This window comes from Canis lupus, chromosome 5 (assembly GCF_003254725.2).
Source record: "Canis lupus dingo isolate Sandy chromosome 5, ASM325472v2, whole genome shotgun sequence".
NCBI classification, from domain to species: Eukaryota; Metazoa; Chordata; class Mammalia; order Carnivora; family Canidae; genus Canis; species Canis lupus.
The window spans coordinates 11,202,488-11,346,091 of NC_064247.1; the positions used below are offsets into that span (position 1 = coordinate 11,202,488).

At 45.4% G+C, this 143,604-nt stretch overlaps 2 protein-coding genes, 1 long non-coding RNA gene and 1 other non-coding gene across 11 annotated transcripts; 3 read left to right on the plus strand and 1 right to left on the minus strand.

Moving 5' to 3' along the window:
* Window positions 1–351: 351 nt before the first annotated feature.
* Window positions 352–99,958, plus strand: LOC112671158 (CXADR like membrane protein). Its single transcript, XM_025465176.3, is given in 8 exon segments — window positions 352–499; window positions 77,419–77,576; window positions 92,716–92,917; window positions 93,613–93,780; window positions 94,590–94,712; window positions 95,511–95,652; window positions 96,766–97,013; window positions 97,016–99,958. Coding segments are annotated over 8 exon segments (1,158 nt in total). The 5' UTR covers window positions 352–465; the 3' UTR covers window positions 97,099–99,958.
* Window positions 99,959–100,045: 87 nt separating this feature from the next.
* LOC112671159 (uncharacterized) lies at window positions 100,046–102,187 on the minus strand. Of its 2 annotated transcripts, none has more exons than XR_003143432.3 (3): window positions 102,038–102,187; window positions 101,310–101,406; window positions 100,046–100,901 (listed from the first exon to the last, which is right to left on the minus strand). It is a non-coding gene; the product is annotated as an uncharacterized LOC112671159 (long non-coding RNA). The 2 variants fall into 2 exon arrangements; XR_007410613.1 differs by lacking the exon at window positions 102,038–102,187 and adding an exon at window positions 101,656–101,817.
* A 66-nt stretch (window positions 102,188–102,253) lies between these two features.
* Window positions 102,254–107,120, plus strand: HSPA8 (heat shock protein family A (Hsp70) member 8). Of its 7 annotated transcripts, none has more exons than XM_049109850.1 (9): window positions 102,254–102,378; window positions 103,329–103,538; window positions 103,852–104,057; window positions 104,289–104,441; window positions 104,550–105,105; window positions 105,326–105,528; window positions 105,775–105,973; window positions 106,172–106,408; window positions 106,695–107,120. In XM_049109850.1, the coding sequence occupies exons 1-9, from the start codon at window positions 102,357–102,359 to the stop codon at window positions 106,715–106,717; spliced, it is 1,809 nt and encodes a 602-aa protein (XP_048965807.1). In that variant the 5' UTR covers window positions 102,254–102,356; the 3' UTR covers window positions 106,718–107,120. The 7 variants fall into 7 exon arrangements, with proteins under 7 accessions (XP_048965807.1, XP_048965808.1, XP_035572517.1 ...); XM_049109851.1 differs by having other exon boundaries at window positions 106,702–107,120; XM_035716624.2 differs by having other exon boundaries at window positions 106,172–106,404.
* LOC112671560 (small nucleolar RNA SNORD14) lies at window positions 105,169–105,256 on the plus strand. The gene has a single exon (XR_003143690.1). It is a non-coding gene; the product is annotated as a small nucleolar RNA SNORD14 (small nucleolar RNA).
* Window positions 107,121–143,604: the final 36,484 nt, after the last annotated feature.

Here is a 143,604-nt window from a genome sequence, read left to right on the forward strand (position 1 = left end):
CGAGGGCGGGCGCGGGCGGGGTGCGGGGGGGGGGCGAGGGAGGGGCTGCCGGTGGGAGGTGACCATGTGGTTCCAGCTCACTCTTTTTTTTTTTTTCCCCTCTCTCTCTTTCTTCACTTCTTTTTCTTTCCAAACAGGGAAAAGTGTTCCGCGGAGCGGTAGCGCCTTTCCGCCTGGCCCTTCCCTCCGCGACCCTGGTCCCCGCTCCCGTCCGGGCGCGAGCTGCGGGGCGAGCGCTGGAAGCCCCTCGGCGCCGGGGGCGCGGGCGGGGGCGCGGGGCGGGGGCGCGGGCGGGGGCGCGGGGCGGGGGCGCGGGGCGGGCTCCCGCGCCGGCACATGGCCGCAGCCGCCCCGCGCGCTCCCCGAGGCGCGGCGCCCGGCTCGTCCGAGGTCCGTCGGCTGCGCCCGGCCGCCCCGGAGCCCCGCAGCGGCTGAGCGGGGCCGTGCCCGCGCCCGGGCGCCGGGATGCGCGTCCTGCTCGTCGTCCTGCTCTGGCGAGGTGAGTGCTCGGGGCGGGGGAGCCCCGCGGCGCGCCGACCCGGCTCCGAGCGGCGTTGCCCGCAGCCCCCCGGAGGGCGCTCCGCGGGCGCACATCTGGCGCGGGGGCCCGCCCAGTGGCCGGGGGCGCGCCTCGCACAGCTGGGCCCGGGGGCGGCCGCGGGCTGCGGCTGGTTCCCGGCGGAGTTTGGCCGCGAACGGTCCGAGGTGGAGGGCCTGGGCTTGGGCTGGGCGGGGGCGGGGGCGGGGGGTGGTTGGGGTTTGGTTTCGGGAGTATCTCTGGGGCAGGCGGGAGAATTGGGGGAGGGAGGAAGGTTTCTTCTGGAATTTCTGTGCCAGGTTCCTGGGGGTGGGGGGGGAGCTTTTTTGTTTCAAACAGGCGCCTCGAGGGCTCAGATTAGAAACAGATGTGTTGGAGGGGAGGCGCAGGGGATGGAGGAAGAGGCGGAGGAGACGAAAGGTGGAGAGGGACAAGGCAGGACCAGGGAGATGCCCCGGCGAGGGCCAGAAGACCGGGAAGCCCAAGGGGTGGGGAGCTCGAGAGGAAAGAGGGGAGAAGGGGAATATGAAGCAGAAGCGCAGGACGGGGGAGATGGGGCTGCAGAGGGTCAGAAAGAAGGAAGAAAATGGAGTGCAAGGGAAGAAAGAGAGGTTCCGGGGCAGAGAGGAGAGCTCTCGGGGTGTCCACCTGGGTGTGAGAGAGGCCCTGCGGCACATTCTCACCTGGGCGGGAAGCAGGCAGGTTTGCAGGACAGGGCAGGACAGCAGTTGCACCAAGGATGTGTGTGGACAAGAACTGACAGGAGGACCCGGAGCATCCGAGGCCCGGGGGCCCTGGGGGCCTGGGGGTGGGGGGCAGGAGAGCCCAACAAAAACCGTGACAGGCGTTGGACCCCGTGCGTGCGTGCCGGCTCCCCCCCACCCCAGGCCGAAAAGTTAGCCCCGGGTTCAGAAAACCCAGGAGCCCGCTGGGTGTAGTAGAGTGCACGCTGCCCAGGGCACCAGACCTCCTGACCACGAGTCCTGGTTTCCAGCTGCCCAGCTGGGTGATCACGGACAGCTCACCACCCAGGGCTTCGGTTTCCTTAGCTCGAAACAAGCAAATTAGATGGTTCCCAGATCCCTTGTAAGCTCTGACAGCCTAAAACACCAGGGGTGTGCGGGGGCCTGATGTCTAGAAAAATCCCCACACCAAAGTGAAGAAGCAACTAAAAAGCCACCCTGAAGGGGACTTCTAGAGCTCGCTTTCTCTCTTTTGTTCTTAAGCTTACAAACTGACTAGGCCCCAAGCACGCCTTTCTAGGCCAGCCTCAGGTCAGCAGTCACCCGGGTGGATTAGCCTCAGCTGTCACTCAGGTGGGGCAGGTGGGCAGCCGCTACCTTCTCAGCTCCTTCAGATACTGGCCGAGTATTGCCAGACTGCCCCTGTGCACAGCTGGCATAGCTGGGTGGCACCTTTGTCACCTTTCCTGGCCTCCACCCCGCTGTGAATCACCAGATGTTCACTGGACTCAAAAGTTCAGAAACACATCCCCCCCTTTACTAAAAACAGCTGGGATTCTTTAAGTACTTCTGCTGAGCACTTGATATGAACTGTCTTGTTGAGTCATTTCTCCCTCACGCCGGTCCTATTGGCTGCGCACTGTTGTTTGCCCCGTTGTACAGCTGAAGGAGTCAAGGTGTAAAGAGGTCAGGTAACTTGCTTGAGGCCATAAGCTCCTAATGAACAGAGATGGGATTTGAATGTAGGTTGTTTGCCTTGAGAGGGTGCTCGCTAAAGCGCCCCATGTACAGCCTTCTGTCCCTACAGAAGGACTTAAAGGTGTTCCTTGGAGTGGCATCTGGTGTAGCCCTCTTCGCCAAGGGTGAGAGGTCAAGGTGAACCTGCCCTGAAGGAGGGGTCTGGGCAAGGGATAGAAAGCTCAGCGAAAGGAGTTTGAACCCCTGCTCTATACCAGGGATATAGTGGAAAGTGACAAGTGGAAAGTGACAAGTGACTTTGTCCCCCACGGTCAGTTGAAATCAACTGGCCGGCCTTGCTAATAGTCATCCTCTTGGTTCATGAGAAAGAGGAACTGGCGAGACAGCATCAAAAGATGTCATTGGAAAAAAAGATGTCATTGGTTCACCGTCCCTTCTTTACTGACTGCCTGCTGTGGGTGACCGTTCCTGTGGGGAGAAAACAAATCTGTTGGGCTGATAGTCTCTTATCATAGAAGCTGCCTCTCACGATTCCTTTGTTGATTCTGTCCTTATAAAATGAGAGCAAACGACAGGCGACAGGCCGTGTGGAAGAGAAAAAGGAGAGCACAGACTTAGCATTCTGCGCAACTGGATGTTTGTCACTCACACCCACTATTCAGCTTTTGCCACATCTGTGTTCTTTGTCAGACATGCTCAGGCTCCTGCCATCCGAGTTCAAGTGAAAAGTCACAGAGTCCATAAGCTGAAGGATCCAGACAAGGGACAAGGCAGGAGACCTGAGGTGATGTTGGTGATCCAGAGATCACCCACGGAGGGAGAAACCCTGGAAGGGACCCCTCTATGCCTGACATTCCTTCCTGGGTTGGAAGGCCCCAGGGAAGCACTCCTGTGGGTGGGATGGACCTTATTTGCTGAGCGGTTTTGAGCCCTGGTATGCCTGGCACTCTAAGGAAGCCAGAAAGAAAAGCCTCAGAGTTGCCTGAATCCTAAAATCGGCTACTGGTCCCTTAAAGGGACAGTTCCAGGGCTGCTTATGATCGCTGCTGGCATGATCTCTGGCCTCTTTTTTTTTTTTTCTTTCTAGAGAATGCACAGTGCTGAAGGGGAGTTGGGAGGGCTCAGTGTTCATAATCTGAGCAAGGGTGGACCCGTTGACCTCATGCTTTCTGGACCTGCCAGTGAATGAAATCAAATGCCACACCTCTCTGATGTGAATGAACTGAGAAATGTTCTGAGCTCCATGGAGGAGAGAGAAGGGATACTTCACAGGCTCCCCCGGCCCCAGCCCCTCCTCTTACCCCTTGCCTTCTCCCCCCACCACCCCACCTTGATGCTCAGGTCCTCATTTCACCTTAAGATCTCACTTGGACTTCTATGATGGCCACTATATTGGCCTCCTGCCTGAACCCCCTTTTCTACCCTGGACTTTAGAATCTGGCAAACTCTCTGGGTTCTTGTTCTGACTCTCTTGTCCCTAAAACACAGGTAAGGAGATCTTTCATTTAAAATTTCTATGATTCTAAAAAATAATTTAAAAAATAAATAAATACAATTTCTATAATTCTATGACCTTAGTCTCTTCCTTCATAAACCTTTGGAAATCTCCATTGTTTATGACATTGAGTACAAACACTTCATTCTCCTGTTAAAGATGCTACAGTGTCATTCACAACTCTGTTCCTCCCACTCCAGGCAACTCTGCAGGGAATTGAGATTCTTTCCTGTGCCCTAAACATGCCCCGTGTTTCCTTCCGTTTCTATGCTTCGGTTTATGATAGTCTCTCCACCAAAGATGCCCTCTAACTCTCCACCCTGAAGATCGAAATCATGCTCACACTCCAGATCTCACCCCAAATACCACTTCCTCCATATGCCTATGCACGATTTCCCCCAATCAGGATATACTTTCCTTCTTTTGAGTCACAGTAGCCTTTCTGTTACGTGGCTTTGCGTGATGGTGATCCAAATGCTCATCTAATGGCCCAGTGAGAGCCTAAGCTCCATGCAGACAGGGTAGTGTCTCATTCATCTGTGTGCCACTTTCAGTACCTTGCATAGACTCAAAGCTGTGGGCCAATTGTTAAGATACTCAGATTTTTTAAACATTTGGAACACTTAAGGTCAAGAGGCAAAGGATTAGGAGGATTGCTACTCTATGGAATGACGCAACTGTAAGGATCCCAGTTGTGGGTTGTTTTTTTTTTAAGATTTATTTATTTACTTGAGAGAGAGTGCACTAGTGGGAGGGGCAGAGGGAGAGGGAGAGGGACTCTCAGGCACACTCCGTGCTGAGTGTGGTGCCTTACATGGGGCTTGATCTCATAATGCTGAGATCACAACCGGAGCCAAAACCAAGAGATGGATGTTCAGCCAACTGTACCACTCAGATGCTCCACACATAGCCTGGTTTTAACTCAACTTCCTTTTGGGCTTTCTTGTCCATTTATACAAACAGGACCAGTACCTTTTAAAAAAATTATATATAGAACATCACATGCACAGGGACCAGATAATATATTTGTTACACAAACTTATTTTGTTATAGGAAGGACATTAGTACCAGATTCACGATAGATTTCTTCATTGAAATTTCTACCAGGGTGGGAAGGAGCTTTGTTTCCCAGAAAATGAATTTGAGGAAGGCTTGACTGCATGGTCCGTTGGTCTGTAGTTCAATGACAGGTCTCAGTAGGATTCCATGCCCTGCCTTCATCTTCCCACATTAATGATGATGGCCATAACAATGATACATTCCTCCAGTAGGCTCCTGTCTTGTCTCATCCTATTTTTGTCTTGTACTCAGCTGGGCAGTATATACATGAGTGTATTTCATGAATGTACCTAATGGTAATGAACTAGATAGACATTTTTAAAAGGTGGAGCCAAAGATTGTCAGAACTGGGGAGAAGCTAAGAGACTGTCTAAAAATGGAAAGTTCTTTTTTTAAATTTTATTTATTTATTTGAGATAGCATGAGCATGAACGGGGTACGGACAGGTGGCAAAGGGAAAAACAGACTGTCCACTGAAAAGGGATCCTGATGTGGGGCTTGATCCCAGGACCCCGGGATCATGACCTGAGCTGAAGGCAGATGCTTAACTGACTGAACCACCCAGGCATCCCTAAAAATCAAAGATTCTTAAAATTTGGAATCTCAGACCCCACTGAGAATTTGATGAAAACCACAAAACTGCTTAGAAAAAGACACATACGTTGCATTTTGTCGAAACTTCTAGGGACCTCCTGATGCCCTTCCTATCAAGTGAATCCTTGATCTAAACCTATCCCCCCACCTTTTTTTTTGAATATTTTATTTATTCATGAGAGACATAGAGAGAGAGAGAGGCAGAGAAATGGGCAGAGGGAGAAGCAGGCTCCATTCAGGGAGCCCGATGTGGAACTTGATCCTGAAACTCCAGGATCACGCCCTGAGCCAAAGGCAGATGCTCAACTGGTGAGCCACCCAGGCATCCCAAAACCTATCCCTTTTTTTTATGATGAAGAAACCAAAGTTCAGAGAGACTTGGCTAAAGTTAAACAGCTAGGTTCATAGAAGGGCCATGACTAGAACCCAAATTCCATAATTTGTCCTATCTCACATTCTTGAACTAGAAAAGTCTCTCCTTCCTTTTCAGCTCGTGTAGTCAAACTTCAAGATCACAATTGCTCTTCAGATGCTTCAGTTAAATGAGCTAAATGCTGAATAATTGGCATTGGTTTTTATGTTGAGAAATTGCCTGAAAAATAGGGCAGATGTCGTAACATTTCAAGTTAGCCATCCTAAGTGGAAATCCTGGAAACTTCTACAGTGTCTTGTAGAATGTCTGCTGTATTCTGGAAAAAGGATTATACCCAAAGTTCCAAAGGGGTGTGTGTGTGTGTGTGTGTGTGTGTGTGTGTGATAAGGAATAGAATGGGAAACCAATAGCTCTAGCTACTTCATAATTTTGCTAGGTTATTCTGGGAAAGTCCTACCACTCTGAGCTTCAGTTTCTTTTTTTTAAGATTTTATTTATTTGTTCATGAGAGACACACAGAGAGAGGCAGAGGCACAGGCAGAGGGAGGAGCAGGCTTCATGCGGGGAGCCTGATGTGGAACTCGATTCCAGGACCCCAGGATCACACCTTGAGCCGAGGGCAGACACTCAACCGCTGAGCCACCCAGGTGTCCCATGAGCCTCAATTTCTTTTGCTGTAAAATGAGATTATTAGATTAAGGTTATCTCAGTTTCCTTATACCACTAACATTGTCTGATTTTTTTTTTAAATTCTGAGAATTTGCTGGTTGGTCTAGATGTGGTAGTGTTTAGGAACATGTGGGTAAGCATGGCAGTATCTGATTCTTTTCAGGCACTGTCCACTCATGGCAATTGGTTGCATATGATTATAAATCTAGAGGGGCCAGCTACCTAATGTGAAGAGAGCAGTAGTAGGACTGTACTGTAGCACTGTTAGCCAGGGAGCATCATTTCAGGTCATGGTAGATGGTCAGCGACCTATTTCCCAAGTTTAGTAACTGAAATATTCACCTAAAGGACCTCATCCTAAGCAGAGTTACCTATAAAACAGGCCCAAGCATGGACACCTGGCTAGACTTCTGGGTAGAGGGTCTAATGAAGCTATTTGCAAATGTTAAGCATTTCCCTCAATTTTTAAAATTAAGGCATAATTCACAGATAATAAGGTGTGCCTATTAAGTGTGTGGTTTAATGGGTTCCTTGCATGGTTTGAACTTTTGGTTGGGTTTTGAAATATGAATTGGGTATTATTAGGTTACTTATAGTATCTGAGAGAGGATTATATGAGTAGGATTATTATGACAGTAGAATTCATGTCTAACATTTGTACAGGGTTCAGCAATTTACAAAGTATATTAACATACTTTACCTCATCTTTAAATCACTCTTTGAGGGTAAATATCATTGTTATGCCATTTTTCAGATAAATAAACTGAGGCTTAGAGAAACCGAGTAAGTGTCTCAAGATTACCCTGTTAGTAAACAGCTAAGCCAGGACACAAACCTAGCACCTCGGATTCCAAAGACCATCTGCTTTTCGCTTACCAGGAGGGACATAGTTCTTCTGAAATCAAGGCTTCTGTGTTACCAAGAAGCAGAGGCTTTGTATATAGGATGCCAAACAATAAATCCCACAGTGGAAAATTCAGTGAGAACATTTATCACCTACCCCCTTTCTGCTATCTCATTCAAATGGTTCATCTGGTTTGTTTGGGTTAAGGATTCCTGCATCTATCCTTACAGGGATTACTAGCTCTTCTGATTAATCAGAAGGCTCTGGTAGTAATCAAGGTTATTGTGGACACCTTGCCCTGCTGGGGGGGTTAGGTTCATTAGCTATCCTAATTAGTATACCATCCTGAGCCCGTGGGTGGTGATGGTGTAGGTTTGGGTATGATTGCCCTTTATGTTGCTCTTGTAGTTAAATTCCTGTTTCCACCAGTTTTGACTCCTTTGCTCCCCCCTCCCCAAAAAAAAGAATGCAGACTGTACCCCTCAAAAAAAATCTAGTTATCTGAACTTCCTAACTGTCTGGATTCTGGAAAAACCAAAGTTTATTTCCTTTGGCACCATATAGACCAAAGTGGGAAGGAATGCTGAACTCAAACAACCTTTATTTTGTTAGTGACAGTCAGCCGGGTCGCTGGGTGTCTAGCGTCAGCCAGAGTCTGGCGGTGATAAGATTGAAGGCTGCTTCGTTTCAGTAGAAATCGGGGGAGAAAGTGGTTTCCTTTGTGCCTACGGGGAAGGGGAAAGGGGGCAGCCATCCTCAGAATGGGTCCCCAGTCAGTGGGGAATACGGGGGAGGCTTTTCTGAAGCGAGGCCGCAAGGGGGATCTGGAGAGGTCAGGTCAGAAAAGCAACAGGAGAGAAGAAGGAAGAACTAGAAATGGCAGAGAATGAAGAGCCAAGCCAAACCATGGAGCTCTTGGCCTTCACCGAGCAGCTTCTCCGAGCTCATGCTGCCTCATGGATGGCATCGGCTGCTCCTTGGCCTCCCTTCCACATTTACACAATTTTGACTTCCTCCACAGGCTCTCACAAAACAGTTGTGGAAGGGAGGCTCCTTGTCTGCTTCAGGCCCCGTACTAGGCTCCCAGGTCACACGAAAGGTGCCATTTCTACCATCTCAGAACTCAGCCCAGTGGGGGTGACGTGTGCCTGAACAAAGAATTACAGATAAATGAAAGTGCTAGTAGCATCCAGGAAAGTACCAAGATTTCTAGGAGTCCCAAGGAGGAAGGAGCTTAATTTTGAGCTGTCTTGTGGAAATAGGGTATTTCTTCTCTGTGGGTCTTCAGGGACTGGGCCTGATATTCTTGCGTCCCTCACGGCACTTGCACATCGTGAGGCTGGTGCTAAATAAACAGCTGGTGGCTTGCTGGCTCACCCCCCATCATCATCAGAAAGGATATTTAAGCGGTGTGTGTCCTTGGCATTCAGCCAGGTGCTTCCTGGAGGGATTGAACCTCCTAATGTCCTTGCCTTTTGAAAATTATGGTCTCTTTCTTTATCACCACCTGCCAACGACATAGCTACCTCTGCTTCTGCATCCCTCCGGGGATGTTAAAAAAAAAAAAAAAAAAAAAGAAAGAAAGAAAGAAAAAGGGAAAGATATATCGATGAATTTGAATCTCTTAATTTAGAATGGTAGTCTGCTCACCCAGGGTTGTTATTGGTATTTGTCTACATGGAGAGCAAATGGGATCAAGCCAAGAAGGACTTTATTGTTCCAAAAGAAATCCATTGTATTGAGCAGAGACTCGGCCCCACCGTCGTCTTCCTTTTCTTGGCGGGAGGGCGGGGAAATCAAATCTTGGAGGGGGAAATTGCTTTGTGACTTCATTGTTTAAATTTAGGCTTGGGTTGGTCGGCATCGTTCAGACTTGGAGCAATGAGCCTCTAACCCAGCCTCTGTCACTTTTCATTACTTCCAGTGACAGTTCCAATTATTTCCAATCATTCTTCAAGGGAAGAGCAGGGGAGGCTTCTGTGGGGACCAGCAGTGGAGCAACTTCTGTAGGGGCCCGGGCCCCGGGGCCCTGAGACCCCAGCGTGGAAGTGCCAAGATGCCACTTGGGGATCACGTGACCTGCCCCCGTCCTGCCCCTGCTTTTCTCCCCAGTCCCTGCATCTGACACCAATGGCATAGGTTTGTTGCGACAATGAACGAGGTAATGCATATAAAGGATCTCAACGCCCTGCCTGGCACAGAGTAAACGAATGGCTGTGGTTAGGACCCCGGCTGTCCCTGCTGGGGATTGGGACAACGTGGGGATCTTCTGTCTCAAGTCAGCGGTCACCAGGCCAGCCAGGCCAGCTTTGGGAGCTTCAGCCACGACCGCTCCTCCACCCTGCACACAGGTTCCTAGATGTCCTTTGGGGAATGTCGCCCTGCTCCGGGGCCGTAAGAGGTGCACAGAACCCACCTGAGCCCCGACTGGCTGCCAGCTGCTGGTCTGGGAGGGGGACGTTTTGTGTCGCTTGGCTCTGGGCAAGAGGTGCCCTCCTTACCCTGCTGGGCAGACAGTCTGCAGGCCGCTGGGACCGGTGCCGCAGTGTGCACGCCTTTCCCAGGCCCTGCCCTCCCTGCCACACGCTCCCGAAAGCCCGTGCCAACCCCGGGCTGCCCCGGCCAGGCAAGCACCCCGTGCCCCATTGCTGCTTTCGGTGCTGGGTCATGTTTTATTGAGCATCTATTGTGTCCTCGGCATCACGGAGGGACTTTCCTACGAGTGATTTCTTGTATCCTCATAATAACCCGGGAGGCAGGAATGACCCCATTCTACAGGTCAGAAAGTGGAGACTTAAGAGGTCAGGGGTTCTGTCCTATGTTCCATCTGCCTCCTGCCTCTGCACTGATCTGGGGAAGATGGGAGCACAGAGACAGGCGGGTGGCACCCAGGCGAGTGGCGACGCACAGGCGGGACACCACTTGGGGACCCAGGTGCGCCCTGCCTTTGAGTGTCTTTGAGGACGTGGCCTTAGAAGGAGGTGTCAGTCCCTGCATTTTCCACTTTTCAGGCAGTCATTTGTCCCAACCAAAATTAGACTGCAGTGTGCCCAACACCCACATTCAAGACGTGTTGAGTTCTATTTCCTTTTTAAATTTGGGAGGACAGGAAAACCTCAAGGTGAGAAGGAAAATGTCTGTTTTTTCCACTGACCCGAACAGCAGAGAGGGTGACATCCCTCCTCATTAAACAGGGCGAAGCCGAGTGTCCCAGATTTCTGCAGACCTAGAATTCCTGCTCAGAATGATCCTGGGGCCAGGCAGGTAGAGTCTGGGTTTCCAGCCGGGGCCTGCTCTCCATCTGCTTCCCTCTGGTGGAGTTCCATGCCCCGGCTGCTCCGGCCAAGAGCCACGACGACGTGCGGCAGCCTCCCGCCTTCCCCTCTCCACCCGCAAAGGAGGAGCGGAGGAAACGGGGCCACCTCTCCGCAGCCACCCTCTCTGCTCCACTGCCTCTCACTCCCTGTGCCTGGAGTCCTGCAGCTTCCCAGGCCCTGAGCAATCCAGCGACAGTCCCTCCCATGCCTGCCACCTTAGCCTGACCTTCCCCTCACTCTTTCTCTCTCATTTTGGGCCTGGTGTGTCCTGCTCTCAGATCTGGCATGGAACGACCGAGAGGCACAGAGAGAGAGAGAGAGAGAGAGAGAAAGTTATAGAGAGATGAGACAGAGGGAGAGCCAGAAAGAGAAACACAGAGATAGACGCAGAGAGAAGGACAGAAGGAGAAAGAGAGACGAACAGAGCCAGGCAGAGACATAGAAAGACAAAAAGGACACAGAGAAACAGAGATGGGCAAAGACAGAGAGACACAGAGACACACACACACACACACAGAGAAAGACGACACAAGTGTGCACTCTGTAAAGCTCATCTTTGGTGTGCACTTTCCCTTTCTGTCCTGCATCCCACATGCCCACATTCACACCCACACTCTCTGCAAAGAAGCCTCCCTGAAAGGGGGGTGCTTTGCCCCCCTTTCGGCACCCGCTTACCTTTTTTTTTTTTTTTCCGCCTACCTTTTAAGACCACAGGCTGCACCATCGTGTCATCCGCAAAGGCTCCCCTGATGGTCCCAGGCAGAGAGCGCGGCCCCCCCTCTGGAATCCCATGGCACCTTGTTGCTCCTGTTGCAATAGCTAGGCCACATCATGCAATGGTCTGGGGTTCTCTGTCGGTGCCGTGGGACTGCGAGCAGGGGATAGTATCGTACTGTCTGTGATACCAAGCCCAGGGGCTGGCACTCAGTAGGTACTTGGAAAAACAGGTGAATGAGTGAACAAACTTAGGAATGAAAAAGTTAATGAATGTAAAACGAAGCTTATAAAAGTAAAGATGTGAACTTTTCCCAGAGTACCTGGGAAAGGATTTTATTTTATTTTTTTAAGGATTTTATTTATTTATTCATGAGAGACACCAAGAGAGACAGAGGCAGAGGCAGAGGGAGAGGCAGGCTCCCTTCGGGGAGCCCGATGTGGGACTCAATCCCAGGACCCTGGGATCATGACCTGAGAGGAAGGCCGATGCTCAACCCCTGAAGCCAACCATGTGCCCCTCCTAGGGTATCTGTAATGAGGATTCTTTATCATCAAAAAGACCCCAGTGAGTGCTTGCTTTGGCAGCACACAGACTAAAAAACACCCCAACGAGGAAGTGGTCATCGTGGGCAGGGAACAGAAGATGGTGGAAGTGTTTGCAGGTAGAGTGGCCTCGAAGTCCTACCCCCTGGGAGGCCGACCAGGACCACACTGAGCTGCTCCCTGGAGGGCCTACACCCTCTCTCTAAGGGGATGGTGAGAGATGCACGGTGAGCAGGTCCACAGGTGGGAGGTGGCAAGACACCCTGAAAACCCTCTGCTTTACATCTCGTGGTGGGGAGCCTGTAGTTGTTCAGGCCTTCTACACTTTGGTGATTTATTTTCCATGTACTGTAATAATTTGGGGAACACGTGGCTTTTCCTTCCAGCATAATCTGAACTTTTAGCTTCATTAGCGGAGAAAGCCAACCCAGCCATGCTGACCGGCTCATTTCCTGGCCCTTTCTAGGCCCTCTGGGGGTCAATGGCTCTTTCTGGGGCACATAGAGTTGAAAGTCCTCCTTTGCTTTCCTTTCTCCTCTATCTTGGTGGATTTACCCCACGCGTCACTAGCCAGCGTGGTATCTATCACTGAGGCATGGCGAGCAGAAGAAACACAAGTCAGTCAATGATCACAGAAAGCACTGGTGGGATTTTAAAGATATTTTTATTTCATTTGTTTTGTTTTGTTGTAACTTAATTTTATTTTATTTCCAGGCTTAGTGCTTTCACATGTTAGCTCTCCATGACGGCGTCATGAGGCAGGTAGTGTCAGCCTCCATTTTATAGAAAAGGATCAGAGGTTAAGGAGTTTTCCCTAGTTAGTAGCAGAACCAGAACAAGAAACCAGTTCTCCTGGCCCCCCAATCATTGCCCGTCCCACTCCTCCACAGGCCTGGGAGCTCCAGCATCCCACAGCACTCAGCGGTCCTCTTCACTGCTCCCGCCCTGTCCTTGGTTGTCCGCTAGCCACCAAAGCTCACCGAGTGTGCAGAGTGGAACATCGTTGCCAGATATGGCTATTTACTCTGGGAAGGTTTACGATTTAATATGTATGGTGACCAACCATCCTGATTTGTCCAAGACTGAGGGGTTTCTCAGGACTCAGAGTGCAGGATTTTTAGCACCAAACCATGAAGGTTCTGAGAAAGCCGGTCTACTGGTCAACCATCTCACTACTCAGAGTCTGGTGCTCAGACTAGCAGCAGTGTTCTCTCAGGGGGCTGGTTAGACAGGCAGCGTCTCAGGCCCCACCCCAGACCCACTGGACCGGATTCTGTAAAACCTGCCCAAGATCCCCACAGAACATTAGAAACGTCTAAGACACTGTAGAGGGACGCCTGGGTGGCTCAGCGGTTTGGCGCCTGCCTTTGGCCACGGACCCGGGATCAAGTCCCACATCGGGCTCCCTGCTCGGAGCCTGCTTCTCTCTCTCTCCCTCTGCCTATCTCTCTCTCTATCTCTCATGAATAAATAAAATCTTAAAAGAAAAAAATAAGACACTGTAGAGCAGGACCTAAGGCGCCTTTGACAGGGGTTGGGGAAATGGAAGGTTCGCACCTGAGTTACCTGCCCTGGGAAAAGCTTGGCCGTAACCTCAGGTGATGTGTGTTGACACCCAGACAGGTGTATAGGCCGAGGAAGGAAGGAGTCAGGAGTCCCACGTGTGACCCACTTGGGGTGAAAGGCTAGACTTGGCCTAAGCTCTTCTGTGTGAGATGCTGATGTTCTTACACAGGCTCTGAAGTTTCCTGGACTTGTCCTCCCTCTGACTGGGGAGAGGCTGGCACTGTCAGGAGGAAGGCAGCACATTTAGCAGAGCGCACGCATGGGCAGCAGCAGGCTCTGCTCCTGGGGCGGGGGACTCAGACACCTGAAATAAAAGCACAGGGCCGGGCAGCTGGGTGGCTCAGTGGTTTAGCGCCCAGGGTGTGATCCTGGAGACCCGGATCGAGTCCCACATCGGGCTCCCTGCATGGAGCCTGCTTGTCTCTCTGCCTGTGTCTCTGCCTCTCTCTCTGTGTCTCTCATAAATAAATACAATTAAAAAAAAAAAAAAAAGCACAGGGCCATGGCACATAACAGAGCCACATGTGGCAAATAGCAGACTCCGGGGAGTTATTTCCTGAAGGAATAAGGATGCTGTAAAAGCAGAATTCTGAGCCCGTGTGTTTGTTTCCCTGTTTGGTATCTGGCTCCTCGTCTCCAGAGCTGAACACAGCTTCGCAAACGAGAAGTGATTGAATCTGTTCACTCCAGGAGAGGAGGTGGTGGCCAGCTGCGCATCCGTCTCAACAGCTTCCCTAGACCTTGGCTTTTCTCAAAGGAAGCTTGAGTCAAAGCCATGGTTCAAGTCCTTTTCGTGATGGTGGTGGCCTGGTATCTTCTGTGACCTTTGTGCTCTCGAATCTGACTGGCTGACGTTAAAATCCCAGGCACCAGGTAGGGAAAGATGTTTGTCTTTCTGGGCTGCCAGAGTGGCCTCAGATTCCAAGAAGCATAACCCACATTTGTCAACTTTCTCTCTATTCCAAGCCACACGCCCAATAGAGACTTGGAAATAAGAGCAGCCCCAGGGACAGAGTGACAGGCGGGCCTGGAGATGAATGTGTTCATCCGTTCAGTTAGAGCTGTTTCAGCCAAAGCTGATTTCTGGCTGTGATATTAATCCCACCCTGACACCAAGAAAACAAACCATCACTTCTCTTATAATAGGGAGAGATGTCTCTGACCTAGGCTGATTGGGTTCGGAACCATTTCTTCTGTGCATGTTGTTTTCCCTGGGATTTCAGAAGGGCTTGGTTGTGGGTGGATTTTAGAGAGGATACAGGGCCCCTGGTTGGCTTAGTGATTGAGCATCTGCCTTCGGCTGAGGTTGTGATCCCGGGGTCCTGGGATCAAGTCCCTCATCCGGCTCCCCACATGGAGCCTGGTTCTCCCTCTGCCTGTGTCTCTGCCTCTCTCTGTGTCTCTCATGAACAAATAAATAAAACCTTAAAAAAAATAAAGAGGATACAGATTTCCATTATGGAGCAAGCCTTGTGTGCTTGGTTTTGTGGGTGTAGGTGGACCTGAACATGACCCAAGACCCCTCTCATCAAAGTCTTGTGGAGGCGGGGACCAGAGTGCCAGAGAAAGGAAATTGGTGAAAGATGTGGGTCAGGACGTAATCAAATGCCATAATGTAAATGTTTGGTGCAGACCGGAAGTGAATGGGAGTTTTGGAAAAGGATAGTCATTAAGGTGCGAGGTCTTCTGCCCACAGTGGAACAGAAATGTGCCCAATGTGAGTTGAATACACAGTGGCTTGAAGGCGCTGCCTCTGGGGCTGGGGATGGCAGGAGGCTGGACAGATAGACTGGGGCAGAGGGGGGGGCGGGGTGCAGGGGGAAGGACACGCCATGGGAGGCAGAGACCAACATGAAATAGCTGTTCTGTTTCTGGAGAGAACACACATTCTTGGCTTACAGGCCAATTTGGGGGCCTTCCTCAGGTGGTGTTGAGAAGTGACCTTGAGCAACCCACTCTCTGGGCCTTGGTTTTCTCCCTGCAAGGGGGGGGGGGTGATGTTAATAGAGAGTTTCTGGGTCCTTCCAGCTCTGCAGATGGAGGGCTCTGTGCATTCCTCCGTGGGAGGCTGCAGCCCCAAGTGATTGGTGTTGTTCTCAGTTGTTCTCACCTGCGCCCCTCAGCCCGGGAGCCCCTAGGCTTCCTCCTGCTGGTCTGGCTGGGCCTCTGCTGCTTTCCCTTGCCCTAGAATGGACCCCACACAGCCTGACCCTGCCCGGGCCTCTGTCCCCAAAGTCGCTGCAGGCTCAAGCTCTTTGCATTTGTTCTCCCCTCCCCCAGGGATGCTCTTTCCCCTGATTTTTGCAAGGCCGGCTCCTTGCCTTCCAGGTTTCAGGGCAAATATGGCCTCAGTGAAGTGTTTCCTGAGCCCCACCCGCCTCCCTGGTCCAACCAGAGCTCTGCCTGCCAGCTCTCACGTTACCCTGTTATATTTTCTCCCTCACATTTATCACAGTCTGAAAGATTCTTTTTACCTCCGTTCATGCACTTGACTGTTCATTTCTACCAGAGTCTGGGTTTTGCCTGTGTCCTTGACTTCTGTATCCTCAGCCCTAAGAACAGAGCTAGATGCTCAGTACAGGTGCGACGAACAAACACGTGTGCCCTTTCCTGTAGGACCTGGCTGGCGACAGAGAAAGTTTATAGATGCCAGAAGTCATTGAGGAGCTCCTGTTGTGTGCAGAGATCATCGTATACATTATCGTCACTCTACTGACGATGGGGGTCTATGGGGGCCCCATCTTACGGAGGAGAACATGGGACGCTACAGAGGTCAAGCTCTTGGCGAAGGCTGTAGAGCTAGCACGCCATGAGGTTAGGATTTGGCCCTAGGCAGTCTGACTGTCAGGCTGGTGCCATAAATTAAGTACCATTCAAAGCCGCTAAACCAGTGTTTCTCAGACTTCCAGGTGCTTATGAACCACTTGGGGATCTTGTTAAAATCCAACTCTGATTTAGTTGATCTGGTGGCGGGGCGGGGTTGGGGAGAGTGGTGGACTCAGATCCTGTTTCCAAGTTCCCAGCCAGCGCTGCTGGTCCGGGGAAAATGCCGCTCAGGAAGGAAGGGAGAGATATAGGGAGAGAACCAGGCTTGCAGAGATTAGGTGGGTTTCGTTAGACCCTATGGATAGTTAATGGCCGAGCTGGGACTCCAGCCCAGTGTCCCCACTGCTAGCCCCAGGCCCTTCTGGCAGCTCACCAGTCCCAGGCATCTGGAAACGTGTACGTCTTCAAAGACTGTTTGCAGGCATGTGGCCACCCGAATTAGAGACTGCAAAGGCGGGGGGGGGGTGGGTGCATGATCCTGGCCTCTGGCCCAGCGGGTCATGGCCAGGTTGGTTGCCACTGGCCTTCCCATGACAGGCCATGACAGTTCTTCCTTCGAGAGACAAGAATGGTTCTCTCAGAGCTTCTAAACTTCCTCCTAACACGGCCTTGACGTGTGATCTCCAGCACACCCCCTACCACTCCCTCTGCTTCACGGGGCAAAAATAGTGCCCTTACCTCAGATTTACCACATTCCCTCAGGATGCCAAAGGGTTTGGCATGATAGCAGCTTTTAGAAGGAGCATCAGCTCATTTGTGCAACCTCCACCCATCCCCACCCTTCCCTGTTCCTTTCTTCCTGACACATAAGATTAAATGAAAACTTGTTGAAAACGTTGACATCTGTCTGTTCCACCCTCCACCCAGCAGAAATCCCCTTCTGGAAGATGATCATCTGTCCTTCATTGGAGCGAACAACAGGAAGCTCAATACTTACAAATGCTTCCAATCTGAGAGACCTCTTACCGTTGGGAAGGACTTTCTACTCTGAGCTGGAGTCAGCCTTCCTGGAAACTGCCCCCAACCAAGGCTGCAAAGATTAGTAACCGCCACAATCGCCTTGCAAGTGAAGGGGCCTCCACTTTATAAAGTGATGTTTTAAAAGTATTTATCAGTGATGGGCACTGTGCTAGACATTTTTTTTTTTTTTTTAAGATTTTATGCATTTTTTTGAGAGGGAGCAAGAGAGAGCAATCACACAAGTAGGATGAGATGCAGAGGGAGAAGCAGACTCTGCTGAGCGGGGAGCCTGACACAGGGGCTTGATCCCAGGACCCTGGGATCATAACCCAAGCCGAAGGCAGACACTTAACCACCCAGGCGCCCCAGTGCTAGACATTTTCATATACGTGTCACCTGATGCACTACTCACAACCACACCTGAAGTGCATAGTATCAATCTCTACTTTACAAATATGGAAACTGTGCTTGGAGGGAGGGGTTTAAGTGACTAATCCCAGTACACAGCCAGTAAGTTGCAGAGACAATGTCCTTTCTAGCACATTGGAGCCATACATCCTCCTCCTACCCCTAAAGTCCTGTTAATAGCTGATAGAAGTCTTTTCACGTATGTCTCCCCTCCTGGTCTGCTCTTTCTGAAACAAGCCCTCCAGTTTCCTTGAACTGTTTTCTCTAGTTATCATAATAGTAGGACCAACCATCCTTAACTGAAGTCATGACATGTGCCAGGTACCCAACACGTAGACTGAATTAATCAGAGCCCTAAGCTATCTCCGTTTTATAGATGTACGAGATGCCGGAACCCAGAGAAGTAATTTTTTTAATGTCACTCAATTAGTAAGTGACAGCAAGCTAGGATTTGAGCCTGGGTCTCCTAGACTGTGAAAATGACGGAAGAGGTGGGGGTAAAGGGCTGTAATGAAGACACCGGGAATCTGAATGAGAAATGACATGAATTTGGCTGTTCTCCCATCGTAACTATCTGTATTGTGTTGGCACGCTTGGCCTCCCCTATAGACTAACTTAGCTAAACAGGGCCCTTCAGCAGGGAACCTGATCTGTGCAGGAATGTGGGGTCTGGAGGTATTGAAGGCATTGCTCTGGGGAGGGTTTTTTTTTTTTTTTTTTTTTCAAGATTTTATTTATTTATTTATTAGAGAGTGTGCAAGGGAGAGGGCTGCGGGAGAGGCAGAGAGAAACTCTCAAGCAGACTACATTGAGTGTTGAGTGCAAAGCTGAATGCAGGGCTCGATCCCATGACCCTGAGATCATGACCTGAGCTAAAATCAAGAGTCAGATGCTCAACTGACCTAGCTATCCAGGCGCTCCTCTGGGGAGGTTATTTGACATCAATCCTAAGTACTTAGAAAAAAAACAGCCTCAATTATTGAGATATACCAGACATAATAAATTGCTCATAAAGTATGCAGTTTATTTTTTTTTTAAGATTTTATTTTATTTATTCATGAGAGACATAGAGAGAGAGGCAGAGACATAGGCAGAGGGAGAAGCAGACTGCTAAGCAAGGAGCCCAATGCGGGACTCAATCCCAGGACCCTGGGATCACCACCTGAGCTGAAGGCAGATGTTCAACTACTGAGCCACCCAGATGCCCTAAAGTATACAGTTTATTATGTTTTGGCATATGTATATGCCCATGAAACCATAACCATAATCAAGATATCTTTTAAAGATTTATTTATTCATGAGAGACACAGAGAGAGAGGCAGAGACACAGGCAGAGGCAGAGAGAGAAGCAGGCTTTCTGCAAGGAGCCCAATGCAAGACTCGATTCTGGATCCCGTGAGCTGAAGGCAGATACTCAACCACTGAGCCTCCCAGTCATCCCAAGATATTTTAAAATACATGTCATAAATCCAAAAGAATGGCAGCCCTAGTAATGAATTTTTGTAATAAGTTCTGATCTTCATGGCGGGTAGTGGGGTTAGGGGAGAGTAGATGAAAGCCATTTCAGCCATCTGAGAGTGAGCCTCTGTCTCTGCATTCAGAGCCCTTCCCTAGATATCTTCACTATTTTGGGGGGTGTTTTGCTCCCTTGGAAGCAGTGTGTATTGGGGGCGGGGGTTCAGGTGGCGGGAACAGATGAAAACCCATCTCCTGTCCTAGGAAGCCTTGGCGAAGGTGTAGACCCAAATGGTCCAGATGGGGTAGGACCTTTCAGCCTCCTAGCTGTTAATGCTACCTTGTGGTTTTCTGATGTCTTTTGATCCAGAGCCCACATTTCCAGCCCTGTTTGACATCTCTGGCTTCCCATGGACCTTCCATTTGGGTTCAAGGAAAAATTAACCTTCAAGTTCTTGGGGCTGAAAAATTCAGTAAAATGGAACCCAGTGGGGTTGGTCTTGTGGCTCAGGCCCCAAATTTCAGAGTTCTCAATCCAGCAAGAATGAAATGATCCATCAGAACCTCTAAGAGGAGACTCAGAAGACAGGAGCTGCAGGGTCATGTCCACTTCCCATCTTCCCAGCCCTTATCTCTGCCTCCTGAACCCTCACCCCCAATACACACTGCATCAAAGGGAGCAAAACATCCCAAAGGAGTGAGGATTTCCAGGGAAGGGTTCAGAACCCCTTGCTGTAGGACGGCTGAAATGGCTTGAATACTGTCTTTACCCTAAGATCATCCTTATTCCCCCCAGTTGAAATAATCTGTCCACGCTAAACTGCCATAAACTTTCCATTTTGTCAGCAAGCACCTTCTACCCGTTGAAATACAATTGTTCACACGCACGCACATCTTCTTTCACTGTAAGCTCTCTGAAGGTATGATCCTGGTTTGATCCCTCTTTGCATCCCCTGCTGTGTCGAACTCCTGGTACGCAACCATACTTGCTGAACAAATGAATGCATGAATGACTCACCTGTCCTAAGCCTCTGGGAACAGCTGTATTGCTCTGCAATGGTTAGGACTCAGAACTGAACGTACATTACCCTGGTGTCTCTCACAGTGGACGTCACATGTGAAGTATTACACCCAAAATGGTGATTCTCACTCGTGTGATATAAATAGAGCCAAGGAGATACATGCTCTGTCTTCTTTACATACACTGTTAATTCTAAGTGAAGGCGAGGCTTGGCTTGACGAGCTTGGCTCACAGTGGGAAATCAGGCAACCTCTCCAGGGAAACAGGGCTCCTGCCTCCAGTGGTTCCAGCAGGTGCAAATGAGCCATCAGAACAGATAGAAGGGGAGAGAGAACTACTGTTCTGAGCAACAGGGTGTAGGTCTCAGCAACTGGGGTCCCAGTTGCTCAATCTGGACCTTGGAAAGAAGGCTACAGAGCTGTGGTGCTCATGGGCCACCAGTCTAATTCCTTATCCACAGATCTCCATGCCTCGCAGACAGAAGTGGAAAGGTGGTTAAATTGCCTTTAAGTCATTCAAAAAGGAATTCATTTACAAATTAGAAAAAATTAGATTTTGTTTCTCAGACTTTTCGATTTTAGGGAATATAATAAATTTGGGCATGAAATTGGGGCCCACTTTTCAAATATGACTGACTACAAATAATTAAATAAAAATATAAACTACTATCATGCAGTTAAAATTGCTCCTAAAAAGCAGTGGGATTTCAACAACAGTAATAACAAAAGGACAAAATGACAACCATACAAGAACAACTCCGTCTACAACAACTAACAGACTGAGTGCTAACTATATGCTGGGTGCCATTCCAAGTACTTGACTATTATTTTGTTGATTATTTTGTTTTACACCATACATATTGCATCATTTATGTTTTGTCTTCCCCATGAAGCTATGAAAATTTCATCATGGGCCAGTGGTATTTGCTTATATCCTAGATTTAGGAAATCACCAGATGAGGGGCGCTTGGCTGGCTCAGTGAGAGGAGTACGTGGTTCTTGATCTCGGGGTTGGGGGTTCAAGCCCCATATTGGGTATAAAGATTACTTAAATAAATAGATTTTTTAAAAAAGGAAAGAAAAAAGAAAATCACCAGATGAGAAAACTTCATGAGGCAACTCACAGCCGTAGGAGTCAAAACTTCTACAAACTTTAAAGTTTGCACCTGATGCAGAGTCCAGGCTGTGATCCTTCAGAGCAGCTCTTTTTGCAGGATTCAGATGATAAACATCTTCCTCTGAAGTTTCTTTGATATATGGGATCCGTTGAGGTCTGGTTCCCCTTGCAGCTGAGACTCACAAGCTGGCAGCCTTTATCGACAAATGCAGTGGCCCAAGTAAATCACAATCCAGCCACAGCTAAAGTGCTTCCAACTACATTTGTGGGTCATGAAAGATGGAGGAAATGCTACCACTTTTGCAAGATAGAGCCTCCCCCTTCTCCCGCCCCTTTTCCTGCCTGAACTTTCAAAAGCTTAATATCCCACTATCATGTTTCACAATGAACACAAACCAGATGGTTTAGGCCAGGGGAAAGAATGCTGGATTGAGTAACAGGGTATGAATTAAATAACCCTATACAACCATTAAAACAACAACAACAACAAAAACCAACCCTAAGTGTTTCCTAATTTCTAGATTAAAGGAAATCCACGGGGCCTGAAATAGAAAGAGAATATAAACCATGTTAGGATGCTCCCTCTAGGCAGAAGGGCCTTCCGCAGAAAATGGACAGGCCTGCAAGGTCATCTACTACAAAGTCTCCCCAGAGACCAAACACATCTTCAAAAGAAGGAAGCAAGTGGGCGACTCTGTTATTTATTTTTCCGAAGCTTAATAAATCAGCTCAAGGAGACCCAATGTCAGGCCCAGATGAGAAATAGTTCATTTCAGGAGATAGCACTTTCGTATCCAGGTGGAAGAGGTGCCAGATTCAGGAGAGAATGTGATTTAAGTCCAAGTGATCTTTGTTCATGTTGCCCCTTTGTCTGAACCAGCAGGTCTCCCTGAATAGGAAAGAAGGTCATGGTTGGGAGTTCCTAGTACATGTGGAAAAAATTTTTTAAACTCCTTCCCTATTCCCAAAGAACTGGATTTGGAGGCCAATACGGGGAAGCATGTTGTATAAGAAAAGCATCAAAGGACGTGTAGAAAGAGTTACTCTAGAGATAAGTCCTGGCCTCTACGTCAGGTAGAAAGCTTAAGGGTCACGGAAGTTTAGACTCAGAGAGCTGGATTTTTTTTTTTTTTTTTTTTTTGAGAGCTGGAATTTTTAAAAAAATTGATGGGGAGTTGGGAAGCCTTTGAGAGCTCCATTTTTCTACCGGGTATGTCACTTACCACTGCAAAATGAGGATACAATTCCCATTTCACAAAAGGAGGAAGGCAGGGCTCTTAGAGACGGAGAAACTTGGCCAGAGTCACAACCCTGTATATATCTTATTGCAAAGCTTGTGCTCTTTTCCCTAACCACACCAACTCTTGAGATGAGATCATATACATTAAAATGTTTGTAATGAGCCAGGGTCTGTGCAATCATTCCCTTGTGGTTATTAGGCACAGACTTCCATCTGGCACGCACAAAGAGACGTGTCAGCTCACATCTGCATGTGTCCATGAATATATTCATGTAAGACTGCTTTACAAACATAAGGAAGTTTGTGGTCTGACTAGCATAAGAAGATTGTAGCAATAACAGGACAGAACCAGGGAGTCTCCCAGAAATCCAGGCTCTGAGGTGGCTTCAGCCATAGGAAAAGCGGTCCCGGATCGGGAACAATTGCTTATGCTCTGACTCATGCCAGCATTAGTGGCATGATCTTCTGAGCATTAGTGACGTGTGGCTCACTTTGGAATAATCCTGGACCTGCTGTCCTATCTGAGAAATGAGTTCTTTCTAAGAGATTCAGGCAAACCATATCCGTTCTTACTGATCATTATTCTGGGGAATCTGGGAAAAGGGAGTGTTGGCTGTGAGGAAATGCTAAAGAGGAGAGAGAGGCTCCTGGTCTGTGCCCAAGGGTGGAATGATACGTCCTGCACCCTGGAAAGGTGTCATCAAACAATGAAAAGGAAGACTGTGGCCCTTCCAGATTGTCCCTCTGAGAAGGCTTATCCTTGATTAGTGAGATGCGATCAGCACAAACCATTTTATTTTGTGTTATTTTTTTTAAAGATTTTATTTATTTATTCATGAGAGACACAGAGAGAGAGGCAGAGACACAGGCAGAGGGAGAAGCAGGCTCCCTGCGGGGAGACCGATGTGAGACTTGATCCCTGGACCCCAGGATCACGACCTGAGCCAAAGGCAGATGCTCAACCACTGAGCCACCCGGGTGCCCCAGCACAAACCATTTTAAAGAACAGTTTACAGGGGTGTCTGGGTGGCTCAGTTGGTTAAGTGTCAGACTCTTGATTTTGGCTCGGGTCATGATCTCAGGGTCCTGAGATCATGCCCCACATGAGGCTCTGCTCCAAGCCTGGAGTCTGCTCCAGGTTCTGTCTCTCCCTCTCCCTCTGCTCGTCATCACTCCCTCTCTGCTCACATGCACTGTCTCCCTCTCTCTCTCAACACCCCCCCTCCAAACAAAACAAAACAAAAAACTCCCAAAAGACCAACAAAGAACAGTTTAGAAGTCTGCTTCAGGAATCAAAAACACTCACATCCTTGGCCCAATAATGCCATCACTGGGGACCTACGGTAAAGAGAGATTCAGAGTGTGCAAAGTTGTTGTACAAGGATGTTTACTGCCACAGAAACACAGGCACAAACTAAATGTCCCCAAATAGGAAAATGGCTAAGTGACTTACGCTTCGTGAATCTGTACTGTTGAATATGATGCTGTAAGCAAAACATAACAAGGAATTACCATGACTTGGATGATGCCTGTGATACCACGTTGAGCAAATGAAAGTAATGAAACCACCACTTTGTCTGTAAATGCACAGAAAAAAGACTGGAAGGAAATTTTACTGGGGACCGTTCTTTTCTTCATTATTTTTGTCCTTGTTTGCCAGGTTTGGTACAAAAAGTTAGGTATAAGTTTTATTATTTAAACATTCCTTTAAAAATGGCTTAAATATCTCAGCACCACTCCTCCTTAAATGGCTTTCTCATTTGCCTGGATAAGCACAGCAGACTCCCCACTGCTCTTCCCCCTCTGGCCCCACACTCCCTTCCCAACCCAGCCTGTCCTGTCTCCAGGGCTCCCTTCTGTGACTCCGAGCTGACCAGGGTTAATACCCTTGGCTTAACACGGGCTCCAGCTGCCTGTTGCTCCTAGACTGGAAGACAGAGCTCACACTCCTTTGCATGGTTTGCTGTTCCCCATGGGGCGGACCCTTGCAGACCTTCTGGTCTACCTACACAGTCTTCCCTCTGCTTAGAACACCCTCTGTCTTCCTTTTTCATCCTGAGGAATGTCTTAGTTGGCCTTCATGGCCAAGCTCAGAGGTGAGCTTGTTGCTGTTGGCTCTGCTCCCCAAGACTTTGTCCATAGCTCTATTTTAGCCAGTATCACTTGTAATAAATGTATCTTTCTGTTTCTTGCTCCCTCCTCCTGCCTCTCTCCCCATATAAGACCATATGATTGCCTCTCTGGAGTTCGTCTTGGTATGCTTGGTGCCTGGCACAGAGTAGGTGCTCAGGGATGAATAGATAAAGAAACTGGTGGGTAGCTGGACCACAGGAGGCAGTGGGGCGTCCCCATGGCCAAGTAGGTAGTCTACAAGATGGCTGTGGACTGACCTTCCTTTCTAGAAACAGCAAAAAAAAAAAAAAAAAAAAAAAAAAAGCAGGCTTTCCTGCAGCAAAACAGATTTCAGGTAGGCAAAAGGAGGAACTTCTACAGGTTGTTATTACTGAAAGAGGTGAGTGATTGGGGACTAGGGGGAGAAGGGGGAGGTGATGCCTTCAGAATAGGGTAAGAACCTCCCTGTCTAAGAAGAATTGGGTACTGCCCTTCTTGGAGCCTGGAAAGTAGACAAGGTGACCTCAGCCACACCTGGGTTTCAGTGTATTGTCCAAGGAAACAGGGTCTGGAGCTCTGCTTTCTCCCAGAGCCCACTGTGATTCCGCTATAGGCCTGGGCAGCTTTCCATGTCAGCTGCACTTCCAAACCCAGATCTGCAATTTGAACCTAAAGCCCTGCAGACAAAGAAGACTGTGTTAAGAGTAGAGCCAATTGCTCCCAAAGCCCAGCAGGGCCCTTGGCTCCACAGCACTCATTAGCATCTGAAGTTCACATAAATATATATGAGGCCTGTGGATTCCCCTGGGAGTCCCGGAGGCCCTCGCAGCCAAAGCAGACTCTCTCCCTCTTTGCACCTCCTCCTGGACCTTCCGAGCCCAGCTGCCTCCCAGGAGCCGAGGGCCGTGCAGCCCTTCCCCAGCAGGGGCCCACCAACTCATTTGCAGGGTGCAAAAATAGACACTTGGTCCTTTGGGGGACCAGCTCTGTTCCACCCCTCCCCTCCTTATGTAGGGCCAAGGTCTCTGAAGACCAGGGATTTCCCCATCACCCTCTCATATGCCCCGATCCTGGAGACTCCAGGGCAGAGTGGACCCGCTGCGTGAATGCAGCGTAGCCCAGATTGGATGCCACAAAACCCAGGACTTGAGGGAAGTGAGGAGACTCAGGGCTTTTTGTTCCTAAAGGGCTCCTTATCTAATGGGATACACAAAATAGAGAAGGAAAAAAAAAAGTCGAAAACTGAGACATCACCAACCTCAGAGAAAGATAAATGAGAACATAATTAGTAGCATACGAACCTTGTAATTTCCACAGAGGGGACCAGTAGGCAGTGCTGTGGGATCCAATCTCAGAGGGCTTCTGGGAGGAGGTGGATTGGGGGGGAAGGGTGGAGTTAGGAAGGTACAGGGACTGTCGGGCAGGGACAGCTGACTGGCTGCCCTCTCCCTCTCCCAGAGGCACCACAGCACAACTGAAACAGCAGGGAAGAAGGCGGCCCCAGGGGTCCTCAGACTCCCAACAGCAGCCCTCTCCGATGGGACCAACGCACAACCACAGTTGTCTCCAAGACTGAAGGGAAAGGACCTTCAGAGAAGAGCCACAAAACGAAGCCACTTGAATCCTGATGCATATGGGGAGAGCCTAGTGTGGGTGGCTGTGCTTTGGTGTTTCTGGCTAAAGCTGGAGTGCCCTGGCCTCAGCTTTGGGGTGCAATGCCACAGCACTGCCCTGGCCGAGATATATGGCCCTCGCTCTACAGATTCCTTGTGAAAAAGAAAAACTACGTATCATTTAGGGGATGTGAGGAAGGCAGTGGCTGAAGTGGAAAGAGGAATTATGGGGCCCCTGGGTGGCTCAGTGGTTGCGCACCTGCCTTTGGCTCAGGTAGTGATCCTGGGGTCCTGGGATCGAGTCCCACATCGGGCTCCCCGAGGGGAGCCTGCTTCTCCCTCTGCCTGTGTCTCTGCCTCTCTCTGTGTGTCTCTCATGAATAAATAAATGAGATCTTTAAAAAAAAAAAAAAAAAGAGGAATTTATGGAGGTAGATTTCCAAGCACTGAGAGCATGTTCAGCTCAGGTTCTTTGGGAACCCACTTCCTTTGCCCACCTTGGCAGCTGGGGGTCCTCCGTCAGTTGAAGAACAGACATTCTGCTCTCTGAAGCGTCCTTCACCCAGATGCTGGCTCACCTAGGACCTGATGAGAGGGCCCAAGCTCCTCATTTGCCTTGCAGGGAACTTTATCATCGGCCCCCATCTGCAATGGCTTTCTCTTAGACAGGGAAGGAGGCAGATTTCTCAGCCAGGGAGGAGCTCCCCCTCTCCCTGACATTGGCAATTCCAAGTCACAGCTCGTTATACTGGAAGGATCCTTAGAGGTCCTTGATTTCGACTCCTGCTATAAGCCAGAAGGAGGCAGGAACTTAATCAGCGCTGGGACTGTAGTCCTGGGTTCCAGTGGCACAGAATAATCTCCGCAACCAAACCAGGCTGCCTCCATACTCCATCTTTCTGGTTTGATGGCCATGAAACCTTGAATAAGTCTTTGAACTTCTCTGAGGATCTGTTTCCTCAGTTGCCAAAAGCCAAAGGAGAAAGAAAGAAAAACAGACAGATACCTCCTCATAGGATGCTCTGTAAGAGCTCGGAGATCATTGATAATAGTAACTGTCACTTATTGAGTACCTGCTATGTGCCAAGGGCCATGCCAAGCACTGTGCACAGTACCCCCAAGTACCCAGAGCCATGCTTGGCATACAGTCATGTTTGCTGTAATGATCACTATCTGCGGACCCAAATAATCGACACTGCTCATGGACCCGTCTCACCTTTGGCAGGAGACTTCTGAGATGATAAAACCCCTAGGGCCCCCGGTGTCTAGGGGTCAGGAAGACCTAAAAGTGGGGAAACATTTCACGGTCAAGTCTGAGCAGTGACTTGCTGACCTGCTCTCCTGCACCAAGGGGAGGTCACCAGCCTTCCCGTCCAAACGCAGCCTTGCTGTCTCTTGTTGAAACAAGGCCAGGGAGGCAGGCAGGCAGCCCGTGGCTGGGAAGGAAGAAACCAGGCCTGTTTGGGATTCCATGTAGACTCTGGGCTATTGAAGCTGTCAGGCTGATACACAAGCTCTGTCGGGCTTATAGCTCTTGGCATTCTGGCCGCTTCCCCCTGATGACCATTTATAGTCAATTCCTCTGAAGAGGGTGTCGCCCTGGGGTTGGACGAAAGTGAAGAAGCTGGAAGAGAGGCACCTGGCAGAGGGGAGGCAGGCAGGAACTAGGAGAAACCTCCTTACCTCCAAACACTGCAGATTTCCCAGAGCTTGGGCTCAGTGGCTCCTCCTTCAGGCTTGTACGGTAAGAACAAGCCAGTACCCAAGGGAGGTTGGAAGGTGGAATGAATGGAAAGATCAGGGCCTCAAATTAAGAGTTTTTAGTGGAGATTCAACACAAGACAAGCCCATATGGCTTTGCGGTAGGAAATCCAGTCCCTTAACCCCTACATTTTTCTAATATTTCCTCTTGAGATCTAATTTAAGACCCTTTTCTGCAAACGGGAAGCAGCAAACCTTTAACACTTGGTAAAGGAAACACGGCCTAAGGGCATCCACAGTCCAGTCTGGTTGTTGACCTACGACAAGCTCTGCCCTTGGCATCATTGTGATTCCCATGGTCTCTGCTTGGGGGCGAGGGCACTAGATTCCATGGGGCCTACGTAGACCTCATGCTCTCTTAGCCCCAAGGAGGAGGAAAGAGTAAAGGAGGGTCTGGAACCTGTCCTGCAGACTTGGTTGGGTAAAAAGAACACTGTCCCCAAAGTCGGCTGGAGGAGTTACTAGAAGTCAGGAATCTGCAAATAAGGATGGGAGGGCTTGCTGCCGCTGAGGCCACAGGAAAACAGTACTTGGAGATGCTCATGTGGGCCTGCATACACCTGCAGGAATACAGAGTAAAAATCTGCCTTTATTAACCATGAGAGGGGCCTCTGTGGGTGGTGGTGGGTGGGTGGGGGAAGGATGCACAGAGGTGGGGATGGACAGGAGCATTGTTGGTAGTGTGTTTGGTTCTAGACACTGCATTAGGAGCTTTAGACACACCACTTTGTTTTCTAAATGTTCATAACCTTGGAAGGTTATTTTTTTAAAAAAGATTTTAGTTATTTAATCATGAAAGACACACAGAGAGAGAGAGGCAGAGGCACAGGGAGAAGCAGGCTCCATGCAGGGAGCCCAACGTGTGACTCGATCCCGGGTCTCCAGATCACGCCCTGAGCTGAAGGCGGCACTAAACTGCTGAGCCACCCGGGCTGCCCACCTTGGAAGGTTAGATTCATTCTTATTTTACAGATGGTGAAGCTAAGGCTCATGGAAGCCAAGTAAATTGCTCAAGGTTTCAGACTCAGCAATGGTTGGAGCTGGGAGTCAAACTTCGTAGAAAAAAGTCTTTCAGTCTTTTTTTTTTTTTTTTTTTTTTTAGGATTTTATTTATTTATTTGACAGAGAGAGAGCATGAGCAGGGGAAGCAGCAGAGGGAGAGGGAGAAGCAGACTCCCCGCCGAGCCAGGGAACTCGGCGTGGGGCTTGATCCCAGGACCCTGAGACCATGCCCTGGGCCAAAGGCAGATGCTCCAACCGACTGAGCCACCCAAGCACTCCTGTCAGGGTGTTTTTAGCAGCTTGTACCAAGATTAGTATTTGTTTAGAACACTCCCCCGGAGGGTGAGGGGGCGGAGGTTTACAGGTCCTGAGGAAGCCAGATTACAGACCAGAAGGTTCTGCAATAGGTTCTATCAGGCTGGTATAACAAGAAGTCATCTCCAGCTTGAAGAGGTGTCTGTTTTTATTAGAAAACCAGCCTGTTCCCTGCACAGAGTGGAACGACACTATCAAAATCTCATTTTTCTGTTTCGTTTTTCTCAAACTTTGCAGAGATCACGACTCTTCAGTTATGACATCCTCTCTTCCTTGGCCAAATGAAACCATACTTGGTTTTATTATACAAGTCTTTGGTTAATTTCGATCCTGGGGATTCTAAGGCCCCTTTTACTAATGTTAGGAGTTTATTTTAAAAACCTTTTAGTGCAAACTACAAGTGCATTCATTTGTCCAAATTTATTGAGCGCTTAAATATATGCCTGATGGTGGGTTCACTTCTGGGTACAGGAGAATGATGAAGCTTGTCTCTCCTTAGGGGAGGCAGATGCATAAACAAATACAATGTAATATGTGCCTAAATAGCACAATGTTTAAAGCACCATATGGATCGTTACTCACTCCATTGGTTTTTCATTCATTGAAACAAAATCCCAAAAAACCTGAGTTTATTGTAAGGCCTAAATAAAGATTTTATTTATTTATTCATCAGAGACGCAGAGAGAGAGGCAGAGATACAGGCAGAGGGAGAAGCAGGCTCCATGCAGGGAGCCCGATGTGGGACTCAATCCCAGGACCCTGGGATCGCACCCTGAGCCAAAGGCAGATGCTCAACCACTGAGCCACCCAGGCATCCTTAGAAGGCCCAATATTAAGTACTGGGCAGGGCAGCCCCAGTGGCCCAGCGGTTTAGCGCCACCTTCAGCCCAAGGTGTGACCCTGGAGACCTGGGATCAAATCCCACATCAGGCTCCCTGCATGGAGCCTGCTTCTCTCTCTGCCTGTGTGTCTGCCTCTCTCTCTGTGCCTCTCATGAATAAATAAATAAAATCTTAAAAAAAAAAAAAAGTACTGGGCAAATACAGAAGAGCCTATTGGGGCAGGTAGATGGGTAGATAGATAGACTATATGGTGCAAAGGTGATAAAAATGTATAACAAATAAGGGCCAGGTTTTGGTAGGCGTATGATTACTGATTTGCATAGAAGTGAAGTATTTAGTACGTTACCTGGAACAGAGCAAGCACTTAATAAATGGTAATATGTGTTGTTAGTATCATCACTATTATCGTTGGCAAACATTTAGTGAATCCATTTGGATTTTTTTTTCCTATAAAGCTTATAAAATCTGGGTGATATTGTCATTTTTCCATTTTTTGGAGAAAATTGTACACAACATGATTTAAGCGGCTGCATCAGACAATTCGGATTTGGAGTACAGATACAAAACTTAAGAGCAAACACTGTGGCTCCCAATGTATCCCTCTTGCTATGGGCTCCTGAACGCACGAGCTGGCCGTTAGTCTGGGCGTCTCCCACTCACCATAAATTTATTCTGACTCTACCAGCAACCCCTGAAGATCCAATCCTCAAAACATCTGACGTTACCTTAGGATCTCTTTTCTGTCCTCCCCACCTTCAGGAGGCAGCCAGGTTTGAGGAACCAATGCTTCTCTAACCTACTAGTATACAGATCTCCTGGAGGCTCTGGTTAAAATGCAGATTCTGACTCAGTGGGGGTGGGGCTGGGGCTGAAGGTCCTTCATTTCTAATAAGCTCCCAGGTGCTGCTGGTGCTGCTGGTCCCAGGACCACACTTTGAGGAGCAAGCTGTCCGTTATGACCCTCAAACCTCTCTTTCAGTGACCTCCGCTTCCTTATGCTCTCACCGCCCCCAGCTCGGCCATCCTTACTCCTCTGCAGACAGGCCCCAAGCTCCTGAGTGGTCTCCCTGCCTCTCCTCCCTACTTCCACCCCATCCTACATGCTTCTGCTAAATTCAGCTTCCTAAAATGTAACTTCATTCACATTACTCTCTTGCTGTAAGGCCTCCAGTGACTCCCCACTGACCAGCAAACCGGACACAAATTTCTCCAACTGAAATGGAGACCCTTGAAGATGGGGCACCTGGGTGGCTCAGTTGGTTAGGCATCTGCCTTCGGCTCAGGTCATGGTCCCAGGGTCCTGGGATTGAGCCCTGCATTGGGGCTCCCTGCTCAACGGGGAATCTGCTTCTGCACCTCCTCCCTGCTTGTGCTCTCTCTCTCTCTCTCAAATAAGAATGAATTCTTAAAAAAAAAAAGAAAAAAGACTGTCTAACGTTTAGCCTCAGCTTTTTCAGTGTGAGAAATCTCATGGTTCCCATTGATTTATCCTACCCATGATCACCATGGCTTTGTGCTTTGGGAACTTTGTGGATACTCTTCCTTCCATTGATGCGCCTTCCTGTGGCTCTAATCTCAGCACCCAAACATTCTCCCTCCTTCAGGGCCTGGGCACCCTCTTCCACAGCTGGAAACCATCTCAAACCTGCATAGCTCTTTGCCCAAATACGGTTATTTGTGTGCATCCTCCCTTGTGCATGCCTTTGGCTCTCTCTAAACCTCATAGCATCTCTTGTGGGGCCGTGCTCCCGGCAAGCCCTCAATTAATTCACCCAGATGCCTGACGGATCTATTTCCCAGTTCTTTTAATGGGACTCTGTCCTGTGTGCATTATTTATGTTCCCGTGTTAGATGTGTTTTAACATTGTAAACCACCTCAAATCCTTTTTGGAAATTGGTGAGTAATAAGTCATAAATAATCAGCTGTAAGAGTAGACACTAAGGAAACATTTGTTAAATGAATAAATGGATGCTCTCGTCAGGGCTGAGTAAAGAGCAAGTTACTGGCTGCCCTTCCCACTCCTTCCTGCCTCTGGCCCTTTTGCTCACCTTGTCCCCCAATAGGTCCTCTTGCAGCTCTTTGGGGTCCTGCTTAACTTCAGGATGAAGGGTGAGCTCCAGCCCCTCACGGAACTCCCCCCAGACGAGCTGTTCTTTGGCCTCCAGCAACATTCACTCCTCATGTCATCCATTAAGCTGTGAACCCCTTTCTGTTGTGAGTCTCTGGCCCCGCATCCCTCATGTTGCAAAAGCACAGTGGTCCCCAGGCCTAGCCTCGCATATTTATCCCTTGGAAGCTTTAGAAGATTTCAGGAGCCCAAACACACAGGTCCCACCCTAGGGACCCAATCAGATGGTTCTCAAACTCGAGTGTGTGTACGAGTCATAAGCACCTGAGGGCTTATTAAAACACAGAGCCCTGGCCCACCCCAGACACTGCAGGTTGGGAGTAAGAATTAGCATTTGTAACAGGTGCCCAGACAACACTGACACCGTTTGAAAACAGCTCTTGGAGCTTGGCTACCCTAGAGGTGAGGTCTAGCCGTTCTGTAGGTAAAGAAGAGAAATCACAGTGGGCTCAGGCAGGCACAGTAGAGGCTTGATAAATACTTAATGGATTAAATTATTTGCTTCATCTATCTTAGTCCTACCTCCCCAAGTGGATTATAAGTAGCTTGCAGCTGGAGACCAACTCTTAGAGGACTTCTCTGGCAAATTCCACCAGGCATGGCCTAGGACTGGGCCCTGGGTTTGCACACCATGCATTCCTTTGAGCGAGTAACAGCTTTTCCTACCCCTTTTCAGTGTTGCTGTCAGAGGAAAGCTAAGGAAACCCAAAATTGCCTGTTTCAATCAATAAGTAGGAGGGCAAATTCTGTTAATTTTGTTGAAACATTCCTGCCTGATAGGTTTAGGGGTGAGGAGGCCCAAGCCATTCACTCTGTACATTTTAGGAAATCAGTAAACTGAAGACCTCCCTCCCTCCCACAACATCTCCAAAATTTGCCATAAATCAGCTCCTGTTGCCAAGGTTCTTGTGATGCATATCCATTGTGGTCTCTGAATTTCCATCAATAATCAATGTGCATGTGAGCCAGCATTTAGGAAACCATTAAATGTGCCAAGAAGCCATGCAACAAAACATGCTCCTAAGGACCATCTTTTCCCAAATGTCAGTATTGATTTACCTTCCCAGGGAAAAAAAAAAAAAATTAAGTTCAGAGGATATATAGCTGGATTATTGAAATAAATCCTTATTACCAAGGTTTGTTTTGTGTTTCGCAGAATGTTTTAACAGTTTGTTAGAAAAATAAAATAATCATCATTAGACAGGAGGTCTTTTTTTATATATATAAAGATTTTATTTATTAATTCATGAGAGACACACAGAGAGAGGCCGAGACATAGGCAGGGGGAGAGGCAGGCTCCATGCAGGGAGTCCAATGTGGGACTCGATCCCAGGACCCCGGGATCACACCCTGAGCCAAAGGCAGACACTCAACTGCTGAGCCACCCAGGTGTCCCTAGGCAGGAGGTCTTAATAACAAACAAACATGGTAGATATAATATGAAAATGGATGAATTCCTCATTTTTTCACTTTTGGACTAGAAACTGAAAAGATTTTTTAAAATTTTTTCTGAGAGAGACACACACACACACACACACATGCAAGGGTGGGGGTGGGGAGAGGGAGAAGGAGAGGGAGAGAGAATCTCAAGCAGACTCTGCTGAGCACAGAGCTCACTGCCAGCTGTATCCCATAACTCTGAGATCATGACCTGAGCTGAAACCAAGAGTTGAACACTTAACTGACTGCCCTGAAAATAATTTTTTTTAAAGATTTTATTTATTTATTTATTCATGAGAGACACAGAGAGAGAGAGGCAGACACACAGGCAGAGGGAGAAGCAGGCTCCATGCAGGGAGCCCAATTTGGGACTCGATCCCGGGACTTCAGGATCACGCCCTGGGCTGAAGGCAGGTGCTAAACCGCTGAGCCACCCAGGGATCCCCTTAAAATAATTTTTTTAAAGCAGAAATTATTAATCAACTGAGTATTTGCAGAGAATTGTGGAAACACTTATTCATCCTTGTAGACTCGGCATCCCCACCATACCGTGGGTGTTCCTACACCTCTCCTAGGCCCAGGGCCTCCCCAGTCTTCCCGCTCCTGTGTGGCCCCCGCCACAGCTTGGCATCTCCACCATAACAGCACTTAACCTCAGTGTCTTCCAACAGTTGGTTGACCATCTTCTATCCTGTTAAGCATGAGCTGGTTAAGACCGAAGCAGTAACACCAATGTAAATTATACCCGACGCAGCACACAAATTTTCAACCTTTGCTGACTCCATCCAGCAAGCTACATATTCTCATCCTCTCGTCCAGATGTCACACACACTGAGATGATTCCCACACCTGCTGGGAGGGCCTCCTTCTTTGCCTGCAGCATGCAGAGCCCAGACAGACACTAGGAGCCACTATATACCCTTCTCACCCACTGGGTCTGTTTCTTCCTCCCCTTCCCCTCATGCCCAGGCTTGCCCAGGCTGGGACCAGCAGCTCTGTCTTCACAGTGGCCTGCAGGTAATTGTGCAGGAGCAAGTTCTGGAAGGTTCACAGCCTGATATTTATCTTCTCACTGAAATTAGCTGCTAAATAGCTCCCAGGAGACACTGGGTTTTTGTTGAGCTTTCCAGACACCATCATGATCATTTTCAAAAATAACACACACACACACACACACACACACACACACACACATCCATATTTAAGCACATTTGTATCTTTTTAAAAAATATTTTTAAAAATTTAAAAAATTTTAATATATATATATTTTATTTATTTATTCATGAGAGACACAGAAAGAGGCAGAGACATAGGCAGAAGGAGAAGCAGGCTCCCTGTGGGGAGCCTAATGTGGGACTCAATCCCAGGACCCTGGGATCACAGCCTGAACCAAAGGCAGACGCTCAACCACTGAACCACCCAGATGCCCAGTACATTTGTATCTTTAATGATTTGACAGATGATTGGTCTTTCCCACATTTTCTGAAGGTCTTAAACCAAGCCTTGATTGGAACTACTTTACGAATTTCTTAAGAAAACTACTGTCTTTTATATTTGAAATCCCCAGTGCCTAGCACAATTCCTGGTATGTAGAGGGGTCCAAAAAATCAGATACAGGAGGGGCATGGCTCAGGTGGTTAAGCATCCAACTCTTGATTTTGGCTCAGGTCATGATCTCAGGGTCTTGGGATCGACCCTGGCATCCAGGCTCCCTGTTCAGCGGGGAACCTGCTTCTCCTTCTCCCTCTGTACCTCCCCTCTGCTTGTGCTCTCTCGCTTTTGTGCTCTCTCTCTCTCTCTCTCTCTCAAATAAATAGAGAAAATAAATCTTAAAAAAATAAATAAATCCAGGTCCATCTAGTTCCAGAACCCCTATATTTACCATAGCACGATATGAGGTCAACAGTTGAATAAACCTTGATCTTAGAGACTGTAAATATTTGGGTAGTCTGCTGGCTTTGTGATTTATTGCAAAACTAAAATAACATACCCAAGAGCATAACATATATGAGGAAATAACAAGCAGTGCCTTTGAAAGAGGTAGATGGGGGGACCCACGTGGGTTAATGGGCCCACCCAAAGCCAGCAGGCCATGGTGGCACTGTCCCTGAAGTCCCCGAGTCTGATTTCCAGCAGTGGATATTGGCACTCAGGCCTTCCACAGTGCCTAAATTCTCGACTATTTTCTTGCTCTTAAATAGCTCTCTCCAGGACCGAGGCATTTTATCAAGATTACAGCATTATGTTATCTGGGTGTGCTGAGAGTTAGCTAGCTAACTCATTAAAAGGGATTGCTCACTCTGATAGATGGGATGGCAGGCTATAATTGGAAGGGCACTTCGAGGCTGAGAAGCAGTACGTGACTTGCCTAAGATCCCAGGGTGGGTCTGAGGTGGACGATATTAGAACCCCAAGCACCTAACCAGACCTACCACCCAGCACACTTCCTCTTACAGCATCTTAGGTTGGATTCTGATGGAGGCTTGCTGGTGATCAGAATTTGAGCCAAGCAGCATAGAGTACTTCTCAGGGGGGTGATGTGTGATCTGTGTGGCCAAACCTGAGGTTTCTGTGTAGACGGGACCACGTAGGAAGGAGCAGGAAAAAATTCAGGTAATAAAGAAATGATTGCAGAAAGGGGCAGGTGCTGAGTCCATCCCTCAGTCTGGTGCCTTAGGAGAAGGCGGTGGTTCCACACTGTCCTCTGGAGGGCGCCCTGGAGGCACTTGGGACAACCTGCATTTCAACTCAGAGCCAGAGCTCCTCCAGAGCCTGCTGCATCCTTACCTGTACCTCACTTACCCTTGGGCAGGGCATGGAGCCTCTGCGCCTTTATTTTGTCTTTATTCATGAAATAAAGAAGTTGTCCTGGTGATTTCTAAGGTATATTCTAGCTCTGACATTTTAGGGTTCCCCTGACCTGGGATTATTTAAGGTTTAGGCCCAGGGTGCCTGTGTGGCTCAGTTGGTTAAATAGTCTGCCTTTGGCTCAGGTCATGATCTCAGGATCCTGGGATTGAGCCCCACGTTGAGCTCCTAGCTCAGCAGGGAGTCTGCTTCTCCCTTTCCCACTCCCCCTGCCTGTGCTTTCTCTCTGTCCAATAAATAAATGAAATCTTAAAAAAAAAAAAAAAAAAAGTATAGGCCTAAAGTCCTAAACCCACTCAGAATATTACTCAACTGTGACCATCACTTCTCCCAAGTTCTTCTGCCTTTGGAATGCAGAGCCAGCTGATAAATTGTTCCCAGGTATTTGCCCTCCGTGATTCCTCCATTATGCCAGGACTAAATGTATCCCTCAGTGTTTCTGCTGATAAAACTATTAACAGGTGCCTGGGTGGCTCAGCCAGTTGATCATCTGCCTTTGGCTCAGGTCATGCTCTCAGAGTCCTAGGATGGAGCCTTGCATTAGGCTCCCTGCTCAGCGGGGAGTCTGCTTCTCCCTCTCCCTCTGCCCCTTGCCCCCTGCTCTTGCTCTCGCTCTCACCTCACTCTCTCTCTAATAAATACAATCTTTAAAAAGGAAAAAAAAAAAACTATTAAACATTACTGAGGTCATAAGCCTCAGTATTCAATAGAAATATTAACCAAAATAATTTATTAGCAAGATAAAGGAGCTCTGGAAAGAAAGTGTCCAACTGGTGATAGCCTTGGTGGTTTTCCCTGGAGCCTCATGTGCCGCTGCTGAGGATGCTCAGCAAATCTTTTTAGGAAGAAGGAATCATCACCTGTGAGATGTGATCTAGGGGCCAGAACATAGCTGAGCATCTCTTTACTTTCATCTCTCCACTGTTTTGCAGAGCTAGAGGAAGGAAGCATCATGTATGAGCTCTTACCTGTGGGACAGAGCAGAGCTGGGCTCCATCGCACAATTAAGACCCCTCTCTGATGCCGCCTTCCTGCAGCCACGCAAAATGCCCTCGGCATCAATGGCCTTCTCCCTTTCTCCTGCATCAAGTATCTATTACTGCATAACAAATTTCCCAGGCCCCAACTTAGTGGCTTCAAACTACAAACATGTATTGTTTCCCAGTGTCTGCAGGTCAGGAATTCAGAAGATGGTTAGATGGCTCTGGCCCAGGATGGCTTCTGAGTTTACAGTCAAGCTGGGGCTACCATCGTCTGCAGGTTTGGTGGGGCCGAAGGATCTGTTTCTCTACTGGGCTGCCGTAGTAGGATACCACAGACTGGGTGGCTTAGACGGTGGTTGTTTTCTCACAGTTGGAGGCTGGAAGTCCATGAGCAAGCTGCTGGCAAATTTGGTTTCTTATGGGGCTCTCTTCCTTGCAGACATCTACCTTCTCACTGTCCTCACATGGCCTCTTCTTGGTTGATGGGCACAGGAGCCAGCAGACCTGGTTGAGGGCATGGAGGGGTGGGCAGCTCTCTCTGTTGTCTCTCTGGACACTAATCCTACCAGATTAAGGCCCCACCTTCATGACCTCATTGAACCTCAGTTACTTCCTTAGAGGCCCTATCTTTAAATACAGCCACATTGGGGGTTAGGGCATCAACGCAATAATAATGGAGGAGACAAACACTCAGTCTACAGCATCTTCCAAGGTGGCATATTTACATGGTGCTGGTTGTGGGCTGGAGGGCTTAGTTTCTCCCCATGTGGGCCTCTCCCACATGTTGCTTTACCATCCTCATGCCATGCTGCCTGGTGTCCCGGAGAGAACAATCCAAGAGAGCAATATGGAAGGCACAGTGTATTTATGACCTGCCCTCAGAAGTCACAGGCTGGCACTTCTGCAAAATCCTATTAGTTACACAGGTTAGTCCTGTTCAGGGTAGGGAGGGACTATGCAAGGACATGAGTGCCAGGAGACAAGGGTCCCTGGGGCCATCTTGGAGTCTGGCTACCACATCTCTGGATGAAAAGACATTACAGTTTCAGGGAAAGGACATATGTTATAGCAGACCTGGAGCTGGAGCCAAATCCTAGCTCTACCAATTGTAAGCTACACGAACACTAAACCTCTCTGTGCCTACTTCTCCATCAATAGGATGATACACCATCCTCATAGGATGTTTGTGTTAAATGAGAATAGATTCATTGTGTCACAGGTAGTGGTCATCAAGCAAATACTCCTTCCCGGGATCCCTGGGTGGCGCAGCGGTTTAGCGCCTGCCTTTAGCCCAGGGCGCGATCCTGGAGACCCGGGATCGAATCCCACGTCGGGCTCCTGGTGCATGGAGCCTGCTTCTCCCTCTGCCTGTGTCTCTGCCTCTCTCTGTGTGTGTGTGTGTGTGTGTGTGACTATCATAAATAAATAAAAAATTAAAAAAAAATACTCCTTCCCTCTCCAACCTTCCCTCTTCTATACAATGACAACCTCTATAACATGACAGCACAAGACAAGAATTGTAGACTGACGGACTAGAGTAACTTCCGTATCATATAGACTTAATAGTCTCCCAACTTTTTAAACCAAGTTTCTTCTAATTTTTCTCTCAGTAAGCCCTATATTTTGAAATATTTTTGAGTCCCCAAACAAATTCTATTAACTGCATATTTCAGTTCCCACTGTATTCATTAAAGCATATATAACTGCCCATCAGAAATTCTGATCATCGGTGCTTCCACACTGAGTTGTGATAATCTCAATGAAAAGCGAAGCAATGATTATTTTAGAGGCCTAGACAAATGAAGGGATTTAATCCAGGATCATTCAGATTCGTTAGTCATAGATCTAGGGCTCAAACCTGGACCTCTTGATACCAAGCCAATAACCATCCCCAAATTTTAAATAGTCATCTTACCTGTTTGATGTGCTGTGCCATATTTCATGATATCTGCCACAGTAAGAGATCTAAGGTCTCCTTCAGTCTAACATCATAAAACTCTGGGATTAAATATCTACCTTCCCAAAGTCCCAGCTGCATGGATAGCACAAATGGGTAGGACCCCCAAGCCCCTAAATGTAGCCCCGTAAGTATCATAGAACAGGCCATGCCCATGTGGCTTCCATGGAAGGCTGTCCCACTAGCCAAGATGCCCATAAGTTCTAGAGCTATTTAGTCAGGGCTTTAGGATAGGGAGCTAGCTCTGTGTCTTCAAGTTTGCTGGTCCATACTCCAATTACAAAGAGAAAGCTAGCTTCTCACTGGCAGATAGGAGTCAAGTCATGAGATCATCTTTGACACTACCTGTATGGAGTAGGGGGTGACAGAGGGCATGGTTCAGCCCATGCTCTGTCTTGTCACATAGTAGGAGAGCTGAGAAATATGAGGGCTCCATATTCATCCTGGGGAAGGCCATCAACCCACTTTTTGGCCAGAAGGTCAGTATATGACAGGTGTCTAACCCCAATGCCTTGTCTGAAAGGGAATCGAAAAGAACCAAAGGAAGAAAAGCTGAAGAATTAAAGAGGCATTTACGCAGCCTAGATGTGGAAAGAATAGTGTCTGTGAGCGAGGTAAGTGGGCCAATTGTTTAAAGACAAATGCTTCACAAATGTTATGTGCAGGGTTTATGTTTGTTGGCCTCTTCCCTGCTAGTCCATAGTCAGTTTCTTTTCGAATGTTCCAGCCTGCCTCTGCTTCATTAAAGGGCACGAAAATGGGTTTTGTATTTTCCATACTTGGGCCAAAATCTTAAGTGGGGGAGGTAAATCTCTGGGGATATTTATGTGGCCCGAGCAATAGGACTCAAAGGAGAAGCTGGCAGGAGAAAAAAGGAACCTCAGAGAGAAAGATCAGATAAAAGTTTTGAGTTGCATCTTCCTCCATAAAGAGAATGTAGTTGAAACTCCTATCTGCTCAAACCCAGAGGCTGTTCTGTGCCTGGATAGAGGAGAAGGGCTCAGTGTTCCGGACGATGGGCAAGCTTGAATGTCAGCGCTTGGTGCAACCCGAGCCCTGAAGCCTGGGAGCTCCATCAACAGAAGTCCGGGGAGATGCTTTAATGTCAATTATATTTAATGTCATTGCTCTGTACTCTTTCAGCCAGATGCATTTCATTGCAAGAGATTTCATTTCCTAGAGAAAAACCTTTAGAGAAGAGAACAAATGTCCTCAATGAACTTCCTTGGAGGGCAGTTTGGATCAGCCCAGTGGCTGAAACATTTTTCCAACATGCTTCCCCTCCAGGCATCTCTTACACAACCTCTGTGCTCAGAGTCCCTTACTGGGCCCTACTGGGTATGTGTGTTAGGTGACATGGCACTGAGTGCTAGTAATTGACAGCCTGCTTGGGACATACATGATACACAACGGGAAAAGACATGGGGGTAATATGGAGCCGAATGAGAAAAAAAAATGAGAAGGTACTTGGCAAGTATTTTCCCAATTTGAGCTTTGGAGAAAGGCAAAAGTGGCTGCCCTTCCGGGTGGTATGAGTCTGCTAGGGCTGCCATAGCAAAGTACCATAGATTGGGTGACTTCTTTAAACAACAGAAATTAACTTTCTCACAGTTCTGGAAATTAGAAATCCCGGACCAAGGAAGGTGTCAGTGGAGGTGTGGATGGTTATCTTCTCCAGGTGTCTTTCCATGGTCTTCCTTCTGTACCTGTTTGTGTCCTAATCTCCTCTGTACCTATAAAGACATCAGATTGAATTAGGACCCACCTTAATGGTCTCATTTTCACTTAATTCCTCTTTAAAGACCCTGTCTCCAAATACTTTCACATTCTGAGGTACTGGGGATTAGGATTTCAATATCTGAGTTTGGATGGGGAGGGGGGACATAATTCAGCCCATATAGGGAGTGTTTAGAGGAGGAAACAATTCACACCCATTGAAAAGTCTATCTATATGGTGGCGGTGCTACCTGCCAGGTGTGTGATACTATGGGAGGGAGCTCAGGAGAGGGAGAAATTGCCATGAGCTAGTGTGGTTTGGAGAAGTCTGTCCTGAAGAGTAGAAATTGAACTAATTAAACAGGAAAGGGGGACACCTGGGGGCGGCTCAGGGGTTGAGCATCTGCCTTCAGCTCAGGTTGTGATCCCTGGTCCACATCCCCCAAGCAGGTCTCCTTAGCGCCTCATCTGCACCATCTTCCAGGCTATTCCTTCTGCCTCTCCCCGTCTCCTGTTCACCCCCACTACCCTCATCCAAGTCTTCCTTTCCTTTCCTTTTTTTTTTTTTTTAATTTTTTTATCCATTCATGAGACATACACAGAGGCAGAGACATAGGCAGAGGGAGAAGCAGGCTCTTCGGAGGGAGCTCCTCTAAGATTGGAGCATTCATTTTGTAGGACAGGAGGAGAGAAGAGCCTGAGGCAACAGGCTGCAAGTGGAAAGTAGGGGATGGGCTGCAGATAGACTTTCTCTCCCATCCAGCGCCTTTTAGGCTGGCTAGTAAAGTAGTATCAAGAATAACATGCATATCGCTTCTTACAACCCTTATTTATGATTTTTCATGAACAGGTGCCTGGGTGGCTCAGTCGGCTAAGAGTCTGCCTTCAGCTCAGGTCATGATCCTGGGGTTCTGGGATAGAGCACCACACTGGGCTCCCTGCTCATTGGAGAATCTGCTTCTCCCTCTCCCTCAGTCTCCTCCACCCCTTCTCTCCACAGCTTGTGTGCATGTTCTCTCTCTCAAATAAATAAGTAAATAAAATCTTTTTTTTTTTTTTAAGTAAATAAAATCTTTAAAAAAAAAAAAGTTTTGGGGACGCCTGGGTGGCTCAGTGGTTGAGCATCTGCCTTCAGCTCAGGGCATGATCTTGGGGTCCTGGGATCGAGTCCCCCATCGGGCTCCCTGCAGGGAGCCTGCTTCCCCCTCTGCCTATGTCTCGGCCTCTCTTTCTGGGTCTCTCATGAATAAATAAATTAAAAATCTTTAAGTAAGTAAGTAAATAAATAAATAAATTGCTTGACCAGCAGATGTGAGGGCTGTGATCAGAATTCACTCCAGGCGAATTCATCCGACAGGCTGGAATGCCTTTGCAGAGCGAGGAGCAGGGGGCTGGGAGTTACGAGAAAGAGGAACAGGAGTGCAGTGGTGAAAGCCTGAGTTAGAGAAATGGTCCTAGAACTGGAACAGTTTAAACACACATGCTATGTTGATTTTGATCAATAAGCATGCAAAAAATGAAGATGCTGAGAAATAAGCAAAAATGCCTCTGGGAAAGGTACCGTACTTGGTTCTCCTCAGCCTTCTGTATCTCAGCATGAGTTAATTGATCAGATTCTTTTCTGGCTTGGGACTTAGGAACAGGAGGACACAAGTGCAGCTATGTTCCCCTATGCCCCTGAGAAACACTTTGTATATTGTACTGGAACTGTGTGTGCCTATAGCCGTCTCCCCCACCTGGATGATGATTTGCCCCAGGGCAGGTGACAGTCTTTTCATCTTTGTATATCCAATACCTAGTAAAATTCTTCAGTGATTTGAAGCTCAATAAACATCTTTTGAATGAATGAGACAGAGTGAGCCTGTAGGACACCAGCAGTGGGGAGGAAGAAAAGAACACAAAAAGCAGAGGAGTCAGAGACTTCACAGGTGTTCCCAGGATAGCCTCATGGGCAGTCAGGTAAATCCAACCTAAAAGAGAGCTCTACAAGCCAAAGAAACTTCAGATAAGTGGCTTTGACCATCAGGTCACTGCAGGCAGCAGGGACTTTATTATATAGGATTATTAAACTTTACGATGAAGAATTAGATAGGGCAGCCACGGTGGCCCAGCGGTTTAGTGCCGCCTTCAGCCCGGGGTGTGATCCTGGAGACCCGGAATCGAGACCCTGCATGGAGCCTGCTTCTCCCTCTGCCTGTGTCCTCTGCCTCTCTTTCTCTCTGTGTCTTTCATGAATAAATAAATAAAACCTTAAAAAAAAAAAAAACCTTAAAAAAAAAGAATTATATAGTGAGCTTTATAAAGTGTATGGACATTATACAGAATTGCAGGGCAAATGGCACAGACAACATAAAATAACTTATATCATAGAATAGGTTTCTAGGGAAATGAGTGGTTTTTTTCTCCATGGCCTTACCTGTTAGTGCTCCAGAGGTCCTTTCCCCTAAGCTCCTGGTTGCTCTCCCGTCCTGCTCCTGGCTGCCATGCCCCCTGCATCTCTCCCTGGCACATGGAAGGGCCCCCTCCTGAACGGACAAGTCTGGCATTAGAAGAAAGGTGGTGAGATAAGGTAGAAAGACCCAGATACATCAGAGCGACTTGTTCTCTCACTGGGTTTATCAAGAAGCCTCCATGGGCTGGAATCACTTGACCTGCTGTCCTTTTGTTTTCCATGGGATATAACCGTAATCAGGGGCTCTGAAGTTCATTTGTTTCAATACACAAGTTTTGTGAAAAATACCAAGGTGGGTACCAGACAGCCCCTGCCTTCCAGGAATTTATTCTCTTTGTGGAAGAGCAATGTCTTCCTGATGAGTGTTGAATTTCTCTGCCCTTTCTACACCGAGCAAATCCCATTCTCATGCGTGTGGTGGAAGTGCTATTTCCAGAGGTTGCTATATGTGCTGCTGAAGTAAGCACTAAAATTTCCAGAAGTTAAATAATACTTTCTCACCAAGGCTCAGTGGGCTCTTCAGAGCCAAGTGTAGTGGCATAGTCTTCACAGTCATCTCTTGTGGTCATCATCTAGACAGCTTGCCCATCCCTCACCACATCCTAGGCCACTTCCCCTTGCTTGAGCACATGCTTTGATTATACAGGAAGTAGGATATAACCCTTGCCTTGCAAAGCAGTGAACAAATGCTCCGTGGGGGTACAGCCATGAAAGGCAGGAAGTAGCCCTTAATGTGCTACTGATGTTTCAGGGAGAAGCAAAGACGTCAGGTGGATACCCTAGACCTCAGCATCTATGGAATAGGACAGAGGCAGTAAGTAAGTGAAGGGAAAGTCTTGCTAAATTAAAAAGTGTTTACTACTGACCAGAACTGGGGAGGTGCACCCAACTGCACCCCTTCCCACTGAGGATGAGGGCAGAAGGTTAGGGGTTTAGCATTCAGATTTGGAGCTCTTCAAATGCATGATCCGTCCATCTCTTAGAAGGCCTGAATTCTGGGGGTAAAGATTCCCACTGTCTAAGGAAGCAATCATAGGCATCAAAATCCTTCCCACTCATAAGGTAAATCAAGAGACAATATTTGTCTGTTATGTGACTGATGCGAATTAGAACAGGAACCAATGTATTTTTTTAAAAGATTTTAAAAATTTATTCATGAGAGACAGAGAGAGAGAGGCAGAGATATAGGCAGAGGGAGAAGCAGGCTTCATGCAGGGAGCCAGATGCGGGACTCAATTCCGGGATTCCAGGATCACACCCTGGGCCCAAGGCAGGCATTAAACTGTTGAGCCACCCAGGTGTCCCCAAGGAACCAATGTATTTTATGAGCATGGAAATTTGGGGTGATTCTATGTTGGGGATAAGTTTTCTCCCCATTCTCTTGCAGGCAGGCACATCCTTGCACACTAAGCTTTAAGCTGCCAGAACTTCAGACCACTGATGCTCTGTCTCTTTCCATTCAGATTCCATCCAAATGCCTTTGTACAGAGTTCACACAAATCTGCAACAGCATGGCATGATGGAAACAGTAAGCTCTGAGGTCAGAAGGCCCTGAGTCAAATGCTGGCTTTGAAAGCTACCTGAAAGCTCTGCAACTCTAACATAACAGTGAACACTTATGTAGCACTTAAAACACACCAGGTACTATTGTATGTGCCCTACAGATACTAATTTACTTAATTCTTGGGATGCCCATGTGGTTCAGTGGTTGAGCATCTGCATTTAGCTCAGGGCATGATCCTAGGGTTCTAGGATCAAGTCCCCCATCGGGTTCCCAGTGGGGAGCCTGCTTCTCCCTCTGCCTGTGTCTCTGCCTCTCTCTCTTTTTCTGTGTCTCTCATGAATAAATAAATAAAATCTTTTTTTAAAAATGGGGAGTAGGACTAGAAATAAGACCACCCAGAACCCTGGGGTACCATTACGCAGGAGAGGTTTGGCCTAGGGAATAGGTTGTCAGGAACCTCCGCTGGTTTCTTGATGTGTCCCCTCCCTGGAGCTACACAGGAGACACACCAGAGATGAGATATGGGACTTTGGCTTGGATGAAAGAAATTGTGGGCTCATGTCCAATAGCAGACTGCCTATTTTAAGATATCTTATCCAGCCAGGAACCTCAACCACAACTCTTCTTAGGTGATTTTACAACAGAAATCAAATAACCCCCATTTACTCCTTCTCCCACTTAGTACTTTGACTGTGAGGTTCAGAGGTCAGAGCCACCTCTGATAGGTTCCTTTGTCCCCTGTGCTGGATGCTGTGGAGACTTCCTAAAGAGTTGCTCCTTAATTTTAGGGTCACATTTCAACTTTTGAGATCACAGAAGTATCCCTAAGGGGAGTGCCTAGACAATCAGATCTCTTTATCCCCACCCCTGACACCCAGGATCAAGATCCAACGCGAGGAACTTTGACTAGATCAACTTAATTCTCTCTCTCTGGCTCTACCAAAGAAGTAGTCCATCTTCTAGGCTACAATGGAGAGGAGAAAATTTGTGTGAATGAGTACTATCGAAGTCTTTGTGTGCACTCGTGCAAAATCAAGGAAATTATACAACACAGTCCCCATCTTCAAAACCCATTCATGATGCTCTGGGGGATGAGATCTACACACTACAAATGGTGAAAATGAGACAATATAAGCCACCTCGTGAAAAATTATTTACATTAACTCAGTAATTAATTTTGTATGCTTAAGTGATGAATTACAATACAGAGTGAATGCCTCACCAATGCGCAGATGGAGGAGCCCACTGTGAGCCAGAATCTGGTAACTTGAGCCGGGTTTAGAAAGATCCCCTAGGGAGCAGTGATTCCCAAATGGGGGCAATTTCGCTTGCCAGGAAACATCTGGCAATGTCTGAAGACACTTTTGATCGTTGCAACTTTTTTTAAAAAAGATTTTATTTATTTATTCATGAGAGACAGAGAGAGAGAGGCAGAGACACAGGCAGAGGGAAAAACAGGCTCCATGCAGGGACCCCAGTAAGGGACTTGACTCAACCGCTGAGTCACCCAGACATCCCTTGTTGTTGCAACTTGAAGGGGGGGCTGTTACAGAGTGGGTGCCACTGGCGTATAGTGAGCAGATGCCAGGGATGCTGCTCTATATCCTATAAGGCACGGGACAGCTCCCACAACAGAGAATTACCTGGCCCAAAATGTCAACAGTGCTGAAAAGCTGAAATCAAACCAAAGTTGAAAAACTCTGATCTAGAGTAGTCAGAGAGGAAGCCTTTTAGCAAAGGTTGGGGGAGGTGGGGTAGCAGTGTAGTGAAGCCGCAGATGGCAGAACCATGGAGACACCAAGCCACCATCCCACACACTATTCTAGAGGGTTCTCTCCCCAGACTCATGACAACCCATCTTCTGACATGGCTGGCCAGCCACAACAGATGTCAGAATCACAATGTCAAAAATCTTAAAATGTTACCACTGAAAGGGTGCCTAGAGCCCCTGTGTCACTACTCAGTATTACAGATAGGGACGCTGGGCCATTCAGAGAGGGAATTAAGGTCCTGCACCAGCTCTTGAACCCAGGCCCCCAGCACACAGCCCAGTCTTCTTTCTTGTGTTTTTGTTTTGTTTTGTTTTTAAAGATTTTATTTATTTATTCATGAGAGACCCAGAGAGAGAGGGGCAGAGACACAGGCAGAGGGAGAAGCAGGCTCCTTGTGGGGAGCCCAATGTGAGACTTGATCCCGGGACCCCAGGATCACGCCCTGAGCCAAAGGCAGATGCTCAACCACTGAGCCACCCAGGTGACCCTCTTTCTTGCGTTTTATTTCTGGTGTCTAGGGCTCCAATAACTTTTTGAACATCTCTTATCCAAGGTGCATGACTTGAAAACTGTTCTGCAGCTCAGAGGTTTGCCAATCATTTCTGTAAAGGACCAGGGAGTAAATAGTTTAGGCTTTGTAGGTCATACAGTTTCTGTCTCCAGTACTCGGCTCTGCTGCTGTCGTGTGAAAGCAGCCACAGGCAATACATACCCGAGTGAGTGTAGCTCTGTGTTCCAATAAAATTGATTTATGGACACTAAATTTAAATTTCATGTAATTCCCACGTGACAGAGCATATTATTCTTTTATTGTGTTTCCACCACTTAAAAGTGTAAAAGCCATTCTCAATTTTTAATTCTCAGCCATAGGAAGGGGGCGGGGCAGGGACAGGAAAAGTTGTTAGATTTGGCCTGAGGTCAAAACCGCTGATAATCTCCTCTAGATAATCCTTCTATCTTGCTTTGTTTTTTTCCCCCACCTTTTATGTTATCAATCCCATTTGGGAACTGAAGGTAGCTCTTCTGTACGCTAGCATGGAAAAACTGAAACCTAGTGAAAATTGGAAACCATACACACAGTAAAGTCCAGTTCTGTTCAAAGTAAAAAAAAAAAGTTTTCTATACATACATGAGTATGTATGTAGCATAGTAACATGGAGGGGGGATCCTTGGGTGGCTCAGCAGTTTAGCGCCTGCCTAAAAATAAAATAAAAATCTTAAAAAAAAAAAAAAAAAAGACACAGAGGAATGTTAGAAGAATGTTCTCGAAATTGGTATCAGAAATTATGTGAGGGAAGGCAGGGGGATTTGAGGAGAATGGGTCAAGGGAGCCCTTAAAGTTCCTGGTTTCTTAATTAATTTTTTTTTTCAAAGATTTTATTTATCCATTCATGAGAGACACAGAGAGAGGCAGAGACATAGGCAGAGGGAGAAGAGGTTCCCTGCGGGGAGCCTGAAGTGGGACTCGATCCCAAGACCCCAGGATCACAACCTGAGCCAAAGGCAGATGTTCAACCACCGAGCCACCCAGGTGCCCCATTTTTTTTTTTTAAATAAGGAAACTATATGTATGTATTAGTCCTGTAATTCTTTAAAGTTTTAAATTTATTTTTTGTTTTTTATAAAAGATTCTATTTATTTGAGAGAGAGAGCACTAGAGAGCAAGCACGAGGAGGGGGTGTGTAGAGAGAGGAGAGGGAGAAGCAGATACCCCTCTGAGCAGGGAACCTTCTGCACCATCCACGTGGGGCTCGATCCCAGTACCCTGACATCATGACCTGAGCTGAAAGCAGGCACTTAACCAACTGAGCCATTCAGGCACCCCTAAAGTTTTAAATTTAAAAAGGGTTAATATACATTAACCCTTACACTAGCTTGATAAGTTTGCCTCCCAGTCCTTCTTGCTGTTTTACCTGGGGGAGTTGGGGAACCTCCTACAGGTAGAGAGGCCCCAGGCCTTGGGGGTTTCTGGTCCTTTTCTGTGATTTGGGGGTGGGGAGGTGAGGGATGCCCTTACACTAAATTAGATGGTGGAGGGGGATTAAAACAACTGCAGTAGTATTTTTTTCTGTGGGGACACTGGTGGTCCAGGGTCCTTGGAAGATCTGTCTTTGGAAGCCAGAGGGATAAGGGAGCCAGAAAAGGCTATACAGCCTGGGGATCTAGGGGTCTGGAGGTCTGGGGGGAGGGGGGTCTTGGCTCCCTCCCTTTTCCGCCCTCCCTCCCTCCCTCTCTCTGGATCCCTGCAGCCCATCAGCCCATGTGGTTTCAATCACGGAGAAGCCCAGCAGCTTGCAGGGCTGTGACTTCACTTCTTTGTTTTGAGGAGCCCAGGGCCCTGCGGGGGTGGCAGCCTTCCCCTTTCTATGAAATTCCGGAAATCGTGGGGCAGCCCCAGGCGACAACTGCAGGCTGCAGGCCTTGTGCTCGGGGAGCAGGGGCTGCCTGGGGCGGCTCAGGGTCCCTGGGGGGAAGTAACCCCGTGACCTCCCTGCCAGCGCTGGCCAAAGCCAACAGCGAGCACTTGTCCCCAGCGCAGCCTCTGGTGAGATGCTCCTCCTTCCGGAGATGCTCCCCTGGGACCTCGCAGACTCCACAGGCCTCTTCTGCTCTCACTCCCTCTGCCCCTGCCGGCTTCTCAACCGGTTTTCTCTGAATTGGATGCCCCAGTTTGTGAACTTTCCAGAAGGGGATTGAAGGGAAAATGCAACATTCCCCAAGTGGAAGGTTAATTTGATCTTCTCCTAAAGAAGGGTTGCATGGAAACTTCTGGGGGACTCCGGGAACTGGGCAGGGGAGGTTTACTTACCCAGTTTGGAAGGCAGACAAACCCTGTCAGGCGGGGTGGGCAGCTCGCCTCTTGTAAAATCCCAGGGCTGTTAGCCAGCCCATAAGGAAGATCCCGCTTATGGCAAGTCATTAGTTAAAGATACACTTCGGGCCTACATTGCTGAAGTGTTGCTTCAAAGGAACAATCTGGGTTCCAGCCATGAAATGTTGCACAGGAAATGCAAATCTATGGGCCATCTTCTTACTTCGGGCAACCCAATACTCCTGGAAAATATCTCTGACAGACACCACATTCGGGATCTTTCTCCACCATTCTATCATCTTGCGGTGGAACTGTCTCCCCTTGGCCTTGACCATTCATACCCATGGTTTGTAGACTCTGCAAATCAGCGTTGCCATTTTCACAGAAATACTTTGCTTTTTCAGACCGCCAGCATGAACATCACAACGATGTTTGAGGACTTTCTGGAGCAGTTTGCTATTCTGCTCTTTTTTTTTTTTTTTTCTTTTAAGTAGGCCCCACGCCCAACATGGGGCTTGAATTCACGACTCTGAGACCAGGAGTCTCATGCTGCACAGACTGAGCCAGCGGGTGCCCTGTATTTTGTTATTCTTGAGTGAATAAGGAAAAGGGGAAATTTTCACAGGATCCTAAACGGTTTGTTTATTTATTGCAGCTCTCAGATTTATTGCAGCTGGCTCCCGTGACCCAAGCCCCTCCTCGCAGTTCATTTGTCACACCGCAAACAGAGCTGTCAGTGTGAACATGGAACACCCCCACTTACGAACTCCCCTGGACCCCAGTTGGCCGTGCATCCAGGATGCATTCTTTTTTTTTTTTTTTTTTAAGATTTTATTTATTTATTCATGAGAGACACAGAGAGAGAGGAAGAGGGAGAAGCGGGGCCCCATGCAGGGAGCCCAATGCAGGTCTTGATCCCGGGTCTCTAGGACCACATACTGGGCCAAAGGCAGACGCTAAACCCGCTGAGCCACCCAGGATCCCCTCCAGGATGCATTCTGATCTCCTCGTGTGTCATGCAGACTTTCCTGGTCTGACCCTATCCTATGTTTCCAGCTCACATCCAGTCCTTAGATGCTGTCAATTCTCTATTGAAGTCTCTCTGGAAATATCTCATCTTTCCCTGAACATTTCTGCAGGTCCTCCCACCAACTCTGGAATGCCTTTGTGTGTGATTATAATGTCCCAGCACAGAGAAATAGGGAAACATTGGGGTAACTGCTAGTAGGAAACAGATTTCTGCACGTCCACCCTCCAAACAGCTTCACCTGTTCCCCGTGGAAGTGGGATCGTACAGTGATCGTCTTGGACAACCCCCAAAGTAACCATTCCTTTTCTGAGTCCCTGTGAGAAGGGACTTGCCAGCCTGTGTCCTGTGTGGGGCTGAGCCAGCCCGGAGGAAGATAGAAATCCTGTCTTTCTGTAGTTTGCTCAAAAAAGGTGCCAGCAGAGGCCTTGGCTCCGTATCTACGGTTAGTTCGGCACATCCTCTCTTGCTAGGATTATTACTTTCCTTCCACTATTATACTCCTCACTATATCAGGGAAGATATGCTTCATACCGTGTGCTTTAAAACAAGGCTTCCTGTGATTAATCCTCACAACAGCCCTGTGAGATCCGGACTGTTATTAGGCAATTTATGGATAATAAAAGTAGGTTTGGTAAAGGTAAGGATTTTATGGAGGCCGTTTCGTAAATGGCAGCATGAGAACTCCTTTCTGACCCAAGCCCACTTTGGTGCCCATTGTCCACAGTTTTTAAACCTACAGTTTTAAGAGTTTGAAGGAGTAAGTTTGGGGCTTATTTTGCTGTTATTGTCTGTTTGTTTTGTTTTGCTCCTAATCTTTTTTAAAAAAATTATTGATTTTTTAAAGGTTTTACTTATTTATTCATGAGAGACACAGAGAGAGGGAGGCAGAGACGCAGGCAGAGGGAGAAGTAGGCTCCATGCAGGGAGCCTGATGTGGGATTTGATCCTGGATTCTGGGATCACGACCTGGGCCGAAGGCAGACGCTCAACCTCTGAGCCACCCAGGCATCCCTATTTTGCTCCTAATCTTAAAAGTCCATAAAATTAAGCTAAGAGGAGTTAAGTATTCCCTCCAAGACTCAAAATATTCTTTTCCGTGTTTATCGTCTAGGCTCTGTGGTTACCAGAAAAATCTTTCTTTCTATCTTTAAGATGTTATTTATTTATTTGAGAAAGAGACAGAGAGCAGGAGAGATGGGGAGGAGCAGAGGGAAAGGGAGAAGCAGACTCCCTGCTGAGCAGAGAGCCTGATGTTGGGCTCATCCCAGGATTCTTTTTTTTAAAATTAATTAATTAATTTATTTATTCATGAGAGAGAGGGAGAGCGCAAGAGGCAGAGACACAGGCAGAGGGAGAAGCAGGCTCCATGCAGGGAGCCCGACGTGGGACTTGATCCCAGGTCTCCAGGATCAGGCCCTGGGCTGAAGGCAGCACTAAACCACTGAGCCACCTGGGCTGCCCATCATCCCAGGATTCTGATATCATGACCTGAGAGCCCAAGGCACACCCTTTTTTTTTTTTTTTTTTTTTTAATTCTTTTTTTTTTTTTTAATTTTTATTTATTTATGATAGTCACAGAGAGAGAGAGAGAGAGGCAGAGACACAGGCAGAGGGAGAAGCAGGCTCCATGCACCGGGAGCCCGACGTGGGATTCGATCCCGGGTCTCCAGGATCGCGCCCTGGGCCAAAGGCAGGCGCCAAACCACTGCGCCACCCAGGGATCCCCCAAGGCACACCCTTAACCAACTGAGCCTCCCAGGTGCCCCTAGAAGCAACTGTCAACCAAGTTTTGCATTTGTGAACTATTTTCTGACTCGTGAACCACTCTTCTCCCCCCACACATTGTTCATACCTCAACTTCCACCATTCAGAATGCTTGCTCTACATTTCTCTGCTCTTGGGGAGCACACAGGAATGACATTGCTCACCATGGGCACCTGCCAGGGAAGGTGGACTCACTTCTTTCTGGGTGCGAGTATCCCTTAGGGGCCACCACCTGCTGTCAAAGGCAGTGCGCTGACCTGGTTCTTCTCGCTATGATCTGCCCAGACACCATCCAGCCACCATCCAGCCACACCCTTTTTCTTCTTATCTCCCATTGCAAGGTTTTATTTTTATTTATTTATTTTTTAAGATTTTTATTTATTTATTCATGAGAGACACAGAAAGAGGGGCAGAGACATAGGCAGAGGGAGAAGCAGGCTCTCTCTGCGGGGAGCCCCATGTGGGACTCTTCCTTTTTAACCTTGCTGAAGCTTTCCAGAAGGCAGGACAAAGCTCCTGAGCCCTTGGGGCCACTTCTCTGAGGCTGTTCTGAGAGGTGCTGGTGGCTCTGATTGGGACTGGGTGGGAAGTGATCATTGTCACAGAAGGGCCAGTCCTAGGCCTTGTGGGGTACTCACATCCTTCAGGGGCACCTTCAGGCCCCAGAGTGTCACATTTCTGGAAGGTAGTATTCTCTGCTACTCCCCCCTCCCCCAAATTTCTTTCCCCCCTTTAGAATGCTTGCACTTCCTCACCGTCTGCATTCCTCGGAAGGGAGGGTTCCACCCAGTCCTGCCTCTGCATGCTCTTTTCTGACTGTGGGCAGCATCCTCTCCTCTCTGCGGCTTCGTGGTTTCAAATACGAAACAGAATGGAAGATGAAATTCAATCCTTGGTTCTCTAAATTATATTTCTTTCTCTAGCATTTTGGGCCTGGAGCTTCCATGGGGGGAAAAATGTGTGTTTTGGTAACAAGGAAGGGATGGGAGGATTAGATGTAAAAGTAACACAAAGTTTCTGGAAAAAAAAACAGGGTCCTGGGAGTCTGAAGGCCTGAGTTCCTGTCCCAATTTTGCCATCACCTAGCATGACACTCAGTTGTCCAATCTGTCAGATAATGTGGCTGGAGGAGAAGCAGAGAGGACGGCTGTTAAGACCACAAACTTCTGGGCTGTTTACTCACTGTGTTTCCTTAGAAATTTATTTGATTTCTCCAAGCCTTAGTTTAATCATCTGTAAAATCGGAATAAATTGTACCTATTTGATACGGTGGTTGTAAGGATAAAAAAATGGTAATGTTTGCAGAGCCCTCCGCAAGAGCGCACAGAAGTTCCACATACATGCAGGGTTCTTTCCCCGTCTATACATTTTATGACTCCATTTTTAAAAAGGTCATTGATGGTTAGATTTTTCATTATTTTTCACTTTTTAACTGGTGGTTCTGTTTCAGTTTTGGTTTTCTGCTTTTTAGTAAGTTCCTTTTCTTCTGGGTCTGCTAAGAATTTATTTTTTTTTTAAGATTTTATTTTTAAGTAATCTCTATACCCAACGTGGGGCTCGAACATACAACCCTGAGATCAAGAGTCGCAAGCTCCACCGACTGAGCCAGCCAGGCGCCCAGAGGGTTTTTTTTTTAATATTTTATTTATTTATTCATGAGAGACACAGATAGAGAGGCAGAGACACAGGCAGAGGGAGAAGCAGGCTCCATGCAGGGAGCCCGATGTGGGACTCGATCCCAGGACCCCGGGATCACCCCCTGAGCCAGAGGCAGATGCTCAACCACCGAGTCACCCAGGCATCCCAAAGGGCTTGAATATTAGGGAAAAATTTAAAAGGGAAGAATTCTACTGTAATCAACCAATCTAACTGCATAGGATATTCAGAAATCAAATATTTTTAATGGTGGAATTATATGTTTATAGCTTCCTATACTTTTACTTTATAACATTTATCACATTTATAGATTTTTTTAAAAAAAGATTTTAATTTATTTGTTCATGAGAGACACAGAGACAGAGAGAGAGGCAGAGACACAGGCAGAGGGAGAAGCAGGCTCCATGCAGGGAGCCCGATGTGGGACTCAATCCTCTGTCTCCAGGATCACACCCTGGGCTGAAGGCGGTGCTAAACTGCTGAGCCACCCGGGCTGCCCCACATTTATAGATTTGATATGATTACTTAATCATATTAATTTATCACATTAAATATAATTAAATACTTACAATTAAGTATTTTTCTTTTATTCTTGTGGGTCTACTTCACACAATTACAAACTTCATTAGAGGAGAGACTAATTCTATTTTCCTTACTATTATCTTCATAAAGCTGGCTGAGTAATAGAAAGCTGGTAAATATTTAATTAATGAATAGATAATGAGTAAACTCATTAATGCTTTCAGACAAGCTTCCAGGGAATTTTGTATGTATTTGAAAAACGAATTAGTTCAGCTTACATCCATTGAAGGCCTGTTGGGTGACAAGCATTGTGTAACTACAACGATGGATAGAAAGAAATGCCCCTACCTGGGGAGCTTAATGTCCAATGGGAGAAAAGATGAGCAGCATATATATATGTGGGCCCAAGACAATATAAAAACCATAATGCACGAGCCTAGTGGGTACTGTGGGCCACAGAAAAAAGAAATTGGTGCTAGTCAGAAAAACTGACATACTTGGGCTGCCTCCTAGAAAGAGAGAGGGATTGTCCAGGCAGGGAGATGAGGCAGGAAAGGACCCAAACAATGCTTTGTGGGTTGTGGACAAGAATGTGTTCTGACAATGACCCTGTCCCAGCTCACAGCCTCATGGGTGCTCACTACGTGCTCAGTAACCATCTGTTGAGGGCCTGCCCACTCCTGCTGTAGGAGGGGGTGTAGGAAGCAGGAAGCATCCTGCTGTGGCCCAGGACCACATCCTGCAGAACCTTGAATACTCACGAAGGAGTTTCCACTTGATCCTGTAAGCTGAGGTGATGCCACTGGACCCCTTAAGGAGGGCCGTGCTTTGCAAAGCTTCCCCCCAAGTGTGCCTAAGTGCAGAGGAGCCAGCGTGTGTGCCCCTGGGGACTTGGGAACACAGCCCAGAACAACCATCCCCAGTACAGATGAATTTGGGGTTCTACTCATATATATATTTTTAAAAACACAGGCCCTTGTTTTCAATTACTTACCATGACCCTCCTAGAAAATACTGGTTGCATGATTATTCTGCGGCTCTTTGTGGCCCTGTCATACTAGCCACGACCCCCAGGGAGATGAACATATTTTTTTGAGAAGTACAAAATAAAGAGAACACCCATTTTGCCCACTGCTATATCCCCAGCATGTCTGACACTTAGCAGGTGCTCAGTAAGTGTTTATTAAATGAATGAATGATGGCCGAGAAATCACGTGATCTGAACAGATATTCTAGGAAGCGATATGGACAGGGGGCACCTGGGGGGCTGAGTCGGTTAAGTATCTGCCTTCTGCTCAGGTCCTGATCTCGGGGTCCTGGGATCGAGCACCTGGGCTTTCTGCTCACTGGGGAGTCTGCTTCTCCCTTTCCCTCCACTCTTCCCTCCGCCCTCCCCTGCCTCCTGCTTTCTCTTTCTCAAATAAATAAATAAATAATCTTTAAAAAATAAAAGTGATAGGGACAGATGGCTGTTAGATCATTTCAGAGACACAGCCCGGGCATATTGGCACCTCCGGCCTTTGCTGCCGCATAAGGCCCTGCGTGCTGAATGAAATAAAACCATGTCCCTGTATGTCTCCATTCACTCACCTGCGACACTACAGCCCACCAAAAGCGTGGAGATTTAAGAAACGTTGAAGAGGGGGTGGGTGGCAAAAACAAAGACCTGCCTCTGAATTAATCTTGAAGAACAGTGAACCAGCGAGCTGGGAAAATTGTACATAAAAACAGAGACAGTTGTTAAACTAAAAATAACAACAACAAATTAGAGCTCTTGCCTAGGGGCCAATTCAAAGAATATTTTTCTAGAAGTTTCCCTCTCATAAATCTCACCTCAGATGACTCACTCCTTCCTCTCTGCAGTTCTTCTCTTTCCCTTGCAGTCCAACCCTGAGTGATGAATTCACTCCTGCTCCAACATCCAGCGCTCATTCCTGCCTCTGTGGCTTGGCCAAGTTCCGCTCGCCCAGTCACCCATCCCACCTACCGAAATGCTACGATCTCTCAAACTGGAAGTCTTACTTCCTTCACTGACTTTCATCACCCATGGGTTGCCATCTCCTCTGAGCTCCTTTGGCTTTTGAGCTTGTACCAATTTTGTGCTGTCTTAGAACATTCTTTGATTCTTTCCTATCACTTAGCGCAGTATTGGGCGCTCCGCTAGGGCAGAAATCAGGCCTGCGTGTTAATCCTACCCTCGTGTCTTCCGTGGAATTCTGTGCAAGGCTGGGGCCTGGTACACGGTCAGGGGGCTGGTTCACCAGTGAGACCAGGAAGCCAGCCTGCGTGGCTCACACAGCTCCTCATGGGGCTCACACCAACTCCTCATCAACCAGGATCTTCATATCTCTGCCAGAGTTCCAGAGAGTTCATGCCCCCAGGAGGGCCACAGCGGGGAGCCAGTGTGACAGGGCCCAGAAAACCGGATTCCAGGACTAAAAGCCACAGTGGCTTTGAAAGACCACAGAGAAAACAAAAGATTTCAACAAATATTTTTCTCCAGAAGGCCTCAGTGTCTGGTAAGGTTTCCAAGTTGCAAACACAGCAAAAGAGCTGAGGGTAGAGGGAGGAACCGAGCTGCGCAGAGCGGGGCCTCGTTTATGCCCGCCCAGTGGCTGTGTCCTCAGGAGGCCTATACCTCTTCAGCGTGTTCTGAGAACCTCGGCTCATTTTTCTCCGATCTGGCCAAAATAGCTTAAATAAGATGTAGAAGTAGGGAAGGGGGGGCACCTGGGGGGCTCAGCAGTCGAGCAGCTGCTTATGACTCCCGGCGTGATCCCAGGGTCCTGGGATCAAGTCCTGCATCGGCCCCCTGCAGGGAGCCTGCTTCTCCCTCTGTGTGTGTGTGTGTGTGTGTGTGTGTGTGTGGCTCTCGTGAATAAATAAATAAAATCTTAAAAAAAAAAAAGGGAGGGAAGGAAGGAAGGAAACCAAGACATTAGCAAAATCCTCCCCCACTTTTTCTCTGTGGGTTTCCTAAGTCAGATTTAGCAAAACGATGGACAGTGTCCTCATTCCAGATGAGACTTGCTTTCGCATTTTTCTGTACCCTTCTCTCGGGCTGGGTCCTGTGGAGAAGAAACAGAATCTGCTGGGAAACCACAGCCTCCTTCCCTTTTCTATGAGGCTGAGCAAAGGGCGTTAGAGCAGAAATGCGTTGGGGCGAGAGTGTGACCCCCGGGTCCCAACACGCGCATCCCTGGAGTGAGGATGAGGGGCCGTCCCCGCGGGCGCAGGGTGGAAGCAGGGTCCCAGCTTGGGGACACAGCCCCACAGAGAGGACTCTCCACTGAACAGATGAAGGGGGAGGCCAAAAACCTAAGACACCATCAAGTCTTTAGTTATTCTCAAAACTGGTGCAGAGAAAATGCCGACAGCATCAAAGAAGTGGCCTACCCCCCCCCCCCATCACCTACTGTAACGTGGGAGAGTGAACACTGGTGTTTTTCTCTGTTTGCTCCCCAAATCCCATTAAGACGAGAGGAAAGGAGGGACACCCGGGTGGTTCAGGGGTTGGGCACCTGCCTCTGGCTCAGGGCATGATCCCAGGGTCCTGGGATCGAGTCCCGTATCGGGCCCCCTGCGCGGAGCCTGCTTCTCCCTCTGCTTGTGTCTTGGCCTCTCTCTGTGTCTCTCATGAATAAATACATAAAAGCTTTAAAAAAAAAAAAAAAAAGAAGAGACTAAAGGAATAAAATGGATGCCAATCCACACGGACAGAAGAACGGGGGAGGAAATAAAGGTGAAAGAAATGTTGGCAAATGTTGGGATGAAAGGAACAGATGGAGGAGAGACAACTAACTTACCAAATTCTCTGGGACCTTTCACGTTTAAAATATGCAAAGAAAGACTTTTTTTTTTTTTTTTTTTTAAGGAAAAAAAAAACCCTTTAATGACAATACAGAGGTGTTAGCTTTGGGCCACGTTCTGAATGTCGGCTGCCTAAATTTGCCTTATTTGTTTCCTTTTTTTTCTTAAGATTGTTTTTTTGTTTTTGTTTTTGTTTTACATTTTAGTTTTAAGTCATCTCTATCCCTAATGCTGGGTGGAGCTTGCTCTATTTGTTTCATTGTTTACTCTCTTTTTTTTTTGTGGTACACATGCAATTCAGCTGTCTCCTTGCATAACATGGGGCATCTGTGACTTGAACAAACAGCAGTTCTCAACGTCAAAACAGACGCAGGGAGCCTGTGGCTGTGTGTGTGTTTTCATTGTGTGGTGGCGAGCCCAGCAAAATGAGTATATGGGGGTGGGAGATGGGGCTGTGTGCAAACGTCTGTTTTTTTCAAGGTGGAACCCCAAGACTAATCTTGTTCTTGTATCTCATCTCAAAAAATAAATAATATTTTTTCCCAAAAGAGGGTATATACCAGGTTAAAGATAGAGTATTATAAATCTGGTAAAGCTGAGTCCCCATTGCTTATGGAGAGTGAGCCATTCAGGGAAAGGCTTAAGAACTGGAAGCTGTGGACACCTGGGTGGCTCAGTGGTTGAGGGTCTGCCTTTAGCTCAGGTCGTTTTCCTGGGGTCCTGGGATCGAGCCTGCTTCTCCTGTGTCTCTGCCTCTCTCTGTGTCTCTCATGAATAAATAAATAAAATCTAAAAAACAAAAACAAAACTGGAAGCTACTCAGATACAGTGAAAAGTGGAGCTGAGGCATTAAAGCTGGGAGAGTCAGGTGAAAATCCATTTTAAAAAGTTCTAAGTTTCTAGGGAGCCTGATTCTTGCTTTTGGCTCAGATCTTAATCTCAGGGTCCTGGGATTGAGCCCCGCCTCAGGCTCCTTGCTCAGGAGGGAATCTGCTGAAGATTCTCTCTTCAGCTCCCTCTGCTCCTCTTCCCCTCCTCCCATTCTCTCTCTCTCTCTCTCTCTCTCTCTCTCTTTCTTTCTCTCTCTCAAATAAATAAATACATCTTAAAAAAATAATCTAAGTTTCAGGGCATCTGGGTAGCTCAGTCGGTGAAGCATCTGATTCTTGACTTCTGCTCAGGTCATGACCTCAGGGTCATGAGATTGAGCCCTGCATCGAACTCTGCCCTCAAGCAAGGAGTCTGCTTGCCCCTCTCCCTCTGCTCCTCCCCTGGCTCTCTCTCTCTCTCTCTCTCTCTCTCTGTCTCTCATAAATAAATAAAATCTTAAAAAAGAATAAGAAGAACTAAGTTTCTCTTTCAATACCTTTCATAGGAGAAGGGAGTTTTAAAAAAGCAGATTTAGAGACCCCAGGCACAGTAAGGAGCAAAGGGCCAACTGTAAACCTAGGGGCTCCCCAAATTAGTGTCTTCTCTCTGAGACTGATTTGCATCTCAAATTGGATTCCCAGCCCCTTTACCCACTCAGCTCAGAGATCATTGGCAGCCTCTGCCTGCCTCCCACTGACAGATGGGTGATTCAAGAATTCTTCTCTGGAGAAATAGGAGAGCTTCAGAGAAAAAAGCCTTAGACACTGACATTTGGGAAGGCCACAGTGGAAAAAAAAAAAAAAAAAGCCTAAGTGAAATCCTCTGTGCAAAAAGACATGCTCCCTCACAGCATTTACAAATGGCTTTTTGGTATCTCTCTTTCCAATATGACACATTTGCAAAAAGTAAAAGGAAGACAAATAGAAACAGAGACTAAGGGAAGAAATTGTAAGATGTTTTGCAAAAGGAACACATTAATAGCAATAATAGTAGTATTTATGGAACATTTACTATGTACCAAGCATTTATGAAAGCTAACTTAACATCACAACATCCTTTAATCCACATTTCATGCCCATGAGTTGGGTACATTTCCCCCATTTTATACATGAGACAACCGAGGCACAGGAAGGGTGAGGAAATTGTCAAAGGTTATACACCCAGAAAGGAGCATCTCCCAAATATTTTGAATCCTTGATTTTAATAACTACTTTATGCCCCCCAAGAGACCCTATGAAAAAAAAAAACTCTTAGAACGATTCAGTAAAAAAACACAAGAAAAAGAAGATTAGAAGATCGATCCAGGAAGTCCAATATCTGCCACACACACATACATATATACACAAACAGGAAAAAAAGGAAATGGAAGAAATTATTTCTAAGTAGTATAACATTTCCTGACATTGAAAAGAGATAGGTTTTTTGATTGACTAGGCTATCAGTGAGCAGAAAAAGAGACTTACAAACAAAAACCCATCTTAGCAAAGTCTTCCAACTCTGGGGATGAAGTTAAGACCCTAAAAGCTTCCAGAGAGAAAAAAGAGGTCAATCACAAAAGATTGGAATTAAAAATGGCATCAGATTTCTCAACAGTAACCTGGAAGCTGAAAGCCAGTGGAACAATTGAAATTTGAGGAAGAATTCTATCCAACCTAACCTTCTATACCCAGTGGAAGCGTGAATGAGGTGTGAGACACACAGAATGCACAGCAACTGATGGCGAGTGTTACCTGTAGGAGGGAAACTGAGGGCCACATGTGGGCGAGAGACTTAATTTGCCTGTATGCCATTTCGTTCTGTTTGTTTAGCATATGCTTTTATAACATTATTCAAATAAGTTTTTTTAAAGCTTTTTAAGTGATGCTAATAATTCACTGGATTGGGGAGTCACCCATCTTAAATTATAAAAGCACGTGGGTGATGTCTTTTTCTTGCCTAGTCCTCTCCTGCAAGTGTGAAGAACACCAGGTGTGGAGGCAGGCAGGAAGGGAGCTCAGCTGAAACCTGTTTGTACTGCTGATGCAAAGATCATCTGGAAGACAATCCTCTGGCAAGCCAAGGCCAAGACTCATCATTAGGCCATTTGAATAAACACATGAGTGAATGAATGAATAAATGAGCATGAAGCAGCCATTTGAGTCATTTGGGTGTGGGTGAGTAACAGGAAGAGAGCAAAGTTAGGGGAAATTACTTGGCATTACGAATCCTCCCTTGCAGAGACCTGACACGGTCTCCAGGGATATATCCTGACTGTAGGAAGCCAAATTGCAATTTTGGATCTATTCTTGCCACCTTAATGTGAGAAGCTGAAGTCTGGTTTAGCTGATTTATCTGCATACCATCATTAAGCAGCATACAAATCAAGGTCCAGATTTTTAATTGCCGTTATCTGTCTCTGAGAGAAGAGAAGCTCTGAGATGTTTCCGATGAAGCATGAGCTATGCCTGATTATAATTCAGCTCACACACTTGATGTAAGAAGCATTAAAGCCCACTGCAGTCCTTAAGAGTATATCTATCTAATACACTAGTTATTTTTAAGCCCTTTAAAAAGAGTTGGTGTTCAATGAATAGTATGATGACTATGGTCAACTTTTTATAAACATGTTAGTAAGAATATATTCTAAGCACTTTACCCGAACTATCACAAGTCGGTAGCATCAGCCTCTTGGAGAAAGATTATAATATTCTTTACTGTTAGATACAAGCACCATACGGGGAATTAGTGTCTTTCACATTTTATCTGCCATAATCTCTGAAGACTATTCCTCCCCCCACACACCCAGATCAGGATGGCACAGTTTTTATAAAAATTTCCCCATGACATATCCAGGAAAATGTATTATCAGAGTGATAATGAAGATTATAGTTACCTTCTTTGTAGAACCTAGGTGGTCTGACATCAGACTCTTTGAATTGAAATTTTGGCTGTAACAAGTATTAGCTCTGAAATCTAAGCAAATTATTAGCCTCTTTGAATCTTAGATTTTACTCCATAAAATGAAGCAAAAGCCTGTCTCCTAGGACTAAATGATTAAGTGAATGTATATACTCATTTATTTCATTTAATCATTTATATATATAAATATATATAAATATATATAATGAATATATATAAATGATATATATATATATATATATGCACACATATGTATTCCTTAGCATACAGTAACTAGCATATAGGGTTTTTTTTTTTAAGATTGATTGTTTGATATAAGATTTTATTTATCTATTTGAGAGAGTGTGTGAGAGAGATTATGATAAGGGGGAGGGTCAGAGGGAGAAGCAGAGTCCCTTCTGGGACTTCAGGATCAAGGCCCAAGCTGAAGGCAGATGCTCAACTGCCTGAGCCACCCAGGCACCCCACATTTATTTATTTACTTAAGAGACCAAGAGTTCAAGTGAGTGGGAGGAGGAGCAGAGGGAGAGAGTCTTTAAGCAGACTCCCTGCCAAGGACAGAGCCCAATGTGGAGCTTGATCTCATGACCCATGAGAACATAACCTGAGCTGAAACCAGGAGTCAGACTCCTAACCGACTGAGCCATTCCAGGCTTCCCCAGTAACTGGCATAGTAAAACGTTTTTACAATATTCATAGTACTTTCAGATAAACGAACACTAAACTGTAATTCTTACTTATTCTGCATAATAAAACTCAATATAGATGGGAAAGAATTGTGAAACCTAAAAAGTGTTTTGCAAATATAAAAGTGATAATATCAAGCTTATTATTATGTTCCCATAAAACAGAATGAAAAATCCATGCCATCCATTTACTCTTAAGGGATGTTGTGGTTACCAAAAAATTAGTGAATTATTAAAGCCTTTTAAAATCTATATGACAGGGCAGCCCCGGTGGCGCAGCAGTTTAGCGCCGCCTGCAGCCCAGGGCGTGATCCTGGAGACCCTGGATCAAGTCCCACGTCGGGCTCCCTGCATGGAGCCTGCTTCTCCCTCTGCCTGTGTCTCTGCCTCTCTCTCTCTCTCTCTGTTTCTATGAATAAATAAATAAAATCTTAAAAAAAAATCTATATGACAATGATAATCATTGTGAGTGGAGAGGCAGAGGAAGTTATTGTGGAATTTTTAAAGCTTTTCTTATGTGTGGTTAGGCAGCCTCTAAGATTGTCCCTCATAATTCCTGCCTCCTGGTAGTCCCCTCTCCTTGAATGTGGGCTGGAATTATTTGATCACTTATAACAAATAGAACATGGCAGCAGATGTCTACTCTGAGTTTCCATCTTAGGCGCTTTCTTGTGCTCCCTCTCGAATCACTTACCCTGAGGGAAGCCAGCTGCCATGTGGTGACGCAGTCCTGTGGAGAAGCCCGTGTGGTGGCTGAGACCTGCCAACAACCACATTGTAAACTTACAAGTGGATTCTCGGTACCGTAGTTGAGCCTTCCGATCAGACCACAGCCCTATCCAACAGTTTGATTCCACCTCATGAAGACCCTATGCCAGAGCCACCCAGCTGAGCTATGTCTGGATTCCTGACTCACAGAAACTCTGAGATAAGATATTTATTTATTTACTTAACTTATTTTGATCTGCTACATTTTTGAACAGTTATGTACCAATAGATAATTAGTAAAAAAGTATAAATATATAAAATGCACAATTGTAAGTGTACAACTTGATGAATTTCACAGAATGAACATTCCCAAACAGGCACTCAAATCAAGATATAGACTATGCCTAGTCAGCACCTTAGAAGCCTCCCCAATGTTCCCTTCTACTCATTGTCTCCTGTTCTGAGAGTAGCCACTCTCTGGAATTCCAACAGCATAGATTAATTTTTTGTTTAGTTTCTATACCTTATATAAATAGAATCATATAGTATGTACTCTTTTGTGTACCTTCTTTTGATCCACATTATATTCATGTCTAGTTTTTTAAAAGCTTACTCAAAAATGCCATTGCTTAATCATAGTATTTAGTATGTTCCAAATAATAGTAGAGTGTGAGTTTATATATATGTAAAAAATGGGAGTATAAGTAGAGAAAGATTAAGAAGCATTTCTGTATATAACCAAGAGTAGAAAAATTTTGAAGGAACTCACAAGAATACTAGCATAACACAAGATCAGTGAAATTTTTGTTAAATATATGTGCTGGAAGGCAGTATAATATACCATTAAGGGTATGGATGGTAGAGTTAAAATGGCTGGAGTTACACTGTGGCACTGGGATTCCTGGGTGGCTCAGTGGTTGAGCCTTTGGCTCAGGTCATGATCCCGGGGTCCTGGGATCGAGTCCCGCATTGGGTTCCCTGCAGGGAGCCTGCTTCTCCCTCTGCCTGTGTCTCTGTCTCTCTGTGTGTGTCTCTCATGAATAACAATATATAAAATCTTAAAAAAAAAAAAAAAAAAGTAAAGTCCATTGCACAAGGCTGAGAATTCCAGGTTGTGGCAACTTCTCATTGTCTGAGTTGCTATGGTTCTCATTGGCTAGGTTGTTGCTGGGCAAAGTGAAAACCTTCCTTCTTCCTGCTGGTGTAGATAAAGTAAGCTTCAAGTAGTGATACCTTCATGAGTATGTCTACTTTAGTACTTCCCAACTCTGTTTTGAATGAAATTTTTACTTTATTCATTTTCAAAGTATGGCTTGACTCTCTACCCTTGGAGGAGGTGACTTAATGACAAAGAGATCTCTTTGAAGATCATCTTCCCTTGGTTATTAGTTTTTATGGGAAGGTAGATGAGATAGATAAAGGCTGAATTGATGCTTTAATTCATCAGTGGATTTTTATGAGCATAATCTCAATTCTCCATTGCCATGAACCCCTAAAAACTGACAATTAGCACTCTCCATCGTAAGTCTGTGTTGATTTTTAATTTCCTCCCTCTGTTCAAGTCTCCCTGCCAAAGGTAATAAAAGATTTAGATTTAGAATGAGACAAAGGCTATAAATAGACATGTCAATGAAATAGGTTAGTGAGGGATCTAGTTCTTAGTGCCTCAGAATCAGAGGCACACCTTCTTGTCTGATCTGTGTATGGACACAGGCATGCTTGTAGGTTCCCTGCACGGGTGTGGTTTTTTGCATATGTGAACATGAATACATGTATGGAACATGTACTAGAACATTCCTGAGAACAGAATTCTGAAGGATTCCGGTGTATTTCTGAGCGGTGGGATGATTGATCCCTGTGGACCAGGTCAGTATTCTTTCTCTGACAATTATTACTAGAGATGTCAGGATAAAATATTACTCTTGTAGTCAATGCCCACTCTGTAGGACTGTGACACAGCTCACATGCCCTTTGACCATTATATTGGGTTATATTACTGATCATTCTGTGGGAATTTTCAAGACCAAGGGTCCATGGTGATACTCCAATCCGTCAAGTACAGAGGTCAGCCTCGCAATTAGTTTTCTAAGTAGTCGGGCCACCATTTCCAATCTTTGGAATGTCATTCCCTATTTATAACTGCTAAAATAGCAATCTATTTTTCAAGGGCCAGATGTAATACTGCCTCTTCTATGAAGCCATCTCTGATCGCCTTGGTGATCTTCCTCTCCTGAATTCCCTTACCACTTCCCAACTTCATATTGGTATTGCTCACACACTGCCTTAAACTGGGTCTGTTGAATACCTGTTTGTTTTTCTATAATTATGATCTCTTCATAGACAAAAGACAATGTCATTGATCTTTGTTTCCCACAGCACCTGGTATGGTAGCAGGAATGCCACTCATATTCATTAAACAAAAGTGCATCCCCTATGGGTGCCAACTATCTTGCCAATGTTCCTTTTTGTGGTACCAGAATCTGAAGCATTGAGGAAAAGGTGTTTGTTTAAAGATGTTCTATGGAGGGATCCCTGGGTGGCTTAGTGATTTGGCGCGCCTGCCTCTGGCCCAGGGCGTGATCCTGGAGTCCTGGGATCGAGTCCCGCGTAGGGCTCCTTGCGTGGAGCCTGCTTCTCCCTCTGCCCGTGTCTCTGCCTCTCTCTTTCTCTCTGTGTCTCTCATGAATAAATAAATAAAATCTTAAAAAAAAAAAGAAGATATTCTATGGAAGTCAGTATCCCTGATTATCCTATTATACAGAATTCAGTATCCCTAAGTATCTCATGATATACAATAATAAAAAATTTGGGGACACCTGGATTGCTCAGCGGTTGAGTGTCTGCCTTTGGCTCAGGTTGTGATCCTGGGGTCTGGGGATCGAGACCCACATCGGGCTCCCTGCAAGAAGCCTGCTTCTCCCTCTGCCTGTGTCTCTGCCTCTTTCTCTGTCTCTCGTGAATGAATGAATAAATAAAATCTTAAAAAAAAAATTGATACCAACAGAGAAGTGTCAATATCATGGAACAGTTTTGCTGTGATTTCAGATTCTCAATGATGGTAAGAGAATATGAACCATTTGATATGTTTCAGCCGACAGGTTTTAAATATAAAATTGTCCAGAAGGCAAGACAGTGACCTTCTGTAGGCCTTTCCAAGCTTGAGATTGAAAATTACATATAACTAAAACATTCCAGGATTTTGTAATTCTGTAAGTGACTGGCTTAGAACCAAGACTAAACGTCAAAACTGAAAGGACCTTGAGAGTTCTTTTGCTGATTCCTCAGTCTCTCTAAAACCATCTGTGATGGGTTTTTGTTCCTTCCTTTTGTCCTTTTTTATTGACTATCAACTAAAACCATTCTTCACAGCACCTGAGTAATTGATTTGTTTCATAACGAATTCTGCAACTAAAATGAGGTTGTTGGTCTCACAGTAAACACAGATTTCAATTGGAAAAAGTGAAAATAGTGAACTTAAGCTATTAGAGTAGTGTATGTTTCTATTTCCTTAGTAAGTTCCTCGCAAATGTCTGACCATATTTTCTGATTTCTGTTGCCCTTGAAAATTAAATGCGGGTCGTTTGAAATTTAGTATATAATCACAAATGGCAACAAAGTGCTTATCAAGCTTAAATCCAAGGTCATCTATAATTCTTTGTCAATTATAATCCTTCTTACTAATATAAGAACTGCCTTAAACAGGAGGCATGGCTAATCCTCTCTAAGTAAATCCTGCCCCCTTGTGGATTAAAACATCCACAGCTAGGAAAGAAGTGCTGTAACTGCTTGGGTCAGTTTCTTTTTCTACTTTTAAAAAAGTAGTTTGGGACGCCTGCCTGGCTCGGTGATTGGGCGTCTGCTTTTGGCTCAGGGCATGACCCGGGGGGTCCTGGGATTGGGTCCCACATCAGGCTTCCTGTGGGGAGCCTGCGTCTCCCTCTGCCTGTGTCTCTGCCTCTCTGTATCTCTCATGAATAAATAAATAAAATCTTAAAAAATAATAAAAATAAAAAGCACTTCAACAATCTTTAAAAACAATGTTAACAATGAAACAAAATGAAATCACTTGTATAAATTGCCTAAGAGCTGACCAATGGTGACAAAACACATTGACAGATAATAGTATATATTTGTATCTTGTTCTTTGCATTCCATTCAGCTAAGACAGAGCCTTGAATATTAATATATCAGTTAATATTTCATACAATATTATAGTTAGAAAGGACATTAAATATTAATTCGTCTTCCACGTATAAGGATCCCTTTTACAGCTCCTGACATAACCCTACTTGAATGACTCCAGTAATGGAAAGTTCACTAAATGAATCAGCTCATTCTCTTATCAGGCAGGACTGTTAGAAAATCTATCAACATATGAAGCCCACATAGAATAAATCTTTTGTAAGAAAACCAGATCGTTCCGAACTAGAAAGAGGTATTGGAGATCTTCCAGTCTATCATTTTATGGTTGAAGCTGTTAGGCCATCTGGACCTGATTCTACCCAACAAGTGACAAGTAATACTTGTTTTATAGCCTTTTAAATGTTGGAAGGTAGCTACGATGCTGCTCCTTAGTCTCCCATCTTCCTAACTTGCCCTCTATAATTGTGTCAACTCTTCTTCATATGACATGTATTTCAGACCCCAATATCCAGTCACAAACATCTGGATGCCCACATTTTTGTCAATGCCCCTCCTAGCATGCAGCATCTCTGATGCTCTGGATGTCCTCCTTTGGCTAGTATCAAGTACGATAGAACTGTGACCCTCCATGTATGAGGCATCAGACCTCTGTTAACGCAGCCCAGACTCTGTTGGTTTTTTTCAGCAGCCATATCCCACTGGTGGTTAATTTAAATCTTGTAGAGCCCCGTGTCCTCTGGATCTTCCCACTCGGTGCTTGTGTCTAGCTGCAACTTCTAACATTTGTCTCTGTTTAAATATCTTCTCACTTTTGGCTCAGGATCCCAGCGAGCAAGATAATGATACATCTTAAGTGTGTATGATCAGACCAGCTCTGCCACCTAGCTCTGTGCCATCGACATGGTCTCTGTGTTTCCCTGTGTTTCCCTGTGTTTCTCTTTTCTAGGCAAAGAGAATAGAATAAAAACAGAAGATGGGCTCATGTCCCCACAGTGCCACCCATCAGCTGCGTAGTCCGCAATTCTCTCTTCTCTAAAACAGAGGTGATGACATGAGCTCACTGTGTAGTCATGGGGCTCACATGAGATAATGCACTGGAGTGAGCTGAGCTAACAAACCTCAAGTGCTATTAATCAGTAGCTTTCACATGGTTTGAGTGAGGAGTGAAGGTTACCAACTTGGCACTCCCAGTGCTAGACCAGGGGAAGATCTTAGTAGAGTTGTTGTTGTTTTTTAAGATATTTATTTGTTCATTCATTCATTCATTCATTCTTCATTCATTCGACACAGAGAGAGAGGCAGAGACATAGGCAAAGGGAGAAGTAGGCTCCCCCTGGGGAGTCTGAGGCAAGACTCGATCCCAGGATCCCAGGATCACCACCTGAGCAGAAGGCAGATGCCCAATCACTAAGCCACCCAGGTGCACCTTAATAGAGTTTTTTAATGTGGATAAATACAAACAATGTATATACTAGACAGTTGTCACAGAGGGGGAGGGGAGGTGACTTGATCATTTGTCATCAGGCCAGGTCTAGTCTGAAGACCTCAACTGTCTTCTCCAGTGCAAGGCTCTCACTTGCCCTCTTCCCCTATAACTCCTGCCAGGAGCACCTCTATTTCTTCTCCTCTTTCATCCACCCCTCCCCCACTCCATCTTCCTCTTCTCTTCCTTCTTCCCTCCTTCCCCAGCCTTCTCTCCCCCTTCTTCTCCTCCAAAACCAACCCACAGACTGGGGAGGGGAGGAAGCCTAATATCTGGCTGGGGGCCACACACTGAAGCCCACCTCTCAGGCTGCCACCTCAGTCCTTGTATACACGCACCACTAATTTTAGGGACTCCAGGAACAAATACTTCCCCCTGGGGGTGGGGTGGGGTGACCAGAAGGCACCACACTGATTCCCAGATGTCTGAAATTATGCTGCTAACCTGCAAGCCTCACTGTGTTAGCTGTAGCTGTCTCTAAACATCAAAGACATGTTTGTGTTTGAGAAGACATTAGAACATTAGTTGCCTAACAGCTCACAGTGAATGTGGTTTTCCTTTTCCTAAGATCTCAAAAAGGGGGCTGACCCAAGAGACTCTGGGGTTGGGCTGGGTATGGGGTTGAGAAAGCAAAATGTATAGAAGAGAAACATCCCTAGTTCACAGTGAGGGGGCCTGAAGGAGGGGACAAGAGGAGACAGTGCTGCCTACTGTTCACTTTGCCCCTACAGCTGCCTCGGGTCCGTGCAGGAATGCATGTCTGCCTTTCTAGAACTAGGTCAGTCCCACTTCCTTAGTCTTGTCAGAAATGATCTTCCAGGGGCACCTGGCTGGCGCAGTCAGTAGAGCATGTGACTCTTGATCTCAGGGTGATAAGTTTGAGCCCCATGTGGGATGTAAAGATTGCTTAAAAATAAAAAGTCTTCATAATTTTTTAGTTTTCATTTTAATTAATTTTTTCAAAAATTTTATTTATTTGAGAGAGAGGAATAGATGAGCAGAGGGGAGAGGGAGAAGCAGGCTCCTCACTGAGCAGGGAGCCTGATGTGGGACTCGATGATCCTGGGACCCTGGGATCACCGCCTGAGCTGAAGGCAGATGCTTAACTGATGGAGCAACCCAAGTGCCATAAAAAATCTCTTAAAAAAAGAAAATGACCTTCCATACAATATTGTTAACTTTCTTAGGTGCAATAATATGTTATGGTTGTGTAGAAGAATGCCCTGAGTTTTAGGAGGTCCTTGCTGAAACACTTAGAGGTTAAAAGTCGTGCTATCTGTGACTTAACTTCAACCAGTGCAGCAAAAAATAGAGAGATGAAGCAAATATGGCCAAATATTAGCAGTTATCAAGCAAAATGACTTCCAAACTCCTCACCCTTCTGTTTCACCTCTTCAGCATATGCTCTTCTGGTTTTTCTTGTCTTTGGAAGTACAGTATGTACAACTATGAATAATAATAATTGCCATGTGTTGAGTAGGCCTGTGTGCAGGTGTCAGTGCTACACGCTTTACATACATCATGTATAATCCTACGACAGTTTTCCCTGGCTGATGTTTTTTTCTCTTCATTTCACAGGGAAGAAAAAAAGACCCAGAGTGGTCAGGAAATTAACTAGACTAATGGGCACTACTTAAAATTTCTGTTGATTTGACTCCAAAGTTTATGCTCCATCTCCTGCATCATGCCAACTCTTGAATTGCACTCTGTGTTCCAGAAACAGTCAGGAAGGTGCACACACACACACACACACACACACATCCCACCCCTACAGAATATTATGTATGTCATTAGTCTAAAAGTCAGGAGGCCTTAGGGTGAGTCATTTCTTCTAAGCCTCAGTTTCTTGATCTGTAAAATGAGAGACGTTGATTTAAAAATATCCAAAGTCTGGGGCACCTGGTTGACTCAGTTAGTCAGTTAAGCATCTGACTCTTGGTTTCAACTCAGGTCATGGTCTTGCGGTCATGGGATCGAGCCCAGGGTTGGCCTCTGCACTCAGCGAGGAGTCTGCCTCAGATTCTCTCTCTCTCTCCCTCCCACTCACTATCTCTGTTTCTCTCTCAACTAAATAAATAAAATATTTTTAAAAAATATCCAAAGTCCTTTTTATTTTTCTGACAGACATTCAGTAACTGTGATTCTCTGGAGGCTTTCCAAAATATGTAAAGGGAATCACAAGGAAATTATCTTCCCATCCAGCTAAGTGACCAGGTCCACTAAGAAAAGTTCAATTGCCGAGTGGAAGGAGGTGCTTGCACACTTGGATGGGCCATTGGTGGGGGCTCCCCTGTACATTACACAGTATGATGGCACAGCTCCTATACCTGACACTAGGTAGTAACTACCATGGCTCTCTAACTCTGGTACTCACAAACTGCATGTGTACACACCCTGGTAAACAACCCAATTCTTAAGGAAAAGAACCAACCTAGGGACGCTTGGGTGGCTCAGTCAGTTAACCATCTGACTTCGGCTCAGGTTGTGATCTCAGGGTTGTGGGATCAAGTCCTGTGTTGGGCTCTGCACTCAGTAGGGAGTCTGCTTGAGGTTCTCCCTCTCCCTTTGCCTCTCCTCCTGCTTGTGCTCACTCATTCTCTCAAAAATAAAGAACATCTAAAAAAGAAAAAAAGAAAAAAAAAAGCTACCCATTGTTGACCTGTGCACCAAGCACTGTGGCCTCTCTTAGATGAAGGTCCCAGAGAATGTTGAATGTCAATGTTGAGGATGGCAGTGCTGGAGGACCCATCCTTTGGAAGGAGTAAGCATGCAGACTTAACTTGAGATCTAGGGCAACTTGTGTCCTGTAGGCATCAGTAAGTATTTAAGAAACAGAAGAATTCTCTGTTAGAGAAAGAAGAAGGAGTAGATATTTTAAAAGCAGCATCCTGGTTCTATTAAAAGTTATCCTGGCCTTTTGCCTCCTTGCATCCGTGAAATCAAGATGGGTACCAGCAGCTCTGCTAGAGTCATCTGAGAAAATTCGCCAAGTCCTTGCTCTTGCCGTGTCTGCTCAAACTGGCACAGGCCGATCCAGAAATATGGTCCCCATATGTGATGGAAACACAGTATGTGAAGCCTATATAGGCTTCGTTTAGTTGGACTAAGTGGACTTTCTTGAATGGATTATCCAAAACATCTACCGACAGCAGAAAGAATGTTAGCTCTCTGAGCATAACATTTTTAAGAGGTTTTGATTATAAATGTTTTGATGTGAATGGAATAGTCTTTTGGTTATAGAAGCATCCTTTTATTTTTTTTAAGATTTTATTTATTTATTTATTCATGAGAGACACAGAGAGAAAGAGAGGCAGAGACACAGGCAGAGGGAGAAGCAGGCTCCTCGCAGGGAGCCCAACGTGAGACTCCATCCTAGGTCTCCAAGGTCACGCCCTGGGCTAAAGGTGGCGCTAAACCGCTGAGCCACCAGGGCTGCCCAAAATTTACTATTATTGGGGCACTTGGCAGGCTTAGACAGTAGATCATATGACTCTTAATCTCAGGGTTATGAGCTCAAGCCCCACATTGGGTGTAGAGATTGCTTAAAAATAAAATCTTGAGGGATCCCTGAGTGGCTCAGCGGTTTGGGCCTGCACTCGGCCCAGGGTGTGATCCTGGAGTCCCGGGATTGAGTCCCACATGGGGCTCCCTGCATGGAGCCTGCTTCTCTCTCTGCCTTGGTCTCTGCCTCTCTCTCTCTCTCTCTCACATGAATAAATAAATAAAATCTTGAAAAAAATAAAAATAAAATCTTGAAAAAAAATAAAATAAAATGTACTATTATCTTCCCAATAGACTCATCTTCAAAATATGTGTCTTATTTCCCTCAGTTATATAAAAGTATACACAGAAAAACAAAAAGTTATCCCTGCCCCATCCCTTTGAAGGTCTTCCCCCCCACCCCCACCTTTGAAGGTCTTAAAGGCTCAAGAGAATCTTTGGGAAATGTAAATATCCTTTAGAGAATAAAATCTTTAATCTTAGCTGAATGTAGAAAATAAAACAACCCTTCTGCTAGTGGAGAAAAGCAGGGGAAGGGAACTGACATTTTAGGAGGAAACGAATGCCCTATGTGCCATCCCTGCGCTGGGTGCCTTATTTCAGGGTGTCCTTTAATCCCCATTTTGCAGATGAGAACAGTAAGGCTCAGCGAGGGTCATTGTCCCAAGCTCGAGCTCTCAAGGGCCTGTGTTAAGTGCCTGAGTTGTAGGAGACTCCTTCCCTTAGGGAGAGCCTGAGGTGAGGCTTCCAGGGCTGAATCTTGCCACACGCACACAGAGAATGTTCGCACCACTGCTACCTTCTAGCACCTCCCCTCACCATCAAGTGCCCAGAGCATCCTAGAGGCCCAGTGGAGACTTCAGTTGACCCTTTAACAACACAGGCTTGGCTTGTGTGGCTGCACTTATGCGTGGAGCTCTTACAGTACACTAGTGTGCCTGTGTTTTCTCTTCCGCAAAATATTCTTAATGTTTTCTTTTCTCTAGCTGACTTTATTACAAAAAGTATATAGTACACATAACATACAGTCTATGTGTGGACTGGCTACATTATGTTATGTTATGTAAAGTTTCCTGTCCACAGTGTTAAGTTTTGGGGGAGTCAAAAGTCACATGTGGACTTGGGACTAGGGTGTGGGGGGGGGTGATGCCCCTAAACCTGCATTGTTCCAGAATCAGCTGCATTTGCCTACTTGTGGCCTGCTGCCACCAGCGCCAGCCCTGTTGATGTAGGTTTAGAATGTAGGTGAGGCTTGGTGGAGTCCAGAGTTCACGGCCAAGAAAGAATTCTTGAGACATCTTTGGGGCAAAATGGTGGGTTTTTTTTAAAGCCCGGGGACAGGACCGAGGGCAGGACCCAAGGGCAGAAAGGGCTGCAGCTCCCTGCTGGCCCGGGATTGTGAGGGGCAGCTGATGATCTACTTTGGAGTTGGGTAAAGCAACCATCAGGGAAGTTTCAAGAGGATCTTCGGATGCTAAAGCCCACACAGATACCAGAGGCCTTGCTCTGGTCGAGCCAAGGTTGTTTTTCCCTCTAGCAAGGCGTTCACATTGAGAAGGTTGGGAACTTCCTGAAAGAACATTATACTCTGCCTGCCTCAAGTATTTGTCAGTGGGCTGCCGGTGATAAGGACATTTAATTTTATCTATATTTCCTTCTGCCTTTGTTTCCCACATCAGTGTGACTTAACTTTTAAATTCTCAGTTTCCTACCAAATTAAATTTTGATGATCTTGTAACAGTCTTTCTTTCTTTCTTTCTTTCTTTCTTTCTTTCTTTCTTTCTTTCTTTCTTTCTTTCTTTCTCTTTCTTTCTTTCTTTCTTTCTTTCTTTCTTTCTTTCTTTCTTTCTTTCTTTCTTTCTTTCTTTCTTTCTGATTTTATTTATTTTATCTATTTAATCATGAGAGGCCATGAGAGAGAGGCAGAGACACAGGCAGAGGGAGAAGCAGGCTCCCTGCAGGGAGCCTGATGCGGGACTCGATCCTAGGACCCTGGGATCACACCCTGAGCCAAAGGCAGAGGCTCAACCGCTGAGCCCACCCAGGTGTCCCCTAACAGTCTCTCTTAAGAAGAGGAACCTTTCAATGCCTGGGAGCCCAGGGCTGGCTCTGCGCACTCACATACCGGGCCGCAGACACCTGTGCTTGGCAGCCTTGCCCGTCCCCAAGCCTGAGAATTCTATACAGAACCCAGGGCCCTGTCTGCTTAGGCTGCACATCACAGATGTGGCGGGGAGGCGAAACACAGAAGGAGGAATTTGTGAAATTTGCAGGGATCCCAGGGACCCCTGAAGTCTGGGGAGCTGAGGTTCTCCACAGGTGAATGCACTCTGATCTCAAGTTTCTCTGCTTCGGGAAAGTCATCTGTATTCACTGGGCGGCCCCCTCCCTGCACTCCCATATTTAATTCTGGTTATGGTATAAATAGAACTTGGCACTCTGGCAAAGCACACCACCCACCACTGTGTTCCTTTCCTTTGGGGACGTCAAGCAAATCTGAGCCTTTGATTCCCTCTAGTGGCTCAAATCAGCAACTTTCATAGCTGTTTCTTTGCATTTATTTATTTAATGTATAGAGCCCACTGTATGCGCCAAATTGCTGCTGGGTTCTCAGCTTTGCCAGGGGCATGGGAGGCTGGTTTCCTCTGATCATTGTTGTGCCCGGTGGAAAGGGAGCAGGGGGAGAAGCTGGAGGGGAGAGCTCCTTCTTACAACTTAGCTTAGTGCAATGCACACTGGCTGCTCTCCCTGCTGTCGCATAGCTGCTTTATGGGGATGGGGGAGGATGGGTCTTATATGGGTTATTCTGTCTTTGAAGGAGTTGTAGGACTGCAGGGCAACTCATTTATCCCTGGCTCTCAGTTTGCTTATGGGTGAAATGAGTACACGGGTTAAATTGAAGTCAATCCAACAACTGTTTGTTAAGCACCTACAGTGTCAGGGACTCTGGGCTGGGCGCTATGGGGATGTAGTGGTTAACGGGGAATCTCCGGGAGCTTACAGGCTAATGGGAGAACAGGAGCAGGTCCAGGAAGCCACATAAGACATAGGACAGAAGCAGCAGAGTATGACTGTTAGAGTCTGAGCTTTGCAGGGAGGCAGATCTGGGGTTGAGCTCCCGATCTGTCATTGCCTAGCTGTATGATCTTGAGCAAATTGCTAAGCTGCCCCTTCTGTTTCATCCATAGATTTGGGTAATCACCCTTTCTTCCTACGGTTAAGTGCTCAGTATACAGCCAGACCACACAACGGACTCATTAAATCGTGGCTACTCTCATTGCAATTTTAAGTTTTAAACAGAGATAACAGAAACTTTATTGGGAATGTCAGTAAGGCCCCACGAGGGTCTTGTCCTGTTGGTTCTGCAAGCCCTTTCTATGCCCCACAGATTTCTGTGGTTCCCTTTCTTTGCCACAGAGCTTGGGAATCCACCTGCTGCTTCTCGTAGGGTGGGTGCCTCTGAAGATCCAACCCTGCAATGTCAACCCAATCTGCACCCCCGTTTAGAGGGAACTACAGTCGCCCCTGTTCCCTTCTTCCTCCTTTCAGGCCCTTTTCCTTCCCAACAGATTTACTGCTAATCTATCTTGGGAAATAAACAGGGAATACGAGAGGTAGTTTATGTGCTTCTGTTGGTCATGTTTCTTGATCTTTAGTGCTTAAGACCCTCTGACATGGCAGAGTGAGTGCTCCCCAGGAGAGGGGACGTCACCAGAAGCCCTGACCCTTGGGGCTGTTCCAGCGTGGAGGCTGTATGATTCTGTTACCTTGTGAATGTAGCACTAGAACATTGTGAATGGCTAGAAAGAGACCACTTTTCCCACTGAGCTTCTTTATCCTGTGTAAGGAGACAAAGGAGGATCTTAAAGCACATCTTGATGCAGGACATATCAGACCTTGAATCCAAGTGAGGTTATTTAACACTGTGGGTTTCATAGTCAACAATGTCCGAAATCGATAGGGAAGAGAGAGGGTGAGCTGGGAGCCTAGAGTTGCTGACAGGATACCGTTCCTGGAACAAGGTGAAAATCAGAGATAAAGCCAGAAGTGACTCTGAAATCCCATTGGCCAAAGGGATCCCGGATGGGTGGAGGGACAGCATCCAAATGTGGTAATTTGGAATTTCATTTTGGATGGGAGGGGTTGCTTCATATTTTGAAGCCATGTGAGATGAAACTATAGAGAGTGGAAGACAGAAGTTGGGGGGAAAGAGAATGAGTGTCCCTAAGGGAAGCAGGAACAGCCTGTAAGATCCCACTTGTTCCCTGAGGCATCCTGGGGCAGCCTGTCTCTACGGTGACTCTCAAGGAGTGAAGTGGTATCTGGAGCCTTTCTTGGGAGGTGCCAACCCCTGCCTTTCCTTTAGTTTCTGTCCTTTTGGAAGTCTCTACTGGTAAGGGAGAGAATTCATAAAAACACAATAAGGAAGGAAAGATAGACATCGGTAAGAGTATAATTCGGGGGGCTACAGAAAATAAATGAGTTCAGTTAATGGAGGAGCCAGTGTGAGATTCCAGGACTTCTGGTACCTGCGGTCTAGGATTCTTCTAACACCATGATTTGCCCCTTGCCTACAGGAACACCTAGGAATTATTAGTTGTAACGTTTGCTTCCCACACATTGCTATCCAGTTTCTGCATTACTCATTAGAGGCTCTCCTCTTCCAGTTTCCTACTATGTTGGAACCCTGGGGACTCACACCGAGATCAAGAGAGTGGCTGAAGAAAAGGTCACTTTGCCTTGTCACCATCAACTGGGGCTTCCAGAAAAAGATACCCTGGATATTGAATGGCTGCTGACTGATAATGAAGGGAACCAGAAAGTGGTAAGTATACAACTGGCCCGAGCCCTGCCTTCCCTCCTCTACCCCTGCTCTTCCCCTCATCCTCCTATGGCTGTCTTTCCTCAGTCCTCCAGTTTTTTGTTGGGTTGGAAAGAGCTAGAATTGCTCTTTCAGGGGCAACTGGGCGGCTCAGTGGTTGAGCGTCTGCCTTCGGCTCAGGGCGTGATCCTGGGGTCCTGGGATTGAGTTCTGCTTCAGGCTTCCTACAGGGAGCCTGCTTCTCTCTCTGCCTGTGTCTCTGCTTCTCTCTCTGTGTTTCTCATGAATAAATAAATAAAATCTTAAAAAAAAAAAAAAAAAAAGGGCAGCCCAGGTGGCTCAGCGGTTTAGCACCGCCTTCGGCCCAGGGCCTGATCCTGGAGACCCGGGATCGAGTCCTACGTCACGTTTCCTGTAGGGAGCCTGCTTCTCCCTCTGCCTGCATCTCTGACTCTCTCTTTGTGTGTCTCTCATGAATAAATAAATAAAATCTTTAAAAAAAAAAAAAGAAAGAAAGAAGTGCTCTTTCATCTAGCTTATTGTTGAAAGACTCTAAAGACAAAAATTATAAACAAGGAAAGGTATTTGGGTCTTAAAGATAAGAGATTCTGTGTTCTTTGGGCAAGCAAGAAAGCCACCAGTTGTTCAAAGAGGAAATCTGTACTCTTAGTGTCTTTCCTAAGAAGGGAGCTAGCATGCAGTAGCTTGATACCCTAACCCAGTGGCCAGAACCCCAAATCTATACTAGGAAACCTGCTCCTCTTCCTCCTCTGAAACCATTACCACCTGCTTATTTGCAGCTTTGCACAAATTCATGACTTTCAAGCTCTGAGATTGTGTAATATGATGAAACATATGATGCAGGACATGACTAGAAATGTTTAACACATATATAATTGGCCAGTGAAAGAATTAATGCTGGTTCTGGAGTTGGAAAATGAAGGATCTGGCCCTGGGTCTTATGTGCTCAGGATGGGGAGGTCCATTGGTGCTTATGGGCTTTTGGGCAGTGTGAACAGAATTTGCAGTGCTTTGCTCCCAATGATCCATGAGGCTGGTGTCTATGGCGAGTGAGAAGTAAGTAGCTACTGTATTATCTGTCTGCCTTGGCTGCATTCAGCCACTGTAGCTTTCCTCAGCCTGGCTTTTCTAGCACAACTCTTCTCATTCCATTTCCCCACTTTTGGGTGTGGGTGCCTGGCTGGCTTAATTGGTGGGGCATGCCACTCTTGATCTCAGGGTTGTGAGTTCAAGCCCCATGTTGGGTGTAGAGATTGTTTTAAAAAATAAAGTCTAGGGGCACCTGGGTGGCTCAGTGGTTGAGCATCTGCCTCTGGCTCAGGCCCTGATCCCAGGGTCCTGGGATCGAGTGCTGCATCGGGCTCCCTGCATGGAACCGGCTTCTCTCTCTGCCTTTCTCTCTGTGTCTCTCATAAATAAATAAATAAAATCTTTAAAAAAATAAAATAAAACCTAAAAATAAAACAAAACTTTTGGTTGATAGTTTTGTGATTTAAACAAAATCACATAAAATAACCCAGGGAAAAGCTGACTTTAGACTTTTTTTCCTTTTCAGAACTTTACCTCTTGCCCTACTACAAAGTGAAAGGTTATCCTTTCTTCTTCTCTGTCTGTACTCCTGATTTCATATGATGGTTCCGTGCTGGAAGAAGCTAAAGTTTTCACTAAAATAAAATCCAGGAGCATTGTTGGATTTCAGCTCCTACGTCACTTTATCATTTCGATACTGCTTGTCATTTTGTTCTCCTAGTACGTCATCCTGAGACTCTGTTCTCTGTAGGGCAAGGTCACCTTAAACTGAGCGTATTTCTTCCAGCAGATTCTTTGTCAATCGTAGACATGATACTGTCTGTTCTGAATGAAGGAAATAAGAGCTGTGTTCCTTTTACAAAAGTTTAAAAAGAATGACTCCACTCATCTAACTTCCCCCAAGTGTTTTCATTTAAACTAAAGAAAAAAAAGAGTTGCTTGTTTATGTAACCAAGTGAATATAAGGCTTAGAAGTTCATTGCTGGGCAGCCCGGGTGGCTCAGTGGTTTAGTGCTGCCTTTGGCTCAGGGCGTGATCCTGGAGACCTCGGATCGAGTCCCACGTGGGGCTCCCTGCATGGAACCTGCTTCTGCCTCTCTCTCTCTCTGTGTCTCTCATGAATAAATAAATAAAATCTTAAAAAAAAAAAAAAGAAAAGTTCATTGCTGATTAAAGCAGGCAACTGAAAAAAAAAAAAATAAAGCAGGCAACTGATAAGGCTTTAAGCAGCCACAGTTCCCCGACTTGTCTTCAGTTAATACTCCAAAGTAAGTGTCACCGTTTATGCAGTCATTCAGAGCATGTGGATTTATTTAGCACTTACTGTATGCCAAGATAGGCACTGGGCTACAAAGCCCCTACCTTCCTGTAGCTTACAGTGCAAAGCCATTCAATAATTAAAACAAAATAACAAACTTTGTTTTTTAAGATTTATTTATTTATTCATGAGAGGTACAGAGAGAGGCAGAGACACAGGCAGAGGGAAAAGCAGGCGTACTGCGAGTAACCTGATGTGGGGCTCGGTCCCAGGACCCTCGGATCACACCCTAAGCCAAAGGCAGATGCTCAATCACTGAGCCACCCAGGTGCCCCAATAAAATATTTTAAAGAAAAGAAAAATACTGATTAAAAGCAGAGAGGGGGGCCTCCATGCATTTCTGTTCAAGGTGGTTGCATGATTGCCACGCAGGGCCCTGGCACACCAGAGCAACTGCCAGAAAGCTGAGCTGCTCCGTCTGTTCCATCAGGTCTTAACAAATTGTCTTGCCTCTTCCTCCTGTCTTTCAAACCACGTCATGAACAGGTCCATCAAGAAAGTCCTAAGACACACAGCATCACAACAGCTGTAATTCATACACTTCATATTTCTGTTTGTTTGCAAAAGGATTAAATTTATGTTCACCGTTCTCCCATCACACCCCAACAAGGGCTTAGTCTCAGCTCCACATTTTCTAGAATTAAAGGCACACTAAAACAAAGAGACACACACGTATCTGATATCCAGTGTATGTCTGAAAAAAACTGCGCCAAATTCCAAGGCTGTAACTGAGCCCCAGCCTGTGTCCTAAGTGGGTGTGAAATGTTCATATTAGGTAATGGCTATTTAATTATAGTAAGATTATTTTGGAGTTGTGCAATGTCTGCTTTCCAAAGATGTTAAATACTTTCCTTAGTTGTCTTTCCCCCTGTCCCCCCCCCAATCCTCCCACTCTTTTTTCTTCATTAAATAATGGGACAGGATTTGGGGGAAAAAGGAGAAAAGCACTCGAGAGTCAGTTCCGCCTCAATGACTAAGTGCTGTGGTGGAGATAAGTCCAAAGGGTTGAGGCTCGCAGGAGGAAGTCAGTGATTCTACACGGGGACCCAGGAAAGGCTATAATACATAGAAGGTAGCCCTTGAGCTTGAGCTTGCTTGAGCTTGAGCCTGAGGCCTGTGCAGGTGTTGTTTAAGCAAAAATAAAAGAGAGGCATTTCAAAAGGAGAAGGCTGCATGATCCAAGGCAAAGGCACATCAGAGGGTGTTGTTCAGAATCAAGGGACATGGAGTTTGGGTACAAGGCTATTCAGAGATGCAAGGACTGAGACCAAAGATGAGGCATAGGCCAGGCTGCGCTGGCCTTAGGTGCCACCTTCAGAGGGCTGAGCTTGAGTCCACAGTGTGCCCAGGTGATGGAAAGCAGACGCAGGTTTTCAGATAGGGCAGCTTTGCTATACAAATGTATGAAATGTAAAATCTTTAAAAAAGAAAAAAAAGAAAAAAAAAAAAAAAAGGCAGCCTGGGTGGCTCAGCGATTTAGCGCCGCCTTCAGCCCAGGGCATGATCCTGGAGACCCCGGATCGAGTCCCACCTGGGGCTCCCTGCATGGAGCCTGCTTCTCCTTCTGCCTGTGTCTCTGCCTCTCTCTCTCTCTCTCTCTCTCTCTCTCTCTCTGTGTGTGTGTGTTAAATAAATAAAATCTTTTTTTTTAAAGATTTTATTTATTTACTCATGAGAGACACACACAGAGAGAAGCAGAGATGTAGGCAGAGGGAGAAGCAGAGACGTAGGCAGAGGGAAAAGCAGGCTCCCTATGGGGAGCCTGATGCAGGACTTGATCCCAGGATCACGGGATCACAACCTGAGCCAAAGGCAGATGCTCAACCACTGAGCCACCCAGGTGCCTCTAAATAAATAAAATCTTAAACACACACACACACACACACACACAAATGTATGAAATGACTAATATTCTCTGAATACTGGGCTGGACAGTTTTGGTAATCTTAAGGGCTTTCACGAACCTAGAACCAGCCTACTAAAAGTGATCTTGAGTGCTTACTATCTCATTCCCACAAAAACTCTATGAAGTGGCTTACCTCCATTTTACAATTGAGGAACTTGAGGTTTGGAAAGGTTAATTAACAGACCAAAGGTGCAGAGCAGAGGGGCTCCCATTTGAATGTAAACCAGTTGACTACCCTGCCAGCTCACTCGCAATCACTGTGTCCTGGGGCAGCGTTTTTCAATATCAGGACCCAGTAATGGTTTCTAACCCAGCAGACTTTTTTTTTTTTTTTTAAACACAGACCGGAAAATATCAGAGTGTATTGCACATATGCTATTTCATGAAATTTATGCTTAGTTGTATGTGTAAACTCTGTGTGTGCTGGGTCATGGTGGAAAAGGTTTTTTTTTTTTTTTAAGCTTTTATTTATTTATTCATGAGAGACACAGAGGCAGAGACACAGACAGAGGCAGAAGCAGGCTCCCTGTGGGGAGCCTGATGCGGGACTTGATCCCAGGATACCGGGATCAGGACCTGAGCCGAAGAAGGCAGATGCTCAACCACTGAGCCGCCCAGGCATCCTGAAAAAAGTATTTCTTGATGTGAGTCTGTTCAAAGTTTGAAAGCTCCTAGTGTAGTATACTTAAAGCAGCCAGAGTCTACTGTGGACCACACCTACTAAGTCTCTCCAACGTCAAGTGTGGCTTTCAAAACAAAAGTATTTCCTGGTGTTAACCCAAATATTAACATGAACAAGAAAGAAATCCCCTAGACTAAAAAGGTTCATCAACTTCCCAAATCCTACAAAACCCCCAAATTCCTAAGAAATGACCTGACTTTTAGGATGCCTGGCTGGCTCAGTCGGTAGATCATGCGACGCTTGATCTCTGAGCTTGTGAGTTTGAGCCCCATGTGTGGCATAGTTTACTTAAGATAAAAATTTAAAAACAAATCCCCAGCTTTTTACTGATTTCTAGGTTTAGAATCTCTTCATTCTTCCTAGGAAGCAGACTAACTTCCTCATAGAGATTATGAACCTGGGAGGTAATATGAAAAAGTCAGAAAGAAAGTAACCTTAGTTGAGTACCTGTTAGGCATTCCCATCTTACTTGTCCTACCTCCAAACATCAGTCTCCCACTTTCAGTCTTAAGAGCACGTAAGCTCTAAAGCTTCCAGGTTTTTTTGTTTTTGTTTTTGTTTTCTTTCTGTTGCTAATATATTTCCTTATTGTCCCAGTGAGTTGGCATTTCTCTGGCAGCTCCTTCCACCGCCCCAAGAAACCTAGCCTTTTTACGCAAGAAACAGGATGTGTGGCCATGAACATCCTGCAAACTTTTAAAACAAACAAGTTACTGTATCAGAAGGGCTGGGACCCTGGCTCTTCCTGGTCTGAGTCTCTAAAGTACAGAGCCCTAACTGGATGCTAGGAACCCTATCAAATTATTTGCAAAATAATATGTACCTTTTTTTTTGTTTTTTTCTGGGTCAGAGTTAATAGGTTTTATCTGATTGGGAGAAAAACAAAAAGCAGTGAGGTGTAGGACAAAGAAATTCCTCAGACGTGGTGCTGGCTGATAGGATGTGATGTGCGGTCCGGGAGTGAGCAGTCAAGAAAGAACTTGGGGCTCCAAGCGGGGCATGGAAACTACTTAAAAAATAATAATAATTCTTGAGATGTTTTTCGGTGCCAAAAAAAAAAAAAGGTGGTTTTTATTAAAGCACAGGGATAGGACCCTGGGATTGTGAGGAGCGACTGACTGTATGTATACTTTAATTTTTTTATTTTTTAAAAGATTTTATTTATTTATTCATGAGGGACACACAGAGAGAGGCAGAGACAAAGGCAGAGGGAGAAGCAGGCTCCCTGTAGGGAGCCACCCAGGGGCCCCGATTGTATACTTTCAGATGGAGAGGGTCAGAGATAAAGGTTTCCGAAAGGATTTTCATGTTAAAGACTTAACAGGATCCTGGAGATCTGGCTATTATCAAGCTAAGGTTGCTTTTCAGCCTCTAGCAAGTTATTACCATTAAGACAGTTGTGAGTAGCTGGAGGAATGTCTTACTCTGCGGGTCTCAAATCTTTGTCCCGGGCTCCAAGTTGTAAGGAGATTTAATTTTATCTACATTTCTTTTGCCTTTGTTCTCCACATCACTGGCCACACCCTGGAACAGGAAGCTGGTTGCAGTTTAAGGGATAAGAAAGAAACCTCTCTCTGGCCCTAAGAACTCTCTCCTGGGATGCCCAGTCTCCATGGGAAATACAGTTATGAATCAGTGAACACAGGAGAGTCCAAAAGAATGATCCCACTTGAGCAGGATAGACTGCAGCTGCCCCAATTTCAAAGTAGGATCTATGTTCCCACCTCATCGAAGGCCCTCTCTAAATATTTATGAAACAAAAGAATGCCCTTAAGTCTAAGCAATTTGTTGGGGAGACCCACTCCTTAATCTCCTTAATCTTATGAAATTTTCACTGCCTTGGTATTTTTCTGTTTAATGCAAGGGGTTAATACTTTTGAAGTATTTAAAACAGTGCTTTGCACAAAATAAATACCTCATACGTGTTTGTTAAATAAAAACAGAAATCCCTGCCCTGAAAGTATTGCATTGTGTTGATGGATTTTCATTTTGAGGCTTGATGCATATTTTCCTAAGCCCAGAGCCAAGGACTGTGCTTGGCACAGAGTAGTCACTGAATGGTTAAGCGAGCAAAGGAATGATGTCCTTTCGCAGATTTCTGCTCTTAAAATTCTTACTAGAAGCCTGTGAAGTCAGTAGCTAAGATTTGTCCTGATTTTCTTTTAATGCATGAGGAAAATTGGATCTCAAACTTGGCCCCAGAAAACTTGAGCTCTATGCCTTTTAGACTTTGAAAGCCCTTGCCCAAGACAGATTTCAGAGCTGGGATCTAAACCCTTAATTCCTAAAGCTAAATCCCTTTCTTTCCCTGCACCTACTCCCCCATAACTTACAGCTTCTCTTGAAAAGAATGCAGAAATTCAAGACAAAATTTTTGTCTGGGAGTAAGCACTGGACATTTGACTGAAATCGTGTATTTCCTGTACTTTCCAGGATATTCCTCTGCATGAGGATGACATTCCATTGGGATCTCTCTATGGTATGTGGGGTTGGGGAACAAGTGTTCAGGCTGGGTTTGGGGGAGATCCTCAATCAGGAGGATAATGAGTGTAATCAGACCTCTTCAAGGCTGTTCCCCTGGCCCCCACTTCCCCACTGCCTCCTTCCTCAGCAGGTGGCTTCAGGGTTTCCTCACTGAGTCTTTGTGAAAGAGAGGGTAGGAGGAAGAGTTGCCATCAGGGGCAAGACTGGGAATGTGAGCAAAGGCTGGACTTGAATAGTCAGCTAAAGAGATAGGACAGTCATCAATTTTACTCTGAGGTTGGTGGTATTTTAATGAATTCTAATCTTTGTGTTTAGATACCCACTATTTGGAAAGCCTTATTTTCCCCTCCTTTTAAAAATCTCTATATTTGTGCCCTCAGGGATCTTATCTGGTCTCATGTCTTTAAATACCATCCCCACGCTTAGAAATCCCCAATGCGTATTTCTAGGCCTCCCCCTGAAAATCCAACACATTTATATGCAACTGCTTTACCCCATGCCTCTGGGTGTCGAACAGGTCTCTCGAATGTAGTAAGTTCAAAACAAAACTCCCGATTCCCCTCACCCTGCACACTCTGACTTCAAACTTTCTCTGCCCCCTCTCCTCTCTCTTGGTTGATAGCCATTCACTCTTTTCATGGGGTAACGGCAAAAAACCTGAGAGTGGTCCTGGCCTCCTCTATTTCTCTCATACCATAAATACACATTTAAATAAGGTGGTTAGTTTAGTGAGAGAACCTTCAAAATACTCTGATCACCTCTTCTCACTTCCACTGCTACCACCCTGGAGACGGTGTGCATCTGTTGTCTGGATCTTGACTCCAGTAGACTCTTTTTAAAAGGATTTAATTAATTAATTAATTAATTTTTAAATATTTTATTTACTTTCATGAGAGACCCAGAGAGAGAGAGAGGCCAGGACACAGGCAGAGGGAGGAGAAGCAGGCTCCATGCAAGTGGGACCAATGAGGGACTGGATCCTGGGAATCTGGGATCTGGCCCTGAGCCAAAGGCAGACGCTCAACAACCGAGCCACCGAGGCGTCCTGATTTTATTAATTTAGTTGAGAGAGAGAGAGAGAGAGAGAATGCATGAGCACAGGTGGGGAGGGGCAGAGGGAGAAGCAGACTCCCTGCTGAGCAGGGAGCCTAATACAGGGCTCCATCCCAGGACCCTGAGATCATGACCTGAGTCAGGACCCTGACATCATGACCTGAGTCAAAGGCAGACACTTATCCAACTGAGCCACCCAGGCGCCCTGACTCCAAAAGACTCTTAACTGGTTTTCCTGTTTCCATTCTTGGCCTCCTATGCCTATTCGCAAAACCAAATCATATCATGATATTCTTCTGCTCAAAATCCTATAATAGCCAACCCCCCTTCCTGCAGAGCAAAAGCCATCATCTTTACAATGGACCAGAGGCCTTGCAGGGTGTGGCTCCCCTGCCTGACCTCATTTACTATTCCCCTGGCCTGTTCCAGCTACCTGGCCTCTTTGCCATTTCTCGAACATACCAAGGCATGCTTGCACCTTAGGGTCTCTGCCTTGGCTCTTTTCTCTGCCTACAACTCCTTCCCCTACATAGCTCCCGGGCTAATTCTGGGTCTCCTTCATGTGTTAACCCTCATGTCTCCTTCCAGTAAGGTCTACTTTGGCCACCTCATTTAAATAGCAGTCTGTCCCCTTGGCCTACAACCGCCTTCCCTGCTCTATTATTTTCACAGTATTGTCCAGTGTTCTTTCATGTCTTTCCTGCCACTAGAACATGTGATCCCCAAGGGTTGGGATTTTCACGTGCTGTGTTCACTGAGATCTTCCAAGCACCTGCCACAGGTGCTGGCAAATTGTGGAGCCTCAGGATTTGTTGAATAAATGACCCGTCTTGGGTCTCCTTAGGTCAGCATTCAAATTCAGCTTTTCCTTCACTCTCTGGATAGATGTGGATGGATCACTCCTTCTCCTACCTTCTATTCTCTTTCCTAAATATTCTCTAACTGTCTGTGCTTACCAATTTGCTGTAAAATGTCTCCAAAGAGTTCATCATAGCCTCTAGAAGCAGCTGGTGGTGTTGTCCCAGTGAAGCTAGTTCCCATTTCCATCACCCCTCATCCTAGTCGGAAGGAAACACTCCCCCGAGCTCTTCTTAGTAGGCCTGTAGATATTCTAATTTAGAGACCCAGAGAGTTGAACTGTGAAACCACCTGCTGAGGGAGGGAGCAGTAAAGGGGTGGGAGCAGAAGTGAATAGCCTTCAAGGGATCTAATTCCCCTTACTGTCCTACCAATGGTTTCTCCCTACCCCAGCCTGAACACTTGCCTTCACCTCTGCACACATAGTATACCATAGGGAGGTCCCTCCCAACCATCATCTTCAGGCTTAGACTCCAAATTTTCAGGAGATGAGATTAATTTCCACAGAAATAGAAATTAACTTGTGGAATGCCCATAGTGACATCCCTGTTTCCTATCCATAGCACCTCAGTGGTTCCTGTGGATAGAGATACAAATGAATTTTGTCCAAAAGAGACTACAAATATTTTCCGATTCTCATTTGAACCTGTTGTAAAATATTTCTGTTTCCATCATTTATTAATGGGTTAAATAAAATCTTTGACATATGCTTATTTTCTATGTATGTGAAGGCCATAGTTTTAACTTTTTTTTTTTTTTTAAGTTGTCCTTTGAAACTAAAGGAGAGGGGGAAAAAATCTTTTCCCCTTTCCCCTCCTAGGTTTTCCAGCTGGGGCACTATAAATTAGGCCAGTAAAAGACAATTTTTATTGGTTTGTTGGTTGGTTTTCTCTCTTTAAAAAAAAGAAAAATTTAGGGCAACCCAGGTGGCTCAGTGCTTTAGCACCACCTTCAGCCCCGGGGGTGATCCTGGAGTCCCTGGATCCAGTCCCACATCAGGCCCTCTGCATGGAGCCTCCTTCTCCCTCTGTTTGTGACTCTGCCCCCCCTTTCTCTGTGTCTCTCATGAATAAATAAATTTTTAAAATCTTTAAAAATTTTTAAAAATTTTTTGCTGAGATATAATTGACATGTTAGTTTTGGGTATACATCAAAGGGACAGATTAACAGGAGAAAAACAAGTTTATCAACTTCTGTATACCATGTACGTAACATGTGGGAGTAAGAACCCACAAATGAGTAACTCCAAGGGGTGGTTAGTATTTGGACTACATACCCAACTTAGTAGGGGACAGGGAGGAGGAAGAAGGACACTTAGGGAAAAACAAATGACTTTTGAAGAAGATAAACAGGCCCTTTGAAGAACAGATGGGAGATATGTTAGCTTGTGACCTTGTCTGTCTGGGTGTAGTATAGAGTTCTGGTCTCCCAGAAGAGAAGATTAGAGTCATTCTCAGGAGGGGATTTACGACACTTAAATTGTTTTGGAAGGCCCTGCTTTTAAGTCAAGGGACTTTAGGAATTCAAATTCATTTAGTATGTTAATTTTTTTAACAATTTATTTATTTATTTATTTACATTTTATTTATTTAAGAGACAGAGAGAGTGAGAGAGACAGAGAGCACAACCAGGGTGGAGGGGCAGAGGGAAAGGGAGAAGCAGACTCCCTGCTGAGCAACTCTGACGTGGTGGAGCTCTATCATGACCTGAGCCGAAGGCAGACACTTAATCTATTGAGCCACCGAGGAGCCCCTGAAATTAATTCTTATGCACATGCAAAGTGGCATATTCTGGGGTTTAATGTCCTGGTCCTCAACACTTTCATAGAACAGTTTTCTTTGTATTGGTATCATCTCTAGCACAGTGCTAAGCACAGAGTATGTTTTCAGTAATCTTCAGTAAATGTGTATTCAAGAAAGGATTGCAGGGAATCCCTGGATGGCTCAGCGGTTCAGCACCTGCCTTTGGCCCAGGGCGTGATCCTGGAGTCCCAGGATTGAGTTCCCTGTTGGGCTACCGGCATGGAGCCTGCTTCTCCCTCTGCCTGTGTCTCTGCCTCTCTCTCTCTCTCTCTGTCTCTCATGAATAAATGAATAAAATATTGAAAGAAAGAAAGAAAGAAAAAGAAAGAAGAAAGAAAAGAAAAGAAAGAAGAAAGAAAAGGAAAAGAAAAGAAAGGATGGCAGACTTGCAACATAGCTTAGCCAAGATCATTAAGGGTGATAGACATATAAAACCAGAATGGCCCCATAGATTTCTGGACAACACTAAGCATTATAGGAAGGGGATCTAGCAACCTATGAATCCAAGTCTTTCACCATTTCTCTTCACATAAAAATGCTACAAGGAGATGCTATGGGTGAGAGAAAAAAAAAAGGCCATTTGAGTGTCATCAGGGAGGGTTTCATGAGAAATTAACACTGATTTTGGATTTTAAAGAATGAAAGGGCATTCCTTTAAAAAAAATTATTTATTTGAGAGAGAGAGAGAGAGAGAGGGAAAGGATGTGAGTAGGGTGAGGGGAAGAGGGAGAGAATCTCAAACAGACTATCCACTGAGTGGAGAGCCCAATGCAGAGCTGTGTCCCATTACCCTAAGATCATGACCTGAGCCAAACTCAAGAGTCGGATGCTTAACCGACTGAACTACCCAGGTGCCCTGAAAGAATAAATAGGAATTCTTCACGTGGAGAGTTTCTCCATGGAAAAATGCAGTGGGCAGAGTCACTGAGTACAAGAAAGCATGAATCATATTAAAGAAGGGGAAACAGTATTATCTGATGGTACCCAGGTATGGGAGGTGGACAAAAGAGGAAAAGAGACTGGGAAGGTAATGTAAAAGTCACTGTGAGGACTAGAGACTGAATCTGGCCATCATTCAGAGGTGGCAGGAAGCCACTGTAGGGTTTTGAGCTGGAAAAGAGCTGATGTATTAACTTGGCATCCACTTATATTGTTATGTAAGGTAGACTGGAGAGGGCAGAAATTCACAGCAGCCAGGCAGTTGGAAATATGAAACCGGAGGTCAAAACTATGTTGGGATAGAGATAAAGATATGAGAATTATCACAGTAGTGGTGCTGGTTGAAATAAGTGGGCAAAGCTGAAATCTGAAAATATCTTAAACTTATTATCAGCTACAGTGTCTTTTATTTTTCTCTTACTTTTCCCCCACCTCCATATTCATCCCCCACCCCCACCCACCCCAAGACTGTGAGGTCCTCAATGTAGGAGCTGTCTTATTCCTGCTTCTTTTCCGGCATCCGGCACAGTACCCTGGAATGTGAGCTCAATAAATATTTGCTGATGAAAAAGAGCATGCAGAGAAAGGAAAAAACACATTTTTCAGAAAGGTGGTGATGGCAAACGGATTCTACTGAAGAGTTTTGATATAATGGAGAGAGAATTGTTGGGCATTTTATTGGATGGCCTCAAATATTGTCAGGAAAGCATTTGATGTATGGTTGCAGGGTGTCACGTGATTGAGGATGGGTTTGACTTGAGTTGATGCAACCAGTTTGAACAGCTGCAGCCAGAAATGTGCTGAGGAGACTCCTGTATGCTTGCATGTAGTGTCCTTGCATGTATCTGGAATGTTCCCTGCAGCCCTCTTCTCCCTGACTCCATTATCTCTCATTTAGTCTGCTTATCTTTCAAAGCCTAGCACAAATGCCTCCAACTTTTCTGGGACATTGCTCCCTGATACTATTTCAAGTAATTAATCCTTTTTCTATGTTTGTACTTCTCTACTTGTTAATCCCATTAGATGATAAATTACTTGAAGACAGGAAGAGGGTTTTACTCATCTGAGTAGCCTCATGTCTGCTGACATTTAAAATCAAATGAGTTTTCAAATAAATAAATAAAATCTTTTAAAAAAATAAAATGAGTTTAAGAGCACGCTGAGTGGCAGAAAGGGCAAAGCTGAAGTTGTATAGCTTGAAGTCTTGGTGGACTAGATCAGCATGGTTTTTGTGACTGACAGGACCTACCGAGGTGATGGACAAACAGAACCAGGAAAGGATTCAAGAACTATCGGCTGTGATGCAGGCAGATGGAATTTCACTAAAATTTAAGATTATTATGATTTTTAAGTAGGCTCAATGCCCAATGTGGGGCTTGAACTCACAACCCTCAGGATCAAGAGTCACATGCTCTACCCATTGAGCCAACCAGCCACCCCAGGATTTTTAGACTTTGGTGTCTCTACCTGGAAAAATAAAGACATGATGCTCATGTGTATTTTATGGTAGGAAGGGATGTAATTTTCTCCCCCGACTTCCTCTTACTAGTTGGCAGTGAAGCCGCCCAAAGGAAAGCCCAATAATGAAGTCCTCAGTATCAGACTCCAATTTTAAGCATTGACTTCTATTCTTTAACTCTCCGGTCCCTTTGGCTGGGCTCTAAACTTTTGTAAGAACAAAGCAGGTGGATTTTACAGTGTCACTTTCCCACCTTCATTTCCAAACTTTCTGGAAGAGTACTTAATTAGCAGTAAAATGAATGCAGATGGCCACAGGAAGTGGGAGAGAGGTAACTGGTGTACCAGGACAATGAACTAAATGGTTTTAGATGGTTATTTTCAAATCCCAGTTATGCTATTTATCTGTGAAATGGGGATAATGACTACAGTATTCCCTTCCTATCTGTGCAGGGTATGTTCCAACCTCCCCCTCCCCTGGATACCTGTAACCATGAATAGTACCAAATCTTATATACGATCCTATATATGTTTCTTCCTATCCATATACATCTATGGTAATGTTTAATTTATAAATTAGGCACAGTAAAAAATTAACGATAATAATTTAAATGTTCTGTGAATGCAGTTTTTCTCTCCTTTCAAAATTCTATTGTACCATACCCACTCCTCTTGTGATGATGTGAGATGATACAGTACCTCCGCAATGAGACAGTCAGGGGGATGACACGGCACTGTGATACAGTGTTAGACTACTATTGGCCTTCTGACAGTATGGCAGAAGGAGGATCATCTGCTTCCAGACCCTGAGTAACTGACATCACGGGAAGTGAAACCACAGAGAAGGGGAGGAATTACTTAACTTGCAAAAACATTATGTGATAAATAAACTAGATGTAAAAGTGCTGAGCAAAAGGAATGTAGTGTATTTTGAATAGGTCATATGCAGGTGGAAGGAAATTAAAAAAGTCAGAAAGGGTACGCAGGGGAGGGGTGCCCTGGGTGGTTCAGCCGGTGAGTGTCCAACTCTTGATTTTGGCTCAGGTCATGATCTCAAGGTCGGGGGGGATTGAACCCTGTGTTGGTCTCTACGCTGGGCTGGGTGTAGAGCCCACTTGTGCTGTCTCTCACTCTCTCTCAAAAAAAAAGAAAAAAAAAAAAAGGTATGCAAGGGAAAGGGAAGTCTCCTCCCTCCTCCCTATCCTTTTCTACCAAATCTCACAGCCAACTCTTCATACCATTATATGCCTTTATTGTGCATTCCCTTCCTTCCATGACTGTTATGTGAACTTGATTGAACATGTAATTCAAATGTAAAATTCCTTACCTATGAAATGAAGTGCTTCTGAGCATTTAATGAAATGGTTACTGCTATGTAATTAAAACGCTACCCAAATAAGAGATGTTAGCTTGGGAAGAAGCAAGGCCCAAGCCCAAACATATTGTGCTTTTAACTTTATTTAGATCAGAGGTCTCTTGACCCTGAGAATCAGCCCTGGGCTTGACTGCTTTGTTCCATTAGCAGTATTCCCTTTCCTTATCTTGACATCATCAAAAGATGAAGGCTGAGAGCCACTTGGTCTATTCCACAGGTGATCACTTACTCCAGCCGTCATGTCTACAGTAACTTGACTGAGGAACAGAAGGGCCGAGTGGCCTTTGCTTCCAATTTCCTGGCAGGAGATGCTTCCCTGCAGATTGAGCCTCTGAAGCCCAGTGATGAGGGGCGGTACAGCTGCAAGGTGAAAAATTCAGGGCGCTATGTGTGGAGCCATGTCATCTTAAAAGTCTTAGGTAAGCTAGAGTGTTCCAAGGTAAATGCCTCCATCTTATTAATACGGTCTCTGCGAGGAATAGCCAAATGCATCATGGTGGTACATAACTTTGTTTAATACCCTGTATTATGCATTCAGAGATCACCTAGTCCAGTTCCCTGGGAAGAAGTATGTTCTATATTCTATACATAATAAAAGAAGAATGAATAATCACAATTTTCCATCATAGACCATTTTCAAAATTTAAATCTCCTCTAATGTTTAAGTGATATTCTTACATTTACCTGACATCTCTCAAATACGATTCAACTCCATTTCTGGCAGCAAGAGCTACTAAGTTGTATTTAATTGCTTCTGAGTTAGTGGACTTCTATCCCTGTTTCAGTATTAGTAAAATCACACTCAACTGTCATAAAATTTCCAATTAAATAACAGTGTCTTCTTTGAGAAGTGACGAGAGAGTTTCTGGGGCAGCCTCTGAAAATTACAGTAGTGCCACTGGAAGCAGCTGGAATTGGGGGTGTGTGTGTGCAGGGGATGGAGGTGGGTGTACTTCTGGGGGTGGCATAAAGCATGGTTACGTAGCAAAAGGTCACTGAATCCCCCCACTCAGAAGTTGACCATAACAGATGGCTAGAGAAACAACTCAACACCACATAGCTCTTCCACTGAATCTGGTGTTTGGCAATTCTTGAAGCTTTTTCTTTTTGCCAGTGAGACCATCAAAGCCCAAATGTGAGTTGGAAGGAGAGCTGACAGAAGGAAGTGACGTGACTCTGCAGTGTGAGTCAGCCTCTGGCACAAAGCCCATCATGTATTACTGGCAGCGGATCCGGGAGAAGGAGGGAGAGGATGAGCATCTCCCTCCCAAGTCTAGGATTGGTAGGTCATCCTTCCACCAGTCTGCTGAGGCAACAGAATGGTACTCTAGCCATGGGTTCTAAATCTGGTTTTGTCAGCAACTTACCAGTGACCTTGAACACACTGCTGAACCTCTTTGAGCTTCTATTTTTTCATCCATCTTTTCTTCCCTCAAATGGCACATAAAAGTGGCAAAAGAAGTGAGGGGGAAATGTACCACATACCCATGATATCTTATTATTGTGCTCACTATCCCTTACCCATTCAGTCTTTTGTAACTCTTGAGGATGTGCGATTTTTTTGTAAGACTCTTCATAAATTTTATTTAAGTTCAATTTGCCAACATATAGCATGACACCCAGTGCTCATCCCATCAAGTGCCCTCCTCAGTGCCCGTCACCTAGTCACCCCATCCCCCACCCACCTCCCCTTCCACACCCCTTTGTTTGTTTCCTAGAGTTAGGAGTCTCTCATGGTTTGTCTTCCTCTCTAACTTTCCCCACTCAGTTTCCCTCCTTTCGTTTATGGTCCCTTTCACTATTTCTTATATTCCACACATATGACTGAGACCTCATGATAATTGTCTTTCTCCAATTGACTTAATTTCACTCAGCATAATACCCTCCAGTTCCATCCATGTAGATGTAAATGGTAGGTATTCAGAGGATGTGCAATTTAAAAGAATGTTCACCTTTCCACATTCTGAAAAAATCTATCATCTCATTCTTACCAAACAGTATTTGAGAATCTTAGGTCAATGATGCAATAAAGTAAACAATAAACTTTATTTGTCACTAAGGGGATTACAATCATTCCTTCTGCTTGTATAGACTACAATAACCCTGGACGCGTTCTGCTGCACAATCTCACCATGTCCTCCTCTGGGCTCTACCAGTGTACAGCAGGCAATGAGGCTGGGAAGGAAAGCTGTGTGGTGCGAGTGACTGTACGGTGTAAGTATCCCAAGGGCTTGTTCTCGCCTTTGCATTGATAGTTCCGTGTAAAACACTTTAGTCACAAATAAGAGTAAGGTCAGGGTAAAAGCTTTTATTTCCAGAAGGACACGGCTATCAATAAGGTAAGTTCAGTAGTTGCAATGACCTTTCCACTCTTGTGGCTAACTCTGTATTTAGGAACATGTGTGAACTTGTCAGCTCCCTAAAGAAATTTATTATATCCAGGAGGGGACCAAATGGAGATGTCCTTTATAAATGTAAATTTAAATTTCCCTTATAAAAGGCCAACTTTATTTTTAGAACTTCTCCTGGGTCTGCTGTGTCTCAAAGATAATCAGCTTAAGGGGGCACCTGGCTGGCTTAGTCAGCAGAGGATAGACTCTTGATCTCAGGGTTATGGGTTCAAGCCCTACACTGGGTGGAAACTCCTTCAAAAAAATCAGTGTAAAATTGTCCTAATGGTAAAGAGGCATACTTTGGGGGTAGTATAATCTGCTACCTTTCAATATCAAGAAGGTTAGTCATACACCAAGAGTAAATAGGAAACTCAAAAACAAAGATCTGGAAATACTCATCTTGTCTGGTGCTTATGTTTTTGTTTGTTGTTTTAAGTAAAGTCTATTTCCAATGTGGGCCTCAAACTCACAACCCCCAAATCAAGAATTATTGAGATGAAGAATCACATGTTTCACCTACTAAGCTGGCCAGGCGTGCCAGGGCTTATGTTTTTTAAATTCATGTATTTCCTTAGCTTATGTTTGGTTTTTCCCTCTGTTTTTGTTTCTGAGAAAATAGATGTACAAAGCATCGGCATGGTTGCAGGAGCAGTGACAGGCATGGTGGCTGGAGCACTGCTGATTTTCCTCTTGGTATGGCTGCTAATCAGAAGGAAAGACAAAGAGAGATATGAGGAAGAAGAGAGACCTAATGAAATTCGGTAAACCTCCCTTCAAAATCCCTTCTACTAGACTTCCTTTACTGGGCTAGCTCCATAGTGACTAGCCAACGTAAATGTCCCATTTCCCCTTTTTAAATTATTTTTTAAAAAGATTTTAAAATTTATTTGGGAGAGAAAGAGTGAAAGGGAGAGAGACACAGCAGGAGCCTGGTGGGAAGAAGCAGAGGGATAAGCAGACTCCCCACTCAGTGGGAAGCCTAATTCAGGGCTCAATCCCAGGACCCTGATATCAGGACCTGAGCCATCCAGGCACCCCTCCCATTTTCTCTTAACTATGAATCTGTTCAAAGGATTACTCTGGTTAGGTAAGGAGTTCCAGCCTAGGGACAGGTCAGGTTTACCTTGCCTTTATTGTGAAACTGTCCTCAACTGAGAATTAAAAGATCAACGTTGGGGGATCCCTGGGTGGCTCAGCGGTTTAGCGCCTGCCTTGGGCCCAGGGCATGATCCTGGAGTCCCGAGATCGAGTCCTGCATGGAGCCTGCCTGCATGGAGCCTGCTTCTCCCTCTGCCTGTGTCTCTGCCTCTCTCTCTCTGTCTCTCATGAATAAATAAAATCTTTAAAAAAAGAAAAAGAAAAAAAGATCAACTTTGTTACTTCTGATTCACTTCCACTTACAAAGGGCCATGAGGTGAAGAATGGGCCATGAAAGGCTTTACTTAGGGATGCCTGGGTGGGCTCAGTCGTTTACTCTTGATCTCAGCTCAGGTCTTGATCTCAGGGTCATGAGTTCAAGCCCTGCTCCATGCTGGGTGGTGGGCTCCATGCTGGGTGTGGAGCCTACTTGAAAAAAAAAAAAAAAAGGTTTATGTAGACAGACCCCAAATCAATCTCAATGGTTAGTGCCTGCTTTCCCAGAGTAATAGAGTTGACTTCGGGTCTAACAAAACATCCATTTGCCCAAACCAACCTGATACAGTCTCAGGGACCAGGGAAGTCCCCGTTCCCCTAAAGGGCTGCCCCTCAGTGGGATCATGTGAAGTTTACAGCTTGAGGAGTTTATTGGAAAACCTCAGAAGGAAGCAACCATAGTGGAAGCTATCTTGGTCTTGCCTGTATTGAAGTTTACCTTTGCTGTTTTTTCTCTTCAGGGAAGATGCGGAAGCCCCAAAAGCCCGTCTCGTGAAACCTAGTTCCTCTTCCTCAGGATCTCGGAGCTCACGCTCTGGTTCTTCCTCCACTCGCTCCACAGCTAATAGTGCCTCACGCAGCCAGCGGACACTGTCAACTGAAGCAGCGCCCCAGCCAGGGCTGGCCACCCATGCATACAGCCTAGTGGGGCCAGAGGGCAGAGGTTCTGAACCAAAGAAAGTCCACCATGCTACCCTGACCAAAGCAGAGCCGCACCCAGCATGATCCCCAGCCAGACCAGAGCCTTCCAAACCATCCGAATTAGAGTGGACTTGACTCCCATGCTTTCCTAGGAGTCAGGATCTTAGGACTCTTCTAGTCATTGAAGCTCAGTCACCAGCCACACAAACCCCCTCGAACCAGATGACAGGCCATTTAAGTAGCAGTGAGCATTGCATGGACCCAATTCAAATGAACACTTTCTTTATATGGCACCAAACAAGAAAAAGATGTAAGCTGATCATCTCCAGAAAGGCATCTCATGGTGCCTTGAGACCAGAGTGGGGAAAGCAGGGGTCCTAATCTGTGTATTTGTTGACCAGGACCTGTGGTGGAAAAGGTTGGGGAAAGGGGAACTGCACACACTTAAAACTTCTCACCTGAGATGTTTTGTATCAATACTTCGACTCACCATTGTCAAGAAGAAATGAAATGTTGTTCATAAATTTTCTATGCATTTCTGCAAACCTACTGGATTATTGTGCTTATTCAGTCAAGTGGAACCCACAGCCTTATATTTCACCTACCTGCACCACGTACTGGGCATATTGCTTCTGAGAAATTTCAAAAAAGGAAATATGTTTCTTCTGACTTCATTTACCATAAGGTTTGGATATTGATTTTATAAGTTGAACTAGTAGGAGGTGAAGAATAATTTGAGTTTCTCCCCCCTCTATCCACTCCTAACCTCCCACTTATAGAGAACCATAAGAGAACTAAGAAAGGAATTCAAAATGTGTGACAGGGGCCTGTGAAAAACTTTCCATCTTAATGATGCTCATTTGGAGGGTCACTGACAGATACCAGAAATCCATACTGGACCAATTGTGGAGTAACCCTCAAATCAGATGTCTCTGAGGACTTCCCTGCTGGATATCTCTGGAGCACAACGTTCACTATGTGTCATTTGACAATGTTCTTAGAAGCTTTTTCGAGAGAGAGAGAGAGAGAGAGAGATCTTTCAGAGATGCTAAAAGATCATTGATATATCATTGCGTTCTCTTCTGAGAACCTATAAAATCAGAATTCTAAGACTGACTAAACTATAAAGGGAGCTTAGATCAGTTATCTCTTAATATAAGGAAGTTTATTACACCAAACCTGGAGCGTCCTCCATTTCTTTCATTTTAGGAGAAAGATGTGAACCTGGGACTTTTGATAATTCTAGGGCTTAAATTATCAAAAAGATCAGGGATTGCCAGCGTTTCCTAATGGCATTACAAGGACGTCATAATCATTCCCTCCTGAGAGGCTGAAATAAATTCAGTAATTTCCCAGCTTAGCCTCTGAGGAAGTCCAGGTTTGGAAGGAAAGGGAATTATATTTAGGGAAGGGATGGTGAGGATAACTCGTGGGTGGCAGGACAGGGCCGGATTAGTGACTGCTAACATTTGAACTGTCAGCATCTTGGAAACAATGAACAGAAATGATTCACCACAATAACCATCATTAAGAGTTGATTCATGGAAGAAAGGTGTGTGAGAAATAAAAAGCAAGCAGCAGCCTCCAATACGAGAACTTGCCTTTTTAATAGTGTTGACTATCCTGTGAGTCAAATGCATCCAATGGCAAGAATGATAGACCTGAAAAAGCCCTGCAAGGACCTCAGGGCAAATGTCAACAGATCTCCATTGGTAGTGCAAAATATTTATGATTAAAAGGGCAGCAAGTCAGAGGAAAGAAAAAGTCATGCTGAATCTGGAGATGAAAGCATTGTTTCTAAAATGGGAATCAGATGCTTGAAAAGGCAGATCTGGGATTTGGCCCCATTTTTCTGGTTTTTCCTTTCTACATTTAATTCTTCTACCACAGCCCTCATATAGTGCAAATACATTTTTTTCTAAGGTTCTTTAAGAAATGAGGGGGTTTATGCTTGGGTGAAAATTGTAATTTGAGGTTTGTCTTCCTCTTAAAAAAAAAAAAGCTGGGAGATAAGAGACATTGAGGAAGTAATGTAAAGAATGTCTATTAATTTAAGAAGGCTGGTATATGTGGAATGCTTAATACTAACACTGCCTCATTGTAAGATAAAACCCCTTCCATGCTCTATACTTTTTTATTCTTCTGGTAATGTGGTAACCTATCACCTCTGCTATGTAATTCTGAGGATTCTCATTCCTATAGCACCTGAGCCAAACAAGTCACTATGGAGGCTGCAGCTCTATCATCACAAGCAATTTGCTCTAATCGTTACTTACTACCTTTGAACCTAAGGTTTCCTGCATATGTCTTTGCAGGCAGGAATCAGTCCCCTTTGCATGATATGAAGATTGAGGTTATTTAAACATGTTAGTTACTAAAAGACTAAAATACCCGTTGAATAGCCAGATTTTGGAAATCTATTCACACTGGCAATCTACAAAAAAATTCACAAGACTGATAACTACCTAAAATCTGAGAAATTCTAAGGAATTGAAACTTCTGAGAGATAAGGTGCTCAAGTTTAAGCAATGATAGTGCACTTTTCTTGGAGTCAGGTTTTTGGGTTTAGATACGGCAAGCTCTGGGCTTAAGATAAAGTTTTGAGACACTACTGGTTTCAAACCATATTCCATTAACTTTAAGTCAAATAAATCTGATCCGTTAATATGAAACAAAAAAGATAACTAAAAAGTAGAAAGAAAAACATTTTTAGTGTGAAGATTCCAACAGAAGGATGTGAATGTTCGGAGAACAACCATTTCAGTAAAATATATAAACCAAACTTAAATTTGTGAAACAATGAAGTGGATGCCCTTGTTGTTACACTGTATAAAAATAATTTCAGAATTGCTTTTGCAAAAACACACAATTTTGCTTAATTTCTGGTGTTAATCTGTTTATATTTTAACTTCTAAGTTGCCTTGTAATTGAGACTGTATTTGATCACAGAAACCAAATATTTATTACAGATGTATCTGTATCAGCAATTAAAAAATAAATAAGTAAAGGTGATATACTGTAGGAGAAGCTGAAGGTCATATAACCTGCACTGGAAATGTGTTCATTAGCTTGCTGCCAAAAGAAGAACAGAACTCAGTCTGAATATCATCTATTATTTATTGATTTCAGTCACAAATACACCAAAGTACTGTTTCCTTTTTTTTTTTTTAAAGTACTGTTTCCTAACAAAGTGAGATGCTTAGTAGTACGGGAGAATACCAAGTTATGACAGAGATGCTGCCTTTAAGGACCTTATCAAAATAACTAATATTCACAATGCAAATATTTTATGCCAAGGTGAGGTGCCGACAAAACTACACACTAAAGGATTCAAACAAATCTCAAAAGGAGTAAGCACCGAGAGATTCAAATGAATCTGAAAAAAAAAAAAAAAACTTCACAAAATTAAATGAGGTAATACATGCAAAGCCCTTAGAACCCTTAGTGCTTGGATATGTGACAGGGACTCCAGTACGTTCACGACCCCACTCCCCAGCCAGAAACCCCATGCCTCAGACTCTGCAGTCCCTATGCCCCCAAACTTTAATCTTTCGATCCTGAATGTGTCTGAAAGCTTGTAAACAGGTGGAGACGGGACATTGGTCATAAACTTTATATACATACACTCTGAATCATTCTATTTAATGAGTGCACAGTCCAAGTTCTACAACGTGCTGTGAGTGACCGCACACACAGGTTATCTACTTTCTTTCATCAGTGACTTTAGGTGGGATACTCCAAGGCACTGGATTTGGGACCTTCTTCCATGGTCGGGTGGCTCAATAGTTAAAACGAGGTTAGGCAGTCCAGAGGTCACAAGCTGCAAAATGTAGGATATAGTTCAGAGATTGTGTTTGATAGGCTGAGTGGGAAAAGGAAGATGTAGATACCAAATTGGAAAGGAGCCTCCCACGGCACACATCTTCCTCCTCCGAGTTGGGAGTTACATGTGTTTCTAGAAAAAAAAAAAAAAACTGCACTATAGGGCAACAAAAAAAAAAACAGACCAAGGATTCTGGAATCAAATGCGCTAGGTTCCATTCTAGCTCAGCCAACTGTAAATCCTACAGATAGCGTCTCTGGACCTCATTTTCCTTCTAATACAGGAATATACGATATATACCCCAGAAAACTGCTCCGGTGGTTATATATTAACGAATGAAAGAACTCTATATGTTGTAAAAGCACCCTAAAAACAATTTCTTGGGAAGTGGGGCAAAATTCAAGCACATGCCACCACGTGCTCAAGCCAACGCTGCCCTCCCCCACCCCCCCACCCCCGGAAAATGCAAAGGCAAAACATGAAAAAAACAACAAAAACCCACCCTTCCTTCACATGTTTGAATCTGTGTTTAGGCCTTACTGTCTTGGACAAGGACAAGGTGTCCTCTTCTGACAGGCTTTGTGGAGGCACCGTCTGCAGGGCTTTTCTGATTACAGCCACAGCACGGTTAGGTGGTCTTTAGAAAAAAAAAAAAATAATAATCTTTTCATCCGCCCATTTATCCATTAAATAAGAGTACCAGCGGCCGGGCCTGTTGGAGAGAACACCCCTGGAAGGCAGTTCAAGGAACTGGGGCCCCCAGGCCGCGCGGCTCCGTTATCAGCACCACCGTCTCGCGCACTCGGTTAAGCCTGTTCCAGGACGCCCCTGGGCGGTTGCTCCGCGGGCTTTTTTAGAAATCCAGGAAGGGCAGAGAACCACACACCTGGTCCCTGAAAATAAGGGCGCCTGGGAAGCCCCAGGTGAAGGGCACGGGGCCGCCGGCGCCCAGGCCGCTCATGCCTGGTTCTCCTCGGCGGAAGCAAGCCGCGGGCCTTTCTTTCCTTCCACAGACACCTGAGGAGTAGGGGTGGGGGCCGGGCGGCGGGCGGCGGGCGGGGGGAGGGGCAGGGCGCGGGCCCGGGCCCCGCAGCCTGAGGATTCCGGGCGCCGGCCTGGCTCACCCGCCCCGCCCCCGCTCCCGCTCCCGCCCCCCAGCCCCAGCGCGCACACCCGGCCCGAAGCACCAGGCAGGCGACGCGGGAACGTGGGCCCCGCGAGGGCCTCGGGGACCCCGGGCGACGCCGAGGGGGGGAGGGGCGCACAACCTTCGCGGCCATTTTGCCCTCGCTCCACTTCCGCCTTCCCTCCCGGGCCGCCGGGTCCGCCCTGCCCCCGGGTCCGCGTCCGAGCCCGCTGGCGGCCAGGGCCGTTGCCATTGGCTGGCTCTCACGCTGCCCGCCCCTCTCCCTCCTCCTCCTTCCGGCCCCTCCCGCGCGCGCTTGCGACGGCGCCTGCGCAGAAGCGGACGCGGCCTCCGCCCCCCCCCGCCCCCCCTCCGCCTGAGGTGACTGAGGACTCCCGCGCGCGGGCTCTCTCGGCTCCACCCTCCCTTTCCCCGGGGCCGTTCGGAGCGCGGGGGCGAGAATGAAAGTTCCAGAACGCTGCGGTGAGTGCGTCATCGCGAGGGGGGGTGGGATGGGGGCGGGAGGGGGCGAGGCCCGGAGCGGGAGCCGGCGTCGTCATTGGGGCTCGCCGAGGTGGCCGCGCGCCCATTGGCCGACGCCGCCGTGATGGGCAGCCGGCAGGGGTGGACCCCTTCTGGAAGGTTCTGAGGCAGGGTATAAGAGACAGGGTGGCGGGCGGAAACCGGTCTCATTGAACGCGGCGCCAGATCTGCAGACGGCTGTTGTCTCCGCGAGCCGAGCCCGGCCCACACAGAAGGTAAGGCCCGGGCGTGCCGGGGTCCTTGTGGCGGCCCCTCAGGGGCGTGCGGGCGGCGGCGGCCGGGCCGGGTGGGCGGCGCCCGGGGGGCCCCGAGCCTTCGTGTGCAGGTCCTGGGGCGGGGGGGGGGGGTCCGGAGCCGCCGCTCGCCTTCCTGCCGGGCTGGGGCGCGCCCTTCCCCGCGGGGCGTGGGCTGCAGCCTCGGGGGCCGGCGGCGGCCGGGTGGCGTCCGGGCCGCTTCCGCCCTCGGGGCGCGGAAGTTCCAGGTCCTGTGAGGAGCGAGCCGCCATTGGCGTGCGGCCAGCGCCGGGAGCGGGGCGGGGGGGGGGCGGCCGGAGCACGTACCCCGGGCCGCATTGTGTGGTCTCCGGGAGCGCGGGTCACGGCGACGGGGGGAAGCGGCGCTCCAGGGCCCGACACCACGTGCTCGGAACTGTCGCAGACTCTCGGGGCAGGTGCACCTTCCGGTGTGGGCCGGCCCCGCCGCCGTTGGCACGGCAACCCCGGCTGCAGCGCTGCCGGCCCCGGCGTCCCGCGGGGTTCTCCCACATGGGCGGCGATTCGGGGCGGGGGAAGCGGGCTCGTGCCCGGTGGTGGCTTAGTTGTCGCAGGAAGCGTTCCGAGGCGTTCAATCCCGTTCTCAAACCAGGGGCTCGCTTTCTTTTTTTATCCTAGCAATTATGTCTAAGGGACCTGCAGTCGGGATCGATCTTGGCACCACCTACTCCTGCGTGGGTGTCTTCCAGCACGGGAAAGTGGAAATAATTGCCAATGATCAGGGAAACCGAACCACCCCAAGTTATGTCGCCTTCACGGACACCGAACGATTGATCGGTGATGCTGCGAAGAATCAAGTTGCGATGAACCCCACCAACACGGTTTTCGGTAAGCCGTTGGCTTAGATCTTCTGGCGTGGAGTGTAGGTTGCGGGTGGTGGAAGTCAGAAGTTTATGGAGTGTGAGGCAGCCGTGAAAGCCTGGAAAAGAATCGTAAAATCTGTTGCAGTGGTGATTACATAACGTTCTGCAAAAGTTTGAGGTATTTTAAGAAATAGTTTGGATAACTGTCAGAGGAGGAGTCCGTTTACTAGAAAGTAATTTGGTTACTAGTCCTCGTGGCGTTTGAGTGATGGCGGACTAGGTTCTTCCTCGGTAGATAGTAGTGTAACAAAACTTTTCCATTCGGTGACCTTTTACAGATGCCAAGCGGCTGATTGGACGTAGATTTGATGATGCTGTCGTCCAATCTGATATGAAGCATTGGCCTTTCATGGTGGTGAATGATGCTGGCAGGCCTAAAGTCCAAGTAGAGTACAAGGGGGAGACCAAAAGTTTCTATCCAGAGGAGGTGTCCTCTATGGTCCTGACGAAGATGAAGGAAATTGCAGAGGCCTACCTTGGGAAGGTAAGTAGTGTGCATCCCTACAGGGAGGTAGTTGGAGGTTGAAACATGCACCAGATTCCCTGATGAATGCATGGGATTTTTAGTGCTGTGGAACATCTAGTGGCCACAACTAATAAGTTAAACGTTTAAAACACGCTTTTTGATATTTTGAGAGCACACAAAAGTAGACGATGGCCATGTGACTGCGGACAATTTTACAGATGATTTACAGCCATTTTTTGGTCTTCTTAGACTGTTACCAATGCAGTTGTCACGGTACCTGCATACTTCAATGACTCTCAGCGTCAGGCTACCAAAGATGCTGGAACTATTGCCGGTCTTAATGTACTTCGAATTATCAATGAGCCAACTGCTGCTGCTATTGCTTATGGCTTAGACAAGAAGGTATGTACCACGTGTGAAGAATAGGACTCACCTTACTATATTATATATAGATCAGAGACCTAGGAGGAGGTGTGCGTAATGAGTAACTGTCTCATATTCTAATTGTAGGTTGGAGCTGAAAGGAACGTGTTGATCTTTGATTTAGGAGGTGGCACTTTTGATGTGTCCATCCTTACTATTGAAGATGGGATCTTTGAGGTCAAGTCCACAGCTGGAGACACTCACTTAGGTGGAGAAGACTTTGACAACAGAATGGTCAACCATTTTATTGCAGAATTCAAGCGCAAACACAAGAAGGACATCAGCGAAAACAAGAGGGCTGTCCGCCGTCTCCGTACTGCATGTGAACGGGCTAAGCGTACACTTTCTTCCAGCACCCAGGCCAGTATTGAGATTGATTCTCTGTATGAAGGAATCGACTTCTATACCTCTATTACTCGTGCCCGGTTTGAAGAATTAAATGCTGACCTCTTCCGTGGCACCCTGGACCCTGTAGAGAAAGCTCTTCGAGATGCCAAGCTGGACAAGTCTCAGATCCATGACATTGTCCTGGTGGGTGGTTCTACCCGTATCCCCAAGATTCAGAAACTTCTGCAAGATTTCTTCAATGGAAAGGAACTGAATAAGAGCATCAACCCTGATGAGGCTGTTGCTTATGGTGCAGGTAAATTATTTCCTCAACCTTTAAACAGTTGTAACCAGTGGACTTGTTAAGCCCTAGGCTGCTTCGCTATGATGATTGATTCTTTAAACATTCGTAGTTTCCACCAAAAGCTTAGCTAATGATGGTCCAACTTCCTTGGATGTCTGAGCGATTGACCTTTGTTAGGGAGTTAACAGGGTGGTTGGGATTGTTTTTTTTAACACTGTTTCTATTCCACCAGCTGTCCAGGCAGCCATTCTTTCTGGTGACAAATCTGAAAATGTTCAAGATTTGCTGCTATTGGATGTCACCCCACTTTCTCTTGGTATTGAAACTGCTGGAGGAGTCATGACTGTGCTCATCAAGCGCAATACTACCATTCCTACAAAACAGACACAAACCTTTACTACCTACTCTGACAACCAGCCTGGTGTGCTTATTCAGGTATGGATTATACTGTTGGTACTGATTTGGCTATACTTAGGGGTTCTATGTAGCTTTGGAAAGACTTGTCCCGCTGTGATGATTTGACCTAAACCATTCGTAGTTTCCACCAGAAGATTTTGTGTTGGCCAACTTCTTCCTTGGATGTCTGAGCGATCAGTCTTTCCTCCTAATAATGGACTTTATGCAGAAATCTACAAACTGCTAAACTTTTGCGGCTTCTTAATGATTTGTTTTCCTACCAAGGTCTATGAAGGTGAGCGTGCTATGACCAAGGATAACAACCTACTTGGCAAGTTTGAACTCACAGGCATACCTCCTGCTCCTCGTGGCGTTCCTCAGATTGAAGTCACTTTTGATATTGATGCAAATGGTATCCTCAATGTGTCTGCTGTGGATAAGAGCACAGGAAAAGAGAATAAGATTACCATCACTAATGACAAGGGTAAGTGTTAAACACAGGTTTGAGTGTTATTTTATGTTCTACAAGATGGTGTGGGTCATTAAGGATAGTATTTCCAAAACCTTTGACTTCCCAAAGCCCTCCCGAAGGCATTTATCCTAGAAGCTTTCTTTCATGGGTTATAAATGTTATAGGGTAACTAGAAGGTTCACATTTTAAGGTCGTGTCTAAACTTCACAGGCCGCTTGAGCAAGGAGGACATTGAGCGCATGGTCCAGGAAGCTGAGAAGTACAAAGCCGAAGATGAGAAGCAGAGAGACAAGGTGTCTTCCAAGAATTCACTTGAGTCTTATGCTTTCAACATGAAAGCAACTGTTGAAGATGAAAAACTTCAGGGCAAAATCAATGATGAAGACAAACAGAAGATTCTTGACAAGTGCAATGAAATCATCAACTGGCTCGATAAGAACCAGGTTTGTGATTCCTACTGAATAGTGGTGGGTATAGGGCTTCAGCAGGAAAAGATTAGATGGGTTTCTAAAAATACAGGTCACGATGATGAATGGTCCAAACATTCGCGGTTTCCACCAGAATTCCACGTGTTGGCAACTAGCTTCCTTCCTTGGATGTCTGAGTGACCCAACATTTCATGGGTGACCAAGACTTGAATATAGGGATAGGTTTTTGTTTAGTGTTACTGTCAGATTATACCAGGCATGAAGTTTCTTGAGGAATTTATAGTATGTCTTTTTTTTTTTTTTAGACTGCAGAGAAGGAAGAATTTGAACACCAGCAGAAAGAGCTGGAGAAAGTCTGCAATCCCATCATTACGAAGCTATACCAGAGTGCAGGAGGCATGCCAGGAGGAATGCCTGGAGGCTTTCCTGGTGGTGGAGCTCCTCCCTCTGGTGGTGCCTCCTCTGGGCCTACCATTGAAGAGGTTGATTAAGCCAACCTGATGACAGGTCTAGCATTGTTCCACACATTTGAAGGACCCAAATTTGTAGCAAATTCCATGGCAGTTTTAAAGTCGAAGCTGCTATAGTAAATATACTGGGCATTCTTGATACTTGAATATGGAATATGTGCACAGGGAAAGGAAATAAACATTGCACTTTATAAGCACTGTATTGTTAAGTGGAAAATGCAATGTCTTAAATAAAACTGTATTTAAAATTGGCACCATAAAGTTGTCTGACTCCATGTATACAAGGGCAACCGGTAGCATTTGGTTTTTGGGAGGGCTGGATATTTGGCCTAGTGGTGAAACTGGGTTGTCAAGTGGCTCAGGTTTAGTTCCAAATCGATAAAATTGTAGTTTGGGTTTGCCATTAGCTAGGCTTATGGTTGCTATGATAAATTGAAGCTAGCTGCAGATCTAGGCACTCTCGGTGCTCTTGAAGTTGATGGGGAAGAAAAAAGGGAAGAATCCAACTTCTGCTTCATCTGGCATGAAGAAAGTAGTTTGGGAATGGAAAATTTGAATAATAGATACCTAAAAGGGAAGTAGTTGGTCATGTAGGAATAAATAAAGTTAAACCCCTGTAGCATATCCTTTATTTCCTTTCGACTTGTTTGAGCTGGGTGCTAACCCATAGAACTCTGGAGTTTACCATAGAATCAACTGGAAAGGAAAGGCCTAGAGCAGCTAATTGTGCATTCATGTCTTAAAACCGCCAGGCTAACCCTGAACCATGGGCTGAGCTGATGTTAGTACAGTTGTATTTGACAGGTTACCGGTTTGCCTTTAGGTAAAGGGTTTATAAAGGAAAACTACATCGTTGGCTCGTTTAAAGATTACGTGGCTTGGTTCTTTGCGATGTTTAGGAAAGGGGTTGAATTTAGGTTTCTTAGTAAATAATGGTTGGTTAGCTACAGGCTGAAAGTACTCCGCCTTGGAGTCCTGGAAGTCCTTTGTGCCTATGTCACTTTGTTCTGATAGGCCTCAGTCCTTAAAACCTGAACCAAAAAAACAGGTTAAGGGTGATAAATCTGACATCTGGGGGTGCTACACATCTGCCACCTGGTGGTCAATTAGGACTCCACTAAGTGTTAAGAATGCTCCCAGCAGAGGAGCCCAGCTTTGATCTACTTGCAACCTTAACTGGTCTCAGAAAGCTTGGTCCCTCAGTGACCTAATATTGTACACATATACCCGGGTTTTGTAGAATAATTCAATACTTAAGAGCATTAGGCAAGGTCTAAGACCTTTCATAGAGATCATTTTCCTGTGGTTGATACTACATTGATTAATGATTTAGTACTGTATCCGTGTAATGCTTGGAGTCTGCAGAGATTGATGGTGCCATACATGATTTTTTTCTAAGGGTCATTTGAAATTTGAAAGTAATGCTTTCCATGGGGAAAGGCCCATGGCTTGTATGTAGAAACTGCATGGTTCCCCCCCACCCCTTAGTTGATCTGATCTGGGTTTTAGGTATTTTAATACATTCCTTATGAATCTGGAGCAAACGGTTTGAGACTTCGCTCAGAATGTGCTCTTGGTGCTCTGAAACAGGATTGGGATCAAATGTGATCGTGAAACCACGTAAGACCTCTTAAAGTTAACAGGTTTTAGTCACAACTTGAATTTCAAGTTAATGTTGAAATTCAACATTCAAGTTCAATTCAATTTCAAGTTAATGTTCTGTCCATGAATCTTAGTGAAACAAATTGGAAATTGAGAAATGGTGGTTTTCCTTAGTGCATATGGGAGAAGCTGGGCCTGTGTACTAGAAAATCATGGGGCTTTGGGAAGAAAATGGAAATTTAACTATTTGCTAGATTTTCTTAGTTATCCAGAGAAGGTTGTGTTTACAGCTGAGGACACAGGATCAAAGTTGAATTGGTCTCAGATTGCATAGTAGGAGAGAGGATCTAGATAATCCAATTCTGGCAGGCTTAACTCCAAAACCTGTGTTGGTTTTTGCTCCTTCATCGTGTGAGTTAAGCTCCTCGAAACAGCATCTGGAACTTCCTGCAAGGAATATTTTCTTTAAAGGAGTTTTGCAATCTTGCTCAGCACCTGCAATTGTGTACTTGGTAACTTGGTCCTGATATTACTCCTTTGCTAATTCCTCGTTTGAGTTAATGGTGAGTGACCTTTTTCAATACTTGAGGTGTTCACACATGGAGATTTGCCTTTTGCAAGTGGCAGTCTAAGCAATCTGGTCGTTTGAGGAGCTCAGTGAGTCCAATCAAGTTGTATATTTTGTGTTCAATTTTCTTGCTGTGAGATAAGCCTGGTTTATGAGGATAAGATAAAAAATTGGTAGAAACGTGTTCTGGCCTCTGACAAAAGATAAATTGGTAACTACAAAGTGGTTTTACAAAGTATAAAATGACATGTTTGCAGGAAGACCTTGGTGAGAAGTATAGGAAGTTGTTGGTGCACACTGAGAACATGAGAGAAGGTGGAAAAAGACAACAGCAGTATTTATCACTGTTCAGTTTAGAGTGAACGCTTGGCTTCCACTTTTTTTTTTTTTAACAACGTTCAAGAAGGATGGTTGGCTGGTCAGTTACACCTGCATAAATCTACACAGGTGGCAAAGGCAGTTTTAGTTCCAGTGTGTTAAGGAGGTTGTGGTTCTGAGTAGCAATGTTGTGCTCGACGGCTGTCTCTTAAATTTGCACAGGGCCCCACTGGATCAGAGAAAGGGAGCAAAAAGTCCACTCCATCTCCATGAGCAGCTTTTCAAGAGTTAGTGCTGTTTTCAGCTAAACCATATTTAGCAAGAACTTAAGTTTTGGTCACCAGTAATTGTTGCACTTGTTAAACTACTAAGGGAGTAGTTTTTACCTGTAAAGCCACAGCAGTGCCTTTATTTCCAACAGTATTACTGTTTATTTAAAATGTAATACCAAGAAATGGAACTGTAATAGCTGCAAACAGTCCTTTGTTCCAACAGTATCTGTGGAGTACCTCTAATTTTCCAGATCCTCCACCTTCAGAGGAAAAACAGCCTTTTGGATTCTGGTAAGGTAGAGTGGAGGGATTGGTGGAACAAAGAAAAGTGGAGAGTTTTCATTTTTGAGGTCGGCTTGTGGACGTAAGGACCTCTTTTCCCACTAGATGGCAGTAGCTATATAGGAAACCACTCCAGGGATAGCTGAGGAAAGCTACTGGACCTTGTCCACTGAAGTCTGTGCTTTTTTGTTTCACAAATTGTCTACAAGAAGCAAAGCAAGTGCTGAGGAGGGAAGTCAGTCCTGAATATTCTCACATGCCGTTTCCCGGTAGAGTATTCCCAGCTGACAGTTGAGCAAGTGCCCTGGTTGGGGTTACAGCTTTGAGTAGAGACTCAGGGTCCTTGGGGGTTGTGGGGAGATTTAAAGCTTTGAAACATGGAAGGGGGAAAAGGTATATCTCAGTGGGTAGAGTAGTCTTTACTGACACGCTTTTCCTCATTCAAGCCCCTGCTTTATTTCCCTTATCACCTTTGAACTGCTTCTGAGATCTAATCATATTTGCATGAGATGCTAAAATTTTTCCTCCCTCAAACTCAAACCCAAAAATGTAAGAATATTCACACTCCTATATTTCCAGTGTCTGGCACGTTCTATTCGTCAAGGGAAAGAATAAAAAGGAGTTAAGCACTGAGAGTTCAGTGGTGGAATGTTCTCTGGGCTTTATCAGGGTTTGGTCATAGTCATGGTTCTTGGGGTGGTGAGAGGCTGGCTGAGCTCAGGCCCCCGCCCCCATAGGTTTTTTTTCTTCTACAGTTGCTCCTTGCAGAATTAGGGAGCCAAGATTAGAGCTGGATGAGAAGAGGGAATGATCAAGCTGGGAATAGCTCTAGCCAAATGAAAGTTGACAGTAACAACTGTCAAAAACCTTTGGCCTATTGGACTCCGGATGTCTTTAGATTGCCTCTGAAATGTGGCCAGTACATGGGGTGAGTGGGGTGAACCCGCAGAGCCAGTGCAGCTAGTCTTTGCAATACGAGAGGACAGCCAGACCTCTTAGCCTGCTGGGAATGGGGCCTCTCCTAAGAAGCTAGGCCATGGTTCAGGGCACTCAAGGGAAGCAGCCAGCCCCAGAGCTCCAAGAAAAAAGGCTGCAGGGGCACTTGGGTGGCTCAGTTGGTTAAGTATCTGCTTTCAGCTTAGGTTATGATCTCAAGAGTCCTAGGGTCAGATCCCGCATTGGGCTCCCTGCTCATCGGGGAGTCTGTTTCTCCCTTTCCCTCTGTGTGTTCTCTCAAGTAAATAAATCTTAAAAAAAAAAAAAAAAAAAAAAAAGACTGCAAATCTTCTTGACTTGGATTAGACAAGGGTTTCTTCATCTGAGAGCAAGCAAGAGAGCACAAGCAGGGGGAGCAGCAGAGGAAGAAGAAGCAGGCTCCCCACTGAGCAGGGAGCCCAGTGACATGGAACTGGATCCCAGGACCCTGAGATCATGACCTGAGCCAAAGGCATATATGTGGTATGTCTCAATAAAGCAGTTTATGATTTTTTTAAGCCCGAAAAGGAGAGGCAGGGCACCTGGGTGGCTCGATTAAGCATCTCCCTTTGGCTCAGGTCATGATCCCAGGGTCTTGGGATCGAGCCCCACATCAGGCCCCTTACTCAGCAGGGAGTCTCCTTCCCCTTCTCCTTCTGTCCTTCCACTTGCCCCCCACCCTTCATGGTGTCTCTCTCTCTTTTTGCTCTCTCTCAAAATCTTTAAAAAAAAGAGGCTGGCCTCCCCAGGGGATGGGGAGGAGGAGGGAGAGAGAGCTCCCCCCGCCCCCCCCCCCCCCCCCCCCCCCGCCAGTGGCAAATGGGTAGGTGAAGGAGGGGGGAACAATAGAAATACATAAAATTCTTTTTTTTTTTTTTTTTTTGAAATACATAAAATTCTTACTTTCAAGGAAACCAGTAATCATGGCTCTTCGGTTGTTTCCTTCCTTTTTTCCCCTAGCCTTATCAGCATACTTGACAGACACTGTTGCGTAGTGTTAAGGTGCACAGCGTGTCGATCCGATACTTTGGTAGTGTGCGTGGTAACCACAGGAGGGTAACACCTCCATGCCCTTACATTAATTACCATGTCCTTGTGAAAACACTTGAGATTTACTGTCTTAGCAACTTTCAAGAATATCCATACTACTGTATTGTTGACGACAGTCACCATGCTGTGCCTTAGATCCCCCAGAACGTACTTACCCTGTCAGCCAAAAGTGTATATCCTTTGACCAGCCTGTCCCCACCCACGCTGTGGTTGTTTTCAAACGTCTGCACTTCTATTGGAGATGATGTGGACTCTTAATCCAAGTAGAGACAGGTTCCACACCCAGGGATTGAGAAAATTAGATTGGACTGGAAAGAAAGCAGGCAGCAAGCAGGTAATCATTTGAAAACTGGAAATACTCACCAAAACCCCTTTTTTTAAAAAAAGATCTTTACATTTATTTGAGAGTGAGTGAGCCAGTGAGAGAGAGAAGGAGCTCCCTGCACATGCGGGGCTCAATCCTATGACTCCGAGATCACGACCTGAGCTGAAGGCAGCCACCCAACCAAGTGAGCCATGGGGGGGCGGAGGGGGAGGCAGAAACCTTTTTATTTGCTTGTTGATTGAGCTTTTATGACATTTCTGAGACCTGCTTTGTCGTTTACTAGGTGTATGACCTTAAGCAAATTATTCTCTCTTGTACCTGAATATCTTGGGGCACCTGGGTGGCTCGGTGGTTGAGCATCTCCCTTTGGCTCAGGGTGTGATCCTGGGGTCCTTAAGATTTTATTTATTTGTTCATGAGAGACACAGAGAGAGAGGCAGAGACACAGGCAGAGGGAGAAGCAGGCTCCCTGCGGGGAGCCCCATACGGGGACTCAACCTGAGCCAAAGGCAGATGCTCAACCGCTGAGCCACCCAGGCGTCCCAAATAAAATCTTTATAAAAAAACCTGAGTATCTTATGGAATGGGGATTAAATTAATCAACCATTAGGTTTGTTATGCAAATTAAATGAGGATATGTGGAGTATGTAGCGCTCTACTTGGCTCCTAGAATAAGTGCTCAGTAACAGCTATTATTATTAATGATTAGTTAAGTAACAATAATAGTTATTAACATTTCCTAAGGTTGCCATAACAAGGTACCAAAGACTGTGTGGCTTAAAGCAGAAAGGTATTGTCTCGCAGTTCTAGAGGCCAGCAGTCTGAGGTCAAGGCGTTGGCAGGACCACGCTGTCTGAATGCACCAGGGCAGGCGGGAGCTGGTCTGTGCCTCTCTCTTAGGTCTGGTGGCCTCACATGTTCCCAGGCTTGGAGATCCCCACTCCAGTCACATGGCCGTCTCCTCCCTGCGTGTGTTCACTTTGACCTCCCTCCGTGTGCGTCTCTTTGTGTCCAAATTTCTGCTTTCCACAGGGACGCCAGTCGTACTGGAGCAGGGCCCTCCTTCATGACCTCATTTTAACTTGATCTCCTTGGTCAAGACTGCAGTCTGAGGTAGTGGGGATTAGGATTTGTTTACCTTAAAAATAAAGCTGTCGCTTATTTTACCAGCCACATGGGTTTATGTGGGAATAACAGAATTGCAACGTAAGACAAGGAAGCTCAGGCAACACCAGAGGCAAGTCCCACATGCAAAGGGGAGGAACTTTATTTTACCCAGGAGAAGGAGGACGTTGGGAGGAGTTGAAGACATGGTTACTGGCGAAAAGCAAGAAAGAGGTAGGGTGATGCTGGTCTCTCCCTTGGTGAGTGGCAGGGATAGTCCATCTCTTTGCAGGAGATGCAGTGTGCCTCTTTCTCTGTTGGAGTTTTTTTTCTGTTGGAGTTTATAATTAATCGATGGTTCTTTCCTGTTGGCTTATCTTCTGCTGGGATCTGTACCTGACAATTCTTATAACTGACATGAGTGGTCCAGGCTCCCCTTCCAGCCTCCCCTTCTGGCATCCTGAGTCCACTTCACTGAGATTTCCCTTTATTAATTTTCATAGACTTTTTTGGGGGGTGGGGTGGGGTGGGCAGGGTACACAATTCAACCCATAACAGTCACATTCCCTGTTATCACAGAACAGGAGTCCCCTGCCCAGCTTTTGCCTAAAGATAGAAAACCCTGGGCGCCTGGGTGGCTCAGTGGTTGAGCATCTACCTCTGGCTCAGGTGGTGATCCTGGGGTTCTGGGATCGAGTTCCGCATCAGGCTCCATGCAGGGAGCCTGCTTCTCCCTCTGCCTGTGTCTCTGCCTCTCTCTCTGTGTCTCTCATGAATAAATAAATAAAATCTCTAAAAAAATAAAATCGAAACCCATCCATGAGAATCCAAATATCTCTTCTTTCATGGGACCAACGAAAAGGCGTTTTCATTCGTCTCCCCTCGAGGGTCCCGCCACAGGCCACCAGCTGTGGGCACCAGTGTTCCCTCCGTCCCTTCGCCAGCCCACCGTCCCTCCAGGTTCCCAAACGAATGCCTAATTCTATTATTGCCAGTGATTTCCCCGTGGGCAGCAGTTTATTTCTGTCATCAAGTCTCTGATGAAATCTTTAGCCATGAAATGTTTAGTCCAATCCCAACAAATCGTGTGTAGTGTTAACATGTCACAGGCAGCCGGCGGCCTGCATTATGTGGTAATTTGGAAGCGAGAGGAGTGATAATATAGGGCCGGACTTCTTTTGTGAGCTCGCATTAATGCTGGATCTGGTGATGTCAATTGACAGCCCATTGATTTGGGCTAATAGTGCCGGAAGGAGGCAGAATTGGGACGAGGGAGGGAATAAAGGATATTGACGGTTGGTCTCCAGGATCCCGGCAGCTTTTAATCTCTCATTGCCCTCTTTTAATGCAACTCCCGTGTCAGCCGCATTTACTTCCACTAGCTCTGCCTGCTGCGCTGAGCTGCGAAGCCAGTGGGATGCCACCCCCAGAGTGGTCCAGAGTTCCCCTGCATTGATTCTTTGATGCTCTGGGGTGCGAATTATAATTATTTCATTAAGCCCTTTAATGGGTATCAACTATGAACCTTCCCCAGCCCGGGCTGGGGTGGCCAGGGTGAGGTCCACATCATTAATCTGTGTTCATCTCGTTGCCACCAATTGTCCTCCCATCCACATTTTGTCCCCTTCCTATTATCGTGTCTGTGGTTTTAGTGGGAGGCAGGTCTCTCTGCTGTCAGAGAGGAGGTGGGAAGGGGAGTTGGCTGATTTGGGGAGGCCGGAGGGGAGACCACGGGTGAGCAGATTGCAGTATGGATTCTTCACACCAACGGACTCGCTAATCGTGCTCTCGGGTCTGCTCTGCCCACTTCTGGTTTGCCTGTGCGGGACGGCACTTTGGGACAAAGCGAGAGATCTTGTGGCTGCTTCCTCCTGTGGCTTTGAGTCCCGTCGTAGCTCAGGAATATGCCACACCCTTCTCAGGGTGCTGTGGAGACAGAGGTGTACAAAATCCTGCCTCGTGCCCTCAGGGAGCTTCAACCCCAGTAAAGGATCTGGGAGAGGGATCGATAGCAAACAGGCAGCAAGACACTAATAAGCATCGAGAAAGGGCAAAGTGCCAGGAGTTATGGCAGCCCATGGAGGGGAGAGTCAGTCAAGGAGGGCTTCCTAGAGGAGCAAATGCTCCGCTGAACCTGAAGAATGAGTAGGAGATAGTCTTAGACAGGAGAAGGGCATACTAGTCAGCGGGAACAGCATGTTTAAGAGGCCTGGAACTGAAAGAGAAGGCCCATGAAATTTTGTGGACCTCCCCTAGTTGAGTAAGGTGGGGAGAAGTCTCCCTCCACCCCCGCCCCCTGGTTTCTTATCTTTACCCACCTGCAATTGAGGATTAATCTCATCAGGAGCTTCAAATAAGCTCCATCCAGGTCCCAAGTGACATTTCCCATCATTTTATCCAAGGCTTTCTTATTTCTGCTATACTCTTCTTTAGGCCAAATATGAAGTTTTATTTCTGATTCTTCACTTGTTTGACCCAGGTAGTGGTTTTAAAAGATGTCTGTACTTTTTTTTTTCCTGCAACTTTTAAAAAAAGACTTTATTATTTATTTATTTATTATTTGGAGAGAGAGAGAGAGAGAGAGAGAGAAGGGGCAGAGGAAACAGGAGAGAAAGAATCTCAAGCTGACTCCCTGCTGAGCAAGGAGCCTGATGTGGGGCTCGATTCCAGGACCCTGACATCATGACCTGAGCTGAAATCAGGAGTTGGACACTTGGGCAGCCCAGGTGGCTCAGCGGTTTAGTGCCGCCTTCAGCCCAGGGCATGATCCTGGAGTCCCGGAATCGAGTCCCACGTCAGGTTCCCTGCATGGAGCCTGCTTCTCCCTCTGCCTGTGTCTCTGCCTCTCTCTCTTCTGTGTCTCTCATGAATAAATAAATAAAGTCTTAAAAAATGAAAAAGAAAAAAAGAGTTGGACACTTAACCGACTGAGGTGCTCCTGCCCCCTGCAACTTTTTTTTGACACTACTGTCCTGAGTGTATGGAGTCTAATTCCTCTTCCCTTAAACATGGGCTGGCTTAGAGACAGAGGCTGGGTAACTTCCAAGTCTAGACTGTTAAATCCATGCTGCTTTCACCTGATTCTCTGGACACTCACTGTAGGAATCTTTGGCTGCCCCCTAGGAACTTCTGCCCCCGTGAAGCCCATAAGTGGAAAGACCACATAGAAAACGGAGCCCTGGGGTGCCTGGGTGGCTCAGTTGGTTGGGCATCTGCCTTCTGCTCAGGTCATGATCCTGGGGTGCTGGGATTGAGCTCTGTGTAGGGCTTCCTGCTCTACAAGGAGTCTGCTACTCCTTTTCTCTCTGCCTCTCTTCCCTGCTCATGCTCTGTCTCAAATGAATAAGTAAAATCTTTTTTTAAAAAAATCATACTAAAAAAAAAAAAAAAAGGAGGAGCCCTAGTTACTGAATGGTCCTAGTCTGTGCCCCAGACATGTGAGTGACAAAGGCTTGAAGATGACTCTGCCCCAGCCCTCAACTGACTACATCTTCCTTCAAAGAGACTTGAGTGAGAATTGGTCAGCTGAGCCCAGTTAATCGCCAGGTTTATGACCAAAGTAAATGATTGTCATTGTTTTAAGCCACTGTCTCAGGGTGACTTGTTACATGGTGGTAGATAACTGGAACAGTTAGATTTGATTAAATTTGTCTTTGATCAAGTTTCATTATTATAGCTTTGTAGTCCTAGTTTTTTTTTTTTTTAAGGTTTATTTATTTATTCGTGAGAGACACAGAGAGAGGCAGAGACACAGGCAGAGGGAGAAGCAGGCTCCATGCAGGGCAACCAGTGTGAGACTCGATCCCTGAACTCCAGGATCATACCCTGATCATGAAAGCAGAGTTAACTGCTGAGCCATCTAGGCATCCCTATAGTTATAGTCTTAAAATCAGGTTATGAGTCTCCAACTTTGTTCCTTTTTCAAGTTTGTTTGGACTCTTCTAGATCTTTTCCTTTTCCATGTATATTTTTAAAAAAGATTTTATTTATTCATGAGAGACACACAGAGAGAGGCAGAAACATAGGCAGAGGGAGAAGCAGGCTCCTCACAGGGAGCCTGATGTGGGATTCAATCCACAGACCCAGGATCATGCCCTGAGTTGAAGGTAGATGCTCAACTGCTGAGCTACCCAGGCATCCCTCTGTGTACATTTTAAGTCAACTCAGGGTGCCTGGGTGGCTCAGTGGTTGAGCATCTGCCTTTGACTCAGGTTGTGATCCTGAGGTCCTGGGATCGAGTCCCTCATCGGGCTTCCCCCAGGAAAATCTTTAAAGATTTTATTTATTTATGCATGAGAGACAGAGAGAGAGAGAGAGAGAGAGAGAGAGAGAGAGGCAGAGACACAGGCAGAGGGAGGAGCAGGCTCCACTCCATGCAGGGAGCCTGACATGGGACTCGATCCCGGGTCTCCAGGATCCCACCCTGTGCTGAAGGCAGTGCTAAACCACTGAGCCACCAGGGCTGCCCAAATAAAATCTTTAAAGAAAAAAGCCAACTCAATTTCTACCATAAATATAGCCTGCTTGAATTATAATTGGGATTTTAATGACTCTACAGATTAAAGTGGATAAACCTGACATCTTAGTATCGAGTACCAATCCAAGAATATGATGTATCTCTCCATTTGTTTAAGCCTTTTTTTTTTTTTAGAGTAGGCTCTATACTTAGCACAGAGCTCAATGCAGGATTTGAACTCACTACCATGAGATTGAGAGCTGAGCTGAAATCAAGCGTTGGAAGCTTAACCAGCTGAGCCACACAGGTGCACCTACTGAAGTGTTTTTAAATTTTTGTCAGCAGTGTTTTGTAGTTTAAAAGGAAAGATGGTTTACTTCTTCCTTTTCAGTCCTTACACCTTTTACTTCTTTTTCTTTCCTTATCACTTTGGCAAGGCTCCAGTAAAATGTTGAGTAGAAGGACATTGAAAGCAGAGATCTTTGCCTTGTTTTTGATCTTTGGAGGAGAGCATTTAATATTTCACCATTAAATGTGATGTTAACTTTGGATTTTTCATAGATCTTTTTAACAAACTGGGTTTTGGTATTATGATTATAGTGTCAAATTCGTTGAGCATGGCAATCTATGCATGACAAAACTGCCAGTGGAGACCAGCATGGAGGAAGAGGGCGAATGCATGTAAACATAGCTGCTCACCATTTCGAGGAAATGCCTGGAACTGAAGTAGCAAGAAGGGTTGCAAGATGTTGCTTCCAGAAATAGCCCAGGAAGAAAGGAGAAAGGTAGAACCAAGACAGAATAACATCCTCAGCACAGGACCTGTGGGCTTAGCATGGCTTCTTTCTTCCTCTCTACCTGGGGATCTATTCACTTTTCAACAGCCAGCTGAAATATCCCCTTTCTGGAATTCTCCTAGATGCGGTTGGTGACTTCTCCACTCTGCATTTCCAAATGCTTTGCACCTTTATTATAGCCTTTTCCACACGTTTCGGAGATGTTCACATGCCTGGCTATCCCCTCCACTGGACAGAGAGATCCTCTGAGGTAGGGGCTGTGCCTTTATTTTCATACATCTGCCTTCTGTAGGCCCTGCCTCTCTGGGAATCATGGGGCAGAGTCAGAGCTCTGGGGTTTGCATATCATATTTCTCCAGCTGTGAAAACCTCAAGCAAGTTTCCCTCTGAAAATACTTTTCTTTAGGTTATAATTCCCTTCTAAGAACTTGCACCAAGGTTAATACTACTTGGACACTCCCTTTTCTCATCTATAAAAAGAGAAAAATAATACCTATCTTAGAGGTGGTTGCTATTTGCTCTTTATGTAGCGGTGCGTATTTCTTGAATGAAGGGACACAGACACTTTTGTATTGGAACAGAGGTGTGGCCTAGACATGAACAAAGAGATAATCTTGCATGATCCCTGAATTGAATGGAAACTTGATTAATTAAATCCTACCAGGCTTTAGAAAGTAAGTTCTGTAATGCAGTGAGGTCCCTAACCTGCTCAGACCTCCTTTTTTTTTTTTTAAAGATTTTATTCATTTATTTGAGAGAGAGAGAGTACATGAGAGTGAGAGCAGGGTGAGGGGTAGCGGGAGAAGCAGACTCCCTGCTGAACAGGGAATCTTATATGGGATTCAATCCTAGGACACCCTGAGATCATGACCTGAGCTGAAGGCAGATGCTTAACTGACTGAGCCACCCAGGCATCCCCAGACCTCCCTTTTATAAGAAATATTTTGGGGGGATCCCTGGGTGGCTCAGCTGTTTGGCGCCTGCCTTTGGCCCAGGGCGTGATCCTGGAGACCCGGGATTGAGTCCTGCATCAGGCTCCCTGCATGGAGCCTGCTTCCCCCTCTGCCTGTGTCTCTGCCCGCACTGCCCCCCTCTCTGTGTGTGTGTCTCTCATGAATAAATAAATAAAATCTTAAAAAAATATTTTGGAATATCCTCTTTCCTATCATGGAGTGAAATTCATAAATAACCAAAATATTCCATCATAAATATAAATCTGTATGAGAATTAAAGAAAAACCATTTGCAGGACACCTGGGTGGCTCAGTGGTTGAGCATCTGCCTTCAGCCCAGGACGTGATCCTGGAGACCTGGGATCGAGTCCTGTATCGGGCTCCCCGCATGGAACATGCTTCTCTCTCTGCCTGTGTCTCTGTTACTCTCTGTGTCTCTCATGAATAAATAAATAAAATCTTAAAAAAAAAAAGAAAAACAACTTGTAAAATATTATGTTTCAAAAGATAAATGCTCAAGTTCAGATGAACAGGAAGGCACAAAGAGCTGAGTGAGATGCTCACTCCTACAGAAACTTGGTGAAAGCCAGTTACAAATTCCGACAGACTCAGGCCAATACTTTGGTGGCTCAGAGAGCAGGGACACTCCTGTTGAGACATGCTTTTCTGAAATGGTGAGCAAATCTTTGTATTGTCCCAGACGAAACAAAGGGCGTTCGTCTCTCATTTTGCGTGATATTTGCAGCCAGGGAAAATTCAGTATGTTTTAACTGAAAGAAATATTTCATGTTATTGCTGTACAACAGTTAAATATGGAAAGTTTTCTCTTTTGTAAGACTAATTGGAAGATATTCAGAAGTCACTTGGGATATAGAAATTTCCTTGATGTACAGAACCGACCTGAATATTGCAAGATACCAGGCATCCCTCTCTTCTACCTACTAAAGGTGGGTGGTTACCCCAATCCTAGCAGCAACCAAAAATGTTCCCACAAATTTCTTAAGTGCCCTTTAGGGGGCAGTATCACCCCAAGCCCTGATTCTGGAGTTACCCTGGCACTGCCTTTTTTTTTTTTTTGTCTATGTGGCTCCTTGACTTCCAGTTTCTTACCCTATAAAAGGGGTGTGTGTGATGTATCCAGTTGCAAGGTGTGTAAGGGTATAAATGACAGGACAGGTGTAAATGCCATTTGGAATAGTGCCAAGTACCTTGCCCTCAGAAGTAATTAATTCATATTGAGCATCCATCATTTGTCACGGATAGGAACTAGCCTTTGTGTTTCTTGCCCTTAGTACTTCTAATTTTTAGTTGGGTAAGTGGGGCCCAATTGCTTGTCCAAGGTCCCATAGTCAAGGGCAAGGAATCAGGCCTCACAGGGAATCTGACTCCCGAACCTGACGGGTTACTCTCCACACTACGTTGACTCTTGTGAGCAGCACAAGCAAGACTACCCCTTGTTGCTTGTCAAAGGTTAACCTCTCCTGATGGCCCACTACTCTTACAAAGGATCTCCATGGGCTGACACTCTAGCCCTCTGACTGGTGTGAAGAGGAAAGACCAGTTAGGCCAAGGGTGAGGGAGAGGTGCTGAGGGCACACATCCCACTAGTCTCTTTTCTCTCAACCCTTGAGTGTGGGATAGAGCGTTCTCACTGGAGGGGAATGCCTGAACTGTAATCATAGCAGAGAAGCTGAGGCTTGGGAGGGGTGAAGATGAGCCACTTGCTTTGAGGACAGGCTGATTTGGGCTCCATACAAAGACTGATTAATATTTAGAACAACCTGACAATTCACATCAATGCCGAGAAAGCCCCTGGTGTGGTAGTGGTGTTGTCACCCTGATTTCAGAGGCATATTGAAACGATACTCCTGGACCCCCTGTCGTAAGGAGTCCAAAGTGGAGAAATCAACAAAAGGTTCTGTTAGGCAGGAAACGGAGAGCTTGGGGAGGTTGCGGTGGCAATTTTTGAATAGTTGGAGAATATGAATATGTTGGTATTACTCTGGAGGTCAGAACCGGCATCCATGGTTGACTTGAGGTAACAGGAAGAAGTTTGGCTTAATATGCTGATTATTGCCTCTAGCTCCAAAAACATTCTTTTAGACTTTTTTTTGTCTTCAAGATTTTATTTATGCATTTTAGAGAGAGTAGGCATGAGCTGGGGGATGGGTAGAGGAAGAGGCAGAGGGAGAGGGAGAGAGAGAGAATCCCAAGCAGACAACATGCTGAGTGCAGAGCCCGACTCAAGACCCTGAGAGCATGACCTGAGCTGAAATCAAGAGTCGGACACTCAACCCACTGAGCCACCTAGGGGCCCCCATTCTTTAAGACTTTGATGCTGGGCCTGGGACTCTGAAAATCACATTTCTCCTTGCCAACTGGATCCCTCTTAAGTCTCCCTGGTAGGGGTGTCAAAGGGAGTCTAGAAAGCAGGAGAAAGGACAAAGGACTTCACCCTCTTGTTTGCTGTTGCTGATGGCATCACACCCTCCACCGTGACAGTGATAGTTGGTTCTAGTTTCCAGCACACCCAGAACAGATAGCACTGTGGCCCTTCAGAGGTGGTCAGCACTGGGTGGATTGACCCCCACCCCCACCCCAAGGTCTGCATCCCAGTCCATGAGGCTCTCCTCTGAGTTTCTGAGGGAATAGCAACCAGCCTGGTAGCACTCAGAGGTCTGGGGGCTTAGGGACCCCTCCTCCCACAGCCTGCCCCAGCCTTAGGGGAGGTGACGGCTCCTATCTCTGTGGTTTCTGGTTTCCTAATTGGGCCCTGATGTAATTATCATTGTTGAGAAAGCTTTTCCTACAAGCTATGAAAGCTAGTTAAAAAGTAAATTCATGACTTGGGAGGTTACAAAGTCCTCATTTCTAAGAGTATGGAATCACAGAATTGGTAGACCACAAAGTATTAGATATTATATTGCACCTCATTATTTTACAGCAGCCCATAAAATTAACTGGCTTACTGAGAAGTATGCTATTTCATTCAATAATCATATACAGCATTTACCCTATGTGAGACACTTTATACATTATAGTTCGCTTAAACTGTAACAACATTCTCGGGGAGGTACTATTACTATTCTCTCTTTCCCTGAAATACAGAGAGGTTAAGTAACTTGTCTGAAGTCACACAGGCAGTAAATTGCAGAGTGGAAATTTGGACCCAAGATTTCTGGCTTGAGTCCCTACCTTAACCCCTTTTCTCTATATTGCTAGAAGCTGGTAGCAGTGTTCCGACTAGAGTCTGGGATAGCTCACTTCCATTCTAGCATTCTCCTGATGGGAGGGCAGACCAGATTCCTATTTAGTGAGCCTTCCAACACTCAGATGCCAATTTCCATGACTTTTTTTTTTAATTTTATTTATTTATTCATGAGAGACACACAGAGAGAGAGAGAGAGAGAGAGAGACAGGCTGAAGGAGAAGCAGGCTCCATGCAGGGAGCCCGACGTGGGACTCAATCCCGGGTCTCCAGGATCATGCCCTGGACTGAAGGCGGTGCTAAACCACTGAGCCACCCAGGCCCCTTCCATGACATTTTAATAAATTTCTTGTTTCCCACCTCAAGAAATGTTATGGTCTTTTTATTTAGCAGTTACAGTTAAAAGTTATTTAGACCTTGCGGTGTCCAGCATTGTGCGGAGTGGATATTCAATACACATTTACGGAAAGACTCAGTCTATAGTCACTGCTTGTACTCTTAATAGTAGCACTAATAGGGGTATCTGGGTGACTCTGTGGGTAATGCGTCTGCCTTTGGCTCCAGTCATGATCTTGGGGTCCTGGGATCGAGCCCCATGTCAGTCTTCCTGCTCAGTGTGGAGTCTGCTTCTCCCTTTCCCTCTGCCCCTCTCCCTATACTCATGCTCTCTCTCTAAATAAATTAATAAAATCTTTTAAAAAAATAGTAGCAGTAACACATAATATTTTTATTAAACACTTTTTAGGGATCCCTGGCTGACACAGCGGTTTGGCGCCTGCCTTTGGCCCAGGGCGCGATCCTGGAGACCCGGGATCGAATCCCACATCGGGCTCCCGGTGCATGGAGCCTGCTTCTCCCTCTGCCTGTGTCTCTGCCTCTCTCTCTCTCTCTCTCTCTCTCTGTGACTATCATAAAAAAAAAAAAATTAAAAAAAAAGAAAGAAAAAAAACACTTTTTAAAAAGATTTTTATTATTTATTCATGAGAGACACAGAGTGAGAGAGGAAGAGACACAGGCAGAGGGAGAAGTAGGCTCCCTGTGGGGAGCCCGATGCGGAACTCGATCCCAGGACCCCAGGATCACGCCCTGAGCCAAAGGCAGACGTTCAACTGCTGAGCCCCCCAGGTGCCCCTTTATTAAACATTTAAAAAAGTTTTTTATGATTTAAAATGTTTTTGATTATGGTAAAATACATGTAACATAAACTTTCCCATCTTAACCATTTTTAAATGTGTGGTAGTATAAAGTATATTTACATCTTTTATACTTCCAATTTTTCCATCTTACAAAATTGCTGTTCTGTATATTTTGTATCCATGAAACAACCACTCCCCATTCTCCTTCTCCTGACCCCCAGCCCCTGGCAACTACCATTCTACTTCCGGTTTCTAAGAATTTGACTACTCTAGATGCCTCATATAATATACAAAACCTTTTTGTAAAAAGCCAATTTTACATTCCTAATATTATTTGAGGATTTTATGTATTTGAGAGAGAGAGCACGAATGGAGGGGAGGGGCCGAGGCAGAGGAAGAAACAGACTCTATTCTGAGCAGGGAGCCCGATGTGGAGCTGGATCCCAGGACCTGGAGATCATGATCTGAGCCCAAGGCAGATGCTTAACCAACTGAGCCACCAAGTCGCCCTTGTATTCTTAATATTATTTGATTAACAACAATAATCTTTTTTTTTTCAAGATTTTATTTATTTGTTCATGAGAGACACACAGAGAGACAGAGAGAGACAGAGACACAGGCAGAGGGAGAAGCAGGCTCCATGCAGGGAGCCCATTGCATGACTTGATCCTGGAACTCTGGGATCATGTCCTTGACCAAAGGCAGACGCTCAACCATTGAGCCACCCAGGCGTCCCCCCATTTTTTGTTTTTTTTTGTTTTTTTTTTTTAAGTAATCTCTACATCCAATGCGAGGCTTGAACTCGCAACCCCCAGATCAAGAGTTGCATGTTCTATCCACTGAGCCAGTCAGGTGCCCCTGAGTACCACAGTAATCTTAGAAGCTAACAGGTCAGAGCCTCTTAGAGGCCTGGACTATTTCCATTTTTTTTTAAGGCTTTCAAAATATAAAGAAATACCAATTTGAGATTCCAGAAATTGTGGTACATTAAAACATTTTACATGGAACGAATGAATACTTTAAAAATACAATGCATATACTTGTCCCAGAAAAAATTTATTAAATTTTCTAGAGTGTGCTGCAGGTATGGTCCCAAAATGTCATTGTAAGTTTCAAACTGGGTGGTGAACACCTTCTAATCCTGTATTTCTCTGTGGTTGAATGTATATTCATTCCAATATAATGTCAAAATCTAAATGTGAGGTCCTTCATTAATGTGAGGTTCAGGTAAAATGCCCATTTCTCCTTCTCTACCAACTCTTCCACTTATGAAAGGGTAGATATCATCCCCGTTTTTATAAACCAGAAGTGTCTCAGCAAGTGTTGTTCCTAGTTGGAGATATAACAGCAAATTTGGTGGTGGGGGTGGTTGGGGGTGGTGGTAGGAGGTGTAGGGTAGGGGGGTCCACACTTGAACTCAGATGCTTGGCTGTGAGCCTAACACCCCAAACACCAAGCCCAGCTGACCAGGGCTGTCCACCTTTCAGTTCACCGCTAATACAAACAAGGATGTTAGTGTGGCTCCTGTAGAGGAGGCATCTGGGTTCTACTGAGCACACTCATTGAAATGGTTTGCCTTGGAGGTGGTGAGATCCCAGGCTCTGGGGGCAGTCAAGAAGAAATTTGACTGACACTCTTTGGGAAGGCTGCAGAGGAGATTCAAGAATGGGGAGTGGGAGTTGGCGGGGAGGGAGTTGCATTCGATTATTTCCAACTTCCCTTCAAGACACCCCCGCGCCCCCCCCCCCCGCCCCGGGCCCTCCCCCTCCCCCCCAGCACTGGGCTGAGCCCAAACCATCAGCACATCTGTGTGCTCTGGGGAGAGGCAGTCTGGGCCTCACATTCAGTTCCCCACCTTTTCATTAGCAGCAGCCTGCCGCTGGTTGTTGGGCAGCCGCAGCTTAATTTGAACAATTGGGCTCTGGGTTCCCAAGGAAAACAGTCCGGGCGCCTCAGCCATCCATCAGTATTCTCTTCAGTCCCCCGACAGCTGCTCACTGCAGTCTGGCTCAACCTGCACTGACCTCATCTTCTCACATAGAGCAGAGGAAGATTTGGAAAAAATTAGTTATATTAGTGACTCCCTGAAACACTCCGTTTACTTGTGATACGACAAATATTTCAGCCATTAGGATCTCTCTGTCTCTTATCATCTTAAATGCACTCACTTACATTCCAAATCACTACTTAATTTAAAAGCCTATTTGTTGAGATTGTGACAGACCCAGGGAAAAGGAGAGACAGACACTCACTCAGCTCTGGCTGGAATAGAATCAGACTTGGAACTTTGATTGAATCTTTCTCCACAAGACTTATGCTCAGTCAGGTACAATCTAAACACATAGGAAGCAAGAAACTTAAAGGGAAACCCACTCTGTAGAGATTGACAAGTTCTGCTTTGAAGTGGCAGGTGGCATGATGACCTTGGGCAAATGACTTTATTGCTGGGTGTCCTCATATTCCAGAGCTCTGGATACAGTGACTCATTCAGTGAACGTTTATTGAACCCCTAATATATGCTGGGCAGTGTGACCAATTCTGAGGGTACAAAGATCAATGAGCCATGCCTCTGTGCTCAAAGCTGTTCTCAGTTAATTATTAACAATAAACACTTATTGAGTACTTACTATTTACCAACTATGCTAAATACTAAACATGGTTTTTTTCTTTAATCTGCACCATTATCTTATTCCTAAAATAATGGTGCAGATAATTCTATTTCCATTTTACAAATGAGACTAGTCTTTTATTTATTTATTTATTTATTTATTTATTTATTTATTTATTTATTTATTCATGAGAGACACAGAGAGAGAAGCAGAGATGTAGACAGAGGGAGAAGCAGGCTCCCTGTGGGACTCCCTGAGCTTGATGTGGGGCTCGATCCCAGGACCCCAGGATCATGACCTGAGCCAAAGGCAGATGCTCAGCCACTGAGCCACCCAGGTGCCCCTAGTCTGTCTCTTTAAGTCATAATATTAAACCCTGTGCAGAACCCTCTCTCCATATAAAACTTCCTCTAGTGGATTTGTAAATGGAAAGTTCCCAGAACAGACCATGCTCAATATATATGTGTATTGTATGGTCAGGATATTGATATGCTTTTGGATCCACAATAGGGACAAAATTATTCTCAGGGTATAAGAGGTAAGGAGAGAGGGGGTCCCTGGGTGGCTCAGTTGGTTGAGCATGTGCCTTTGTCTCAGGTCATGATCCCAGGGTCTTGGGATTGAGTCCTGTGTTGGGTTCTCTGCTCTGTGGGGAGTCTGCTTCTCCCTCTCCCCCTGCCCTCTCCTTACCCCCACCCCTGTGTGTGCTCTCTCTTTAAAATAAATAAAATCTCTATTTAAAAAAAGAGGTAAGGACTGATAGAATTCATCACTGTTTAGGTAACACACATCCGAGAAATCCTGTTACTTAGATTATTACATACATCTTATTTTTCTTTCTTTCCATCTCTTTGGTTTCTCTTGAGGTCTTGGCAATTTTATTTGCTTAGTTTCCACATTTTTCAGCTGTCTTTCAGGGAAGCGAGGAAGGAGAACCATCCTACCTTGGCTTAAGTTTGAAGGTTGGAAGCAGAGAGAGCAAACTCATTGGGACACCATGTGGAGGTGATGGGAAATGACAGCTTGGGTGCCTCCTGGGTCCCCATCTCTGCTAGGAGACCTGGCTTCACCTTCCTTACATAGCTGGGTGATTCGGAAGCAGACTTCCCACTCTAACTTAGAGCCAAGAGGCCTGGATGCCAGACTTTGGAGCATTTACGTTAATGACCAGTCGGGGAGACTTGCACAACTCCTGCTGTGGGGAGCTCCTATGGCAGTCACCTACTGCTGTGTAACAAACTGCCCCTGACATGTAGGGACTTAAGACAGCAATTTGTTATTTCTCATGATTCTGTGAGTTGTTTAGTCAATTCTTTCTCTGGGCCCATTCACACAGTTGCATTCCAGTGGCAGACTGGGAACTGAGCTTAGCTGGGAGCCTGGCATGGCTTCTTTTCACGTGGTCCTGCATCCCCGTGCAGTCTAAGCCAGGTTCTCCCCAGGGCAAAGACTGTTCCAGGAGGGAAAAGACAAGACCTTGTCCAGACACTGCAGCGCAGCCTTCCTCACTCTTCTACCCAGGAGGTCTAGAAGACCCCACATCTTCTACCATTTAAAATGTGTTGCAAAGCCAGTCCAGGATCAAGGGGTGGACTTCATTACCTGACAGGAGGAGCCACAAATAATTGCAGGCCACAGTGATGGACTTAGTGGATTGGAAATAGACACAAATTATCTGTGGCCTTTCCTAGTAAGACATGGGGTCTGGTTCCTCAGCGCTGGAATCTGGGATGTCCCAGTGATGTTCTCTGATCAACAGAATGTAGCAGATGTGATGTGCAGTTGCCAAGATGGGCCTTGTAGCTCCCCTGTTGCTCTCCTGGAACATTTCCCATCACCAGGTGAAGAGGCCGGGTTTAGTCTCCCTGAGGAGGAAAGAGCACATGGAGAGAGGTCCTGTCCTCACAGCCTTCCTGGCAGAGCTCAAGCCCCCATCTGTGCACCTGCTGAATGTGGTCACATGAGCAAACGCAGGAGGAATCAACAGAAACTCTTCCAGCTTATCCATAAAATTATGAGAAATAATGCGATGTTGTTTTAAGCCACTAATTTTGTGGTGGTTTGTTATGGCTGCAATAGATAAATAAAACAGCCCCCGACTGCCCTGCTCAAAGGACTCTCCCCAAAGTGTGATTGCTTTGATCCTGTGACTATCCTTCTAGTAAGTCATTCCCTCCCCTCCCCTCCCCTGCCTCCCCGCCCCCCCGCCCCCCCCCCCCCCCCCCCGCAAGGAAGCCAGAGTCTATTTGCATTGCATTGCTTCTAATAAATACTTAGTGTAAGAGAACCCCAAGCAAAGGTAAGAAACTCAGTGTACTATGCTTGTACTCAGTGTACTCCCCAGGTAGGGGGGGGGGTCTCTTCCCAAAACATAAACAAAAAAAGAAAAAAAAAGAAATTAAGATTTGCATAATTGCAAATAGACACAAATTATCTGTGGCCTTTCCTAGTAAGGCCTATGCATAATTGCATAATCTCTATCTGCCAAGATCTTTACTCTTAAAAATTTATCTCTACATCTTTCAAAAAAGATTTATTTATTTATTTGAGACAGAGAGAGAGACAGTGTGCATGAGCAGGAGAAGGGCAGAGGGAGAGAGAGAGAATGAATCTCAAGCAGATTCCTCACTGAGCCTGGAGCCTGATGTGGGGATTGATCTCGTAAATCCCGAGATCACAACCTGAGCCAAAGCCAAGAGTCTGACGCTTAACCAAATGAGCCTCTCAGGTGCACCTATGCCTTTTTTTTTTTTCCTTTTATGTTGGAAATCTTGGTTCCTAACAACATTAGTGCATTTACTTATTAGCATTATTCTACAACACATAACATCGTTTTGAAATAATCTTATTTTAACCACTAGATTACCAAATGAAGTTTAAAGTTTCTCTCTAGCGTTGTCTTCAGGATATAGTTTTCTATTACTGTGGTCTCAAGCAGCTTGGAATAATTATTTTTTCTGAGTGTTTTTCATCAGATCGTTTTTTTTCATCATAAGGACTTATGGTTAACTTTGCTTATTTTTAATTTTTAGGAATTACTTTTTTGCATAATATCATTTTTAAATATATAAAACACATGTTTCTAAAGTCAAATTTATAAGAGGCTTATTTATTTATTTATTTATTTAATAAGGTATATTTAAAGAAATCTTGCTTGCACTTATGATCCTATCCATCCTCCCCACTTTTATTAGCTCTCCACCTATTTTTCCAGTATTTCTTTTTGCAGATATGAGCAATGTATATGTATATTTGCATGTGTGTATTTGCACTTGTTTCCCCTTTATTACACAAAAGGTGGCATTCTATGTACCTATCTGTTCCACATCTTGCTTTTTCCACTTAATATATCCTGGAGCTCACTCTCTATCAGCATATACAGTTGTTCCTTGTCACTTTTTACAGCTTCAGAGGATCTCATGCAGGGGAGAACCATATTTGTCAGTTAGTCCTTCATGGACATGGGAATTGTTTCCAATCCTTTGCAGTTACAAATAAGGCGGCAAAGATTAGCTTTGTGTTTGTCATTTTGCATGTTTGCTAGTGTAGCTTTGGGATAAATTCCTAGCAGTGAGATTTCTGGGTCAAAGGGTAAAGGCATAAATTTTTCCTAGATACTTGCAAATCCCTTTCTAATAGGGTGATGCCTTTATGAGTTCCAAAATGAATGAGTGTGTATTTCCCCCACCGTTTCATCAATAGAATATACTCTTGAACTTGGGGATTTTTGCCAGTCCGATAGATGAAAAGTAGCATCTCAATGTAGTTTTATTTTGCATGGCTCTTTATTTTGAGTGAGGTACATCTTCACATGTGTTAAATAGTCATTTAAATTGTTTCTGCTTGTTCAAATTTTTGCTATCTATCTATCTATCATATATCTGTAGTATATTGACATATGACAACTTTTAATTTCACAGCAACCAAATGAGGTAGTAGGCTAGTATCATTACTCTTCCTTATAAAGATGAGAAAATAGCCAATTAGAGAAGTCAAGTAATTTATCCAAGGTTGCGCAGCTAATATGTGGCTGAAGTCAAGCTGCCTGATTAGGCCCTCTGGATTCTCTATGGATCTATTTCCAGGAGTGAAACTTGGAGCTCCTGTGTTTTGCTTTTAATAAGTGATCAGTGCGTGGATCTCATCTCTGACATAGGGCTGGTTCGGGAGATTCTGTCGCGAGTGGGCCTGGAGGAGCACAGTGGAGCTTGTGCTTACAAAGAGGAGGATGGTACCCCATGTGTCACCTAACAGCACCCAGCGCATTGGGGCATTTTGAATCTCAATGGTAGAGGACAACAGTGAGAGAACTGCAACCTATTTAATTCTGTTAGAGAATCAGTGAGGTGCTTGACGAAGCCATTAACTGGGGTTCGTGTCTCCATTCTACTTATAAGACTCCAGGAGGGCAAATGCTGATGGAAATTTATTGATTTCTTTTTCTGCCTTTACCGAATGGGTCAAAACCATGGTATAACACTGCTGGTTCCAATTAAAATCACCTGTTAGCTTACAAAGGTTGGCCCTTTCCACCCTCCCCTCCCATCCCCCCATTTAAAAAGGGTTTAAAAGATTTTCATTTAATTGATTTGCTGTAAAATGCCCTTTACAATTACCCAGATAAACTAGGCATCACCTGTGGAGTAAGAGCCAATTTGAGCTGTTTATCAAGACTTTGCCTCTGGCCACTTCTCACCCTGGGATCTTGAGTCTCCGTATTGATAGCTTGCATCTGTCAACATTGGATATTTTTAGTGGGCTGCAGAAAGCTTTTAGGGAGATGGGGATGGTGGGGCTGCATCTTTAAGCAGGTGAAGAAAGCATGATGGGTTTTTTGTTTGTTTGTTTGAAATGAGAATGCTTTATTGTGCTGAAAACAAGTTCAGGAAAGCAGCCCGGGTCCCAAATGCCTAAAAATAATCAGAGTTGACCCCATTTAAAAACCAGGCAGTGGGCCTCACGGAAATGGGGACGTGGGCAGTGGATAAAACTGCGTAACAAAACTTACCCGGTTTCTCTTGGTTTGGGTTTCATGTCAAGCTGTATTTAATGTTAACAAGGAGAAGATGTCTGTGAAGTGGCATTTATGTTCTTTGCTCTGGTAGTGGTGGTGATGGTGGGTGTGGTGAGTTATACAGGATGGGGAACAAAGAAAGGAGGACATAGGGGTATTTAATCTAGATCTTGTGTAGTTCTGAAACGATACACTTGAATCCACTTAATCATGGAAACAGCATCAGTCCTGGCTAATGAACTTTAAAAAAAGTTGGTGCTAGAAAACAAAATATAGGCAAATATGGAAGGGGAGAGGTAAATTCTGGAAGGTATAGACCAATAATTTGAAGTTGATCACAGCAAAGTTCTAGAATAAATTGTGGGGGAAAATGTTTTGTGAACCTTTGAAAGAAGATGGTCACTAAGAATGAAGTATAATTTCCATTCTGACTGGTATCAAAAGGGAAATGCTCTAGACACAGGAAGTCCAGTAGGGTGTCACACAGGAAGTACTAAGGTGGTCAAAGAGACTAAATGACAGATTATTTATGAAAGCTTTTGGCACAAGGTGGACGTGTGATAAGCTATCAGCTTTCATCATCTCCATCATGGTCAAACTGCTTCTTCACCTGCTTCACACCTGACTCTGATGAGAACCCCGACCTATCCACTGACAAGGCTTTCTCGTATTACCACTGACCACCCCATCACTAAATTCAACAGATACTCCCAGTTCTCATTTTGCTTGAACTCATTGAGAATTTTGACATTGCTGACTTCACCCTTTTCTCCAAAACCTTTTCTTCCTTCGAATTCTCTGACACCATGCTCTCCTGGATTTGTGCTGTTCTATCCACCCACTTCCCAAACTCTTTGGCCCAACAGCATTTCTCTGCCCTTCCTTAACTACTAGTGTTGCCCATGGTTCTTTCCTAGATTCTGCTCCCCACTCTTCTTGGGAGCAGTTTCAATATATCTCCTATCAAAATTTCATCAAGGTGGACAACTAGATACCCACAGGCAAAATAATGAGTAAAGACCCCAACCAAACACCATATACAAAAATTAAGTCAAAATTGATCAAAGCCCCTAAACTAGTAATTCTAAAACTATAGAAGCCTTAGAACAAAACACAGGTGTAAATCTTTTTGACCTTGGATTTAGTCAATAGCTTTTTAGATGTCACACCAAAAATGAAGGAATCAAAAGAAAATGTAAACAGGACATCATCAAAATTGAAGCCTTTGCATGGCAAAATATATTTTTTAAAGATTTTATTTATTTATTCATGAGAGACACATAAAGAGAGAGAGAGAGAGAGGGAGGCAGAGACATAAGCTCTAGAGGGAGAAGCAGGCTCCATGCAGGGAGCCTGATGTGGAACTCGATCCCAGAACCCCAGGATCATACCCTGAGCCAAGGCAGACCCTCACCACTGAGCCACCCATGCGCTCCTGCATGGCAAAATATGTCATCAAGAAAGTGAAAGGAGAGCAGCCTGGGTGACTCAGCCGTTTAGTGCTGCTTTCGGCCCAGGGCCTGATCCTGGAGACCTGGGATTGAGTCCCACATTGGGCTTCCTGCGGGGAGCCTGCTTCTCCCTCTGCCTGTGTCTCTGCCTCTCTTTCTCTCTCTGTGCCACTCATGAGTAAATAAATAAAATCTTAAAAAAAAAAAAGAGTGAAAGGGGCACCTGGGTGGCTCAGTCAGTTAAGCATCTGCCTTTAGCTTTGGTCATGATTCCAGGGTTCTGGGATCCAGCCCTGAATCAGGCCCCCTGAACAGTGGGGAGCCTACTTCCTCCCTCTCCCCCTGCTTGTTCTCTCTCTCTCTCTTTCTCAAATAAATAAATACACAATATCTTAAAAAAAAAAAAAAAGAAAGTGAAATATAGCTAAAAGAATGGGAGACAAATTTTGCAGACCACATATATGGTAAAAGATTTGTATCAGGACTACATAAAGAACTCATAATTCAACAATAGAAAGAACAATAACCCAATTTAAATATGGGGAAAAGTTCTGAATAGACATTTCTTCAAAGGAGACATAAAAATGGTCAAAGATGCTCAATACCATTAGCCATCAGAAAAATGTGACTCCAAACCACAAAATATTATTTCACACTGACCAGGATGTTGAAAAATCAGAACTCTCATACACCACATTCCTGTTTATGTGAAATGATACAGTCTGTCAGTTCTTCAAAAACTTAAACATAGAGTTACCATATAACTTAGGAATTCCACTCCTACTTACATACTTAAGAGAAATGAAGATATGTATCTACGCAAAAACTTGCACATGAATGTTCCTAGCGGTATTATTCATAATAGCCCCAAAGGGTCAGCAACCCAAATGTCCATCAACTGCTAAATGGATAAATAAAACTTGCCATGTCCATACAATGGAATACTGAGCCATAAAAAGGAATGAGATATTGGTATGCACTAAAACATAGATTTACCTTGCCCACACTGTGCTAAGTAAAAGAAGGAAGTCACAATGGACCATGTATTATATAATTCTACTTATATGAAATGTCCAGAATAGGCACAGCCACAGAGACATAAAGTAGCCTGGTGGTTGCATAGAGTGTGAGGAAGGGACTTGGGGAGAAATGTGGTGTAACTGTAATGGGTATGGGGCTTGTTTTGGGATGACAGAAATATTCTAAAATTGATTGTGGTGATAGTCCCAGTATCTGTTATCTACTTCCTTTATCTCGTTTCTCACTACTCATTGCTCACCACTCCAGACATTCACATCTTCTTTCAGTTTGCAAATCTCTTTGCCTTATCTCATTTCTGGGCTTTTGCAAAGGACAATCATTCTGCTCTTTGGGTCTCAGCTTATGTGTCACTTGCTCTGAAACATTTTCTTAAATACTCCCCTTATCCACACATTCGGGTTGGATGCGCCCCTACCTACCTTGTGTGTTCTTATTTATTTTATAACGCTTACTGTGTGCCAGGCTTTATAAAATTAAATCATTTAATTTTCACAATAACCTTGGAATGTAGATACAGTTGTTACCATCTTCAATGTACAGGTAAGCAAATGGAAGCACAGAGAGGCTTGGTAACTTGCCCAAAATCACACAGCTAGGGGTAGCACCTAGAATCAAATCCAGACAATAGAGCTCTGGAGTTTGTGCTGTTATGTCACACTGCCTGCAGTTGCTTAACACATCACTGCAGTTATTATATTATATCATAATTAACTGTTTAGTTATATCTCCATGAGACCTTTGGTTCATTGAAAATAAGGATTATGTTGGGCCTATTTATTATTGTGTTCCCAGTTTACAGTCCTTTAATTAAAAACATTAATGAATGAACAAAACAATTAAGATAGAGATATGTGAGATGTACATGAAAAGTTTTATAAAAAATGATAAAAATAGTACAAAGAATTCCTTTATACTCTTTACCTAACCTGCCATAATATTAACATGTTGTAGGACCACAGGGCAATGATAAAACCAGGAAATTGCATTGCTACCCTGCTGGTAACTGTCCCACTGATGTCTCATCAAGGTTCCAACTGGTCTAGGGTCCAATCTGGGATTACACATTGCATTTATTTGTCATAGCTCCTTAGTCTTTAAAACTGAGACAGTTTCTTGATTTTTCTTTATCTTTTATGACCGTGATACTTTTGAAGAGCACAAAGTCAGTTGGATTGCAGACTATCCCTCAATTTTGGGTTTGCCTGAGTGTCCTTGTCATTAAATCCAGTTATGCATTTTGGTAAGGATGCAGACACAGTACACAGACGTGATGCTGTGTCCTTCTTAACACATCTTATCAGGAAGCACATAGTGTCTATATGTTTCCTGACTGGTGATATTAACTTTGATCACTTGGTTAAGGAGATAACTGCCAGGTTTTTCCCCTGTGAAGTTGTTACCTTTCTCTCTGGTAATTATAAGCATCTCTTGGAGAGATACCGTGACACTATGTGAATTTCCTGTTTCCAGTCATATTTTCATCCACAAATTTTAGCACCATTGATGATACTTTCTTGGAACGATTATTACAGTGGTGTTTGCAATCGATGATTTTCTATTTTCATCATCATTTCTACATTTATTCATTGGAGTGCTGTAATAGGAATTTCCCTTTCTCTCCATTTGCTGTCTCTTTATTCAATCAATCATCTATTTATGACAACATAGACTCTTGAACATTTTTTGAACATTTTAAAAAAGGTTTTATTTTTATTTTATTGTTTTTAAAGGTTTTATTTATTTATTCATGAGAAACAGAGAGGCAGAGACATAGGCAGAGGGAGAAGCAGGCTTCCCTCCGGGAGCCCGATGTGAGACTCCATCCTGGGACCCTGGGATCACGACCTGAGTCAAAGGCAGACGCTCAACCACTGAGCCACCCAGATGCCCCTTTAATATTTGTTTTATTCTGTGGATTATAATTTGATATTATCATTTCTTATTTTCTTGTCCCAACTGTCCCAGATTTTGGAGCCCCATCAAGTTAGCTTGTATCCTCTCCCTATGTTCTTCTCATGTTTTTGAGCACTTCCTTACCTGCTGGTACCACAAGATGTTCCAATTCGTGCTATACATTCTCTGCCCCTGTCTTGTAATCAGTCATCTCTTTAAATATGCCTAGTTCCTTTTTACTGGACAATAATTTTTTTTTTAAGATTTGTTTATTTGAGGACTGGGAGGGTCAGAGGGAGAGATAATCCTAAGCAGACTTGTGCTGAGTGGAGCCCATGTGGGTTTTGAAGAGTTAGATACTTAATCAACTGCACCACCCAGGTGCCCTGGAGAATAATGTTCAGAAATAATGTTTAGAAACGAAGGTCTGGACACTAGATGTTCATTGCTCCTAGAGTGTTATTGTTTCTTTACCCAGTGTCCAGAGCTAGGAAATATATGTATGTGTGACATATACACACTTCTCTACTTATTTCCATATCTGGTTATCTACCTATCTATTAAAAACTGTGACTTTATATTGATTCCTCTGATTCCATTCCAACACTCAGGGTTCATTCTATCCTTTCCATTTCTTTTTAAAGATTTTATTTATTTATTCATGAGAGACACACAGAGAGAGAGAGGCAGAGACACAGGCAGAGGAAGGAGCAGGCTCCATGCAGGGAGCCTGATGTGGGACTCAATCCCAGGAATCTGGGATCAGGACCTGAGTCAAAGGCAAACGCTCAATCACTGAACCACCCAGGCACCGCTATCGTTTCCCTTTCTTATTTGTAATTTCTTTTTCTGACCATAAAAACTCTGGTGCTTATTATTAACAATATATTTACTTATTTGCTCAACACTAGATTACACAGAAAGCAGTTTCAGAATTGCTAACCTATAACCTATTTGAAAAACAGATTTATTAATTGGAGTACAATACTGTGTACTCTTTAGCCTCAGTGTATACAGTTTAAATTAGTGGCCAAAGGTACTTAGGTGAATTCCTTTTTCCCTCACACCCTTTATTGTGGTTATGTTATTAATTTGTAATAAAGTCAATACATGTTTTTAACAGTGAATATTTGTAAAAATATTTTGAAGACTGCCATGTATAGGGAACTTTTTCTTTCTTCTGTGCATAGCCCAGAACGCCTGGAGAGAGATTCTCAAGCTGGACCCTCCGGGCCTATAGGGAGATTTGGACCCTATCTCTTATTGGGACCCTACTCTTGCCAGTACCTGTCTCCACGCCTATTATCACCTGCTTCTTCAGTGCTCTGGGAAGAAGTTCTCACAAGTGCTTTCAAAGTCCTGCATTTTAATCTACCCACCTCCACTGAACTCTCCACTGCTTTGGCCCCCAGGTAAAATCTCTTGATCCTTGCAAAGCCATGCTTATCGGTGGGGCGTTTTCTATACCAATTATCAGCCTTCGGTGGATCAAATCCCTTAATTCAACCTTTTCCTTTTTCTTGAGTTGAAAGTGGCCACCAGGTGGCGCCTCAGAGTCTATGCAGTCCCAGTTTAAATAAAAATCTGCTTCTCCAGTGGTTAGGTTTGTTTCAGGAAGTCACTGCATTCCTGAGTAGGGAAAGGATATTCTAGTTACACTTTTTCTTTTTTTTTAAAGTAGGCTCCATGTCCAGTGTGGAGTCCAATGCAGGGCTTGGACTCATGACCTGAGATCAAGACCTGAACTGAGATCAAGAGTCTGATGCTTATCTCTGGAGCCACCCAGGTGCCCCTCTAGTTGCAGTTTTAATTAAGAAATTCCTTGCCATTTAGGTCTTCAGCTCAGTTTTAAGCAAAATGACAAAGGAAGGACAATTTTGTCTGTGTCTTCATTTTTGCCTGGAAACCTTGGGCTCCTTGCCTTTTCCTTTCCTTAAAACCTGCTTCAAGGAAAAGCATAAACATAGGTTTGTTTACAGCCGTAATGCAGTTACCTGTCAGGGGATGCTTCACAGTAAGTGTACTGAGCTCCTTGTCTGTCAACCTCTCTGCAAAGGAAGCTCAGGCAGGGTGTGAAGAAGCTGGAAATCGTGTAGAAACACCACCACTATTGGCGCCTCCTTGAGCAGGTCACTTAGCCTTTCCTGGACTTTGGTGTCTTTACATATAAAAAGAAGAGATTACTGAACTCCAAGGTCTCAAACACAAATCCATCAGAACCTTGGAGGATAATGTCAATCAATGAAGAGGCTCAAGAGTGGTTTAAGACAACAGGAAGTAGGGTTGACTAAGGAAGAATTGGAAAGTGCACACTCTGCTGAAATGCATTCATATTGAAACTTTGAAAAAACATGGAGTAGAGCAAACAAGATATATCTGGGCACTGTATGTATCCAGAACGCTGCCAGTTGGCAGCTCATGGACTAGAGAATCTTTATCACTATGGTTTCTCCTAGGCCTGCGGCTCTGTAAACACTCAGTAATTTGCTTATGTTCTTTTTATTCTCCTTAATTTTATTTATTCATTTGAGAGAGAGAGAGAGAGAGAGAGAGGAGAGAGGAGAGAGAAAGTGAGAGAACAGGAGCAGAGGGGGGGAGAGGGTGGAAGGAGAGACAGAAGCAGACTCCCTGATGAGCAGGGAGCCTGATGTGGGGCTCAGTCCCAGGACCCCAGGATCATGACCTGCGCTGAAGGTAGATGCTTGACCGACTGAGCCACTCAGGTACCCATGCTTATGTTCTTCTATCTGCTTGGAAAATTAGTCATTACTATCATTCTCCATCACCTCTGCATGTCTAAACCGTAATTCCTTCTTATAAAACCCACTCAAATGCCACCTCCTACAGGAAGTTTCCCTTGATTTGTCTCTCTCTAAATTGGAATATGTTTTCTCTTTCTCTTTTTTTCTAGCATTCTAACCTACCTCTTTCATGGCTTTTATTGCCTTTTTTTTAAAAAAAACTGTGATATATATATTATATACATATATAATATATATGTATATAATGTGATATATAATATATATATGTGATATATATTTTTTAAGCTCCTTGTGGGCAGAACCCATGTCTTGTTGAGTTTTGTATCTTCACCACCTGGAATATCAGCTAATAAATATTTACTGGGGGCCTACTCTGTGCTAGACATGGTTTTAGATGTTACTCTTAGCATATAGTAGTAAGGACTTGATAGATACTTGCTAAATGAATGGTATTAAATGGCCAACTGGAATAATGAAAAAGAAAAAGGCAGATAATACCAAGTGTTAGGGAAGATGTAGAGCAGTCCTCATGCTGCTGGCCCCAACAACCTTTGCTCTCTCTTTTTCCATCATCTTATGTTGTATGGCAAGAGGGATTTTGTAGATGTAACTAAGGTTACTGACTAGTCGACCTTAAGACAGGGAGATTATCTGAGTGGGTCCAATATTATCATATGAGCCCTTTTTGTTTATTTATTTATTTTTATTTTTATTTTAGAGAGAGAGAGAGCACAAGTAGGAGGAGAGGGGCAGAGGGAGAGGGAGAATCTTAAGCAGGCTCCATGCTGGGCTCAGTCTTAACAACCCTGAGATCATGAACTGATCTGAAATCATGAGTCAGATGTTTAACTAGCTGAGCCACCCAAGTGCCCCAACCATATAAATCCTTTAAAAGCAGAGAGTTTTTTTCAGCTGATGGCAGAAGAGGACATCAGACAGATTCAAAGCGTGAGAAGGTCGTGATGTGTTACTATAACTTAGCTGGGCTTACAAGTGGCTTCTAGAACCTGGGAGCTGCCCTCAACTACCAGCCAGCAAGCAAATGGGGAGCCCAGCCCTAGGTGACTGCCAGAAACAGTTATGCCAACAACCTGAATGAGTTTGGAAGCAGATTCTTTCCCAGAGTTTCCAGAAAAGAGCCCAGACCTGCTGGCACCAAGATTTTGGCCTTGTAAGACTTTAAGCAGAGAACCCAATCGAGCCTGCCTGGACTTCTGATTATTGAACTGGGAGATAGTAAATGGGTGCTGTTTTAAGCTACCAAGTTTGTGGTCATTTGTTGTGTAGCAATAAAAGACTACCACAGATGCTCAACTAGCACTTTGGAGAGGAATTAAGGCCTCCAGGGAAAAGCCAGTGCCAATTACCAACCATGTGGGTGAAGCACTTCAGGAGGGCATCTGCCAGCCCCAGCTGAGCCTTCAGATGAGTCGGCCCGCAAGGGATGACTGCAGCCTCACAAGGGATCCTGAGCCCACACCGCCCAACTACGCGGCCCCTGAATTCCTGCCTCACAGAAACCATGAGAGAAATGATCTTCAATGTCGTAAGCCACTACATTTTGGGATAGTTTGTTATGCCACAATATATCACCGATAGAGAAAGTGCTCAGTCTGATATCACTGATAGAGGAAGTGTCCAGGGTCTGAGAGGCTACCCTAGGGCATTAGAACCAAGCAGGGAGGGATCCCTGGGTGGCGCAGCGGTTTGGCGCCTGCCTTTGGCTCAGGGCGCGATCCTGGAGACCTGGGATCGAATCCCACGTCGGGCTCCCGGTGCATGGAGCCTGCTTCTCCCTCTGCCTATGTCTCTGCCTCTCTCTCTCTCTGTGTGACTATCATAAAAAAAAAAAAAAAAAAAAAAAAAAAAAAAAAAAGAACCAAGCAGGGACATTCCAGGCCCCACTAACCTCTAGCTAGGATGCACACCATGCGGGTAGCTGCACACTCCTTAAGGCATATCCTTTGGGTCTCTTGGGAGAGTCCAGCCCCACTTTGAACTCTTAGGGTTGGCAGTTGTCCGAGCTCTGCCTCTGGTGAGCATGCTTAAGAGCAAACTGAGTTTCCTTAGGAGGAAGAATGAAAGAGAATGTGTTTTTTTTAAAATGGGAAGAAACATATACTTCACAAGAGTATTGTTAATGAAATGACAATGGTATGAAAACAAGATACTCTATAGTCATTAAAAAGATATATTAAAAAAAGAGCTCTTTCTAATATATCTGAAACACTGCCCAGAATAACATAACAGACAACATCTATTTTTAAACGGAAAGAGCAAGGTTCAGAACAATGAGTACATTTAACTATTACTCTGTTACGAAAAAGATATTTATAAATATATACTGTATGGGCATAGCATATCTCTGGTAAAAGATCGCCTTTGGGCAAGAGAACTGGCTGATTGGGGCCAAGGATAGAAGGGAGATCTCATTCTTTTCACTGATATCTTTTGTACCATGTACATGGAATCTCCATTAAAAATAAATTCCTTTCTTGGAAAGAGTTAGTAGGCGCTCACCAACAATTTCCTGCTTTCCCGTTCCCTTCCCTTAACACACTCACACACGAGAACCCTCTGCCCACACACTTCCACGTGTACTCTTTGAATAGTAAACTCATCGCCAAATGTTCTCCCCTAAAGCTCCAGAGCCTGAATATGCACACAAAGGCAGCCACGCATCTTTGTGCTCCATGCACACCCTCAACAGCCATACGGTCTCATTATGATATGAGTGGATATGTGTACATACGTGTTTGTGTGTGCATGTGTGTACATGTATGCATATGTTATACAGGCATGCATGTGTGTGTGTACATGTGTATGCATATGTGCTTTGACCTAACCCCTTTATCTTCTACCCTCACCAGGGCCTGCTTCCTATGTGTGTACACCTGGATGGATGCCCCAATTACAAGGCGAAATAGGTTAAAAGTATCCTATTCAAAAGCATTAAAGGGGCCTAATTGTAGGTGACTGTAAAACTCTAATTAGGGGAGGCCTCATTAGCTGCTGCTTGAGGAGGAGGAGGAGGAGGAGGACTGGACCGAATGACAAAGGCAGCCTCCTCAGACAGTTAGGAGAGAGGGGCTTAATTGCCCTTTGACAAAACTGGAATGGGGGAAACAGGAAGGAGGGGAGGCCACTAATCAAAGGAGGGGAATCCCGCAGGCAAGGCCTCTCCCTTGTGCTCCTCCAGCATCTGCCTGGAGGCCATTTGTATAAAAACAGTCACTTACCTTCCAGGGCTGGCAGACAAGGAGGAAGAACTTGTGACCCTCATACCCTCCTTGTCTCCTTGCTTCACTCTCTGAGCTGCCTCCGCTCCGTAGGAATCCCCTGTCCTTGGTCCCCTCCTACCTAATGAAATCCATTCTCTGGGGGCTGAAAGCATCTCCGAGGTCAGGGCACAAGTTCTAATCCTGGCTAGGTCACTCACTGGCCCCGTGGTCTTTTTGAGTTACTTACACTCAACAAACCCCTTTCCTCAATTACAAAAAGGACTGCTAACACCCATCTTCCAGGGCTGTGAACAAGCACAGAATGGTAATTGAGAAAGTGACTTGCAAACTGCAAGTCACGACATCATTGTTACCCGTTAGGGATGGGATCACATGTTCCTGGGGGACAAGAAAGATGTCTTAGTCACTTGGGCTCTCAGTCTCCTGCTCTGTGTATCTGATAGAGTGGAAATGAAGAGGCGTCCTCATGGTGCATGACGTGGAAGACCAGAACAAGTAGATCCTCTCGGCCTTGGTGTGAAAAATTGGTAAACTCTTTAGCAATGGGATGAAGCTGTGGTGTTTATACCATTGAGTCTAATATTTATTGAGCATTTACGGTGTGACAGCACCATCCTAAACAGTTTATGTGTATTCACTTACTTTATCCTCACTATGTCCTCACGAGGGAGTGCGTAATCAGCATCACCCCCTTTTTTTTTTAAAGATTTTATTTATTTATCCATGAGAGACACACAGAGAGAGGCAGAGACACAAGCAGAGGAAGAAACAGGCTCCTCACAGGGAGCCTGATGTGGGACTCGATCCCAGGACCCAAGGATTATGACCTGAGCCAAAGACAGCCACTCAACTGATGAGCCATACAGGTGTCTCAGCATCACTCTCATTTTGAAGAGGAGGAAACCAAGTCTCAGCTTTAGAGATTTACTCAAAGCTATGTTGCTAGTAAGCAAGGGAGCAGGTCTCGAACCAAAGTCGTGTGGCTCCCAGCCCATAATCTTAACCAAGTAGAGTTTAGGCACCAGCAAACTGGTGGTGAGTGACATTTGGGGCTTATGGCCTTTTGGATGCTCTTAAATTATTAGCTAACAGTTCACAAGTGCTTGTAATATACCCGGCACAATGCCTGAAAAGGATTTTTTTGTTATCTCCTTTAATCCTTCAAACAACCCTATAAAATAAGGCCTCCTGTTTCTTTTTCCCATTTTACAGGTGAAGAAACTGAGGCCTAGAGAAACAAACTACATTGCCCAAGGTCACAGTAAGAGCTGAATGTAGGGTTAATGTTGGAACCTCTTTAGTTTGCCTCAGTGCCCACTTTGTGAACAACATAATAAATTTTTAAAAAAATATTTTGTTTATTCATGAAAGACAGAGAAAGGCAGAGACACAGGCAGAGGGAGAAGCAGGTCTCTGTGGGGAACCCGATGGGGGACTCCATCCCAGGACCCCAGGATCATGACCTGGGCCAAAGGCAGAAGCTCAACCACTGAGCCACCCAGGTGCCCCTGAACAACATAATATTTTGCAGCTTGTTTGCATCAAGAACTGCCTCGTTTGCTGAAACCATAGGACTGGTCTATGTGGTCCCACTAGTCTGGTTCTGTAGGAGGAGAGAGGTCTGGGTGGTGGGGTGGTGAGAGGGGAAGATGCCATGGAGGTAGAGAAGAGACTGAACCAATCAATGA

Bases quoted from the DNA above. Each gene is read 5' to 3' on its own strand.
- HSPA8 (XM_035716624.2), top strand. From the start codon at position 102,357: ATGAAAGTTCCAGAACGCTGCG. The intron at 104,058-104,288 runs GTAAGTAGTGTG...TGGTCTTCTTAG, and splicing joins CAGAGGCCTACCTTGGGAAG to ACTGTTACCAATGCAGTTGT. The intron at 106,405-106,694 runs GTTTGTGATTCC...TTTTTTTTTTAG, and splicing joins ACTGGCTCGATAAGAACCAG to ACTGCAGAGAAGGAAGAATT.